The sequence below is a fragment of the Pinus tabuliformis genome, chromosome 1_1 (assembly GCF_031772625.1).
Source record: "Pinus tabuliformis cultivar Carrire ecotype Pingquan chromosome 1_1, CPIR1, whole genome shotgun sequence".
NCBI classification, from domain to species: domain Eukaryota; kingdom Viridiplantae; phylum Streptophyta; class Pinopsida; order Pinales; family Pinaceae; genus Pinus; species Pinus tabuliformis.
The window spans coordinates 990,270,036-990,414,214 of NC_142297.1; the positions used below are offsets into that span (position 1 = coordinate 990,270,036).

The 144,179-nt window shown below is 35.8% G+C and overlaps 1 pseudogene; it reads right to left on the minus strand.

Annotated features, from left to right (window-relative positions):
* Window positions 1–104,012: 104,012 nt before the first annotated feature.
* LOC149217864 (uncharacterized) lies at window positions 104,013–104,612 on the minus strand (annotated as a pseudogene).
* Window positions 104,613–144,179: the final 39,567 nt, after the last annotated feature.

A 144,179-nucleotide genomic window follows, 5' to 3' on the forward strand; every position in this document is an offset into this window, starting at 1 on the left:
TCCCATTTTCCCCAGTCATTTCTGACTAGTACCTATTTATTTTTATAAATATTGATGAGGATAACATATTCTTGTTGTATAATTTCACCCTTCGGGTGAATCCATCGCTATTTTATGTTTTAACGAGTCTATCAAAGGTGAAACTCGGTCTTGTCTACATGGACAAGTTTGTCGCTATTTGATGTTTTAACGAGTTTAACAACAAAGATAACTCAATCCTTTTCATATTTAGAGAGTTTGAAAAGGAACAAAAAGAAAACTCCACAAATTATTTTTCGTAAATTAATCTCTCAAGCCCGAAAAAGCGTAAAATAATACAAGAGATATGTTGTTTCCAATCTGTTAATGAGCTGAAAAGGACAAGTGCTCGACAATCTTTTTATGTTTAGAGAGTCTGAAAATAGCTTAAAAAGGACTCCAAGTTGAGGAGTGAGTGATGTCTAGGATAGCAACTGGTTCCGGTGATGTTGGAACTTCTCAAAACATGTTTATTTGGGTGAAGAGGCTAGCTAATAAGACCGCTCATTGCAATTGTTCCTCAAAAAGGGTAAAACAAGCAAGTGAAAGCGTATGATCAGCCAAAGACATGGTGGCGATGGGATGAAAACAACCAAGGCTCATCTGATGATAGAGGCTTCTACAATGGCAATCACGAGGGTTAAAATGGAAATGGGTTCATTTTTACACAAGCTTGAACCATGTGGAACTATGCTTGGATTCTGTTTCATGTTTACACAAGCTTGAAACAAAAAACTATGTTTGGATTCAGTTTCATTTTTAGACAAGCTTAAAACAAAGAACTATGCTTGAGATTGGTTTATATGCCCCCAACATGATGAAAGGGAGAGTCTCCTGTAACCAGATGGAATTTTCTGCAGTGAAGCAAGATGGTTATCCAATACTTTCTTAGCTTCGTCCAAATAGGGACAAAGGTGAATGGGGTGATTCCCTTCACATAACCTAGAGGGAATCTTAACTTTACCACTAGATGCATACTTGATTACATTCACCTAAGTTGAATACTTATGGCTATCAAGTGCATGGAATGAAGATTCTTTTACGAGATTAAGTGAAAGACTCGACTGGGATTTTACGAGGTCTAATCAAAGACATGACTTGGAACTTTGCTCCAAGGGACCTTGTTTCATTTTTTAATGAGATTGATACAAGGAAAGGAACTCTACTTAGATTCCTTTGTTTCATTTTTTAATTAGCTTGACACAAGACAAGGAACTATGCTCATACTCCTTGTTTCATTTTTTAACAAGGTTGACACAAGACTAGGAACTATCCTCATATTCCTTGTTTCGTTTTGTAACAAGATTGACACAAGACAAGGAACTATCCTCATGGGAGATGATTTATTTTTTTAATGGGGTTGACACAGTAAAAGAACTATCCTCATATCCTTGGTTTCATTTTTTATCGAGATTGACATAAGACAAGGAACTGTCCTCATATCCTTGGTCATGACTCAGAATAGGTCATGACTTCCAAGAGGTTATCATTATATGGGAGAACAATGCTATGGGAGGAGAGATGTGGTTCCAATGCCCCCAGTACATAATGTACAACATCATGGAATTGATCGTCCATTGATGTAGGCATGGAATGGGTTTCCACATAATTAACCCGTGGTGGGGATGATACCATTTGTACAAAAGGAGCATTTAGGGAAGATGGTTGACTGGAAGCCATATTTGGATCAGGAAATGAAAGCTGGTTAACGGTGACAATTCTGACTTCATGCGAGAAACAAATCACTCGAAAGAGTGTGGAAACAATAGATCCCACGTCATAAACATAGTCACGCCCAAGAAGCAAATTTTAATCTAAAGGGCCTAGGACTACCACCACATCCAGATAAACTGTTTCTCCTCCCAAAGAATAGGAAACTGAGGAAGGATCCCTAATGGTTGACTAGTTACTCTGTTAAAAGACAACATATTCTGGGTAATAGGTACAAGCAACGACGAATCGAGCGCTTTCCAAGCAGTTGAGGAAAGGATACTCACTGATGCACCTTCATCTATAATAGTTCCAGATACATTCATACTACAAACCTGTACTATGATCTGGAAAGTCACATAAGAAGGAAGATGACATCCTACCAGTCGATTCCAATCAATGAAGTGACCAGACTACTTGGAGGGGGTACTGCAAGAATGGGAGAATTATCCCCTTGAGTTACGAGAACAGGAGGATCTTCCCCCTGTCTTGATGGAACAAGAGGGTTGCCTCCAAGCTCATTGGAATATGAAGAAACAAAAAGAACTTGAGTGGTATCATATTCACTCTCTTCAGGGAAGGTATGATTAACTAAAGGTGAAATTGGGTCAACTATTTCCTCGACCTGTTGATTTGGGTCAAGTATAGACTCATAGGATTCACTTTCAAAGAGAGTGTGTTTGACCAACGGTTGATTTGAGTTAGTCAATTCATCAACTAGTGAAGGATTCAGGGAGAGTTTTCTGTAACTAGATGGAAGTCGTTGCGGTGAAGCAGGATGGTTATCCAACACTTTTTTCGCTTCATCCAGATAGGGACAAAGGTGAATGGGGTAATTCCCTTCACATAACCTACAGGGAAACTTAACTCTACCCTCCTTTCCATGAACTTTACTACCACTAGTTGATTGTGTGTCACCAGCATGATGTCCAAAAGTTGATGGCGCAAGATGATGTGAACGGGAAGACCACTCTTTTAAGATCTGAGGAATACTAGAACAATTTCGAAGAAGATGGTCTCCCACACAAAGTTTGCATGGATATTGAATTTTGTGAGGCTTGACAGAGGGTTTTTCACCAGATGTTGCATTCAAAGCAATGGTTGCTTGGTTGCCCCTCTGTTGAATTTGTTTCTTCTTCTTCTTCTTCCCTTTCCTCTTCTTCTTAGCCACCTGGTTACTAGTACCAATACTTTCACTAAGCGAAGAGGAAGAAGGGGAGGAAGAAGGAAAAGGGTCAACTCTAGGATCAAGTGGAGGTTGATTTTTTCCAATTGGAGGAGTACTCGATTGCGGGAAAATCATGAGATTTTGAACCAAGGAGGTTGAAAACAACCATACTGGCAAGCCAATGGTAAATCCTGGAAGGGACAATGTAGCCATATATGAAGCACCAATATTTCCAAAAGGAGGAAAAGTACTAGGGTTCCCATCAAAAGGAATTCCTTGATCGGTTAACTCCATATTTGTCGCCATATGTTTCAATCTAAGATTAACTAAAGAGTGAGAATGGAGGATGTTATCTGAGTTTAATTAATTTTACTTGAATCAAAGTAACATAACATAACAAAAGAGGGATAATCTAGGAAAAGGGCTTACAAAGCAACTGTGAACTGCAGAATACCTCCCGACGAACCGAGAAGTATGGGCAGGCAATCTCCCAGAATGCTGTGTTCGGTGAATCACAGTGTACAAGGCAACCGACTCTGTTACCTAAGGATGGATAGCAACCTAGGGTTGTCCTCCCATATATACCCGAAAGTACGTGGAGGCCCAATTCGTATAAGCGTTGTCTAATGCGAAACTGCATAGCGAGAGCATTCCCATATACTTTACGTATTGTAACACCACCATACATACCTGAAGATACACAGACGAGATATGATATACTCACGTACATGGAAAGAGATATCACACTTGGGATGTATTACAGATAAGTTAGTGAGAAATGCTTTATTTTATGACACTGGAACACGTCTCTAGCCTAGACCTCTAAATGTTTTTTGTTAGGTGAAAATGCTCAATTAGGTAAATTCAAATAAATTTTAAGTTGATATTCTTTAGAATTTGCCTTTCAAGGTTCACCACGTGATGTATGTTTGCAATTCCTAAATCCAACTAATTGATGAGCCCCAAAAATGGATAATTATTTGGGCTCATTCAACCTCCTAGTTCGACTTAATCCACCATTCTCATTAGTTTATTGCATGTTTTTGATTATATTTATGCTAATAGAGTGAATTGGGTTAGTCATTATGCCAACAAGTCTAATGGGTGCTTTGTGTAGTCTTTTTGGTCAATTTGAAGACAAAATCAAGGGGTTTAATGAGCACTTGGCAGCCAAATTCGTGGGAGAATAGGAGAGAGGATTTGTAGGAAGGTGTCCCCTTCATTTATGGGCCCTTACCTCGAATTCTCCACCATCAGATCGGAGATCAAGGGCCACCAAATCAATTATCCAAGGGCAGCCAAGCAAGTCAAGTAGGACTGCTATTAACTGCAAGTTTTGGGCAGCCGAGCCCTTAAAGTTTAGGAGGACTGTTGGGGTCCTCAATTTGTATAAATAATAAGGCTTAGGGACTCATTTTTTTTATACTGTAGTTAGTCATTTTGTACTCATTTTGTAGTCATTTTCTAGTTCAAATTTTAGGCAGTAGATTAGCTTTGATTTCAGCACATTCTCAAGTTCTCCTCGTGGACAGTTTTTGGTATGTAACATTTCTTTTGATCAATAAAGATGAATCCAGATTTGCACCAGCTCTAAATCTCTCTTAGGAGGCTGTATCTCTTGGGGTTGGGCCCATCTCAAGTGCCCAGTACCCCCTTTGTTTACTTTCATGTGTCTTTGCTGCATTCTTAGAATAAAATCTGTTATTCAGATTTAAATATTGTTTTGTTATTTAGGTTGTTTTTGATGATTAAAATAAATTTTCATGCTGATATTTAGTTGATCAGTTGCTAACAGAAAAAGCTTCAAGAAGAGGGCCAACAAAAATCTGTGGTTTCACCTCTCCCTCAGTGGGATCAGGAGCTGTGACAAGGATGACTTTGTTGGCCACAAAAACACTAATTTTGCTTTGCCATGAAATCACTAGTGTTTGATCTTCATGTGTAGAAGTTGGCTACAAGTTAAGACTTTTGTTTGCTTAGTTGCATGAGTTAGAATACATGGTTTCATTGTAGATCACACTTCTGTTCATTCTCTTTACTCACAGCTAGCAAATTAGGTCAACGTAACTAGGTCTTTGAATGTACAAGCCTTTGTTGGTTCAGATTGGAAAAACGACTTGCAGAGCACCTGTACCACTCCTTCATCTACTTATTCTCCATCAGCACCATCCACTCCACCGTCTACCTAGAATCCATACCTCGCGTTTGCCACATTTGCTCACATAACACTAATTTTTGTACATCATTATTTCAGCCTTCTTTGAGCCAACTTAGCTATCTACACCTTCTTAACACTCCATCCACCAGTCCCTGGGCCACTTCAGACGCCTATCCTACCTCCATATCCATTCATGCATCTTCCATCACTCGCCCATCCTCCAAAATCCAATTTTTAAACATCCTGTAGAAATTTCTGAACATCCTGTAGAAATTCCTGAAACATCCTGTAGAACCCCTACAGACTTCCTGTAGAAGGTTACGAATGAGGTTTCTTGATAGCCAAACTCTGTGAAACTCTCTAGAAGGGTGTTAGGGACCCCTTAAGCCCTCTCTAAACCTTCCCGACCTCTTCCAATTATTTCCTCTCGCCAATCCACCTCTGCACAGTCAAAAACAGTTAAATTGTATGCATGATAATTGTGACAACCTATTCAAAAATACAAAAAGATGTTTTCTTCAGATAGTGATAACTTAGACACATGCATTTTACTTTCCTAGAAGTCAATGGCATCTCTTTCAGTAGCTTGCATCCTCTTTTTCACATCAGTAGGCTAGCTGGTAAAACTAGGGTTTGTTAGGGTTTGCATTTCCTTTCCGCTTTCCAGTTTCTTTCTGCAAGTAAATTAGCCACTTTCAGTTAGCTTTCATTCATCAGTTAAAAAGCTTCTTCTAAGAGATCATAGAAGTTGGCTTAACCTCCTAGCGGACTTGTGCCAGCTGACCAAGTGACAACTTGGCAAGAGCTAGTACTTGTGCATACAGCACCGTCGCTTCCAAGTTTGTTACGAACTACCAGGTTGATAACATTAAAGAAGGGAGTTCCAGGAGTTGTTGTAGAAAATGGCTACGAGAAAAAATGTTAGGAGTAGTACCTTGTCCAAAAATGAATTTGAAAATCAGATGGAAGATTTCAAGAGTGATATGAGAAAATTTCTTGCCATGCAATTGGATACCTTGCGGATCCAAAGGAAGCAAGAAGAAGCCAAGAGGGCTTTGGACATCTTTTGTCCTAGGTGAACTAGAAAGCATCATACGGATGAATGTCCAATGCACTCCCCAGAAGTGTGTTTCGTCTGTGAAGAATACCATCCTACGAATTAGTGCCCTTCCTTGCCTGGAATCAAAGCTGCATATCAGAGGGCAAAAGGAGCCACTGAATCACTCTATTATATGAACCAAAGTAGGCCACATGGACCTAGATCTTACCAACAGGAACTACAAGGGACATCCAAGACCTATTATGACCCCTATCAAGCCACTTTCATGCCTTCTTGGGGTCCCCCTGCTCATCCTTCCTGGTTCACGCCTCCTCCTTGTTCCTTCCCAGATCCATATTATGCCCAACCAGTTGCTCATTTGTTTCATTCTTATGCTCAGCCACAGCCTCAGCGGAATGCACCTCATCAGGGCTGGAGGCCCCAATACAACACTCCTCCCACTTCTTTTCCTCCACCACTTGCTCATCCACAACCATCGCCTCCTGCTCCACCAAGGCAACCCCAAATGCCTGCCCAACCACAACCCCATCCACATCCATCTCAGATATACACCCCCACTCAACTACCCATACCACCATTTCCAAACCCGCACATTGGAATAACTCAACCTAATTGCAAAGCTGAGGCACAACATGTCCAAATGACTCCTCTTGAGCTTAATGATCTTCACCACATCTCAGGAAAAGCCTTGCAAAAAAGAGATTATCTTGAGAGCATTGAAGGGCCACATCCGGCAAAAGAAGATTCAAAAGAGGAGATCAAAGAACCATGGGCTGCACTTGATAAAGAGAAGAGATCAGAATCAGAGATAGAGAGAGTTCTTTCATGGTTACCATCAAATTCTCCATGTACTCAAGAGAAAGATCAGCAAAAAGAGGAAGATGAGAAGGTCATGATAGAAGGTGACATGAAGAATGATCCAGATCAGCAAAAGGACCAAGGATATTAGAGCTATATTGAGATATGATTCCAGACAGTCACTAAGTTGCAGCACTACTCTCTTCCTCAACTGTGTTTGATCCCTTCAAAGTCAAATCATTTCGTCTCTGAAGTCCAGCTAGCTGTCAAATCATGCATTTCAAGGCTCCACATCAGTTTATCTCTAATCTTGATGTGCACATGGCTCCATTGGAAGTATTCTTAAACTTGAGAACGATTTTGTTTTTCAAGTAGGCTAGGGTAAAAAAAAAAGAGAGAAAAAAGAGAAGAAATGAAAATAAAAATCTAAGGTGAAAACCTCCTCGGAGGTGCCTTAGATTGGCTCATTGATTGAAAACCTCCATGAGGTGGTCAATGGGTTGGAAAGAAGAGAAAATAAAAAGGGAATAAGATCCCTGGGTGAAAACCTCCCTTGGAGGCGCCTAGGGCAGGCAATTAGGGTGAAAATCTCCATGAGGCACCCTAGTTGTTTTTCAAAAAAAAAAAGAGAAAAAGAAAAGAAAAATAAAGCTAATTGAATAAGTGCAGGTTGCAAGAAGGACATTGCAGGTCAGGAGGATCGCTCAAAACAAAGACAAAGGAAGTTCTGTATTTCTACAGGTAACATCCTGTAGAACCTTCATGCGAGCCAGATTCGATTTTGGAAGGGAATCTAAAGCTTGGAATCTATTGGTTATGCCTGCCAGCATCCATGTTTCCATTCCTCACCCTTTTGCATCATTTTTCCACCTCATTGTGCTTCTTTTATGAAGATTGTGTTTTCTACACGAAGTTCTATGTCTTCTACAGGAAGCTTACAAAAAAGCCAAATTGATCTCCGAAGAGGACCCGGAGGCTGGGAATATGTCCATGAGGCCTGCAAGCATCCATGTTCCCACCCCTCACCCTCCTCCATCATTTTTTCCATGTCATTGTGCTTCTTTCTTCAAAACCATGTTTTGTACAGGAAGTTCCTACAGAAACTACAAGAAGTTAAAAATGGATTGAAAAAAAATAGTTTGGCAAACATGGTAGCTTCCTCAAGGGTTCAAAAGTCCTCCTGCAATTTTCAAACTCCTCCTCCATCATCTCCATGCCTGCATCACAACCCAAGCTCATTCTTTTTCACCGTGCAAAAACTTGTAGAATGCTTTGAAGAAAAAATACATAGAACAAAATTTGCTTTTGCCCTAACATGAAAACCATGCATCCATTTGAAAAACCATTTTATGGGGAATTGTACAATGGTGATGGAAACATGCGTGAGCAGTTTCAGCCAATTCCGGTGCACGGTTTCCAAGAAATCATCCTCCATCACCTTCAACCATTTTTGCATTTTCTACATATCCGTGCATCCGTTTCAAAACATGTTTCATGGGGAGATGCATATGGGTGATAGTAACCTATCCAAGTAGTTTTAGCCAATTCCGATGCACAGTTTCCGAGAAATTGATCTATGAAATTTTCATCCATTTTCCATTTTTCTCGAAATCTGTGCATCCATTGGTCGCCATTTTGCTATGGGAGGTGAATCATGATGATAGGAACACGCTCAGCAAGTTTCAGATCAATCCAATCTATCATTCGGGAGTAATGGCGAAAACAAGTTTCAGTCATGTGAAGATTCAGCAGCAGCAGCTTGAGGGTGCAGATCTGAACGTGGAAATGAACTCCTGTAGCTTAGATCTGGCTAGAGGATACCTGTACAAGAACAATAACCACACATCAGATAGAAAAGAGCTTATAGCACAAAGGAACCATTGAAACCACCGAAAAGATGCATGCAGCAGCAAAAAGCACCTCAAAGCAACCATTTGACTTCAGGTACATGATTAAAACTCATTTCTCTGATTGTATGAATGTAATTCGGAAACAACATGAGGAATGAGATGGTTGTGATTACAAAAATTGGTGGCCAGCTAACTGGCCACCCTCATCCAGTTCAACAGCGCTCGGTGGGTGAATAAGACACGTGCGCTCAGCCATCTCAGGAGGAAATTAGAAAACAGGTAGTGATGACCAGTTAAACTTCAGCGTGATTGATGGAGTGATCACAGGTAGGAAATATGATAATTTGTGGCAGTACTTCCGTATGCATGGCCAGAACATGTTTTTGCCACCTCACCACAAATCACATAGCAATTAACGAACACTCAGATGAAACTCACAGACTAATGTTAACTTGCACTTGCAACATTTTCAACTGAAGTATGCATCCTCTTCTTCCACAAAATGATTAACCCATCATCCTCCATTGAGCTTTGTGGCTTGGTTCACAATTCTCCAGCGTATCGGGCTCACTCAGAGGTGCATGGGCATTTCTACAGGAAGAAGTCCTACAGGAAAGTATAGCAAAGCCTTCTAGAGCAAAAAAGTTCGAGTTTTTCTTCAGCAAATTTGGAGCTTGAAGAGTGATATGTAGCACAAGGGAAGAAGATTTTGCAGCCTCATCATTTATTAGATGGACTAACAGAGGTATTGGATGAGAATGATGAACTTCAAACGCTCAAAGATGGGCTATTTGGAGATGTGTTAAGGTCCACACAGGAGGCCATCATTCTTCCACCATTGATTGTTCTTGCAGTACGGCCAAGGCCTAGTTTGTGGGATTATGTCTATGTCAATGTTGATGAACTTGTTGTTGAACAGCTTTCTGTGAATGAATATTTGGAATTCAAGGAGAACCTTGTGGATGAAAGTGTCAAGGATAAATATGCATTGGAGCTAGACCTTGAGCCCTTCCATGAATCTTTTCCTCGCCCAACACGACCATCTTCCATTGGTAGTGGAGTTCAATTTCTCAATCAGCATTTGTCCTCAAGATTATTCCATGATAGAGAAAGCATGCAGCCGTTGCTAGATTTCCTTCGAGCACACAACTACAGAGACCAGAAGCTGATGCTGAATGAGAGAATACAAAGTTTGTCCAAGCTACGCTCAGTCTTGGTAAAGGCAGAGGAATATCATAAAAAGTTCCCCAAGAATACACCACATACAGAGTTTGAATACAAATTACAAGAAATGGGATTGGAAAAAGGATGGGGAGACAATGCAGAACATGTCTTGGATATGATTCAGTTGCTCTTGAAGACTCTGCAGGCCCCTGATCCATCAACTTTAGAAACATTTCTAGGAAGGATTCCTATGGTCTTTAATGTTGTGATTCTTTCACCTCAGGGTTATTTTGGCCAAGAAAATGTTTTAGGAATGCCAGATACTGGTGGACAGGTTGTGTATATACTTGATCAAGTTCATGCATTGGAGAACGAAATGTTGCTGAGAATAAAACATCAAGGATTGGACATCAAACCTGAAATTATTATGGTGACTCGGTTGATTCCTGACGCCTATGGTACAACACGCAATCAACGAATTGAAAAAAGCCACAGGAAAAGCAAGAGGAAAAACAAGAAAGAAAAATAAGGAAGAAACAGAAAGGATAGAAAAACAATTTTAATCCCTGGAAATTGTTGCAGGTTGCAGGAACACCATGCGGAAAGGGGGCCTCCCAACAGAAGCAAAAGGGTCCGTACCAAGTTCCCAGGCATCCTCACATCCATCCCCTCCATGAACACTGACTTTTTCAAGGTTTGGACACAATCTAGTTATGATTCAACCTTCTACAGGAAGCTACAGGACATTCTATAGGAAGTTATGTATTTCCACCAGAAACATCCTGTAGAGCCTTTGGGCAGGCCAGAATCGATTATGGAGAGGGATTTGAAGCTTGAAGTCTGTTGAGGAGGCATGCAAACACTCTTTTCTTCCATCCTCCATTGGTTTCATCTCCTTTCACTACCATTGCCGCCATCTGATTGAATATACTTGCACAATCATACGAAAGCTGAGAATTGTGTAGGAAAAGGAGCAGGCAGTTGGAAGAAGCAAAGAGAAAAGCATGGTTTCATGATCGAGAAGAGGACATCACTTCAGAAGCTTGGCATGATAGGGAGGCCACCAGGGCCATCAAAGATGAGGAGGTAGATTGGTTGCTCAGAGGATGAGAAATACTTTCAGTAGGGGGGTGATGATGAACCCCAAAAATGGATAATTATTTGGGCTCATTCAACCTCCTAATTAGAATTAATCCACCATTCTCATTATTTTATTGCATGTTTTTTATTATATTTATGCTAATAGAGTGAATCGGGTTAGTCATTATTCCAACAAGTCTAATGGGTGCTTTGTGTAGTCTTTTTGGTCAATTTGGAGACAAAATCAAGGGGTTTAATGAGCACTTCGCAGCCAATTCGTGGGATAACAAGAGAGAGGATTTGTAGGAAGGTTTCTCCTTCATTTATGGGCCCTTACCTTGAATTCTCCACCATCAGCTTGGAGTTCAAGGGACACCAAATCAATTATCCAAGGGCAGCCAAGCAAGTCAAGTAGGACAGCTGTTAACTGCAACTTTTGGGCAGCCGAGCCCCTAAAGTTTAGGAGGACTGTTGGGGTCCTCAATTTGTATAAATAAGAAGACTTAGGGCCTCATTTTAGTTAGCCAGTAGTTAGTCATTTTGTACTCATTTTGTAGTCATTTTGTAGTTCGATTTTTAGGCAGTAGATTAGCTTTTCTTTCAACACATTCTCAAGTTCTCCTTGCGGACAATTTTTGGAATGTAACATTTCTTTTGATCAATAAAGATGAATCCAGCTTTGCACCAGCTCTAAATCTCTCTTAGGAGGCTGTATCTCTTGGGGTTGGGCCCATCTCAAGTGCCCAATACCTCCTTTGTTTACTTTCATGTGTCTTTGCTGCATTCTTAGAATAAAATCTATTATTTGGATTTAAATCTTGTTTTGTTATTTAGGTTTTTTTTGATGAGTAAAATAACTTTTCATGCTCAGATTTAGTTGGTAGTTTGCTAATAGAAAAAGCTTCAAGAAAAGGGCCAACAAACATCTGTGGTTTCACCTCTCCCTCAGTGGGATCAGGAGCTGTGACTAGGATGACTTTGTTGCCCACAAAAACACTGATTTTGCTTTGCCATGCAATCACTAGTGTTTGATCTTCATGTGTAGAAGTTGGTTACAAGTTTAGACTTTTGTTTGCTTAGTTGCATGAGTTAAAATACATGGTTTCATTGCAGGTCAAACTTCTGTTCATTCTCTTTACTGACAGCTAGCAAATTATGTCAACGTAACTAGGTCTTTGAATTTACAAGTCTTCGTTGGTTCAGATTGGAAAAACGACTTGCAGAGCACCTGTACCACTCCTTCATCTGCTTGTTCCCCATCGACACCATCCACTCCACCCTATACTTAGAATCCTTACCTCACGTTTTCCACATTTGCTCACATAACCCTGATTTTTGTACATCATTGTTTCAGCCTTCTTTGAGCCAACTTAGCTATCTACACCTTCTCACCACTCCATCCACCAGTCCCTGGGCCACTTCAGACCCCTATCCTACCTCCATATCCATTCATGCATCTTCCCTCACTCACCCATCCTCCAAAATCCAATTTTTAAACATCCTGTAGAAATTTCTGAACATCCTGTAGAAATTCCTGAAACATCCTGTAGAACCCCTGCAGACTTCCTGTAGAAGCTTACAAATGAGGTTTCTTCATAGCCAAACTATGTGAAACTCTATGGAAGGGTGTTAGGGACCCCTTAGGCCCTCTCTGAACCTTCCCAACCTCTTTCAAGCATTTCCTCTCGCCAATCCACCTCTGTACAGTCAAAAACAGTTAAATTGTATGCATGATAATTGTGACAACTTATTCAAAAATACAAAAAGATGTTCTCTTCAGAGAGTGATAACCTAGACACATGCATTTTACCTTCCTAGAAGTCAATGGCATCTTTTTCAGCAGCTTTCATCCTATTTTTCGCATCAGTAGGGCTGGCTCGTAAAATTAGGGTTTGCTAGGGTTTGCATTTCCTTTCCGCTTTCCAGTTTCTTTCTACAAGTAAATTAGCCCCTTTGAGTTAGCTTTCATTCATCAGTTAAAAATCTTCTTCTAAGAGCTCATAGAAGTTGGCTTAAGCTCCTAGTGGACTTGTGCCAGCTGACCAAGTGACAGCTGCGGCAAGAGCTAGTACTTGTGCATACAGCACCGTCGCTTCCAAGTTTGTTACGAACTACCGGGTTGATAAAATTAAAGAAGGGAGTTCCAGGAGTTGCAGCATTATTCTTGCAATACGGTGGCCCACCATCTTTTTGGGGCCCTTGTTGGATTTCCTTCGAACACACACCTTCAGTGACCAGAAGCTGATGCTAAATGAGAGAATACAAAGTTTGTCCAAGCTACGGGAGCAGTCTTGGTAAAGGTAGAGGAATATCTTAAAAAGTTCGCCAAGAATACACCACATACAGAGTTTGAATACAAATTACAAGAAATGGGATTAGAAAAAGGATGGGGAGACAATGCAGAACATGTCTTGGATATGATTCAGTTGCTCTTGAAGAATCTACAGGCCCTTGATCCATCAACTTTAGAAACATTTCTAGGAAGTATTCCTATGGTCTTTAATCTTGTGATTCTTTCACCTCAGGGTTATTTTGGCCAAGAAAATGTTTTAGGAATGCCAGATACTAGTGGACAGGTTGTGTATACACTTGATCAAGTTTGTGCATTGGAGAATGAAATGTTGCTGAGAATAAAACATCAAGGATTGGACATCAAACCTGAAATTACTGTGGTGACTCGGTTGATTCCTGAGGCCTATGGTACAACATTCAATCAACGAATTGAAAAAATCCATAGGAAAAGCAAGAGGAAAAGCAAGAAAGATAAAGAAGGAAGAAACAGAGAGGAAAAAAAACAAGTTTAATCCCTGGAAATTGTTGCAAGTTGCAGGAACACCATGCGAAAGGGGGGCCTCCCAACAGAAGGAGAAGGGTCCCTACCAAGTTCCCAGGCATCCTCACATCCATCCCCTCCATGAACACTCATTTTTCAAGGTTCGGACACAATCTAGTTATGATTCAACCTTCTACAGGAAGTTATAGGACTTTCTACAGGAAGTTCTGTTTTTCCCCCAGAAACATCCTGTAGAGCCTTTGGGCAGGCCAGAATTGATTATGGATAGGGATTTGAAGCTTGAAGTCTGTTGAGGAGGCATGAAACCACTCTTTTCTTCCATCCTCCATTGGTTCCATCTCCTTTCACTACCATTGCCGCCATCTGATTGAATATACTTGCACAATCATACCAACGCTGAGAATTGTGTAGGAAAAGGAGCAGGCAGTGGGAAGAAGCAAAGAGAAAAGCATGGTTTTATGATCGAGAAGAGGACATCACTTCAGAAGCTTGGCATGATAGGGAGGCCACCAGGGCCATCAAAGATGAGGAGGTAGGTTGGTTGCTCAGAGGATGAGAAACACCTTCAGTAGGGGCGTGATGATGAGCCCCAAAAATGGATAATTATTTGGGCTCATTCAACCTCCTAATTTGAATTAATCCACCATTCTCATTATTTTATTACATTTTTTTGATTATATTTATGCTAATAGAGTGAATCGGGTTAGTCATTATGCCAAAAAGTCTAATGGGTGCTTTGTGTAGTCTTTTTGGTCAATTTGGAGACAAAATCAAGGGGTTTAATATGCACTTCGCAGCCAATTCGTGGGAGAACAAGAGAGAGGATTTGTAGGATGGTTTCCCCTTCATTTATGGGCCCTTACCTTGAATTCTCCACCATCAGCTTGGAGTTCAAGAGACACCAAATCAATTATCCAAGGGCAGCCAAGCAAGTAAAATAGGACTGCTGTTAACTGCAAGTTTTGGGCAGCCGAGCCCCTAAAGTTTAGGAGGACTGTTGGGGTCCTCAATTTGTATAAATAAGAAGGCTTAGGGCCTCATTTTGGTTAGCCATTAGTTAGTCATTTTGTACTTATTTTGTAGTCATTTTGTAGTTGGATTTTTAGGCAGTAGATTAGCTTTGCTTTCAGCACATTCTCAAGTTCTCCTTGTGGACAATTTTTGGAATGTAACATTTCTTTTGATCAATAAAGATGAATCCAGCTTTGCACCAGCTCTAAATATCTATTAGGAGGTTGTATCTCTTGGGGTTGGTGCCATCTCAAGTGCCCAATACCTCCTTTGTTTACTTTCATGTGTCTTTGCTGCATTCTTAGAATAAAATCTATTATTTAGATTTAAACCTTGTTTTGTTATTTAGGTTGTTTTTGATAAGTAAAATAAATTCTGATTTTTAGATTTAGTTGATAGTTTGCTAATAGAAAAAGCTTCAAGAAAAGGGCCAACAAACATCTGTGGTTTCACCTCTCCCTCAGTGGGATCAACAGCTGTGACTAGGATGACTTTGCTGCCCACAAAAACACTGATTTTGCTTTGCCATGCAATCACTAGTGTTTGATCTTCATGTAAAAGTTGGTTACAAGTTTAGACTTTTTTTTTCTTAGTTGCATCACTTAAAATACATGGTTTCATTGCAGGTCACACTTCTGTTCATTCTCTTTACTGACAGCTAGCAAATTAGGTCAACGTAACTAGGTCTTTGAATTTACAAGTCTTTGTTGGTTCAGATTGGAAAGAGGACTTGCAGAGCACCTGTACCACTCCTTCATATGCTTTTTTTCCATCAACACCATCCCCTCCACCCTATACTTAGAATCCTTACCTCACGTTTTCCACATTTGCTCACATAACCCTAATTTTTGTACATCATTGTTTCAGCCTTCTTTGAGCCAACTTAGCTATCTACACCTTCCCACCACTCCATCCACCAGTCCCTGGGCCACTTCAGACCCCTATCCTACCTCCATATCCATTCATGCATCTTCCGTCACTCACCCATCCTCCAAAATCCAATTTTTAAACATCCTGTAGCAATTTCTGAACATCCTGTAGAAATTCCTGAAACATCCTGTAGAACCCCTGCAGACTTCATGTAGAAGCTTACGAATGAGGTTTCTTGATAGCCAAACTCTGTGAAACTCTCTGGAATGGTGTTAGGGACCCTTTAGGCCCTCTCTGAACCTTCCCGACCTCTTCCAAGTATTTCCTCTCGCCAATCCACCTCTGCACAGTCAAAAACAGTTAAATTGTATGCATGATAATTGTGACAACTTATTCAAAAATACAAAAAGATGTTCTCTTCAGAGTGTGATAACTTAGACACATGCACTTTACCTTCCTAGAAGTCAATGGCATCTTTTTCAGTATCTTGCATCCTCTTTTTCGCATTAGTAGGGCTAGCTGGTAAAATTAGGGTTTGCTAGGGTTTGCATTTCCTTTCCGCTTTCCAGTTTCTTTCTGCAAGTAAATTAGCCCCTTTTAGTTAGCTTTCATTCATTAGTTAATAATCTTCTTCTAAGAGCTCATAGAAGTTGGCTTAAGCTCCTAGCGGACTTGTGCCAGCTGAACAAGTGACAGCTGCGGCAACAGCTAGTACTTGTGCATACATCACCGTCGCTTCCAAGTTTGTTACGAACTACTATCTTGATAAAATTAAAGAAGGGATTTCTAGGAGTTGCAGCATTATTGCTGCAATACTCTGGCCCACCATCTTTTTGGGGCCCTTGCTGGATTTCCTTCGAACACACAGCTTCAGAGACCAGAAGCTGATGCTGAATGAGAGAATACAAAGTATGTCGAAGCTACGCTCAGTCTTGGTAAAGGCAGAGGAATATCTTAAAAAGTTCCCCAAGAATACACCACATACAGAGTTTGAATACAAATTACAAGAAATGGGATTAGAAAAAGGATGGGGAGACAATGCAGAACATGTCTTGGATATGATTTAGTTGCTCTTGAAGACTCTACAGGCCCTTGATCCATCAACTTTAGAAACATTTCTAGGATGGATTCCTATGGTCTTTAATGTTGTGATTCTTTCACCTCACGGTTATTTTGGCCAAGAAAATGTTTTAGGAATGCCAGATACTAGTGGACATGTTGTGTATATACTTGATCAAGTTTGTGCATTGGAGAATGAAATGTTGCTGAGAATAAAACATCAAGGATTGGACATCAAACCTGAAATTACTGTGGTGACTCGGTTGATTCCTGAGGCCTATGGTACAACATGCAATGAACGAATTGAAAAAATCCATAGGAAAAGCAAGAAAGATAAAGAAGGAAGAAATAGAGAGGAAAAAAAACAAGTTTAATCCCTGGAAATTGTTGTAGGTTGCAGGAACACCATGCGGAAAGGGGGCCTCCCAACAGAAGCAAAAGGGTCCCTACCAAGTTCCCAGGCATCCTCACATCCATCCCCTCCATGAACACTCATTTTTCAGGGTGCCGACACAATCTAGTTATGATTCAACCTTCTACAGGAAGCTATCGGACTTTCTACAGGAAGTTCTGTATTTCCACTAGAAACATCGTGTAGAGCCTTTGGGCAGGCCAGAATCGATTATGGAGAGGGATTTGAAGCTTGAAGTCTCTTGAGGAGGCATGCAACCACTCTTTTCTTCCATCCTTCATTGGTTTCATCTCCTTTCACCACCATTGCCGCCATTTGATTGAATATACTTGCACAATCATAACAAAGTTGAGAATTCTCTAGGAAAAGGAGCAGGCAGTGGGAAGAAGCAAAGAGAAAAGCATGGTTTCATGATCAAGAAGAGGACATCACTTCAGAAACTTCGCATGACAGGGAGGCCAACAGGGCCATCAAAGATGAGGAGGTAGATTGGTTGCTCAGAGGATGAGCAACACTTTCAGTAGGGGGGTGATGATGAGCCCCAAAAATGGATAATTATTTGGGCTCATTCAACCTCCTAATTTCACTTAATCCACCATTCTCATTATTTTATTGCAAATTTTTTATTATATTTATGCTAATAGATTGAATTGGGTTAGTCACTATGCCAACAAGTCTAATGGGTGCTTTGTGTAGTCTTTTTGGTCAATTTGGAGACAAAATCAAGGGGTTTAATGAGCACTTGGCAGCCAAATTCGTGGGAGAAAAAGACAGAGGATTTGTAGGAAGGTGTACCCTTCATTTATGGGCCCTTAACTTGAATTCTCCACCATCATCTCAGAGTTCAAGGGCCACCAAATCAATTATCCAAGGGCAGCCAAGCAAGTCAAGTAGGACTGCTGTTAACTGCAAGTTTTGGGCAGCCGAGCCCCTAAAGTTTAGGAGGACTGTTGGGGTCCTCAATTCGTATAAATAAGAAGGCTTAGGGCCTCATTTTGGTTAGCCAGTAGTTAGTCATTTTGTACTCATTTTGTAGTTCGATTTTTAGGCAGTAGATTAGCTTTGCTTTCAACACATTCTCAAGTTCTCCTTGTGGACAGTTTTTGGAATGTAACATTTCTTTTGATCAATAAAGATGAATCCAGCTTTGCACCAGCTTTAAATCTCTCTTAGGAGGCTGTATATCTTGGGGTTGGGCTCATCCCAAGTGCCCAGTACCTCGTTTTTTTACTTTCATGTGTCTTTGCTGCATTCTTAGAATAAAATCTGTTATTTAGATTTAAATCTTGTTTTGTTATTTAGGTTGCTTTTGATGAGTAAAATAAATTTTCATGCTCAGATTTAGTTGATTGGTTGCTAAAAGAAAAAGCTTCAAGAAGAGGGCGAACAAACATCTATGGTTTCACCTCTCCCTCAGTGGGATCAGGAGCTGTGACTAGGATGACTTTGCTGCCCACAAAAACACTGATTTTGCTTTGCCATGCAACCACTAGTGTTTGATCTTCATGTCTATAAGTTGGTTACAAGTTTAGAATTTTGTTTGCTTAGTTGCATGAGTTAAAATACATGGTTTCATTGCAGGTCACACTTTTCTTCATTCTCTTTACTAACAGCTAGCAAATTAGGTCAACGTAACTAGGTCTTTGAATTTATAAGTCTTTGTTGGTTCAGATTGGAAAAACGACTTGCAGAGCACCTGTACCACTCCTTCATCTGCTTATTCTCCATCATCACCATCCGCTCCACCCTCTACTTAGAATACTTACCTCATTTTTGCCACCTTTGCTCACATAACCATAATTTTTGTACATCAATGTTTCAACCTTCTTTGAGCCAACTTAGCTATCTACACCTTCTCAGCACTCCATCCACCAGTGCCTGGGCCACTTCAGATCTCTATCCTACCTCCATATCCATTCATGCATCTTCCCTCACTCACCCATCATCCAAAATCCAATTTTTAAACATCCTGTAGAAATTTCTGAACATCCTATAGAAATTCTTGAAACATCCTATAGAACCCCTGCAGAATTCCTGTAGAAGCTCACGAATGAGGTTTCTTGATAGCCAAACTCTGTGAAACTCTCTGGAAGGGTGTTAGGGACCCCTTAGGCCCTCTCTGAACCTTCCCGACCTCTTCCAAGCATTTCCTCTCGCCAATCCACCTCTGCACAGTAAAAAACAATTAAATTGTATGCATGATAATTGTGAAAACTTATTCAAAAATACAAAAAGATGTTTTCTTCAGATAGTGATAACTTATACACATGCATTTTACCTTCATAGAAGTCAATGGCATCTCTTTCAGTAGCTTGCATCCTCTTTTTCGCATCAGTAGGGCTAGCTGGTAAAATTAGGGTTTGTTAGGGTTTGCATTTCCTTTCTGCTTTCCAGTTTCTTTCTGCAAGTAAATTAGCCTCTTTGAGTTAGACTTCATTCATTAGTTAAAAAGCTTCTTCTAAGAGCTCATAGAAGTTGGCTTAAGCTCCTAGCGGACTTGTGCCAGCTGACCAAGTGACAGCTGCGGCAAGAGCTAGTACTTGTGCATTTAACACCATCACTTCCAAGTTTGTTATGAACTACCAGGTTGATAAAATTAAAGAAGGGAGTTCTAGGATTTGCAGCATTCACCACCAGGAAATTGGGTCCCAAGATCTCACAGCCAGCAACAGCCAATGAAGAGGAGCTCCAACGCCCATGCACGAAGCAGCAACAAGCGGATCCATCATTCCTCATCCTGAAGACTGAGAAAAATCACGTCCACGGCCGCAAAAATAAGTGCCTAACCTTATTTCCTCAAATTACATGAGCTATACTCGAAAATGTGCATAACTATGGAAATGAACCGATTGAACAAGTCGGGTATCCATTCAACTGGCCACCACAACCAGTTCGACGGCCTCGTCAGATCCGAAAGGCTTTGGTTATGTCAAAAAGACAGGAAATGGAAACATAGGAAGCGTCCAGTCGGAGAGAAGCGGCAGTCTAACAGGAATGGCAGCGATAGATACAAAGGGAAGGATTTGGCGGTCAGGAATACATGCAGCAGAATGATAGTGGTGGCGTCGGCCAATGGGTCAACGGGGACAGCTCACCCCTGTGCCATGAATTTCGCAGCAATTCAAATCGGCCAGCTAAATCACTTATGATGCAGTGCAGTCATTTATTCACAACCATTTTGCAGCCGAGTATGCGTCCTCAATTCTCTGAAGGCTGTTAGCTCGAGTTCTTGGCCTGTTCCAACGTCATGTTGCTACACAGAAAGTCCAAAACAACTGAAGCATTCCCCATAATCCATGCATGACTCCTACAGGAAGCTGCGCTACAGGAAGCCTGGCATTACGGAGAAGTTTGGACTGTTTGCGTCGAAGGTGGAAATTCTAGAATAAGGTAATCCTGAACCTAATTCTCCCATGCAAATGATTCAAAAGGTGGTGAAGTCGATGTGTTGAAGGGGTAGGAAAATGTGAATAAAAGTCTATTCATGAATGTACAAGCCGTTTTCTTATCGCTGCATGAGAATTGTTGTCGTAGTATGTATGCGGGATTTTCTCCGGGGTTCTGAGTTAAAATTGAGCCACTATGAAGGCTCACTGGTAGAAAGTTGTGAATTTTACATAACTGTGTGCATAACAGAGACATAGCTTTGCACTCTGTCTAGAAAATCCTAAAGCTCTTCTTTTGTACACGAGCAGGCAAGCTCAGACCAACAAAAACAGGTTTTTACCATGCCGGGAGGGTTCATTAGAAAAGAGCTTTCGGACTCCAAGAAATTACGGGAAACCCCTGAGGTGGTGGACTTGTTTTCCCATGCACAATGGATGTCATTTTGTGACAAGCTTCAAGGTCACGATGACGAAATCATAGAAGAATTCCTAAGGTCGTTGAAGCCGAAGTCAAGGACATTGGCCGTTGTCAACTTCAGAGGATTGACCCTCAGACTCACCCCACATCTCATTGGCAGAGTAACTGATCTACCGATGGGGGTACCCTGGGATAGGGAGGAGAGAAAATTGGGTCAGAAAGCTAAAAAGGAGTTCTTCTTGCCAGAGGAACAATTTTCAGAGGACAAGAATGGAGTTCGAAGAACTAGCCTACAGCCGCCCTAGAGTGAAGTTAGCCTCCAAATTATGAAGGATATTACGTGTGAGGGGCGGTTTAGCATCCTGTATGGCTATCATTTCCAGTTGGTCACAGAACTCAGGCGACAAATGGACCTACCCTGAGAGAAAAAGTTGAGCATTCCTTACTTCCTCCTGCAATCCATGATTGAGTGTTCCACCAAACTAAGAGAGGGGACGCTAGACCAGCTAGCCCATCATGGGCTTACCAAGCTCCACGTGGATGATGCACTCCACACTTACACCATCCCCCTCTCCTAGGAAACTCTTCGGAATCTGTCTAAGGATGATGACATCCGAATTTTGGCCGAGGAGCTCACTTCCTCCAGCAGCGAGGAGAAGGAGCACACTCAAGTAGAGAAGAAAGTTAAAGGACAAGAAACCCCGGGCAAAACACCAAAGAAAGAACAGAAGGGAACACAAGAGAAAAACCAAGCTGCCAAAACAGGGGGTGATAAAACCACACCAACACCCAGGGAGAAAAGACTATAGAGAAGGGTGATAAGGACTGAAAAAGTCCACGTCAGTGAGGGCACCTCTAAGGCAGCCTCAGCCAAGTTAAAAGAAAAAGCACCCTCAGCCAAGTAGGCTAAAACAGTGCCATTTGTTCCTACAGGAAGATTGAAAACGGCTTCTACAGGAAGCCAGAAATCAGCCACTATAGGACTTTCTACAGGAAGTCCTGAAAAAGGGAAGCAGAGGGAGAAATCGGCCGAAATTCTTGCCAGGGAGGCAGAAGCTGTGTTGGCCGCCCTAAGTACCTCTCCCAAGCCAAAGGAAAAACGAAATAGGGAGACTCCTCTATATCTCAAAGCAAGAAGAAGTGTAAGAATTAAAACCGGCAGGCCCCAACCTCCATCCAAAGACCCAATTACCATTGAAGACACCCCTACCTCGCTAGAGGAGAAGTCCCCATCCAAATTATCAGTCACTTATGAGCGGGGGAGCCCAAAGACATTTACCTGGAGGGAGAGAATGGAAAGATTGGGTTCACAAGCCTCTCTACAGGATGTTGAAGCCGTTCTACAGGAAACATTAGCCAGGCTCAAGGAGACCGAAAGAATGGAAGGGGAGGCAGCCAAATAACCACAAAGGGAAGAAGAGGTAGAGCACATCATGGAACCTAGCCCCCAGCCCAGCTTGGGGTCTTATTATAACTTCTTGGAGGCCGGAAAAATCATTCCATAGAAATTCACAGTGTCACTTTTCATTGCATTAGAGGAAGAAAGAGTGAGGACCCACACATGGATGAGAATAGCCAAGTCTAAAGGAGTAGCAGATATAGGCCCCTTGGAGGAACAACTCAAGGAGGCAAGAAGAGAATTGGCTATGGCAAAACATGTGGGAAACTGCCAGTGAGTATTTCTACAGGAAGAAAATGAGAAGCTCAAACTACAGCTACTAGGACAGAGGAAAGAAGGGGACACAGCACCAGAGGACACCACAGCAGAACCCCAAGAAAAAGAAGGAATGCAAGCTGATCTTGAGGTACTAATCCAGCAACTACAGGAAAGAGAATTGCAGGCAAGCATAGAGATACAAGCTCTAAAACAAAAGGTGCAAGAAAAGGAGGCACAACTGGCCTACATGCTCAGTTGGGCAATGGACACTCTACAATGTAGGTAGCTGGCCAAATCCTATGGCCTATACCTATGGGACCAGCGGCTGCAATTCCAAATTAATGCATTGGCACAGAGGGGTATCTCCCAAATCCAAAACCCCCAGCAGTTCACGGAACTATGTAACAGCAGTTCAACAGAGGACAAGGACAAGCTATCAGAGTTCTACCTTCATTACTTGGCCCTTCGAAATGTAACCTCATGGGACTCCAACATAGTAGTAGGGGAAATGCAGCTGATGGCAATGACCTCATGGTTAAACCACAAAGAAAAGAGAGCGACAAAGGTCAAAAATGTCATGAAACGAGAAATCCATGAACCACTGCTGATTAGACCAGAGCCAGGGGACCCCACAGCATTGATATCAGCCCACCATCACCTAGCAACCATATTAGAATACATGGATCGGCAGGCTCAAGCCATAGCACACTTCGAGGATATGGAGCGGTTGTTAGGGGACAATTGTGTTCATGCTTGCAACCGTAGGTGGAACACACTGTCCCACAGCCTCAAAATCATGGAATATCACACTCCAACTAGAATGAGGGAGGCCTTGGCATGGGTGCCTCTCTACAAGAAGTCTATGTAGAACCTCCAGGCCAGCTGGATTGGCCTCAAGCTAAGTCCACCTTTGCTTTTGGGATTGTTAGAATGAAGCACAGAAAAAGAAGAGCATAAGCAGTGGGAAGTGGTGGAAAGGAAGGCCGGATTCCATGACAGTGAGGACGTTACTACTTCAGAAGCCTGGGATGTGAGGGTGGCGATTAAAACAATGAAAGACGAGGAGATGGAATAGTTGCTCAGGGATGAGCAATCATTTTAATAGGGGGGTGATGATGAGCCCCACATTTGGTAACATTTTGGGCTCATTTGGCCTAATTATCCTTGTTCAATCCCTCATTTTTCATAACCTATGCATTATTTTTCAGTCTGTTTATGTCATTTGTACGAATAAGGGTAGTCACTCTTCCTAGGTGGCTAACACGTGCTCATTTCAGGTTTTTTAACACATGTTGGAGCAAAACCGAGCAATCATGGTCTAGAAGACAACCAAGCTTGGGTTGAGGATTTGTAGAGGGGTTGTCTATGGCATTAAATAGCCTTCCTTGGGATCCTCACCCCCAACTCCGAGCTCCAAAGGCCACCAAAGCCGGATCTAGAAGGCAGCCAAACAAATTTTGGAAGGAGTTTTTCACTCATAGTTTGGGCAGCCAAGTCCCATAGATTTAGGAGGCTAGCTAGCGCCTCGTGGTGTATAAATGTTAAGGCCTCAGCCTTCATGAGGGACTTTTGGAAACTCTTGCATATTTTGCACTCAGTGTTGCTAGCCTTCTTTTGTTCTCTTGTAGCCATTTTGGCATAACTCTTGACTTATGATTACTTTTTGATAATGAGAAGCATTTCGATTTGATATCAACTCTGAGTTTTCTCTAGGAGCCATAGCTCTCGGGGTTGGGCCCAACCTGAGAGCCTAGGGCCTCCTTCCTTGTACTGTTACCTTTTCTTTATGCATCGTTATTTTCCTTTTATGCATTTGAAATGTGTTTCTCTTAAGCAGGTTTAGTTCTGTTGGTTAAATAGGTCACTGCTTATGAATAGAATTGCTTTAGATGTTTAAAATAGATTGGTAGGATAATAACAGATAAAGCCCCAAGAAAAAGGGTCAACAACACTCTCAGTTTCACCTCATCCTTACTGGATCAGGCGCTGGACTTGCAGAAACAATGCTACCCCAACAAAAACACTAGTTTGCTTGACCATGCAATCCTTGGTGTAATGTTTTCATTTGTAGAAGTTAGTTATGTGTTCAGAACTCTGAAATATTTCTTGCTTGAGTGATGTACATGGTTCTCTTAACAAATAAAGTTGTTGTTCATTTGTTTCATTGACAGTTAGAGTAGATTAGCTAAGACTTTGATTGTGTGCAGGACTTTGTTGATTCAATTAAGTGTACACCCTGCAGGGCATCTCCACCACTCTCTCATCCGCCTAAGCTTCGTCCAGGCTAGCTGCTCCATCTCCTAGTTAGGTTCCTCATCTCACAACTTCCCTTCTACCCATGTGACCCTACCTTCTTGCTCCTCCATTGTCTTAGCCTTCTTCAAGCCAAGTCAGCCTTCTACACCTTCTAACCACTCCATCCACCAGTCCCTGGGCCACCTCAGACCCCTATCCTACCTCCATATCCATTCATGCATCCTCCCTCACTCACCCATCCTCCAAAATCCAATTTTTAAACATCCAGTAGAAATTTCTGAACATCCTGTAGAAATTCCTGAAACATCCTGTAGAACCCCTACAGACTTCCTGTAGAAGCTCACGAATGAGGTTTCTTGATATCCAAACTCTGTGAAACTATATGGAAGGGTGTTAGGGACCCCTTAAGCCCTCTCTGAACCTTCCCGATCTCTTCCAAGCATTTTCTCTCGCCAATCCACGTCTGCAAAGTAAAAAACAGTTAAATTGTATGCATGATAATTGTGACAACTTATTCAAAACTAAAAAAAGATGTTTTCTTCAGATAGTGATAACTTAGACACATGCATTTTACCTTCCTAGAATTCAATGGCATCTCTTTCAGTAGCTTGCATCCTCCTTTTCGCATCAGTAGGGCTAGCTGGTAAAATTAGGGTTTGCTAGGGTTTCCATTTCCTTTTCGCTTTCTAGTTTCTTTCTGCAAGTAAATTAGCCCCTTTGAGTTAGCTTTCATTCATCAGTTAAAAAGCTTCTTTTAAGAGCTCATAGAAGTTGGCTTAAGCTCCTAGCGGACTTGTGCCAGCTGACCAAGTGACAGCTATGGCAAGAGCTAGTACTTGTGCATACAACACTGTCGCTTCCATATTTGTTACGAACTACGGGGTTGATAAAATTAAAGACGGGAGTTCCAAGAGTTGCAACATTATTGCTACAATACTGGGGCCCACCACTAATATGATAAGCCTTATTTTCATTCAATTAAACAATGAAAACCTTAGCTCGTAGGGATATATCAATCAGATTTCTTTCGATCAAAGAGCAAAGAGCAAGATCTAATGCAATTTCCCTAGCTATTCCTTTCAAGCATTCACAAACTACAATATGAATGATGCAAGTTTTCATTTTGATTTCATTAATGTTATGATGAACAAAAAGGAAACTAATGCACACACAATCAATCAATCTTTAACAAGAACAGAGACTTTATGGCGGTTCCATTTGGAAGGAAAAGAAGACTTTTACGACACTTTCATTCGAACAAAGATTAATCAAGTATATTCTAACTTCGACAATGGATCAATAATGACAAAGAAATCATTTAAGAAACATTAATCAACCAAGTCAAAGTAGGGCTGGCAAGTAAATAGAAACTTGTTCTCTGAGACATGACGTTCATTAATCAATCAACAAGCAATCAAACATAGGGAATTTGGTAAAAAAACTCAATCCAAAGGTGAAAACTTTCCCTAAGGTGGATTAGCACAGGTAAAACAGGGCCTAACTGCACTACAGAGCATTGTCTCTCACTCAAGGGTGCTCTGCAAAGCACTTTCCCGTGACCAAGCCTGCGTTGATTCCTGAGAGGCCACTCAAGAGTCATCTAACCTCATTTTCTTACCAAACTTCAATGCAAAAGAGCTGAATTAAATCAATAAACACAAGAAAGGTCTACAAGGATGTCCTAGGAGGTGGATAAGCTACTAGGAAAGAGGATCTTCGCTATTATGGTCACCATTTTTTTTTGGAGAATTTGGTATCTACAGATAAATACTAATTCCCTAGATAAGTAGCCATATCCAGAACAACAGTTTAAAGCACTTTAGCCTTTTCCTATAAGCAATAAATAAGACAAAGAAGATGAGAAGACATACTTGTAGTTCTGCTTTCCTCTTGTCTCCTTTATATTGATTCTATCACTCCTTCCCGTACTTAACACGCTTGAGAAGTACCTATAAACATCAATAGAAGTCAAAGAACCAAGCAAAGAAAAAGATCTATTGAATACAAGTAAATGGAATCAGAATCATTTCACACATATAAGCATAATAAGACAATAAAAACATATGGGAGAAAGGTTAAAATACTTTAATGAATAGAAGAAGGAATTACAACCATTGTGTCTGCTTCAAAGTCGTTCCTCCAGCTTGAATCCCATCCACATCACATCAAAAGCATGACAAACTTGTAGCATTAAAATACTTGCTTCAAAGGCAAATCTCATAGTAGCATTATCTCCTTACAATTCAACATAGTCCAGCCCCTGATCACTTAGATGAGTGATCAATTTATAAGGAGATGACGGAGGTTTTGTCATAAATGGTGGCATTGAATGGCCTTCCATACTTAGAATTATTTCCATGGAGGAAGGGGTGAGAATATAGGATGCATCTTAACTTATTCCTCATCCATTTTCGAGTTTATAGGAGTTGATAAGTGAGGGAATCTTCTAGATGACTCAAAAATATAAGAATATTCCCCAAACCCTATGTGAATTTTACTCAAACTCTCCCAGCGCAGGTGAAAGGAAGGCTAAGTGCTCTGCAGAGCACCCTAGCATGGACTTAACTTCTCTGCAACACACCCTTACATGTGCCTACCTACACTAGTCCCTCTAAAGGCTATTTTTAGATGTCTTCAAGTCATGAAACTATCTAGGACGAAGGCATTCAAAGGGATGACTTGTCTAGGGCATGTATGAACTGAAATTAGGGTTTGATGAGCCCTAAAACACTGATATGGATGATGGTATTTGATGTTCCCAAATGGATCTGTAACACCAACGAGCCCATGGACAACACCACTTGATTTCGTCTGATTTTATGAGGTTTTGGCTATCAATGAAACCTCTTAAGTTTGTTCAGGTGGGAGAGATCAAGAAACAACATGCTGTCTCTTTCATTGATCATGTGTTATGCATTACACACCTCATGCAAAGAAAAGGTTGACCCGCTTGTCTGCATCGGGCTAAGAGAGAGAAGGTTGACCCGCAAACTAGCCATCACACAAGGGAAGAGAAGGGTTTCGAGTTCATAGCACAAAACCAACTCTATTTTAACCCTCTAATAGTTTGTTGCTTGCCATATGTTGTAGAAATTCTTAATATGATTCAAGAAAACCTAATCTAGGATGGATAGGAAGTAGTGCATCGTAAACGAACGTATATCAAAACTCGAGGTATATTCTACATGGTGGTATGATCATCGCTAATTTCTCAAGCATCACAAAGGAAGGGGGAAAGAGAAATCACAACAAGTCATCAATAATGATGAATAAATCTAGTATCCTATATGGAATTAAAAAAAAAACAGAGAGGCAGATTACACTCGGACTCGTTGTCCGAAATTCAGTTAACCCAAACACACTTATCAACAATGGATTATTTAATGCTTAACTATGGAGATGAAAAGACAAGGAAATGAAATTTTTTTAGACGAAGTGAAGAATGGACACTCGTATTTTTCTTGCTTATGGAAACCAATTTGTGTGAATTCCTTCAGGATATCACTTTCTTCCTCTGTCCCGGTAGATGCTGCAATTAAAACCATCACCCCCTAGAACCCCTAATTGATTTCATCTTGGGCGGTTGCAAGCACAACTGTTGCAAGCACAACAAGTTGTTGCGTTGCACTGAACTTAAAGAACAACTAGCAAATTTTAGCCAAACCCATCAGTGTACACCCAATGCAATCTAAGACGAATATATACATACTAATTTCTTAGACCTCCCATCCACGCTAATACAATGTTTTGTTTGAAACCCCAAACTTACCTAAACATATAATTGGCACAACACTTCAGACTCTAAAGTTTGTTTACTTCCAATTTATGAAATTATTTCAGATTTTTGCATGTACTCATGTCATTACATATCTAGCTCCTACGAATGAAAGCGACGACATATATTCCATCACATACATCTAGAACAGATCTCACAACAACTATAAGTATTGCCTTATTAGTGCAAGGGAAAGTGCAAACATTTCTGTCTCTAGTCAAGTCTAGTGCTCCAAGGAAGATTACTATCTTCTTATCATTCTAAAATGATGAAGGGGTAGTTCTACTAGGCTTATACAAGAAATTATTCAACTGAATTCGACTTACCAATTGCAAGACTCCAAAAATGAATTGTCATCGCATGAAATTTTCAAACAACATTGATGCACATAGAGACTCATAATTGTAACCTAATTTAGTTTCTACAAAAGGAATGAACACCCAGGTTCTCTTTGAATCCACAGTTGTTTATCCTAACATGCAGTTCATTTTTATTTTGTTTTCTAGAGGACAGAGCTTACAAATGCCAATTCTACCACTGTAGGTGCTCGTAGTTTCCACAAAAAAAGTGATTTTGAGAAGAGTTTTTAACATACTATAAAACTTATTGAAACATAACCAAATCAGCTGACATAAATAATACTTACCGATGCGGTCTGTGAGTATTTATTGTGCACTCGAGAATGGAGCACGTAGTTAAAATTATAGATAAAAAGTATCTCCATGTTTTTTTCTTATAAATCATTGCGTGGATAAGGCTGAGCATCTGTAACTCTATCCAAAGCTCGTCTATGTTTTCACAGGGATAAGATAGGTAAACTAATCCGACTAACAGGGTGGATAATCATTATCCAACATATTTATCCCATCGTAAACAACAGGAAAGCAATTGAGTCCTAGCTTTTCCTACCTCACCTACCCCAAATTTGTCATAAAGCAAGCACCCACAGTGTTGCGGCCCTTTTCTGTGACTTTCAGTATGTATGGTTGCTTTTAGCTATGAGATCATGGATACATTTTTATATCTGTAAGAGGAAAGTTGGCTTAAAAAATTCTATACCTCTCTCAATCGTTGGATGAGGTGTGTTTCCCAAGCTAGGGATAACTTTGAATATATCCTGAGCCCATGTACATAACGGAATGAATGGCAAGCGGAAAGGTGGTCATTCCATCAGAAAAGTGATTTTTGGATTTTTGACTCTAGTACCATAACTATGGTTAGATATAAACAAGTCCCATTGGACCATACACCTTTTTCTTTTACCCATAAATCATGGCTCTAGAACCACCCCCAATCCGGCATGCATTCTATTTGAAAGAAACTCTAATCATAATCATAAAGGAAAATGTTGCTTTCTTGAGCAGCGCATGAGGAATGAAAGCAATACGACCAACGCATCATGCACCCATCACAAGGGAGGAGCGATAATTAACCATATTCTTTCTTAAATCGACAGAACCATGTTCTATCCCCTCAGTCTGGTTTGACAGCCGAGTCTCCCAGGTGTGCGATGAGAAGACGTCACCTGTTGCATATATGTATGTATATCTATATATATATATATATATATATATATTTTGAACAGAAGGTTAATTCCTTCATCACAAATTTTATCTCAACATACCCTTGTTCGATGCTATTGATCGGTGTTAGGAGTGGATCTCTGCATAAGATATTCATTCCTCTCGCAAGAACTCTGATATCCATTTATGGTAAAATTGGTTGAATTGATCCAAATTTTTTGACCCACGAGGTCTTTCAAGAATTCATGTTTCGGTATACAACTTAATGCATAGAAACTCCTCATTAAATGTAACCGATTTATATATATTTGGATACAAAGGTCAACACTTCCTCATTTATTTACTCAAAATTTTAATACTTCAGTTCATCCATTACAACCCTCATGCCCCAATTTAAACAATTAATATCATTGTTATGTAAATAATATTATACATAGGTGAAGTTTATATTATTGACCCCTCAATGACCATGTTAGTATTTGGATTCATTCTGAAAGAATCCTAATTTCCTTTAATGCCAAGGAATCATGGTCTAGGTTTAAACTTCAGCTTATGAATTATAGACTAAATCTCGTTAATAAAAACGTTGGAGTAGGTGAATTGGTCCATAGGCCTCAACGTTTGAGCCTAGGATCTAATACCATTTGTAACAAACCTCCTTAGCCTACATGAAAATTTGGTTGTTAGGCCCCATTAAATTAAGGATTTCTTCATTTACATCTGTGTTTTAGTTCCCATCACAAGTGTATTAAATCAATCCTTATAGATACAATGATTACAAAACTCTTTAGATCATCCCTTAGCCATTAAGATGCAAGGACAAAGGGTTAAATTATAGCATATAGTTATAGAACTGATAATTGGAATAAATGTTGAGTTTTTCTATAATCAAGAAGGCTAGGAACAATTATTAAAAACCTAATACCTGTATGCGATATGGCACCATCAGTTCTCTATGCAGATTGCTAAATTATCAAGCTTCCTGATGAATGACATAGATAGTGGTGCTTCATTGACCATTATGGGAGATATACCTGCATAACTATTCCACATGCATGAACCTTTTAATAATACCAATCGTACTATTCCTCCTTATCAAATGTAAATATGATCATAATAATCTTGACATGCATATGAGTTCATACATGAGTGACGTGCATTATTCCATCTACCATTTCGATCGGAGAAGTAATTAAGAAATCCATATAAATGACTTGTATGATTTAACATATTACCAAGTAAGGATTAAACATGGACACATACGATGCAAATAAATCTAATTCAGAATAGAATAGGGAGGCACATCATTAAATCTATTAATAAGTACAGGTAATTCATCCAAATATTCTCAGAACTAAGAGAACTCCTCATAATAAAATTTTAACAACAATAGAGAGAGAGAGAGTAAGAGTCAACATACAATGATTCCATGCAAATAACACCAAGTAAATCTCACTTGGAGGGAGGCACACCACCATGTAGCCATGAATCATCTTTGATTCCCCCCAAGCTGAAGATCTTGCCAAGGATAAACTGTCCTCAATTGACCAATGCACTGGGTATTTCATACCCTCTTTAATGATTTAGTTACCATTAGCGACATCCCGCTCTATGGATTTTTCCATTTGCCTAGGTCTTATCCAGAAAAGCTCATCTTTATCTCCACGATAGTTTTCCACATACAAGCTTTCCTTTATCTCTTCCAAAGCTTTTATGTTCGATGGATATTTAGCTCCCATCCATCCGATGGATATCCAATCCATCCAAGCTTATCTAGGATCACATCTAGAAGCTTATCATGAAAGATTCATCTCTATCCCATTCCTCATCGGATTTTGCAATCATCTCCTCTCTCTTGGTGCTCCACCCTCCAAGTGATTTAATAATTAATTTTTTTAATAATACATTTTCTTTGGTTATTAAATATCACTTAGCTTTCCTCAACTTAGGTGTAGAATAGTTTAACCCCCAAAGGAGGGTATCAAACCTAGCTTTCCTCAGCTTAGGTTTACAAACATTTAACAGACAAGGGAGTATATCACACCTAGCATTAACTTAGCTTAGTTTTATAACAATGTAGTACACAAGGGAGGGGTGCTACATCCGTGCACATCCACAAAATGTACTTGGGTTCTTTGATTGGAATAGCTGGAGGATTTTAGGTAGATGTATCCATATTTATGACGATTTGGTCAAGCCAAGTGATCTTGATGGATAAAGAAAGATGAGTTGAATAAATGGATCAATATGGGATGGATAAATATGGTAGGTGGACTTAGGATGGTTTTGATAGACAATTTTAGAACATTTATGGCAACTTGGATGAACTTGGGATTGTTATGGGTGAATTACCATGTGCACTTATTAGAAATGGATAGTTGATAAACAAGTCACTAATGTAACTAAGTTGGTTGTCTGCGCACTTGGGATCACTTTAGAATGAAGGTGACTTCATGTACAAAGAAATATCCATATAAAAGGAAACCTCAAAACTACTAAAGCATAAAAATATAGTCATTTTCACAAGAAGTGTATGGAATTATGTAGGTATTCCATGTTTAGGGTTGGGTACAATGTCATGGATTTTAATGGCTAAGTGAAATTAAGGAAATGGAACTTATAGGAACAACACCATGATTGCTTTAGGGGTTGGATTAACACTTCTTGTGATTTTTTTTGTTAAAACATAAATCTAGTTAGTAAAGAAGCTATAGTTAGGGGGTTTAAGATGCGTAACCCCTTAGTTATTTGTTAACAAGACGAGGTATTTGGACCCACCATCCTAGGTTTACTTAAGGAATTAGGGTCATCAATTTTACTTTATCTAGCAACCTTAAATTTCATTTCTGGGACAACCATTTTATTCTACTCATCAAGACATTTCCATTCATACAAATTTCATCCAAATCCAATATTTTGACCCAAATTTATGACTTAATGAATATTTTATATTTTGTGTTCAATACCATCACCTACACCATCCATGTGTCACCACTTCAATAGAAAACAACAACTTTTATAGTGATAACAACCAATTGGGTATTACTTTGTTGAGAGAAAATACAAAATCATGAAAGATATTATATGCTAGTTTCTCGATATTCCGAAAATGTGAGACACAATAACTAATAGCCTAACACCATCTATATCAATATTTGTTCAAATGTGTCATACTGTGCTACAATCTCAGAATCCCATGTAAAAATAATATTAGGTTCTATTAATATTTGGAGGAAGAATTGATACTTTTCATATCGACCATCTCATACCTAATCACCAATATACAAAAGGAAAATATTAAAACATCCAAATATGATTACATACATCATCTTATAGGAACTATTCACTGACATATTTAGCAATATTTATCTATATTAGGGGTCCATAATAGGGAATTATTCAATATATTGTCAATGACCAACACAAAATAGCCTCACAACCTAACCCTCAACTACTACAACTCCATTCCACCATCAATTAAAATTCTATCTCTTTGGGAATAATTATACTACACATACAAAGGTCACACGACTAGATAATGAATGCTAAATGACGGAACTAAACCACATTAGTCAATGAACGTTTCAGAACAATTAGTATTGATGATTCATAATGTATGTTTATCAAAGTGTTTTCAAACACCTAAGTTTAATTATGTCCATAGATAATTTCCTAATATTCAATTGATGGAACATAAATTGACAAAATATGATCTTTGGTATTGGACAAAGTTATGAGGTTATATCATTATCATGGAAATATATGATGGAGGTTATTTGAAGTGTTACTAAATTTTGATACCTATCAGTATAGACTTAAGCTACTTCGTAGATATCCTCTTGCTCACAATACTCTACTAGATCATATGACTTGTCGTCTCGATTTAAGCCTTAAATCCCTAAATTTACAAAAGTTTTTCTGAGTAATCCATAAAATTATTATGATCAAATATGGATGTTTGAAACTCACGCTAAGCTCACAAGTTAATTTTAGAGAATTGAAATTTATTTTATCAAGAAAAAAAATCTTTTAATAAAATTCTAAAGGCTTATAAATCTTTTTCAGCGTATGAAAGTTTCCTCAAAAAAATATCCATCAAGACATATCCACAACGTAAAGGCATGAAATGGGCAATTGCCAGTTTTCCTAATCATCACCCAACTTAAATCAGATTAATGTCATTACTTTCTATTGTATATGAAAACATCACATTTACAATGCTAAGATATTACAAGAAGTAAATACATTACACATAGACAACACGATCATTAAAGTAAATACAATACATATTCAACAATACAAGCACCAAAGCCAATGAAGTAGTTTAATTTCTTTAGTACATATGAACATAACATATACCACAATCATATAAATAATAGTCTTAAAATATTCACGATACATGTATGAAAATGTGTTGGTTTAATGAGCTTATCTTGATTAAGTGAAAGATTCAAGTACATAGTTACACTGACGAGCCACTAACTCTAGTAGTGGAGCATTACACCACTTCTTACCTCTCCAAATAATAACATCCTCTCCTATGTTAAGAAAGAGAAGCTGAGAGTAGATCTCTAAAGTTTGTGACTCCCAAAAGTACCTTTTCTTAACTTATGATGTTGTATTTATAACAACAGGAATAAATTTCATATCCCATGACTATTGAGTTTCCCTCATAACGATTGGATTTCCTAAGTCACCTTTGAACTTTTAGTGACCTTTAGATTCCACATGTGAGCCTTGTATTTCCATACCTGTACATTTTTCCATTTTCTTGAAAATACATAATTACATTCCACATCATGTGGGAAGACACATAGACACATGACATTGTGATCACATTTGTAAAATACACAACATGGAAACGATGAAATGGAATTTCATGACGAGGAGGCATTGACAAGCCACTCTCCTTGTTTCTTTCGATTTGAATTCTTCGTGATATATCTTTGTTTATTCTTCATTTTGATGGACCAAAGGGTCTAGGTGAATTTTGGGACCTTCCAAGTCAACTTATTTCTTTAGATAAAATATTCCTTTGTGTTCTTCACGATGGTTCTCCCTCTCCTCTTTCTTCACAAGTACTCTCTTGTAGCCTCTCCTTGATCACCTCACTTAAACACTACCCTATCATGTTGTAATGATGATACCTGCAGATGGAGAGCACTCTTTATAAGCCAACATCTGTGTAAAAACCACCTATTCTACCTCCCCTTACACCATGGAAAATTTTAGGGGCTAATATTCTTAGGTGTGTAATTTTACATGGTTTTCCAGAAAAAATATTAACCAATTTCCATTTTTCTAAAAAAAATCGCCCAAGTTTTATAAGATAAAATTAATTTACCTTAAATATTTCCAAAAATATAGAGAGAGTATATTTAAAAAAATTAATTAAATTTGAATTTTTTTTCAAAGATATTACCAAATATTTTACAATTTTCATATTACAGACTAGCATGATTAGCCAAGCTTTCTAAACTTTAAGAAAATTTTCCATCTTTAAGATTTTCCCTGCCTTACTAATGGAAGATATTGATTGAGACGAGGCAACATGCAAGGCTTTTGACAGTAGGAGTTTGGATATTGTGTAGTTGAGGAATTTAGGAACTCACAGAGGTATCGCTATTGAATAAAACTACACAATGCCTAGAACAAGAGGAATTGGCATATATTGTTGTGCATTGAGGGGGTCTAATAGGCAAGGAATTGACCTTGGTCACTGATAATATATAGTGAGGAGTTCCCAAGAAGAAGGATATGTGGATTGTGTAGTTGGGAATTAGAGGTACTAAGGAAGGCTTCACTATTGACTAGAACTCCACAATGCACTATAGAGAATGAGCTGGAGGAAATGATTACATAGTGAAGAATCTCATTTAATATGACTAGTGACCATGATTGTGCAATTCATAACGATTGGGGACAAGATCATTGAATTGAGCAGTTGAGGAGCTCAGTGACACATTCCTTAGTGGAACTATAAAACACATAATAAGAGGCTCTACTAATGAATGGAACTATGAAAAAAGGCATGTCATAAATATAAGGAGGCATAGTTAGTTGAACTATGAAATGCATAGTAATTGAGGAGAAGGATTAGGCAATTGCGTAGTTGGGAAAGCTAGTGACACAAAGAGGCCTGAATGCTAACTAGAACTATGGAATGTAGAATGTGAGGTAGGAAGAAACAAGGATTGTGCAGTCAACAAGGCCAGAAAACTAAATTGATGGCTTATGTTCCAAGGTTCTTGAGTGTGTAGATGGAGGGGGTTTGCCCTTTAGGACTGCACAATGCGTAGTTTCAAGAGATATAGTGGATTCAATGTGGCTTGGGAATGTGGAATGCATAGTTCTAGGAGGTAGAATGGTTCTATGAATATTGATCAAATTGTAAAGACAATGAGGCTCGAAAATGGAAAAGTGTGGGATCAATGACGCAAAAGAGAAGAAGACATGCAATCAAGTCATGAAATGGTTATCTCATATTTACATAACATCAAAGCATTCCCTAGAACTCAAAATTCACATGCATACCCTGAAACAACATCAAAGTGAAACTTATTTCTAACTGCGATAATTGAAACATCATTTCACAAAACTTAGAATACAAGTAAATAAAAGAGTGTCGACTACAACCAAATAATGTGATAAGCTATGGGGAAGTGTCTAGAAAAATTACTATGACCTATAGGATTATCTAATGTAAAAATAATGCATTAGGGAGGGCTCTAGTGGTACACTAATATGTGACATGTGCAAGAGTGAAAATCATCAAAAGAAATAACAGGGATAGTAAGAAAACACGAAAATGACACTTGCAAAAGATAAATAAAGTTAAACAAATACATGTTATAGTGAAGAGAATGCAAAATCACCACTTGTGAAAGTGAAAGAAAATAAAAGTTTCAGTCGTAAAGGTGAAAGTGACACTAATGAAAACCAAATCACACCAATGTGACAGTTGTGAAAAATCACCCGAGTGATGGTACAGTTGCAATTAAGAATTCCATAAACTATCAACTAAATATTATGCAATGATTTTCCATAGGGACTATGTATTCAATGGGCCCAGGAACTATGCAATCATTATCCACAACCTCTACATAGTCACTATCAACAAGGACTGCAAAATGTTTTAATTTCTAAGTTCTACATTAATTGTTAGGCTTTCTTGAAAGAAGAGTACTTATAGATGCATGAAAGGATATGCATGTGTGAACAAGTGACTAAACATCTATAAAATTAGAGGAAGGCTTAACAACTTATAAAATCATCAACCAATAATGAAGAAAATGAGATAAATCAAGGAACGAAATATCATAGGATCGTAAGTAGGCTAAAAAATTCAAGTGTAGGAAAAGTTTTGGGCTGTGTTTGTTGCAACGACAACACTTGGCGACAAACTTGTAGAAATATAGCTTCCTTTCTTTGGTCTAAATTTTTGCATAGAGTCTAGTCTCTTAGGAAGTATTGATTCATTGTGTATATTACTTCAGTTTTCCCACTTAACACAATTATAGATATAGTCCCCTCTATTTCCTTTCTTTGTTAAACACACTCACAAATCATTTTGTATCATAATTTTTACGATTAAGGAGAAGGGTAATATAGCTAGGAGATTAATATTATTAGAGTTTTAGATTTTATTTCTAGTGATTCTCCACCAACAACATATATGTTGAGTACCCCAAAAAAGTCACTATAGTAACACAAAAATCACATCTCTTCTAGCAAGCCTTTTTATTACCTCACCGGAGTTACTTGCTTTACCTCTCTATGCAAGAAGCCTTTCTTTTCTTTACCCTTTATTTATTTATTTATTCAATTATTCAGAATTGGAATTGTTGAATAGGAATAGTTGTACTTTGGTTTGAAATAATAATTGATGTATTAGATTTAAGTTGCTTAGTGTATTTGTGTTAAGTTGGTAATACACACTTAAAATAATAATTGAAATATTGAGATGATGAAGATTGAACAATATATGATTTACCATTTATTTTACCAATGAAATATTTAGAACTATTGAGAAGAAATATTGCTTCTCTGTTTGTACCTGGAGGAATACCAAGAGGAAACCATATTAATTTTGCCTCATTTCAGGCATTCTATGACATTTGATTGAGGGCTTTGAATATTTTTTTTGGCCTATCTCTCATATGGTAGCACCTAAAATATAGGTTGCATTCTTATTTCTATTTGTGTTTCATATTATTAGTTATTATCTAATTTAGGAAATTACATATATTTGTTATAAAGAAAAACAACGTTTTTTTTTAAATACTAATAAAGATTTATATGATAATTATATATTTGATTTATTTCAATCATATTAATAAAATTTACATTTTGAAATTTTTTTATTTTTTATATAATTATAATTTCGAAAAATATAAAGAATGATTACACATCAAAATAAAGATCACACCATTTAAAACATTATTTTATAGTATTTCTTAAACTCTCAAATGCATATGTGATATATTGATTTAAAGTAATGATAATCTATTCACAAGGAAACAAGACAACATATCCATATGAAATTTTAAGATTCAATCCATAGGAAAATTTTAAGATTTCCTCCATTACATGAGATCATAAGGATTTGTGTTTTTATGTGTAAAAATAGATAATATATATTATTTCATTTAGCTATTTTTTTATTTCAAAATATTATTGTGATTTTTTCATATTACAATTCATTTAGTTTAGTTCATTAGAAGATTCCTAGATCCATATTCATAATATAACATTCAAATTATAAACTTATTAATCTTTGTTTTAGATTAAAAAAACAAGTTTTGGACAAATACATAATTACATTAAAAAGTCATTGTTTCTATTAAAGAAATGGAATAAGATATGCTTTTTCTTATATATTCTCTTTTATTTATTATTATGTTCCCCGAATTGAACTTTCTACTCATTTGTAATTGATTATTAAAAAATTATTAGATTCTCAATATTTTGTTTAAATGTTTTTTATATTAAATAATTATATATTTTTAAATTAAAAGGTTAATTAATTAAAAATAAGAATGAATAATAAATCAGGTTCAACATTACCAAAATATATATAAGAAAATTACATTTCACATGCTTGTTTTACATTATGGTCAAAAACATTGTATTTAACCATTATTTGTCACTTTAATATTTAATAAAATATGAGGGAAATGACTAATAAACTTAATATTTTGAGTGTTAACTTTCTTTTTGAAATATATGTAAAGCATAAAATAATCAGATAAGATCTTTATGGAATTATTAAAGATAATTTGTTAAATTTAAATAATAAAAAATAAGATAATATCTTTAATATAAGGTATGTTTAAAAGTGACAAATATTATAATTTCAAACTCAATATCTAGACACTCATAAAAGAGGCACATCGATTACTCTCCATTCATAACCAAAACCTTTTATTATCATGATTGTGTGGCAATGTTTGCTCATGTCATCATTCACTCCCATACTAATTTGAAGACTTAATAGTAGGTTTTACAAGCTCATTAAAATAAATGGGCACCTAAGTTTTCAATGGGGAATGAGGAGGAGGGTGTTGATCCACCCACAATGACAACCATTTTTGAAAACCAAGAGCGAGCTCACGAAACCCCTAGAGAATTCAAGCCTCCTATATAACTTTATACATATCTATTTGAAAATTAACACAAGTTAATGCCCATGGATATGTTTAAATACACATTTATAAATTTTTTGATTAACACATTTATGCAACAAATATAATTAAAATATATAGAGTTAAAGAAATCCACTCAACACCTACATTACATGTTAAAGAAACAAAAAAAAACTACAAAAACCTTCACTAAATTAATTAATTTATTAATTATATATATATATATATATATATATATATTTATTGTGGTGCTAAAATGCCCTTTAATATTTTGGAAATAACTAATAATAATGATGGATGGTATCATTCTGAAAACTAACAATGAAAACTTTATTCCTGCAAACATCTTGATATATGGAAACTCACAAATCCCTATAAAGGGGATTGATCATACACTCTTAATCTATCAACAAAGGAATGGCACCTAATACAAGGTCCATTCATTCTGACTTGTTCGTAGGTGGGTTAATTTTACATGGCTTTTCCAAAAAAAAGAATCGCCAATTTTCATTCTTTCTAAAAATAATTCACCCACGTTTTATAAGATAAAATTAATATACCTTAAATATATCCAAAATTATAGAGAGAGAATATATAAAAAAAATTATAAACTTGAATGTTTTTACAAATATATCACCAAATATTTTATAGTTTTCATATTACAAACTAGCATGATTAGCCGAGGCTTTTAATGTTTAAGACAAATTTCCATATTTAAAATTTTTCTTGCCTTACTCATGGAAGATATTGATTGAGATGAGGCAACATGCAAGAATTTTGATAGTAGGAGTTCGGATATTGTGCAATTGAGGAATTTAGGAGCTTAAGGAGGCATCACTATTGAATAAAACTGCACAATGCAAAGAACAAGAGAGATTGATGGGTATTCTTGCACATTGAGGGGGTCTAATAGGCAAGGAATTGGGCTTGGTGACTCATGATATATAGTGAGGAGTTCCCAAGAATAAGGATACATGGATTGTGTAGTTTGGAATTAGAGGGACTAAGGAAGGCTTCATTGTTGACTAGAACTCCACAATGCATTGTAGGGAGCAAGTTGGGCAAACGATTACCTAGTGAAGAATCTCAATTAACAAGAATAGTCACCATGATTGTGCAATTCATAATGATTGGGGACAAGATCATTGAATTGCGCAGTTGAGGAGCTCAGTGACACCTTTCTCACTAGAACTATGCAACACATAATGTGAAGTTTTATTGATGAAAGGAACTATGAGAAAAGGCATTTCATAAATACAAGGAGGCATGGTTGCTTGAACTATGCAATGCACAGTAATTGAGGAGAAGGATCAGGCAATTGCGTAGTTGGGAAAGTTAGTGACACAAAGAGGCCTGACTACTAACTAGACTATGGAATGCAGAATGTGAGGTAGGAGGGAACAAGGATTGTGTAGTCAACAAGGCCAAACCACTAAATTGATGGATTAAGTTCCAAGGTTGTTGAGTGTTTAGATGGAAGGTGGTTTCCTTTTAGGATTGCACAATGCATAGTATCAAGAGATATAATGGATTCACTATGTCTTGGGAATGAGAAATTCATATTTCTAGGAGGGAGAAAGGTTCTCTGAAGGCTGATGAAGTCATAAAGACAATGAAGAATCGAAAATGGAAAAGTGTGTGATCAATGAGGAAAAAGAGAAGAAGACATGAAATCAAGTCATGAGATGATTATCTCACAATTATATAGCACAAATCATTCCATAGAACTCAAAATTGACATGCATATCTTGAAACAACATCAAAATGAAACTTATTTCTAAGTATGATAATTAAAACATCATTTCAAAACACTTCGAATAAAGGAAATACAAGGCTGTTGACCACAACCAAATAATGTGCTAAGATAAGGGGAAGTGTCTAGCGAAAATTACTATGACATATAGGATTAGATAATGTAAAAGAATTCATTAGGTAGGGCTCTAGTGGTGCACTAATATGTGACACATGCAAGAGAGAAAATCATCAAAAGAAATAACAATGATAGTACGAAAACATGAAAATTCCACTTGAAAAAGCTAAAGAAAGTTAAAGAAACACATATTATATTGAAGATAATGAAAAGACACCACTTGTGAAAGTGAAAGAAAATAGAAGTTACAGTCGTAAAAGTTAAAGTGACACTAATGAGAACTAAATCACACCAAAGTGATAGTTGCGAAAAATCACCTCAGTGATGGTACAGTTGCAACTAAGAATTCTAGAATATATCAACTAAATATTATGCGATGTCTATCCATAGGGATTACGTATTCAATGGGCCTAAGAAATTTGCAATCATTATCCTGAACCTCTCCATAATTACTATCAACAAGGACTACACAATGTTTGAATTTCTAAGTTCTACATTAACTAGTAGGCTTGCTTGAAAGAAGAGTACTTAAAAATGCATGAAAGGATACACATGTTTGAAAAAGTGACTAAGCATTTATAAACATAGAGGAAGAATTAATAACTTATAAAGTCAGAAACCAATAATGAAGCGAATGAGAGAAATCAAGGAATGACAAATCATAGGATCGTAAGTAGGCTAAAAAATTCAAGTGTAGGAAACATTTTGAATGATTTTTGTTGCAATGAAAACACTTGGTGACAAACTTGTAGAAATCTACCTTCCTTTCTTTGGTCTAAATTTTTACATAGAGTCTAGTCTCTTAGGAAGTATTGATTCATTGTGTATATTGCTTCAGTTTTCCCACATACCCCAATTATAGATATAGTCCCCTCTATTTTCTTTCTTGGTTAAACACACTCGCAAAGCATGGTGTATCATAATTGTTTCGATTAAGGAGAAGGGTGATATAGTTACGAGATAAAGATTACTAGAGTCGTAGTTTTGATTTCTGGTGTTTCTCCACTGTGAGCAAGCATGTTGATTACGCCATCAAAGTCACTATAGGAACAAAAATATCATTTCTCTTCCAGCAAGCCTTTTTAGTACCCCACCAAACTTACCTTCTTCAGCTCTCTATGCATGAAGCATTTCTTTTCTTTAACCATTTATTGATTTATTTATTCATTTATTCGGAATTACAATTGTTGAATAGGAAAAGTCGTATTTTGGTTTGAAATAATAATTGTGTATTAGATTTAGGTTTTTTAGTGTATTTGTGTTAAGTTGGTAATACACAATTAAAATAATAATTGAAATATTGAGAGATGAAAGTTGACCAATATATAATTTACCACTTATTTTACCAATGAAATATTTAGAACTATTGTGAAGAAATATTGATTTTCTAGTTATACCAAATGAAAACTTATTACTTTTGCCTCATTTTAGGCATTCTATGACGTTTCATGAAGGGCATTCAATATTTTTTTTTTCCAATCTATGATATGGTGGCATTCAAAATATAAGTTGCATTCTTATTTCAATTTATATTCCCTATGATTAGTGATTATCTCATTAAGGAAATTATATATATTTGTTATAAAGATTTTTTAATTTTTTTTAAATACTAAGAAAAATTTATATGATAATTATAATTTCATTTCTTTCAATCATATTAATAAAATTTACATTTTGAAGTTTTTTTATATCATTATAATTTCAAAAATTTAAATAATTATTACACGTCAAAATAAAGAACATACAATTTAAAACAATATTTTATAGTATTTCCTAAACTCTCAAATTTAAATGTAATATATTTTATTTAAAGAGATGATAATATATGTAACAGCCCAAAATAAACATGTAATTAACCAAGAAATTTATATTAAACATGCAATTATAACTAATTAACTTCAAGTTCAAAACTATGGATAGCACCCTTACCTGAGATTTCAGTTGAAGTCTGCTAACTGCAACAAGGTTTTGGGGACGACTCTCCACCCAACCGTAGGCTCAATTGCGCAAGATCTTGCTAGAACTGGTCACCCCTGAGCCCTCAATCAATGTACTATTGCCAATGAATCCTCTGTCTTAGAACACTATTCTCCCAAGAGAATGAAAGACAGAATCTCGGAATGATGGAATGCCTCTCATCTTCCTCACCATCTATTAAATAGAGAAAACATTAGAAGGGGAACCACATGCACACTCTCCATGTGTCAACATGCAACTTACTCCTTTCTTGTTCTATTCTTTTGCTTTTGCTTTTTGATAGTTTTACTGATTTTTACTATTTTTCTTGTTTTATTTCTTTTATTTATATTTATTTAAAGCATGTAATTAATTTATTATTTTATTATTATTACTATTTTTCTTGTTTTATTTCTTTTATTTATATTTATTGAAATCATGTAATTAATTTATTATTATTTATTTTATTTATTTATTTATTATTATTTATTATTATTTATTATTTATTATTTATTATTAAGGGACATTACATACTCTCCCACTTTAAGGAACTTCGTCCCGAAGTTAAGTGGAATTATTTATTAATTATTATTAAGGGACATTACATTTATTTTGTTATTTATTACATGAAGTCATCATATGTCCTTGATGCAAATATCTTAATGTTATAACTTATGAATTATCTTCTTCTTGCTCATCCAAGATATCGAAGCAGAACCCAAAGAAAAGGAGCATCCATAAGTTCTCTTATGATCCACCATAGTACCATCCCAATCAACATCAGAATAACCATGCAACCTCACATATTTGGCAGTGTATCTCAGCCCATGAGTGATTTTGCCCCGAAGATATCTCGGAAGATTCTTGGCACCAATCCAATGTATATGATGAGGCTCAACAATATATTGGATCAATGTGTTAACTGCAAAACATATGTTCAAATGAAAGTTCACCAAGAACATCAGTGCTCCTATGAGTTGATGATACTCAGAAGAATTTCTCAATTCAGGTCCAGTCATACTACCACATAACTGCTTAAAGTTAAGTTCCATTAGCATATTCACATGCTTATAGTCCACCATCCCAAATATTTACAATATCTTCACAACATATTTTCCTTGAGAGTGGAAAATTTCACCTGGCTTTTACTAGACCTCCAACCCTAGGAAATAATGCATCGGTCCTAGGTCCTTCATCTCAAATTCAAAAGCCAACTCCCTCTTATATTTGTGAATGAGAGGGTCTCCACTTCCATCAACTAGGAAGGTGACAAAAAGAATTTCTTGGGGTCTATGGACCACATCCCAGACATCATTTTTCATAATTGACTCATATTATTCATTCATAACATCCTTCCATACTTGATGCTTCACATCTCCTTCAAATGATGAAGGCTCATTTTGAATAATAATTCTCACGGCGGTTAAATATCCTCTCTACTTGGTCGACTTCTTGCGTTCACGTCAAGTCCCCCTTGGTGCAATGTGTTTCTCGGGATCTTCAAGAGTCTCCCAAAGATATGAGGGTCTCCTTTTGAAGGAGGAGGGCTCATGAGGAGGAGGATCAATAGGATCCATGGGTTCATCAACATTAGGCATCATTTCATCATCTTTTGCACCCTGATTTCTGGCGTCAGCTTCTTTATCCTTCCTTAGGATAGGAAGGTTGTTGATCTTCCTAAGGGCCATATCTTCATGAAAGGTGACATCATGACATATCTCAACTAGCTTTTGACCAGCCACATATATTTTATATCCCTTAGAAATTTCACTGTAGCCCACAAAGTTTCCTTTCATCCCATATGCACCAAATTTTCTTCTTTTCTCTTTTGGCACATGAAAATATATGGGACTTCCAAAAAATCTAAAATGAGAAACAACGGGTTTCTTACCATTGAACATTTCTTCGGGAGTCTTGGATTCTAATTCTTGTTGAGGGCATCGATTTTGAACATACATGATAGTATTTGCATCTTCAATCAATAGGAACTTTGGAAGGCCTTCATCATGAAGCATGGCATGAATTGCTTCTGCAATAGAGCAATTCTTCCTTTCATCCACACCATTCAACTCAAGGGACTATGGAATTGTAGTCTCCCTCTTAATGCCAACTTCTCTGTAGTAATATTGGAATTCATTGGATTCATACTCGGTCCCATTATCAATCCTCAATATCTAGATTTTCTTCTCATATTGGGTATTGATCAACGTTTTGAAGTGTCGGAACTAGGTGAACACTTCATCCTTCTTCTTCAAGAAGTAGATCCAGTTCTTTTGAGAATAATCATTCGTAAGGGTGAGATAATATAACTATCCTCGCAAAGAATTTAAGAGCATCATACCAAAAATTTCAAAGTGGATCAATTACAATATATCTGTGGTCTTGATGTTGCTTGAGGGGAATGGTCCCCTTGTAATTTTTTGATTCGCACATCCCGGACATACACCTTCATGCTCTACTTTGAACTCAAGCATAGCTGTCACCATTTGTCTCAAATAAGCTAGCGCCTTATAATAAATATGGGCAAACCTTCAGTGCCATATTTTAGATTATAGAGATGTGTCACAACACATGTCTCCCAATGAACTTCCTCCAAATTGATAAAAAGTTTCAACCCTAAACCTAAGAGTAAAATCATCTTTAAAGTTTATTTTCCAAACATATACCTTTCCATCGATGAATGCCAGCTTGAATCCTTTGTCATCCATGGTTGAAATGGACACGAGGTTCTTCTTGAGATCAGGTACATATAGTACTTCTTGCAAATGAATATTGTTACCTTGATTCAATTGAAGGGTAACATTCACTACTCCCATCACAAGGTATGTGGCATCATGTCCAAGGGTGATCTCCGAGTTTATATCATTTTCTATTAGTTTAGATAGGGCTTCCTTGTATCTGGTGAAGTGCCTTAGGCACCACTATCAATCAGCCAATTTTCCAAAGTGTTCGGAGGAGGGGACATGGAGAGGTCTAATATAAGTTAATACTCTTTTTGGTTATTTTTAACAAAATTTGATTCTTCATACCTGGAATTCCTTGATTTCTTGGAGGGTTGACCATTTCCTTAATGTCCCACATTCCTTTTTCCTTTTCCATTGGACCTGCCATTCCATGTATTGTTGTTGTTAAAGTTTACCCTCGAATGATTGTGATCATCATCATGCAATGGGTCCCTTATATTTGGACACTGCCTTGCATAGTGGCCAAACTTATTGCAAACAAAGTGCCTACCCTTCCTTCCTCCCTTAGATCCAAGCTTTCCATGGAAATGACCTTTAGACCCTACATTATTTCTCCTTTTGGCATGAGTAGAGAATGCAGTGGGGTTGCTTCTATTAGAAGGCATTTCTTGCTCCACCATTATTATTTACTCTTGAATGCCTATTGACATCAATTATTCAAACCCTAGAATTCGATCATTGTTGAGTATAGTGGTTCTAAATACATACCACTCATCTGGGAGTCCTCCAAGGGTAGTGAGAGTAAGTTCCCTATTAGGAATGACTTCTCCAATCGAGAGTAGATAATTCTTGATCTCAATAATCCCCAATAAATAGGATTGAATGTCCTCATCCTTTCCCTTCTTAATATCCTTCAACTTATTCTTGAGAAATAGAATTTGATTAGCATTACAAACCTTGAACATGCTGACCAATCTATTGTAGATCTCCTTGGAGGTCTTCAATTCAGAGATGTAGGCCACCAGATGCTTTTCAATGGAATCCTTGATAATTGTATTTTCTTTGACTTGAACCCTATTGTACTTGGTGTTCATAGTAGCTGGTGCATTTGAAGGAGGTTTAGGGGTTTTACCTTGCACATAGTCCATCGCTTGTTTTTCTTCCAAGTTCAAATCAAGAGACATCTTCCATCCATGATAGTCAAATTTATCATGGATCTTGTCCTAAGAAGGGAAGTAGTATGAGGAGCTCATTGAGCCTTTTTTCCTTCTCCAACTGTCTTTGGTGATTTCTCTTTCACTCTTGCTTGGGATTTTTCTTCACCTCATCTCTGGTACCATGTTAGTTTTAGGAAACAATGGTATGTTATATGCTTTAGAGCAATTCTACTACAATTTCTTTATTAGTCGAGTATCAATATTCAGATTAGCAATAACTTCAACATGATAGTAAAATGCAGATAGAACATAAACATAAATAGTAGAAGACAAGCCAAGACAAGATGAAACAAGATGTGGCACTAGCTAGGGAAAAATCCCAATGCGGGGAAACCCTTTATCAAATATTATTTTAGTCTTCAATATTTTAGCAACGAGAGATATTATAATTTAAAAATATGATAATTTATAACAACAACAAAAGAGCCCTAACTAGAAAAGTCAACATTGGTCAATAGGACAGATTTGACCCTAAGTAAATCAATCAACTTCAGTCAGCTTCGGCCTCCAAAAAACAAGATAGAGAAGCCTTCAAAACAATCAAATTCAGCCCAGTCAAAGTATTCTCAAGAAACCCACCTGTATTCAACCATAGTTGCAGTCAACACCGATCAACAATGAACGTTTAGCTTTGATTTTTATGCCTAGAAATACCGTCTACCCAAATAGAGAGAGCCCTCACAAAATGCAGTTAAAGGAGGTCAACGCATGCTAGTCAATGCTTGGTCAAACTTTCTAGAAATTTGGTCTCCTAAAATTTTGCTCTCCTAAAATTTCAGACTCTTGAAATTTCAGCCTCCTGAAATTTCACTCTCCTAAAATTTCAGACGTGTGGAGAGAGAGAGGCCGAAAAATCTATACCCAATCAATGAGGAGAGAGGGAAAGAAGTGTTAATATGAGTGTGTCTAGATTATGCTAAGTCACCTTCTATTTACATGCAACATTTAGGATGAATAGACGTGATTGTTGGTCTTCTGAGCCTACATAAGTTTTCTTGTTGACCTTGGCAATTTGACCATAATCAAAATAAATTCATAACTTCATTTGTACATGTCAAAATTAGATGATATTTAGATCAATCCTACACCTCTCAGTGAGAGGAACCTATGAAAAATATCAGTTGTCATAAATAGGATGACTCGTTGGAGTTTGTCCCTAGTTACCAATTTTAACATAAAGTGTATCTCATATCATGAGGATATGGAAGATGAAAATATCATCATGAAAATCAAGAGATGGATTACAAACTTCAATTTCAACTTGCCTCACTTCAAAATAATTTATCGCAGGTTTTGAAACAAAACCACATTTCTCCTTTCCATTAAGAATATCTTCATTACCTAAAGAACTAAAAACGAAGATTTCGTTGTTAGCACATGAGATTATTTCATCCAATGATGAAGATGAAGGATGAAAGATATTTGAGGTGACAATTTCCTCCTAAGATTTTCCTGGAACCACATGTGAGAAAGAGGCAAACATTGGCATGAAAAATGTAGGGATAAGCTTTGGCTGATTTCTAGATTGTAGATTTTTGGAATTAACTTGTGACTTATAGTCAATGTTTAATTTAGATTTACGTTCTTCCATGAATAGTTAAACCAATCGTGGAAAATAGTTATGCAAATAATTCCAATACACATCTCTCTCAAGAAAATGTATAACAAATCATTAGAGGAAATTTCATCCTAAAAGTGGCCTCCTAAGGAAAAATAATAAAATAATAGTTAAAATAATAAAATAAGAGTTACGAATTTTAGAGGGAAAAGAAGAAAACTAATTTTTTTTAATTGTATTTTTGGCTTATCTCCTAATAGGTATACTCAAATTTCAAATGTAGACACTTGTCGGATGTTGAATTAAATTTTTCATCCAATGAGTACCCATTATGCATACTTTTGAGAAGACCTACATTGATAATTAAAAAAAGAATATACATTAAAACATGTGCTCAACACACTTTTTTAAATTTTCTTCCATTTTTATCAATGTGGGTCTTCTCAAAAGCATGCATAATCGGCACTCATTGGATGCATAATAAAAGTTTGCATCCAACGAGTGTCTACACTTGAAATTTGAGTAAACCTACAAGGAGATAAGCCAAAAATAAAATTAAAAAAAGTAGTTTTTCTTCTTTTCCCTCCAAAATATTTACATCTACCTCTTTTTAAATTTGAACGATTTTGATTGGTTTACATATTATGACATGGGAATTACATGAAAATTTCATGGGTGCCTTTAAGCTAAAATTTTCTCTAATGATTAAGACATCTATACGCTAAACAATCAAAGGATTCATTCAATTTCATTCTAAGCTCATTAATGCTTTTCAGTAACTTATTAGGACTACACTCTTCAAAACCTAATTGGAAATCCTCCATTAATTGTTCAAAATAATTGTTAGATGCAAGTGGATCAGTTTCATACCATGTTTTGGCACGAACATCAAATGTGAGAGTGAAAATTTTTCATATGAGAACTTCATGGGACACATGATTCGAAATGAAAATTTCAAGGAATTAACAAATATGTATAGATGCAGGGCCTTTATCACCATACCCACTAAAATTATTCTTTGACAAGTGATTAACTATCTTGATGAGGATGTTGAAACCTACATTTCCAGAAACAAAACTCCAAATAGGGGTTTAGGAAGAAGTCGGTTCAACAAAGAAATTTAGGACCCAAGTTCAATGGGTTCAATATGTCTTATTCCCTCCTTCTAGCACCAAAATTATTGAAAAGGAAAAATATATTACCAAGCATAACGGGATCTTCTAATTTTTCATTCCAAATTAGACCTCACATCGTTTGCAATAGGAGTCCCATCCGATATGTGGACTGACATGCCACCTTCATTGTTCCCTATTAGATCAAATGAAGAAATTTTAATATAACAAAAAGTATGAAATGCCTAAATTTGAGGAGAAATCAACAAATAAATGAAAAACTTGAAGTACAAGATACAAGAATGTACATCAACACAATTCCAATGAGTACATCTCAAGGGGAGTTAGCTAACTATAACTATTTGGGACATAGATGAACAAGAATGCTATAAAAATTAAATGCAAATTAGTTTGGAATTTATTACCAATGTCAGTGTGGAATAAAAGAGAAAATATTATAGCAAAAATATGGGAAATAATCTATGAATTAGTTCATCTAAATACAACTCATGCAAAATAAAACATGCACAAAAGATAAGAGTATCAACTAACCATTGCAAGCATCATGGGAGGTCATAAGTATCTATGCCAAGGCTAACAATATTGCCGATAATAGTGTTACAACTCCAAATACATGTACCACAAGTAAATAAGAATCAAATAGTGGGAGGTGGGTTGCTCATATAATCTCTAATCTAAACCCCTATCATGACGAAAATGTATCCTAATATCTTCCAAGAACAAAAATTCTTAAAACTATCTAAGTCCTAATATACTCAATGCTAATAGAACTCAAGAACTAAAATCCCCCACACTTAAAGACATGAGGATACATCTATGCAAATGGTAGGTGAGTCTTCACCTTCCCCATGACTATTCAACATCCTCGTGACCTATTCAACTACTAGTGACCTTTAATATTCTTCTTTAGTTTTATGTGATTTTTTATATTTATCATTTCATAAAAATGACAAAATTTTATTTACAGTATGAAAAATGAAAATCATGAGTTCTTTAAGTTTGCTTTCGTCTAAAATCTTAATTTTCTTAGAGGAACAATAAATTCTTTTGAAACTTTTAAGATGTATGTTGTTGGTGTTGTTGTCTTTTATAAATCACAAATCTTGTATGTGATGTTGAGCAATAATTGTTCCATCTATTTGTTCTGATAGAAATCTATTTTACTATAGCTACACTAGTTTCCTAGTAAATTAACCTTTGATTAGCATCAACACTCAATATCTTAGTTATCACATGATATAAATAGTATAATTATGTGCACAATGGGCCTCTTCTTACACCTAGGAATTCCATAATAGCATCTCCTGAAGTTCCTCGAAAATCATAGTTAAACATTTTTTTTTTATTTCGACAATATTTAACCATTTCAATTCCCATTTACTTTGGAATTCCTCAATCCCATGAAAAATCCTGCGAACACAATCAAATACCTTCATGAGGGCTTCCCTATCCCAAACAAGGGCATAGTACTAAACACATCCTTCACCCACCCTAATATTTTTGGTGTGCTCTTATAATCTATAAAACTAAAAAGTATTTCAGATGACCCTAAACATTAGAGGAAATTTCTTCCTAAAACTTGCCTCCTAAGGAAAAATAATAAAAAGTTTTGAATTTTGGAGGGAAAAGAACAAAACTATAATTTTCAATTCCATTTTTGGCTTAGTTTCTTATAGGTTTACTCAAGTTTCCAGTGTAGACACTTTTTTCATGCAGAATTAAATTCCACCTCCAACAACTACCCATTATGCATACTTTTGAGCAGACCCACATTTACAAAAATTGAAGATATGTTAAAAACATGTGTCGAGCACACTTTTTAAATGTATCTTCAATTTTTATCAATGCGGGTCTTCTCAAAACTATGCGTAATTGGTACTTGTTGGACCTGGAATTTAATTATACATCTAATGAGTGTTGGCACTCGAAATTTGAACGCACCTTTTTAATATAACTTCAATCATTTTCAATGTAGGTCTTCTCAAACATATGCATAATGGATACTTGTTCTGTGTGTAATTTAATTCTACATCTAATGAGCATCTATACTTGAAATTTGAGTAAACCTACAAGAAGATAATCCTAAAATACAATTAAAAAAAAATATTTTTTCTTCTTTTCTTGCCAAAATATTTACATATACCTCTTTTTAAATTTAAAGGATTTTGATTGGTTTACATATAATGACATGGAAATTACGTGAAAAAATAATGGGAAATTTTATGCTCAAATTTCCTCTAATGCAACCCTTAGGACTGATAGTCATACTTATTTGTCATGATGAGATTCCATAGTGTGTGTGTGTGTCAAATGGGAACAAATAACACAACCCACCCATTGGAAATTATTCAATTCAAACTCAATTTTTTTGAAAATAACACACATGTAAAGGCTAGTTAGTCCACTCTTGATGTTACGAATTTCATAGCTACAATAATCAACAGGAAATTTACTCAAGCATGCTATATTACTACATTTGTTATGGGAAAATAGCTGAATGAGGAGCATTTCAGTGACACTGATATTTCGATGCAAAAAGGCCTAAACCCCTATTCTTATAGGAACAAATATTCCTAACTAAAATCCGTGTGCCTTGGAAATTTACATAGATGTAAGATCACTCATGCCTTATACAATATTGTACACGAGAAAATTCTACTATGTGTGGAAGACCTCTTGTGCCTTCAAGGATCACCCAAAGCTCTAATTTTAGATCATCAAGAAATTCCTCTAGATGTTCACTCATTCTCCCTACAATTACATGGAGTCATGCGTTTTCTATATCTTCAAGCAAGAATTTATATATATTGGCTACTCTATGTAGCACTATCTATTGTAGGCATTCACTTTATTCCTCTTTTTCTTTCTCACTCTCCAATTCATTCTTGTGATGTGAATGTTTTTCTATAACCTTTCATCATGCTTGCATGATAGGCAATGCTTCCAATGAGCTTGCATTTTCCAAGGGAGGCTCACACACATTGTCAAGATGGGAAATAGGCCCTTGTAATTATATTGATCCATAAGATTCATATGATGCAATGGAAAGAGAGGTTTGTAGGAAAGGAGTCTTATATTGTTTTCAAGGTGGAGACATTTGATAGTGTTTCTTTTCAAAGGATGATCGAAGGGAGCTCTCCATGAAATTAATGAACTTCTCTCTTAGGTTTACTATAGCTACAAATTTAGTTGGTGATATAGTAATGAATTCATTTGTATGTTTCATTAAAAGTAGTTCGAAAGTCAAAATCTTCTTAAACATGTACCTTACGCACAAGCCTATTTGACTTTTTGAGTACCCCTCACCGGCCTCAAATCCCTTTGCTTGCCCAACATTTCTCCATATGCTCAAAACATATATTTTCTTATATGGACCTATTCATCATAGACTTACATTGTGCACAATCCAAATTGTAATTTCATGATCAATTTGTAATTGAAGGCACTATAAGTTAACCTTATACCTATTGTTCCATCCCAAATAAAAATAGCAATAATAATTGACTGGCTCCTACCTCCCTCCAACTAACTTCACCATTCTAATTAGATGAAATAAAAAATTAATTGGATAACTTAACATCTGGATCTAACAGAGGAATTCAAAATGTTTTGGTTACATCATGCGTTCTCCTGATGCATTATAACCCACCAATATTTTCTTCCATATGATGTAGCACCAACATTCTTTGTTTTATTCGTTGTAGTTCTATTAGATTCCCTACCTTGTGATATGGAAAAATTAGTTTCTCTACCTTGTGATGTAGCACAAGTATCTTCCCTACCTTGTGATGTAGCACTAAGAAGAGTCCTTCTTCACAACAATGTGATATTTCTAAGGTTAGTGGTGGTGTAACTTTCTAGTTTTTTAGAGCTATTATTAGTGTTTTCATTATCATTGTTTCTTTGCACACTCTTTAAATTTTTCCCATTCTTCTTTATATTCCTTGGAATACATTTTTCATCATATGCTTCGTTTATTTCCAAGGCATTAATATTGTCAAGTATATATCTATTTGTATTCTTTATCAAATTCTTTCTTTAAAAAATAAAATTATCTCCTGGAAAATAATTCAACGTGATTGCAATTTGTCTAGCCATGTGTACAAAAAATTAATAAGCCACTCCATAAATATTTAGTGTTGATAATAATGAAACTAGAGCCTCAAACTAGATGACTAAAACTAGGTATTTGTGCTATATGTTACTACTCAAAATATGAGCTATAATGCTTGTGGACGTGCATGTGACCTCAAGATCGTTTTGAACATTAATTGAAACAAAATCTTTAACTAGCATACTACCAACAAATGCATAATTACCGTCTTTAACAAAATTTGTATCGTGCAAATTTGGTTACTATGATGGAGTTATTATGGAAGAAATCCATACAAAAGATTGATCCAAGGAATTGATTTTTTGGTTATTGGACCATTTTAACAGGTATGGCTAAGTCATGAAATAGAGAAAACAATGAAAACTTGTAAAAGCAAGGGGGGACCCAAAATTTCAGATGCATAAGGTGAAAATTCTGAGGGGTGTTGTAGCCCATTTAACAAGTCCATTTGATTAGGAAATATATTTAAGTCCATCCATATTTTCATGTACTAAATAAAATATAATTTTACTACATGAACACTATGAACAAAGTCAAAAGAAATAATTAATCATAAAGCTCTAGCTCTGGTAAATATTAACTAGAAGTGGTGGATTTCCTTTCCATTTGAATAATTCCTTAAACATATGCTATGATCTAGCACGTACAATAACTACATCTCTAAAGCCTACGATCCCAGATTGAAAAATTTAACGTCCACAATTTAAGAAATTAAATTTCCCAATAGAAATAAATCACTCTATCTTTCCTAGTCATTGGATCATTCCTAGCCTGTAAAGATGGTAATGTATATGAAGTTATGATAAGTTCTAGTTCCATTATGGGATGTGATGGAAAATTAATTATTCTAAATATATAGTTTACTATCTTAAAATTATAGGAAATACATATTTAAATTAATGCCAAATCCATCCTCTACTACCATTTAGGAATAAGGCTAGATGACTACTAATGATTTAGATATGCTAATATATTGTTGAACTAAATGGGCCAATGTCTTAAAATCTCTTTTAGGCAATGACATGAGGTTTACCCTGTAACAACCTAGGGTTAAATTTCATGTAATAAAGTTAATAAAGGCAAAATAATAAGACCAAGTTCATGGGACACACATTCGAAGATGAATGTTGGGAAAAACATCCTTGTGGGAGACATTTCAATTGATTATGGCTAAGAAAATTGGCAAAGACATTGACAAAGGTAAAGAGGCATTAATTAGAATTTATTTATGAAAACAAAAGGAAAATAGGAGAAAAGGGGGATGAAGGGTCACATATTTGCATGTGAGGATTATTGAAGGAAAATTGAGGAAAACAGAGGCCTTGATGATAAAACGGCTTCTGAGGATCAATTCACAACTTTTTATAAGTCTCACTTTTGTTGGTTTATCTTTTTGTCAATTTCATCTTGGGCCAAGTGATAAATACATAGAAGAGTGCCAAGAGAAGAAAACAAGAAAAGGAAGGGAAAGGAAGGGCAAGGAAATCAATGGACAAGCAAGGAAGGTTGTATCAAGTAGCTTCAATAGGAGGCATTTACAAGTATAAAGTTGCATGTGTTTCCTAGCTGGGTTTCAAATGAATTGTACATGAATTTGTGTATTTGGTTCTTTTTTTGTCATTTTCATGTATTTTTCTAGGTGTGACAATGGTTTAAGCCTTTCTTTTCCATTTTTTAATAGCCATTGTGGAAGTTTTTGGAACCAGGTGAGGTGTTCTTAGCAAGATTCCCAAGGTTCAAGGGTAGGGGTGGTTTACTCTCCAAAAATTCCTCAACAGATAGTGGATATAGGGTAATTCCTCAAGGTAATCATGAATAAACTCTGAGGCATCCAATCTTGTTTTGGGATTTTCTGTCTTTTGATTGGTTTTGGAAGGATCATAGTAGACTAAGGGTGGAGATGGTTTAATCTCCAAGAATCTTGGGTTGTTTATGTCTTGAGTTGCCACCTTCATGCTTGGAATATGGCATGGGGGTTGCTGGATGAAAGATATATTTGGCTCAACCCAATCTATGGTTGGGTGGTACGTGGAAGTCCCTGACTTGGTTGGCTTTTGCATAAGTTAATAAGTATTATTTTCGTATTGTGATTGTTGAGTAGTTGTACTTTTTATTATGTGTCTTTGATGGTTTTCTCTGATGGTTAATATTATGGTGATATGATGGTTATAAGCATGATTCTATAACATGTTTTAGCTATGTCTCTTATTATGATTTGATTAGTTTATTAATGGTTGATGAATGAATGGGATAAAATATGTTATTTAAACAATTATGATAGGGCATTATAACTTCTTGGGGAATCTCAAATAAGTTTTAGACTCTTATTTTCAAATATGCATTCATGACCTGTAGATTACATGTTCACGATATGTTTGATGAAATGACCATCATGGTTAGGCATCATTAGATCGAGTTTTTAATTCAACTTTATATGTTTAGGCCTATCATTAAGTTACTTCTTCTTCTAGAAAGTCTCAAGATGTTCTAGGCAGTCATATGGAGGTGCGACTGGAATTTTGGCTCAAATCTGAGGACCGTAGTGACTGAATTGGACAATTTAGGTCACAACCACATGGATCAAGGCTTGTGAGTATAGTTGGAGGCCTTAAAATACATGAAGGATGTGTCAACAGTACGGTTGGGGGTCCAGGTCATGGAAATAAAGTTCCATATCATGGATTGACCACATGGAGTGTTTCTTGAGCTCTTAGGTGATCTATAGCCCCTGTAGGATGTCAGTTTATGGTTAGTAAGTCTCAGTTATAGGCCCCACTTACTTTACTAGAGCTAGCACGTCAAGTCATGTCATAGTGGCACTTTACTTCACATCTACGTGGAGGGATTTAAAAGTAGGTAAATGTGGGGTAGTGTGTTACACAACCCTACTAAGGATGAGATTTTCTAGGGAATTAAAATGGTTGGAAGAAATTATTCATCCAAATTGGGCTATCATATTCTGTTAAGTCCAAGGGAAGCTAATGATATTTGGTAGTGAAACGAACATTGGAAGGTCAAATATCCTCCAAATTTCACTCCTTTTATGTGGATTCTTCTTAATAATAAGCATTTTATTTTGTGAATGTTAGGTAAAAATAATGGGAAGGGGCCTAGTATTTTCATTTTTAGTAGGAATAATGAAGAAAAACGTATGTCATTCCTCTAAAATATACTTAATCTCAATATTAGTAACATGAAAAATCCACTAAATCGTTTCCTTCCTTTGGATCCTATTTTCCATAGCCAAAAATATCTCAATCTAAGAGACCATGGTTGTAGCCCCCTCAGGGGTGGTTTCGAAACCATTCCTATAGGAATGTTGTCTCAAGGGATTCGATATTAAGAGGAAAGAATAGCCTTTTGTCTACACATTTAAATAATCACTAAGATCATGATCCTGAAATGAAAAACATTTAAACTAGTAGATCGATAGCCCTCCACGTGGAGCATTTTGGAAAAAACAAAATCATGAACAATGCTTCTGAAAGGAAATCCAACAACATAAATATGAGATTCAATCAAATAACATAATAAATTTTATTTAACATGTGAAATATCATGCCTTCATCTACAAATTTATAGGTATATGTGCCTCATAATAGAGTCTAGTATCTTAGATTAAGTAAAAATGGAAACCTAAGGGCCACATTGATTTGGAGCTTGGAGAAAAAATCCTTTTCATGATGATATTTTCCAATCTAGGGGAAAAATGGAGGTCTTTGAAAATGGAGCCCATTTATTCAACAAAGGCCTAGTTATGTGTTTTTTATCTAGAGCTATTTCCTAGTAAAAGGGAGCTTCTCAGTAGCCCCAGTTTGGGTACAACTATTCTCTCCTTTGAAGGTTTATTGGGAAGATGAAATTCTAGAAGGAAGAGTAAATGTAATATGTGTTTTTTTCATAACCTATGAGGTGATAAAACATGTTATACACACATCTTACACTCAGATATATGTTTTTATGAACATCCCCCGTTGACTTTTAGAATTAATCAATTATCTCCTACAATGATGAGATATGTATGCAAATACTAAGCTATGGACATCTTCTTCTCTACTATGGAAATAGCCATGAGTCTTACAACCTTTTGAAACAATGTCCATTTATTTCACTAGAAGCCACAACAAATAAAATCCCAATAACATGTTTTGAAGGCTTCCAAAAAAATTCCACGTGGAAAGGGAACTATAAATCCCTAATGTCATGATCTATGAAGCTTTTTTAGCCTAGGAATCTTTATGAAACCCTTGCAACACTAGATCAACATGAATAAAATCTAAGGAAATAAAAAATATTACATTGAGTAGTGAAGACCCAAAGTAGGAGGCAATCATTAAGAAATTGAAGAACCCTTAAGCACGCAAATAAAACCCACCTAAAGGAGAGGTAGAGATGATGGACGTGTCAGGAACAATGTATCAAGATAAATAATAGGACATGGATCTATATGAAATACCCCTATCATCAATGATTACGTAATAAAAGAAAAGTATACACGTTCCATACCAAATAAATAGATATAGATATTGTACCAATATTATCTTAATGTTAGGAATCACAAAGCTTCGACATCACCATGATCCAATTAATCAAACTTTCCTTTGGGCTCCATACCCATGCCTTCAAGGAACCACCTAAGTTAGCCAAACAAGATAAATAGGAAGAAAACAAGAGTAGTATAGATCTAATACAAAAAACATGAGAGATGTTATCCAAGTCAAAGAAGGTAGTGCTAATAAAGGAGTTGTTTCTGTTGATCCAACCACCTTATTAATGGACATAATACCTTCGAACATAAGGAGACCGGATTGATAGAGAAAGTATAGGGTTTTTAATGATATTATTAGAAAGGAACTCCCATGTTTTTTTACACTCAAAAAAAATGGTTAGGTTAAAAGCTTAGCAGCTTGGCATCCCATAATTATCAACATTATCAAGTAATGGCCCTAATTGGGGTAGGACAAGTAGGAGGATTATCCATCCTATGGTACCCATCAAAAGTTGACATCTTTAATAAGATAACGAGGCCCCAAATTCTCTCTTCATGATTATTTTTCTTGGCTTAGAAAAATTAGGATGTATACACCATCTATGGCCCTCATTTCCTTTTAGAAAAGAAGTATTTTCTTCAATCCCTTGCACATATCAGTAGTCTTCACTGGGATGATCTATAGATAAGGGGAAGATATTTCAATATGATTAATTCATTAGATAAAAAATGTGGAATTTTCATATTAGATGTGGATTCCTCTTAATTAAGAGATATGATGTAGTTGTTAGAAATCACCAATGTCAACATAGTGAATGGAATTTTTACACAAAACAACAAAATTTGAGGTACACAATAAATAACATTTTGACTAGATAGATTTCTTATTTATAAATTTCCTTCATAAAGATATATATTTTTATATGCCTATATCCTCCCATGAAAAGGCTCAAATCTCTATCCAATTTGTCTAGAAATAGATATAAATGTAGGTCCTTAGAATAGGGCTTTACGCTTTGAATGTTTTTAGCTAAAGATATTCACTTTCTTAGATAAAGTGGGTACATGGTGGTAGGAAATTAAAGTTACAAATGCCTCCATCTTTCATTTCTTCCAATACAAACTCAAAATTCTAAAAGGATGCGTAAAATAAATGAATAAAGAAGAAATTGGTAACATCTTCCAAACCATATAGATATTGGAACATAAAATGGAACACATCCAACAAAGAATCATCCTAGAACTAAGAATAGAGGACCAAATTAAAGAATAGGAAGACACCCTTTCCAAAGAAGAGCATAGATTATAAGGAGAAATCCCATAGAAATAAAAGTATGAGATCCAATGGATTAAATATGGGGCGAAATACTGAATTCTTCCATAGGTCAATGGTCAAGCATGGAAATCATAATATAATTTTCTCCCCTTTTAAATTTTAAAATGAAAAACTAAAAATAATAAGGATCTAAAGAACGAGCATGTTGGATACTACAACAATCTTTTAAGGAGCCTAAACTTAATAGACAACAAGTAATGAAAAAAAAATTAAAGGTAGCATCCCCACACTTAATTAGCCTTATAAGAATGAAGTGTTATTCAAGAACATCATAGTCACAAAATTGGAAGAATATGTAATGAATATGTCCAAAAATAAATCCCTCGGCCAAACAGAATGACTACAAATTTGTTTCAAGCTTATGTGACCTTCCATCACCATGTCACATTTTTAGTAGTCAAGGAACCTCATAAATCAACACCAATTGTCCCTCCCTTAAAGACAACCTTACTTAATCTCATCCCCAAATCCAATAAATCCCTTGATCCTGGTGGCTTCCACCATATATCTCTCTATATATTTCCATCTAGAAGGTTATCTTAGAAATGATTTCCAACCACCTTAAATCCTTGATTCCCTCCATAATTTTGGAGGAAGATTAGTTTTGTCGAATGATGTGAAAATCCTTTATGGAGAAGTTGTGGCTCATCATGACACACATTATCATAAAAATATGCACAATATAGGCATGATCATTAGCCATGATCTCTCAATGGCCTTAGATAAATTAAGTTAGCCATATACACTACATGTCCTCCAAGCATTTGGATTCCAAAAAGAATGGTCTAGCTCAGTTGGCTCTTTCATATCATCTCCATTCTTATAATTATCTCTTAATTGATATCAAGCAATATCCTTCAAATCCCCACGATTCATTTAACAATGGTATCCTCTCTCATATTTCCTCTTTTTTCTTGTAGTGAAAGGCCTTGGTGTTTCCCCTCTTATGGTTGATTGGGAATAGAGAATAGAATCCATTACAATTGTTGGTAATGAACTTCAAATTTCTCATCAAAAAATCATCAATGAAAAAATTCTCAAGAGAATCCATACAATCAAATAAGCCAACATGATCAATTTTGTTTTTGACGTCTTCATAAATTCCTCAAGTAACTTCACTAACAAGGGAAAATCTTAGATCCACTTTTTTAAAACTCATTATATTATTTAATATTATATTTATAAGATACATATATTTCAATATAGTTTTTTTGTAGCCAAATATTTTGGAGCATAATTAGTAGATAATTCCCTCCATTCTAACCATTGGAAAGACTTATTCATTAATATTTCCAATAAATTAAATAATTGGACCATTTGCTCCCTAAACCTAGTGTTATGAAACCAGCTCAAGAAAAGATAGAAAAGATAGATCAACGCCTTAGAATTCAGCCTCTTCGAGGGGGCAATCTCCTTTACATTACATAAATGAACAATTCTTGGATGATACAAATGACAAAACCTCCTTTCTATATATAGGAGTCTAAGGAGTCACAATATAATCCAGCTGACCTAACAATAATAATATAAAGCCACAAAAATAACAATAGAGGGATTCTATGAGGCACAGAAATAACAATATGGGGGTAATAGGGGCACAACAATATAAATAAGGGGTATAACTACAATAGTAATGGGGTAATCACTAGTATTATAGGGACCCAACATGCCCCTCTCCTTCAAAAAAGTGTTGTCCTCAACGCTTGAGTAGTTCTGGATACTTCTGCATAAAATTCTCATCCTCCCATGTGGAATCTTCAGCGGATAAGTTCTTCCACTTGATAAGATACTCTGAAATTGATCGATTTCGTAGCTGTCGAGTTCTTGTTTCTGTGACTGCTTTCGGTTCCAATATAATTTTTCCTTCCTCGTCAAGTTCTGGCAATATTGTTTGAATTGGGAGCTTGTCACCTATAACCTTCTTTAAACATGAAACATGGAAAACTCGGTGCAATTGAGAAGCTGCAGGAAGCTCCAATTTGTATGCCATAGTACCAATCTTTTGCAACACCTTGTACGGACCATAATACTTTGGTGATAATTTATTATCCTTCTTAGCTTGCTTTAGGGACATTTGCTTATATGGTTGTAGCCGTAGGAATACCCAATCACCTACATCAAAACTTCTTTCACTGCGATGTTGATCTGCCTGTTGTTTCATTCTATTTTGTGCCAACACGAGGTTATCCTTTAAGAGTTGGAGGACTTGTTGTTGATGTTCGATGTGATGTTCCACTGCCTGAACCTTAGAATTTTCTCTTAAATATTATGTGATGGATGGTGGTTGATACCCATAAAGTGCCATAAATGGGGTCATTTTTGTTGCTGTATGGAAGGAAGTGTTATACCACCATTCAGCCAGAGGCAACCATTTGACCCATTGTGTCTGTTTATCAGATACAAAGCAACGAAGATATCCTTCCAAACATTTGTTTACTATCTCAGTTTGCCCATCAGATTGAGGATGATAAGATGAGCTATGAGCTAACTGAGTACCAAGACAAGAAAATAATTTTGTCCAAAAATTTCCAGTGAAAATGGGATCTCTGTCACTTACAATAATCTTTGGGTTTCCATGTAGCTTTTGAACTGTTTCCATAAATGCAGTAGAAACTGTATTGGCTTTAAATGGATGCGATAATGCACAAAAGTGTGCATACTTGGTAAGTCTGTCAACTACCACCATGATGACACTCTTTCCCTCAGACTTGGGTAAACCTGTGATAAAATCCATTGAAACCTCCTCCCAACGTTGGCTTGGAATGGATAAAGGTTGTAATAGACCCGGTGTCTTAATTGTTTCAACTTTATTTTGCTGGCAAACAAAACATTCCGCCACAAACTTTTGAATATCTGATTTAAGGCCATCCCAAAAAAATTCCTTCTTAACCCTGTGGTAAGTTTTTAAAAATCCTGAGTGCCCTCCTAAGGGAGAAGTGTGCAATTCCATAAGAATCTTTTGTTTTAGCTGGGAATTCTTACAGAGGTATAAGCTATCTTTGTACCATAACGAATCATTTTGCCAGCTAAATGTATCAGAAGTACTGGAATCTTGTTGTAGCTTTCGAATAAGTGCCCACACTTCTTCGTCATTCTTCCATTCCTCCCTTGCTTCGTTTATCCAATCTGGTTGGATAATAGAAATGGCACACAACAATGCTTCCACATCCTCATCCTTTCTTGAGAGTGCATCTGCCACCACATTTTGCTTCCCTTTTTTGTAGATGATTTCAAAGTCATAACCCAACATCTTTGTGACCCACTTTTGTTGCTCTTCAGAGGATAATCTTTGTTCTAAAAAGTATTTAAGGCTATCATGATCCGTTTTTACCTTGAAGTGTCTTCCCATTAGGTAGGGTCGCCATTTCTTAAGTGCATGGAGTATTGCCAACATTTCCTTCTCATAAATAGCTTTGCTTAAAAACTTTCCCTTGATTGGACGACTTTCAAAAGCAATGGGTCTTTCATCTTGCATTAGAACAACACCAATTCCATTTCCTGAAGCATCACATTCCACAATAAAGGTTTTTGTGAAGTCCGGTGTAGCTAAGACCGGTGCTTGGCACATTGCCTCTTTAAGATGTTCAAAGGCCTTTGTTGCTTCCGGAGTCCATGAAAATGAATCTTTCTTCAATAATGTTGTTAGAGGTGCTGCTATTCTCCCATAATTCTTAACAAACTTGCGATAATACCCTGTCAACCCAAGAAATCCTCGCAGATGCTTTATGGATGTGGGAATTTTCCATTCCTTAATGGCTTTAATTTTGCTAGGGTCTACCTTAACTCCTTCATGAGATACAATATGACCCAAATATTCCACCTCCTGGACTCCAAAGAAACATTTGGATCTTTGTGCATATAATTGTTTCTCCTCCAATAGTTGTAGCACCCTGTCAACATGTTCAACATGATCCTTCCAAGACTTGCTATAGATTAGTATATCATCAAAAAATACTAACACAAATTTTCTAAGGAATGGTTTGAAAATTGAATTCATCAAACCTTGAAATGTTGAAGGTGCATTGGTAAGGCCAAAAGGCATGACCAAAAATTCATAATGACCCTCATGAGTTCTAAATGTCGTTTTCGGAATGTCTTCAATCTTCATTCTGATTTGATGATATCCCGAACGAAGATCCAACTTGGTGAAGTAAATTGATCCATGCAATTCATCCAGTAATTCATCAATAACAGGAATGGGGAACTTATCTTTAATAGTGAGCTTGTTGAGCTCCCTATAATCCGGACACATGCACCATGATCCATCCTTCTTGTGCACCAATACTACTGGAGCTGAGAAAGAACTTTGACTCGATTGAATTATACCAGCCTCTAGCATTTCTGCAACCATACGTTCAATTTCACTTTTTTGGACATAGGGATATCTGTACGGCCTGATGTTTGGAGGAACACTTCCTGGAATCAGATGAATAGCATGATCATGATCACGCATATGTGGGAGACCTTTTGGAGTCTCAAATACCTTGGAATGATTGTCCAGGACTTTTTGGAGATCTGGAGAAATAGATGATTCCAATGTGGAAACATCTAGCGAACATAATTGTGCAATTACACCTCTTTTCTCCTTTTTTAGAAGCTTTGTCATGCCATTAGAGCTGATTATCTTTCCTGGTTTCCCTGCAATACCCCTTAATTCAACTTCCTTTCCTTCCGTAGAAAATTTGATGAAAAGTTCTTGAAAATTAAAAGCTATTGTACCCAAGGATTGTAGCCATTGGACTCCTAGTACAACATCAGCACCTCCCATTGGAATGGAAAGCATTGGGCTAGTCAATACATATTCTCCCATGGATAGCTTGATATTATGGCACTTTCCAAAGCAATTTATTGTTCCTCCATTTGCAATCATCACTTGACACTCTGGTGCTGGATATAGGAAGCAATTCAATTCTTTTGCTACCCTACAATGAATAAAATTGTGGGTGCTTCCTGAATCAATCAACACTATTACCTTTTTCTTCTTGATTTGTCCTTCTATCTTGATGGTTTGAGGAGTGGTAATTCCCGCCAATGCATTACAAGATATGGTCGGATTTATTTTTTCTTCATCTAGGCTTTGTTCCTGGAGTATATCTTCTTCTTTTGACCTTTCTTGCTCCTTTTCTTCTTCCTCTTCACAATCTATGTAGAATAATTTCTTCTCAGCACACTTATGACCTTTAGTGTATTTGCTATCACAACTGTAACAAAGCCCTTTTGCTCTTTTTTCTTCCAATTGTTGTGGTGTCAACCTTATAGGTTGTGGAAGACTAGGGGCAACAACACTTCCGTCTTTATAGTTGTGAGTGGTATGCTTCCTGGTTGCCATAATTTTGCTTTCCATTTTTCTTGCTAACCTGAATGCCTTCTCTAATGAATCAGGTTCCCAAAGGCGAACATCATGTTGGATATTATCCTTTAAAGACCCTATGAACACATCAATCCTATGCTCCTCTGGAATATCTTACCCTTATGTTCAATTTTTGGAACTCCTCAATGTGCTCCATTACTGAACCCTTTTGTTTGAGACTTATCAATTGGCTAAAAAAAGTGTTGCTTTTTGTATCTTCATAATGTGCTATCAATTCTTCCGTAAAAATTGCCCAAGTGATAAATTGTTTACGAGAGCAAAGCCATTGATACCATACAAACTGATTTGGTTCCAAATATACAGTTGCCATACGTACCTTTTGTGCATTTTGCACATTATTGAGATCGAAGAATTGCTCCATCTGTAATATCCATGTGGCGGGATCCTTGCCATCAAACTTCCTCATCTCGATTTTTGGAATATGGTGATTCTTCGATCCAACATTAGCATCTATGGAATCATGATTAACATTTATTTTGTTCTCATCATGAGTTTCCTTTACTACCTTTTCACCATTAGTGACCCTTTCTTGTAGCAACTTCTTCAATTCTTCCATGTCTGTCTTCAAATCTATCTTCAAATCTGCCATGTCTCTCTTCAAATCTGTCTTTGAATCATCCATCTTAGCTTCCATGCCCTTTATCTTAGATTCCACGCCACTTATCTTAGCTTCTGTTAGCTTTTGTGAGCGTGACATTTGTTGCACTTGTTCTTGTAATTTTGATATATCATGTAGCATTTCTTCCTCTTCTTCATGAGTCATGCTAGAGCTTTCAGGTTCCTTACTAGGTGTTTGCATTTTCTTTCCTCAGGGCATCAGTTACCGATAATAATGCTTTACTATGCCCTTTGAATTCCTTTAAACCAAGCTTACACAAAAATTTAAAAAAAAACTACACACCTTTTTTCACTTTATAGAAGCCTGATATTGAATCTGATGTATCTCTGTAATTTCAGATCATCTAGTTCTTAAATTACTACTTGTAGTAGCCTTCTATGTCCTCTTTCCAATTCCACAAGTCTGAGCCAAATTGGATTCTCCAAGGAAGAGTTATGTGAAATCTCCCACAGTGACTTACTTCTAGACTGGTTCAGTAGACCGAACTTGTACGACGTGCCACGAGTCATTGTTTCAAAATTTGAATCTGAAACACACACACACGAAACTACAATCCATCCTCTTTCTGTACCTTCTGACGAAATTTCAATCCGATCCTTAGAGATAAATTTATGACGAGTTTCCCCAAGTCACATGTTTTGAATGTAATTCAGAAGTCTACAAAAAGACAAACTTCCTTAGATCATATCTCCACAAATTTCACGGGAAAAACTCTGAAATTCAGACCCAGGGTTCAGCTCAATTTCTTCTCAAACGGGTTTTGTTTGTGACTTCTGAAATGTCACAGAAAAAAAGTTATAGCAAAAATTCAACGATGACCTGTTTGGAGCAGCGAAACCCTAGAATCCAAAGCTCTGATACCAAATGTTATGAAACCAGCTCAAGAAAAGATAGAAAAGATAGATCAACGCCTTATAATTCAGCCTCTTCGAGGGGGAAACCTCCTTTACATTACATAAATGAACAATTCTTGGATGATAGAAATGAAAAAACCTCCTTTCTATATATAGGAGTCTAAGGAGTCACAATATAATCGAGCCGACCTAACAATAATAATATAAAGCCACAAAAATAACAATAGAGGGATTCTATGGGGCACAAAAATAACAATATGGGGGTAATAGGGGCACAACAATATAAATAAGGGGCATAACTACAATAGTAATGGGGTAATCACTAGTATTATAGGGACCCAACACCTAGTTTTGCATCTAGTTCTACTTAAATATGTTCTCTTCGCCCCCCAATCTATCAAATATTTTCATTGGATAAACTAAAAGTAATTTTAATATCCTTTAGACAACTATAGCACTACTTCCTTTAGGGAGGATATCTTTAGGAAAACAAATGCTCCTTAGTAGTGATGACATGGGAAATAAACTATGGTCATGCTCAATCCAAAAGGGGAGGAACTATGGAATCAGATATAGGAAAAAAACTATGCCCCCAATAAATCTCTATATCAATGACTAAGAATTTACAACAATGTTCCAAGATGATGTATATGGAACCTAGCAAACAAAAACAAAACTCTAATTCAATAACATTTTTTTAGGAAATAAGAAATTGAAGATTAGTATTTTTGTAGGTAGACTCATGGTAAAAACTGTCCATATTACGAGGAATGGAAAATTTTTGGCACATAGAAGATATTAAAAAAAACAAAAGTTCTAGCATGGCCAAATACTTTTTGACTATTGAGCATGAAACCTAAAACTAGAGAATGTGGAAAACTAGAGAAATTCGGGATCCTGAAACCTCCTCAAATATTTGAGACATATTTGAGAAAGAAATCCAAGGAAGGAAAATACATATTGCCAACAATCCAGATAAGCTTAGGAGGGGTTACTACACACAAGGGATGTTTATGGGCATTGAGGCACATGCAAATGTTGAAGGACATCATCAAATATCCTCACAATTAATCTTAAAAAATATTTTTTCCCTGAACCTCTAGCCTAGGGTAGCCCATTTTATGTGGTTGTTATCTAGTAAAAGGGATCTCACATAGGACTAAATCATTCATAAAATATACGAGGGTCGTTCCTTATTATACCTTTATTATTCTAATGGTTATATAGGGCATCATATTTTCATTTCTTATCCTTTTGCAGAATCTTTTTGGACCAAACATGTCCATTTTTTTTATGAATTTGAAAAAAAAAATTAGATATATTGAAGAAGATTTAGGATTGGTATGGTTATCCATTCCTAAATAGCATTTTGAACTAACTAAGGTACTTTCTTCTAGGTTTCATATTTTGGCTAATATTGAAATAATGCAATTTCGTAGTCTTACACAATTTTGTTTCCTTTGTTGGTCTAGTTTAGTCCCAAATCGTTCTTCACATCCATCAAATTGTCCAACACTCCACTTGGTCCTTCAATAACTATTACTCCTCACTTGATGATCTACCTATCTTGACCAATATTCATCTCTCCCTTCCCTCTCTATCCCCAACCCTTCCCCCCTCCACCCCCTCCTTTTATCCCCCTAATGCTCAATCACCCCATCCTCCAAATGTCCTTGAACTTAACATTGATGATGTCTCAAAGGGAAATCCTTGTGAGGTTTGATATGGAGGCCTCTTCAAAAATCATCTTAATAAACCAATTTACATGTTTGATGGTTCCCTTTGACACATATACAATATTGTAGTTGAGCTTTAGGCTCCCAAGAAAAAGGGATTTAAGTCACCATCTCACTAAGATTCTCTATTCTCGTAGTTGAAAGTGACTCTTATTTATTAAAAATAAATATTAAGAAATTGATCTATTGATAAAATATATAAAATCTCAATTTTTTTTATATTGGATTCCCTCATATCTCAAATAGCTATCATCCTCAAGCAAATTCCATTTTTTATTCCCTCTCATGTTTGCTACATAAGAAATAAGGTCACTAGAAATGTAACCAATCAATTATTTTATTAACAAAATCATATTATCCTTTCCTTCTATTAAGAGGACTTTCCCCCTTCTTCCTAGAATGATTAGTGTTATAAACATTTGAATAAGGGCATTCAATACCCATATGTGGTGCCGAATGGAGAGGAATTATGGGAGGGGGTAGCACTACAACAATCACCACACTAATTAGGGGGGAGGCATGGCCACCTCCCCACTACATATGTCTATGATATTTTGTGGATGATCATTCTGCTAGTAGAAAATGAGCAATTAGTGACTAGGTGACTAAAAAAGTTCATCACCACAGTTTTTCCAAGTGAAATACTACCAAAAATGTGCAATCTTAAGTGATTGAACTAAAAATAACTAACATAAATCATTAATTTAGTCACAGGTTAAAAAATGCTACTAGCTAATAAGTGATACAACTAAAAATTACTAACATGAATGACTAATTTAGTCTAAGAACAAAAATACAACTACCTAACAAGTACTACAATAATATGGATTAGGTTTTTATGTTAGCCATCTTAATTGTGTCAAGCAATCTAAACTTAGAAGTGATAGGGGATTGAAAGGTTGTTAAAGATTGGTTGAAATGTCATCCTTCCTTAAACACTTCTTCATCCTAACATGGTGTATAGGTGAGCCAAGTTTGCACTATGTATCTTTAATAATTTGTAATTTTAAAAATATATTTTTTAATAAAAAAATTATTTTATTTATTTTTTAAAAATATATTCATTGAATCTAATTGGATATAGTTCTAATTTGAAATTAATTTAAAGGGAAATTTCAATTTTTAAGACTATAATATCAAATAAAAACTACTTTAATTTCATATTCACCTACCTACATCCATATTAACCCCAGATCTATCAAGCATTGAGGGGGGTCTAATCTCTTGATGTGCAAACTTATTTTTCTAATGCAAAACTTGAGGAAATGTTTTCACCTCAAGAGAGTGGATTCCTCTCGGCACTTGATACTTATAGGGTTAATATGGATCTAGGTTAGTTATATAATACTATATAATATCTATATTTGTATTTTTTTTGTCTTTCTTATTCCCTCTCTCTATCTCACCCCACAAACATACACATTCTCTCTCCCTCTGTTCCCCTTCTCTGTCTATCTCTCTCTTCCCCTTCTATCCCTCTCTATCTATATCCTTCTCTCTATTCCCACCCGCTCTCCTCTCTCCCTCAATCTCTCTCCATGAGTCCCTTGTCACCCCCTCTCTCTCTCCACATTTCTCCTTCTATGTTTTTATTGTTCCCTCCCTCTCCTACTCCCTCTAATTCCATCTCCCTCTCCTCATCTCTATATTCCTTCCTCTCTATCCCTTATCTCCCACCTCCCTCTATCTCTCCCCCCAAATCACTCTCCCTCTCTCCCTCTCTCTCTCTCTCTCTTTCGTTCAACTCTATCACTATCTCCCCCCCTCCCTATCCTTCTCCATATCTATGTATCCATCTCTCTTCCTTCCCCCTCTCTCCCTATCTCTATCCTCTCCTCTTATTTCTCTTCCCTCCTCTCCTCTCTCCCTCACTTCCTCTCCATCTCTCCCATCTCACTGCTATCTCTCTCCACCTCTATCTCTATATGTCTTTGTTCTTTCCTCCCTCCCTCTCCCACTCCTACTCCATCTCTCACTCTCTCTCCACTCTCTTCCTTCCTCTCGCTCCCTCTCTACCCCCATCACTCTCTCTTTCTCTCCCTCTATCCTCCAACTTTTTCACTGTCTCTCTCCCTCTCTCGACACCCTCCCCAACTCTCTCTGAAATTTGATCACATTGTATTGTGTTTAACAAATTAACTAAATGAGAAAAACTTAATTGGCTGTAAAATAATAAACCTATAAAAATAAAATTATGAAAAACTTTAGAAAATCATGCACTATATTTAATATATTATAATTAGTCAATTTGCTTGCTCTCATTCAGGTATGATGGATCTATGTCGGTTCTTTATATATATACATATATACATATATACATATATACATATATACATATATACATATATATATATATATATATATATATATATATATATATATATATATATATATATAAAGACCTGGCATAGATCCATCTTAGCTTAATTTGATTAAAACCTTATTTTAATTTCTATGTGAATATTTTTAGTAGTCATGAGGATATAGGGTTTAGATATATCTCAAATTGTAACATTTTCCCTTTTAGATTCAATTAAAAAAATGTTGTAAAATTAAATTAAAATAAAATATTTTTACAATGAAATAAGTTATGTTTTTTTGGCATTTGGTATTGATAATCCATGGTATTGGCCCATGGTATTGTAACAAAGCAAATTTACAAGTTAATATCCATGGTAAAGTGAGGGTGAATATCCATGGTTAACAATCTTGTCATGTTGTTATAAAATATTTCATTGTGAAATAATTTATGTTTTTTGGGCATGTGGTATTGTTATAAAATATTTTGATTGCAAAATAATTTATGTTTTTTGGGCATGTGATATTGATAATCCAAGACAAATGGTATTGTAGCAAAGGCTATTTTTTACAAGTTAATAATATCTACCATAATGTTGTGGTGAATATCCACGGTTAAGAACCCTGTCATATTGTTGTAAAATATTTTAGTTGTGAAATAAGTTATCGTTTTTGGACTTGTACTATTGATAAGCCATGGTCTTGGTTGTAAAATATTAAACCTGTATTTTGGATGAGTCATGTCAAAGAAAATAAAATAATGAAAAAGTTTTAAAAATCATGCACTATATTTAATCTATTATAATTAGTCAATTTGCTTGCTCTCATCCCTTGGATCCTTAGCTATGATGGATCTATGCTGGTTCTTTATATATATATAAAGACCCAACATAGATCCATCTTAGCTTAATTTTATTAAAAACTTATTTTAATTTCTATGACAATTTTTAGTAGTCCTGAGGATAGAGAGTTTAGATATATCTCAAATTGTAACATTTTCCATTTTAGATTCAATTAAAAAAATGTTGTAAAATTAAATTAAAAGAAAATATTCTTACTATGAAATAAGTTATGGTTTTTTGACCGTGTGGTATTGATAAGCCATGGTATTGGCCCATGGTATTGTAACAAAACAGATTTACAAGTTAATATCCATGGTAATCTGAGGGTGAATATCCATGGTTAACAATCTTGTTGTATTGTTATAAAATATTTGATTGTGAAATAATTTATGTTTTTTGGGCATGTGGTATTGATAATCCATTGTATTGTAACAAAGACTACTTTTTACAAGTTAATAATATATACCGTAATGTGGGGGTGAATATCCACAGTTAATAATCTTGTCATATTGTTGTAAAATATTTTGGTTGTGAAATAAGTTATGTTTTTGGACGTGTAGTATTGATAAGCCATTGTATTGGCCCATGGTATTGTAACAAAGCCTATTCACAAGTTAATAACAAAATCAAAATATAACAAATTAATTTTATTTTTTTATTAATTTAACTTTATATTGTTAATTGATGTCATATTTAAATGTTTACACTCATCCCAATATCATTTTTAACTTCTTCTTCTTTTTAATTTAGCTCCTACCAAAAAATAAGAAATTGTTATTAAAAATAAATCATTTAACCCAATTGCAATTTATATATTTTATTTTATATTAACAATATTTCTTTTATTTTTTCTATTATAAATATTTCTTTTCTTTTTCATTTCTAGTTTAGCATTGGGTTCAATTGAAATATTTGCAGACTACAACATCACATTGTAGCAGTGTATTTTTCTTTGCCTTGTCTATATCTGCGTGAAAATTCGATAAGAAGGAAGAGCATCAATGTGATCTATGGATTTCATGGGATTCGAACCCCAGATGGAGTTTGCATGGGAAACACCTTAGGAGAGCATCAACAATTAGATGGAGGAAGGGCAAGGTCGGTGGTCGTGGATATTTTTGTAATTTGTACATGAGTATGAATTTGGACTTTGTTCTTCTTTTTTACTAAAGGGGATTTTTGCTAGTATGGGTAAATAATTTCGAGGGTTTATATTATCAAAGCGTAAATTTTATCTAGAGTTGAGGGTTTAATGATTATGATAAGGGCAAGGTCATTGGGCATGGATATTTTGTTTCTTTTTCTAAATTAGACTAATTCTATCAATGTAACAAAACTAGTACAAGGAGGCACCGGCCTCTACAGAGCAAGCCCCAAATTATGCCATGTTTAACAACAAAAGACTGGAAAGAGACTGCCCACACCGGGGAAACCAGTCCAAAACTATAATTGCTGCCCACGCAGGGGTAACAACTTCTAATTCCAGAGTAGAATAATTTTTTGAACAATCATGAAAGTTAACAACATTGCATAAAAAAAAACAACAGAATAGACGCATAGTATTGGGAGCCAGGAACCCAGAACCTGAAAAACATTGACCAGATAGGTGTCGTTAGGAGGAGGAGGTTCTTCCACTATCAGACACCTATATGCCTCCATGTCATCTTCTGCATCCTGTTTGTCTCTCGGAGTTTCTTCCATGTTCTTGATGTGACCTGGATTGGTGCGTCCCTGAGCTACTTCTATGCATCCCTAAGCTGCTTCGCTACTTCTCTGCATCCCTAAGCTGCTTCCAGGGGCTTTTCTCTTGCTGGTGGTGTTCTGCGCCTAAGTATTGCAGGTTGGGTCTTCATCATTTTGTGGTTCCTCTCTAAATGCCACCAAGATAGTCGTTATTATGCAGGGATGTTCCAGTGTGCAGCAAAATTTAAATTGTGCAGAATGACTGGGCTGCAGAGATGATACAGAGGGAGAAGGAGGCTAGGGAGAAATTTCAACAGGCTGAGGACCTACAGTCTGAGCTCGTCCCCGACCACTGCGAGTGGTTGGGTAGCGTCCAGTGAAATGAAGGGGAGGATGAGTCAGAGAGGGACAAAGAGGGGGGGCGATTTTTCTCTGCTACTATCCCTCCTACAGTGCATTCGATGGCGTAGACGAGGCATGCTCACCTAGGCAAAATTGAGTGGACAAGGATGAGAAGGAGTAGTGCCAAAGAATGAGTGGTCAATGGGAATAGAAGGACCTGTAATCAGCGGTTCATAGCAGAGATTCAAGACAGAAGAACTAGTCCGCAGGAAACATAGAAGACTTTGCGAGAAATTTGCACCATCCACCATCTCAATGTAGCACAAAACTTTGTAACATCTCCCCGTTGTCGTCTGCGAGCTCGACTTTGCAGAAGTAAGGAGACAATTGCAGTTCAGAGGAGGTGGAGTGGGGGAAAGATGGTCTTAAGAGGCCATCTTAAAAACCAAATCGATGAAGCCTCGACCCACGCAGTTCATTAATGTGCCATTAATATTAGCTTCTGAGTGGAAGTGTGGGTGGCCAGGTGGCCTTGTCACTTTCCAACCAAAGGTTGCTGCATAGTACCTGCGTGCCTAAACACTCGGATCTGAGAGGCATGGATATTTTGTTAGTTTGTACATGGGTATGAATTTGGACTCTATCCTTCCTTTTTACTAAAAAGGATTATTGTTCTTATGGGTAAATAATTTCAAGGTTTTATATGATCAAAGCATAGATTTTACTAGAGTTGAGGGTTTAGCGACTATGATATTTTGGTAATTTGTACATGGGTATGAATTTGGACTATGTTCTTCCTTTTTACCAAAGAGGATTTTTGTTATTATGGGTAAATAATTGTAATGGTTTATATGATCAAATCATAAATTTTATCTAAAGTTGAGAGTTTAATGATTATGATAATTCAGATCTTGATTGCGGCGAACAATTCATCAAAATAAAATGCAAAAGTAAGCATTTTTCATGTCCTTATTGTACAAAGGGTTTAATGATTATGGTAGACAATGCACAAGTAAGCATTTTGCATGTCCTTATTTTACAAATCAGTTCGCTCCTCCCTAACTTATTTAGGGTCAATGCATGAAATTTTATTCTCTCTTTGCACATTTTTTTTAGTGGTTGATTGTTTGTGTAATGGAATCTACCATGCCCAAATTAAAAGGGCCCAAGTGATGCAATAAAATATTCTCGTAGGATGCAAATGCTAGACCTTCCCCAAACTTTGTTACATGAAATTAAAATTTTTTGTAATCATGAACATAAAATATTTTATGTTTGATCCTTACATTTTCATCTCAATGGCTATAGTTTTAAACCATGTTACTATATTTTAAGTAGAATATACTTAGATCCATTAAAGCTTACAACTCTCCAAATCTTAGGTTAATTTCAGCTAAAAATAAGGAACTTTAATGACTTTTGCAATTTAGGTTAAATTGTTACAGACGATGACTTAAAATGGAAAAAATCAAGGGTGCGATAAATTTTACCCACCCATCAATTTCTAAGAAATTTGGTATTATTCTGAACCTAAAAAAAGAGAGTAGAAGAAGAACATGAGCTTGTATGAGGTGGACCTTGACCTATGAGATACTTTTCAAAATTTGGGCATGACCTTGAGTAGAAGAAGAGATTGACCAACATTGTTGTAGATGTTTTTTTCGACAATGTTTTCATTGCTACCATGCATAAGTAGTGTTGGGCGCAAATAAGGTGTCTTTTAGAACTCTCAAATGCATCACATTAATTATCAACCTGGGTAACTATTTTTGTTTCAAGAGTGTACATAATATGTGCAAGTGATGTAAATCATTGAATCTATAGAGAGTATTTATTTAAAATAACTTATTTATTTCAATACAAGAGTAAACGAATCAAACCATAAACTACCAACTTGTAACTTCAAGGAAATTAACTTATTCAAAAATCAAAACTCAATCTTAATCAAAATCACAATTCAATCTTAACCGAAAGTTCTAAATGCAAATACATCGACCAAGTGCACCGTATTGATGACAGAGCTCTTCCAGCTAAATCTAGACTTATGCATAAAAGTAATACATCTGATATAATCAATAAAACTCTAGCATTCAATTAACAAGAAATGATTCTTAATTATCAATAAAATCAATCCACGATATTATATAAATGAAATAATCAACAGAAATAGGAACCAATGCAATGAATAAACAGACTCAACTCTAGTGAAAGTAAATCAATCATAAAACTATAAAACATAGTAATTAAACTACAGAAATGTAAACTATAAAACAAGGGACAACAGTGAAATCCACTAGTGATCAAGCCCAAGACGCCAGTGATTACTGCTTTATTACTTCAAAATCTCGTAAATGAACAACAACGCAAATTATATATTATTCATCAAATCTGAATGTCATTACAACACAATGTCTTTCAGAATAACGCTCTGTATATTAAAATTACAACTAAAGTAAAACGCGAAAAGCTCTTCTCTATTCTATGCATCTTTCCCCTCTTATAGTCAAAAAGGAAAAGAGATAAATGTGATTCCTCAAGATTAGGAGATCCTGAGAAATTCACAACTAAATTCTATTATCAGATATTCTTTCTATCTTGTGTTGATCCTCCTAATTTTCTTCTCGATTTGACCACACAAGAAGTGTGGTGTTTCCTCTGTTTAGCCTTTTTTGTTCAATAGTATGAACAAAAGCTATTCCCTTTGCCAATTTCTACATAATAAACAAAAAAAGTTAGTTTTGAGAATAAAATTGCATCAAAACTAGTTTCATTCATTTTCTATCAAAATCTTATCAAAACCTTATTACGTCATGGCACAAATGCATAAAAAGGAGGAAAAAGATAGTGTAATCAAGGCTAAATTTATAACTGTTGCACAACCCAACATTCTCCCCTGTTTACCTTGTTTCACGTCCTCGTGAACATAAATAGTTATTATGTAATGCAATTAAATAGTAAGAAAGAAAGACCTTTTCTTTATCTGACCTAAAATTGTGCTTATGTATTAAATATGCAAAATTTGTCCCCTCATGACCTTCAGGACACTCATAATCAAAATTTTATCCTTCAGGTGGGTACCAAAGAATAGGACTCCTAAATTGACATCCTAGCCAATATGGTCCTTCCCTCAAGATAATATTGTTGTAAGTGACAAAATAGCCTGTGGCATCATTAAAATTCATGTAAATAAATGGTTCTCTATCCTTGACACTATTGGTTGAGACTATCCATCTCTATTTTGATGTAAGCAGGGATCCTTCCTGAATGGATAAGAAATATGCCCTTCCCGTTTGCACGATTTCTTTATGTATAGGCCCCAGAATCTTGAAAACACCCTCCTGCGTCATGAGCCTTTTGTCTCTAATAAAAATTTGCAAGGGGTGCGTATGTTCACTCCTTACCCACAAATCAAATCCATGTTCTTTTCTTTGAAATGAGTTATAAGCCTTGGACTACTTGGGTTTGTTTGTTGCAAAAGAAATAAAGGCCTGGAACTGAATATCCCCAACAAAAGGGGTAGGATTATTATCCACCTCCCCTTCTAATACAAAATTGTGTGAATTAAATTCACAGAGGAGACGTTGGACTTTTACGACATGCTCCTTATAGCAATTTATAAATTTGTCAGATGTCTTTAATTTGACTAACATTCCAGATTTAACAGCTTTAGTATTTAACAAAAAATATCTTTCCAATACAAACAGAGCATAATTTGTGGCATGATACCTGCAAGATAAGATATCAGAGTATAAAGAGAAAATAGCATCGACCTAGCCCATGACCTTATCTAGCTTGGCTTTTATTTCCCTCTGCTTTTCTTCCTCCTGTCTGAACTTATCAAAAGTTTCTTTCTTAGTTATGGTAAATTCTTTGCATTGCTTTTGCAACTCTTGATACCTTTGCAGAGGAGCTGTCTCCATCCGAAATTTCTCTAAAGCAAGGTAGGCTTGTGCCACCTCCTCTTGTAATTCTGAAAGAATATTATCACCACATCATTGAGCGTTATTGATTATTTCTTCTGTCTGGGTGCCTGTGCTGTGAGAGGGTATACTCTCGGTTTGGGTTCTTTTATTATAGGAGAACCAACCCTCCTTCTGATTCCTTTTATTATGAGAGGACCAGTCCTCCATTTAAACATCTGTATCCATTAAGTCTACATGCAAATTTGTTTGGGTGGCTATTTTCTGAGTAGAAATAAGTTCGGTTTAGGTCTCTATTACAGTTCCCTCACATATTTCTGTTTGTGTGGCCAAGGTGACTACCTTAGGAGTAGTGCTATGGGCCTCTCTATTTATAGTTTCTTTCAATTTCCAACGTAGCCTTCTAACTTCCTTCTGAAGCTTTTGGTATTTCTTCCTCAACTTCTTTAGTTTTGTTTCAGCTACTCAATTTTTTTGAGGAGCATCCTTTATAAAAACAGGTTTATCGGTACCCTCTGTATCTAAGCATTCCTGGTGCTTGTCTTGGCTATGTTCCAATATAACCATGTCACCTGACTGGTCATCAGATTCATGCATTACTTGTGTGTCCATTTCCTCTTCCCGATCTGCTGCTTCTGGGGAAGGCAGAATTTCTGTATGACCAGAATCTCCTAAGGATTGGACTTCAGACAGGTTCAGATCAAGTGATCCTCCAGGTTGCATGTATGCATTTAAATTTGCCAAGACCTGGGCCATCCCTTCCACAAAGTCTTCCAAAAAAATATCTTGGGGGCTCATAGGTGGTGTCTGAGGAGGCCCTGCTTCATTCTCTGATTCATCATCATTTTGAAAATAATGTTGTGTTTCCCATTTTTCTATGTCAGAGTTACATTCTTCCTCAGGTTCTGATTCAAAATTAGGCTCTTTCTCCTGTTCTAGTTCAAAGTTGGGTTCCTTCTCCTATTCAAGTTTAGAGTTGAGTTCATCCTCCAGTTCTTGTTCAGAATTAGCTTCTTCCCATGGTTCTACTTTGGAATTACCTTCTTCCTTTGGTTTTGGTTCAGGGTCCTACATAGTAATTGGACTTGTTGGTTATGTCGGTTGTTCGGCGCTACCCTAAGGATCTACGAAAGTCCTCTAAACTGGGTTTAGCCTTGTTCAACACCTGCACTTATGGGGTCCTGCTGATGTATGAGCAATTCCTTTTCTCTATGGAACAAGGTTCTATTGTTCAATTTCCACAGTTGCAAGGGTTTTGACTACATGGTTTGTCCTTGACTCTAGCAGTGCTATAAAATTATCCCAAATTAAATTTTGTTGGGTCAAACTGTGAATAACAATTAGCTTGATCAAACCCTGTTGACTAACTACAGTCTCAAGATGTCTAGCCCGTCTTACTCTATCTAATGTGTCATGAAATAATGAATTCAAGAAAAATTGTAAATTGACAATGAGCTTCTCCTTTAAAACATCTAAGACTTTAAGTTGTCATGGTTTTACCACATCTCAATGACCATCACAGGTGATGTACTTCTGGACGAAACTTTCCAATTTGTGCCATGGTTCTCCTAGAGAGGATGGTTGAATGCCCTTTCCTTTTCGTGTTAATTCCTCATCTGCGTCTCTGAAAATATTCACCACGTCATGCAACATTATGTGTTTTTTAGGCCATACGGCTCCTTCTGTCGACAGCCTGGAAACTTCAGTTATCACAACCTCTGATAATGTTACTCTTATGCCTTTTACTGTAGACTGTCCATTTTGTAAGTGTTGTAACAAATCGATAGCGATTTCTTGGTTGGGGGCTTCAAGTTTGGTTAAATATGATATCCATCATGCATGATCCAGAACTTCCTTGGCTTTGGCAGAAATCTCCAACACTAAGGGTTCTCGATGAACTGATTTCCAACCCATAATGGTCAAATTCTTCCAATATTTTCCCTACATTTTCAAGGATTAACACAGTAGAAAAGAAACAGCAGAGAACATCAATTGCTTCGGTGAAATATAACAACAATTTGATGTAACAACTAAATTCCATCACGTTAAGTGGAATTTCCATGAGAACTAATAATATTAATTTGAGGACTATCATACTGCCACATGTCTTTTGATGATGGGATATCACAGCAAAATATCAAGTCAAATAAAGCAGAATAAATATATCATATGCAAAGGCATGATGGAAATCCTTCCGCCTCCTTAAAAGAGAGGTCTCCTATGACCGAGTAGATAGTGAATTTGTTGTTCTGACGACAAGGCAAGGTAATGAATAGTACGACAGTAAATGAAGCAGAGTACGCATATCAATAATAGGACGGAAAGAGGTATGGTTATAATGAGAGCGGAGTGTGTAACGAAAGTTATCAATAAGAGATATGATGCTTTGGGTTGATGATAAGTTATGAAAAAAGGAAAAGGACAAAAGTATGCCAAAAAGGTACTCTGTTGACGATATCCTAGCCGAGAATGATATGATTGATCGAAAGACATTATCTCATGCATAAAGGTTCTAAACGAGGAAAAATTAAGAAAATGATTTCTCCGATAAAAATAAAGAATAAGAAGAGGGTATTATAGTAGTAATTGATGATAAGATATAACTTCAATACCATAAGCATAGCCTCTGCGGCCAGTAGGCATCCATAGCCTCGACAAGGTTGCTTTTTAACCCATATGAGCTAGGATCCTCAATTTATAAATGGAGAGTTCCAATTTTGTTCTACATAAGAGATCAGTGTGCTGGTGCGGTAACCAGATAACCACACTGCCATTCACTGGGATGTATCAAAAGTGATCAGGTGTACTTGTGATGAGACCTTTTGTTCCAAGGACATTTTGGCTATCCAATGGATCATAAGCCTAATGTGGTGGCCATAATTGGAATGTCACTTTTATATAACCTTATGAACATGGTAGGCTAGCTCGTAATCAGGCCCCCTATCATCCATCTGAAAACAAAATTTTACTTTTCTTACACATTTTTGTGATAAATGGAGGGAGGCTCAATACTCCTTAAGAGCAGGGATGGTGAAAGAAGTTGAACATGTCAGTAGAAAAGTATACCCATAGTCTTATTTGTTATAAACAGAGAAGATTATAACCAGGAAGGGTGGAGCCAGCATGGTTTTTAAGATGATCCATCAGTATCATGTACAATAGAAAATGATACATTAAAGTAGTATACAAATAATTGTGTCCCTTTTCTTGAAAAGAATCTACCATTAAGAAGTTTTCATGTTAAAGATCATAACGTTAATGGTAGTAACTCCATTCAATAGAATCCATAAATTCTTTGTCCTCATAAAAGTAGTGTACTTCATGCCATGAAAACAAAATGAAAAACAAAAGAAAAATGGGGCTGAGATAAGCGAAGAGCAATCACACAAAAGAAAAATTTTGTTGTTCAATTAGATTAGACCGCGACTGTTCAAAAGATTGAACAGTATTTGTTCAATTAAATGAATAACAAAACAATGCAAAAGAAAAAAGGTGTTGTTCAGTAAATTGAACACCAATTGTTCAATTAAACGAACAACAAAACCACACAAATAGAAAAAGTGTTTCTGAATAGATTGAACAACAGTTGTTCAATTAAACGAACAATAGCTATTAAATAGTTTGAACAGCAAAACAATCGAAAATAAAAGAAGTGTTGTTCAATAGATTGAACAACAGTTGTTCAATTAAATGAACAGCAAAGCTAACAAAAAAGGTGTTGCTCAATAGATTGAACAACAAAACGATGGAAAGAAAGAAAGTGTTGTTCAATAGATTGAACAACAACTGTTCACTAAATTGAACAACAAAACAACGCAAAGGAAAGAAAGTGTTGTTCAATAGATTGAATGGCAACTCTTCAATATATTGAACAATAGTTGTTCAATTTTTTGAATAGAAAAACAATGCAAAGAAAGAAAGTTTTGTTTAATAGATTGAACAACAAAATGATAAAAAAAGAAAGAAAGTATTGTTAAATAGATTGAACAGCAGTTGTTCAATAAATTGAACAGAAAAATGATAAAAAGCAAGTGTTGTTCAATAGATTGAACAATATTTGTTCAATACATTGAACAATAGTTGGTCAATAAATTGAATAACAAAACAACAGAAAAGAAAAGAAAGTGTTGTTCAAAAGATTGAACAGGAAAATGACAAAATGCAAGAAAGTGTTGTTCAATAGATTGAATAGTAGTTGTTCAATAAATTGAACAATGAAACAAGCAGAGAGAAAGAAAGAAGAAAGAGAGAAAAGTAATCAAATCAACAATCATATTTACATATTTTACTGAGAAAAATAAAATAAAATCTATGAAGATGGAGCTACTGAAGTATTTCCTTCTGCAGCTAAAACTTGCATGGTGGGGTCCTCACATATCCACAGATAGAAAGATTCTTTGTTAAGTGGCTTTTGGTAGAGGCGCACTCGATGGCCATTTGCTTTAAAAGAAGAACCAGATCCATAAATGGTGCCCAGCGTAAGAGTGCCATTTTCGTGTACTTTCATTATTTCTGTTATGCTCTTAACCTGTAAAAAGATACCCAAATACATAATATGCGATGAAATATACCCAGAACATAGAATAGTGAGAGACAACATCAAATATTTTATTATTCAGAAAGAAACGTTCATTGCCCTCTTCGAGGGGGAAACCTTCAATAGAGCAGAGCTCGATACAAAAATAAGACATAATGCTCCTCGCAGGGAGTCTCTATCCTTTATATATGACTCATACATGCAATACCAAGGATCAATACCATGGGTTTTATTAATACCATCTATCTAATACTATGGCCCATTTGCAACTAACTATGGTCCCGTCATTAATTGCGGGTTAACCACTTACAATTATTAATACGGGCTTTATTGACTCTTGACTATGACTCGATCCCATTACATAAATAAGGGGGTTAGAGTGGGACCCTAACATGACCTCCCCCTTAAGACTAGCCTTGTCCTCAAGGCTGAAGCTGCGGAAACTGCTGAAGAATAGTAGTTGGTTCCCAAGTTGCATCTTCTAGAGAGGTGTCTTTCCACTTGACGAGGACTTCTCTAATCATGCGGCCCCACAGGTGCCTGTCTCATGTGTCTAGGACCTGTTCAGGTTGGAGCTAGATTGACCCTTCTTCTTCCAATTCAGGTAGACTGGTTTGAATTCTACAATTGTTCCCAATCACTTTCTTGAGGCACGAGACATGGAAAATTGGATGGATTTTTGCAGTAGGTGGAAAAGCCAACTTGTAAGCCACTTCTCCAATGCGCTGAAGTACTTGAGATGGTCCGTAGAATTTTGGAGATAGTTTCTGATAACCCTTGTCTTTGAGTGATGTTTTCTTATATGGTTGCAGCCTCAAAAAGACCTGATCCCCTTCTTGAAGTTGGCACTATGAGCGATGCTGGTCTACCTGTTGCTTCATGCGGTTTTGAACTTGATGAAGATTATCTTTAAGATGGGCAAGCATGGTTGCGCGGTGTTGTAGGAGTTGATCCACTATTTGTACCTTTCAGCACCCCTTCATATAAGTAGGGGAAGGAGGGAGTTCACCATATACTGCTTCATAGGGAGTCATTTTGGTGGTGGCATGATAGTTGGTGTTATACCACCATTCAGCCAGAGGTAACCACTGTACCCAAAGATGTTGCTTTTCTGAAGTGAAACAACTAAGGTAGGTTTCCAGACATTTGTTGATGGCTTCAGTTTGACCATCCATTTGCGGATGATAGGAAGTATTGAGTTTTAGTTGAGTGCCTTGTAGCCTGAAGAGTTCCTACCAAAAATTACTGGTGAAGATCGGGTCGCGATTGAACACAATAGAAGTGGGCATGCCATGCAATTTGAATATCTGATCCATGAAAGATTGAGCGACCAAAGTCAGTGTAAACAGTTAAGGTAGGGCGCAGAAATGAGCATACTTGAAAAGTCTGTCCACAACCACCATGATGACTGACTTGTTTCCTGACTTTGGAAGACCTGTAACGAAATCCATAGAAACCTCCGTCCAAATTGATGCCGGGATGGCCAACGGTTGTAATGTGCCTAGTGTGTTGACGGTCTCCCCTTTGTGGTGTTGACAGACATCACATTCTGCTACGAAAGTAAGGATGTCCTTTTTCATGCATATCCAAAAAAATGATCTTCTAGTGCGAGCATACGTCTTCTGAAAGCCTGAATGTCCTGCAATAGGGGATGAGTGCAATTCTACCAAAATGCGACTTTTGAGGGTGGATGTTGGTGATATTACGACTCTGTCCCTGTAGCGAAGAATCTCATCCTGCCACAAGTATCCCTTGGTGGAATTTGGATCTACCTGTAATTGAGAAATGAGTTGGGAGATCCCGGGATGTGAAAACCATTCCCTGTGAGCCTCTTCAATGCATTCTGGAATGGGGAGGGAAATTGCTAGCAAAGTACTTTCCTCCTCAAATTGGCGAGATAATGCATCTGCTACACTGTTGTCTTGCCCTTTCTCGTAAATGATCTCATAATCATATCCTAGCATTTTGGCGAGCCATTTATTTTGTTGTGGGGAGGATATGTGTTTCTCCAAAAAATATTTGAGATTGTGATGGTCTGTGTGGATTTGGAAACGTCACCCCAATAAGTAAGGTCGCTAGGTCTCTACTGCATGTAAGATGGCCATCATTTCCTTCTCGTAAGTAGATTGGCCCAGATTCTTCTCACTTAGTTGTTGGCTTATGAAGTCCAAAGGTCGCCCTTCCTGCATTAAGACCGCCCCAATACCTATACCCGAAGCATCACATTCAATGACAAAAGATTTGGTGAAGTGAGGTAGTGCTAAGATTGGAGTGGATCACATGGCATTTTTGAGAGTTGTAAATGCCTATTGTGCACCCTCATTCCAGAAGAATGAATTTTTCTTCAGGAGTTGAGTGAGGGGCTTCGCTATGCGACCATAGTTGTGGACAAATTTACGATAATAGCCTGTGAGACCCAAAAATCCTCTCAAGCTCTTCAATGTCTTAGCTTGAGGCCAATCTTGCATTGCCTGGATCTTTTTAGGGTCACCTTGACACCTTCACGCCCCACAATGTGGCCCAAATGCTCAACTTCTTCCATGCCAAACGAACACTTGGACATCTTGACAAATAATTTATGCTTGCAGAGTAGTTGCAAGAGTAGATCTACATGCTGAAGATGTGCAGCCCAAGTGCAACTATAGATGAGGATGTCATCGAAGAAGACAAGGAAAATTTTCCTCAGATATGGTTTGAGAATGTGGTTCATAAGGCTCTGAAAAGTAGAGGGGGCATTACAAAGACTGAATGACATGACCAGGAACTCATAATGGCCTTCATGATTTCTGAAAGCAGTCTTTGGAATGTCGTTTCATGCGAATTTTGTGGTAGCCCGAGCGAAGATCCAGTTTAGTGAAGAATTCAGCCTCATTGAGTTCATCCAGCAAATCGTCAACCACCGGGATGGGAAATTTATCTTTGACTGTCAACTTATTGAGGGCCCTGAAGTTTGGAAACATCCACCACTCCCTATCTTTCTTGAGCACCTTGACCACCGGTGATGAATAAGGACTAATGTTGGGACGAATGACACCTGCTTCCAAAAGTTCCTTGATTATTTTTTCTATTTTATTTTTTTGGGTGAACGGATATTTGTATGGGCACACATTTGGGGGTTGGGCCCCTGGAACCAAGGTGATGCTATGATCATGTTCCCCTCTCTAGGGTGGAAGCTCATGGGGCTTGTGAAAGACTGGCAGATGGTTATTTAAAATCTGTTGCATCTCAGGATGAATCGGCAGAGACTTGGTTTCGACTGCCTGGATGGCATTAAATTGAGCTATAACTCCATGATGGCCCTTTTTTAGCAATTTTTCCATCCTATGGAAGATGATGATAGAGGGAGCTCCCGCCTGGAGTCCACGGAGGGTATGTGTGGAGTTGTTCTGCTTAAAACTCATATATAACTCCTGGAAATCCATTGTGATTGGCCCAAGAGTGCGGCGCCTTTCAGCACCAAGGACAATGTCGCACCCTCCCATGTATATGGCAAACATGTGGGTCTTCAACTGATAATCCCCCATTTGCAGTTTGACATTTTCATAGTGGCCTTCACATTTCATTGTGCCCCCATCCACAATTTGGACTTAGAAGTTAGAAACTGCTCGTAAAAAGCAATGCACTACTTCCGTGACTTTTTGATGGATGAAATTATGTGTACTTATACTATCAATCAAGACTACTGGGGGATGTCTAATAAAACCTCTAATTTTGAGAGTTTGAGGTGAAGAAATCCCTGCCAAAGCATGCAGTGAAATAACTGGTTCGTCGGGGACATTTTCCTTTTGGTTCTCCTCTTCCACCACCTCATGTTCCTCCAGTGGTGGATCTTCCTCCGATGAGCTGTAATCAGTGGCATCAATTTGAAAAAATTTGGGCTCCTTGCATTTATGACCTATGGAGTATTTTTCATCACAGTAGTAACATAATCCTTGCTTTCTTCTTTCGGCCATTTTTGCAAGTGACACCTTTTGAACCTCAAGTGTTTGAGTCATGCTGTGAGCCTGTGGGGGGAGACCCTTAGCGGTGAAATTTGGTCGATTGTTCTGGGCTGCTAATGCACGTTCCACGTTAGGAGCTACCTTACAAGCCTCTGTCCATGTGGGAGGGCGGCGCAGTAAGACGTGGGCTTTTATGGCTTCTTTAAGACTGCTGATAAAACATTCCGTGTAGAACACATATGAGAGACCCCTAGTGTGGAAGGCTAAGGCTTCAAAGGCTATAATATATTCATTCGTTGTGCCAGTTTGTCGGAGCTTAGTAAGACGACCCAAAAAAGAAGATTCCTGGTCAAAGCGTTCTATAAGAGATTTTTTGAAGGAGTTCCAAGTCCTAAAAGGTCCATTGCAACGTTGATTCCATTCCCACCATTGCCACCTTTCATTTTCCAAGTACATGCTCCCCACCATAAGCTCAGTCTCATTATCTAAGATGTTATTCAGATTGAAATACTGCTCCATTTGTGCTTTCGGGTGAGAACCATCAAATTTATGAATATCCAACTTGGGAGGTCGCGGACGGGATTGTTGGTGGGGGCACCCGAGGTGAAGAGAGTGGCTAGACTCACCCTCACTATGTCCATTTCCAATATACACCTCCTCATGGGCTTCCTCCTTGCCCGTCGGGATTATGCTCGAGATCATGCTATTTAGTCGGTCAAGCTGAATGTGGAGGGATTGCAAGGATTCTTCAAGTTTGTCCATCCTTTCATTGGCCATAGCTTGAGCTCTAGTTTCTACCATGCACTGAACTTATGTTCTTGAAAATTGGGACTGCCTAAAAGAAATTTTTTCACTAAGAATTGAATGGTACAATCGTGCTCAACTCGTCGTCCTGATTCTAATGGGCTAGATCACCAATAAGCGCCTTGAGAGATAGCTCTGGGCGGTGGAACAGACTGCTGCTACGGGTCTAATGGATCTAGTAGATCGGAATGGCTGGTCTGCTAACTCAGAACTACGGGACTGATGTATGTTGTTGCTGCCCCTCTTTGCGTGCTGATCTAGGAGAGATGATGCGTGATCCCTAGATAGAAAAGGGGACAATGGTCTCAAGGAGTGTCAGGTTCTACAGATCGCAATATACATAAGGGTCTAACATTAGTACTCGGCCCAATGTTTTAGGGCTCTAACTAAGGAGGATCAACTGTACCCTTAACCTTACAACCCGACTACCTTATCATACGGGCAAGTAATCTCTCTGAGTGCTATTCTCGGTGTAGTGTAGCAACAAGACGACGACGGTTTATCTATGGTGAGGTTGCAGAGGAGCTAAGGGGCTTCCGATATACCCAGAAGGTACTTGGAAGACAGTCCATACGTGGTTCTGTCTAATGCGCTACTACTCGAAGGGGTACCCATAGGGGTTACAAGGGAGTCCAACAAGCCTGACCACCTCTTGTATTTTCTGCGTGCATGCCTCCCCAAATCCGCAGGTTTATGTGCTTAATGATAGATCCCGTGGTTTAAAGAAGCCCGAACACGTCTCTAGCCAAAAAAAAAAATTTCTAAGAAATGAAGATCCCACTAGCCCTGGAAAGTGCTCTGATACCACTTGTTATGCTCTTAACCTGCAAAAATATACCCAAACATAGAATATGCAATGAAAGATACCCAGAACATAGAATAGTGAGAGACAACAGTAAATGTTTTATTATTCAGAAAGCAATGTTCACTGGCTTCTTCGAGGGGGCAACCTCCAATAGAGTAGAGCTCGATATAAAAATAAGGCACAATGCTCCTCGCAGGGAGTCTCTATCCTTTATATATGACTCATACATGCAATACCAAGGATCAATACCATGGGTTTTATTAATACCATCTATCTAATACTACAGCCCATTTGCAACTAACTATGGTCCCGTCATTAATTGCGGGTTAACCACTTACAATTATTAATATGGGCTTTATTGAATCTTGACTATGACTCTATCCCATTACATAAATAAGTGGGTTAGGGTGGGAGCCTAACAATTTCATAGGGGCCTAACCATCTAGTCTGCAGTTTTACAGGGAAGTGTTAGAACCTGGAATTGTAAAGAAGTGCCCAGTCGCCCTCATGAAATGTCTTTTTCTTAATCGGGGCATCATACCATTTGGCTCTTTTCTGTTGAATAAGTGACGTATGTTGTAGATCCAGTAGCCGAATTTCATCTAATTCATTCATTTGCTATAACCTATTAACCTGGGCTTCAGTTAAATCTAGTACTATTTCCTATGTTGTCTTTAGTGTTTCTATCTCAAATTCTATGGGAAAAATGGGTCCCTTACCAAATACCAATTGATACGGTGAGTATCGAGTAGTGTTTCTCTGAGTTGTGCGATATGCCCACAAGGCCTCTAGCAGTCGAGTAGTCTAGTCTCGTCGATGTGATGAGAGAGTCTTTGTTAGAATAGCTTCGATAACTTTGTTGGTGCTCTCCACCTGCCCGTTCACCTGTGGGTGATACGGAGAGGTAATTCTATGTGTGATGTGATGATTTTTCACTGTAGTAGAAATCTTGTGACCCACGAATTTTGGCCCCCCATCAGTAATTACTTCTCTGGGTAAGCCATACCACACAAAAATTTCGAAAAGAAAATTAATAACGTTTTCCTCTATTTCTCTTGGTAACGCTACTACTTCCACCCACTTAGTTATGTAATCCATTGCAACCAATATATACTTTTTCTGGTTGGATGGTCATCCGAATCACCCAAGGAAATCTAATGCGTAACACTCAAAGGGTTCTATCACCAGCTGTGGATGCAGGGTCATTTCATCGATTGGCCTGGGTGACCCATCCTTTGGCAACTATCACATGCCTGGACAAATTTCTCAGCATCCTTAAAAATAGTGGGCCAAGAGTAGCCCATCTATAGAGTTTTATGTCCAGTTATGTGGTCTTCAAAGTGTCCACCACAAGGTCCATCATGGCAGGGTTTTAAGATATCATAAATTCTGTCCTCACTGATGCACCTGCAGATGTGGATATCAACTCCCGTCCGGAAAAGGTATCCTCTGATCCAGGAGAAATGATTGCTATGTTGCACAATCCATTTCCTTTCTCTGGATGTCAGATGTTTAGGAAATTTTCCTGTTGCTAAGAAATTCGTTATGTTTGCATACCATGGGATTTTTACGACCACAACAAACAAATGTTCATCTAGGAACTGATCCTCCATCACCACTATATCTTTTGTTCTTGGCACTTGGGAGAGGAAGTCTACCATGAGGTTCTCCTTCCCTGATCGATCCCTTATAGTTATGTCAAATTCTTGCAAAAGTAGTAACCAACAAGTCACTCTTCCATTTATAATGGGTTTATTGGCTAAATATGTAATAACAGAGTGATCAGTATACAAAAATACAGGGTATCCAGTTATATAGTGTCTAAATTTGTTGATAGCATAAATAACAGCTAGAAACTCTTTTTCTATTACTGTGTAATTCAACTCAGTAGGAGTTAAATTTTTGCTAATGTAATATATAGTGTAGGGTTTCTTGTATTCTTCTTGGCCAAGAACAGCTCCGATAGTTGTATCTGATGCATCTGATGAAATCTGAACAGGTATATCCCAATTCAGGCCTCGTAATACTGGTGTTGTCCATACTAACCATTTCATATCTGTAAAGCCAGTGCCACATCTATTAGTCCATATAAAATCAACATTTCCTATCAAGGCATATAAAGGTGCAACAATCTGCGAAAATTCTTTATAAATCTACGATAATATCTAGCAAATTCCAGAAAACTGCGTACCTCTGTTTGACTGCAAGGAGTATCTAATAAGAGGATTACTTGTGTCTTTGTTGGATCTACCTGAATTCCAGCTGCTGAAATGTAATGACCCAAAATCAGGCCTTTTGTCATCATCATATGACATTTCTGATGGCTTAAGCATAGTCTAGTAGCAATACACCGATCTAGGACTTTCTCCAATGTTTGTAATGCCTGATCGAAGTCATCTCCATAGGGTGTGAAATCATCCATGTACACCTCCAATCCTTCATTTATCAAGTCTTCAAAAATACTGAGCATGGCTCTTTGGAATGTAGCAGGTGCGTTTCACAATCCGAAAGGAAATACCCTGTAAGCAAATGTTCCCCAGGGGGAGGTGAAAGCAGTTTTATCCTAGTCTTCAGGGGAAATTTTGGATTTGGTTGTAACCACTGAAGCCATCCAGGAAAGAGAAGAGTTTCCTTCCTGCTAGTGTATCTAGGACATGGTTGATAAATGGAAGGGGAAAATGGTCTTTTTGTGTTGCTTTGTTTAGTTCTTTATAGTCAACACAAATCCGCCATTTTCCATTCTTTTTAGGGACAACTACTAATGGAGAAACCCATTTACTGTCAGATATAGGATAAATAAAATTCACATCTTACAGTTTTTGAAGCTCTTCTTTCATAATATCCTTTAGATGAGGATTTAATCTACGTTGTGGCAGTCGAATGGGTCTTACATCTTTTTCTGTGTAGATGTGGTGCATGCACAACTGAGGGTCAATCCCTTTCACGTCTAGGTAATGCCATCCAAAAGCCCCTTTATATTTCCTAAGGAATTGGATAAGTTTTTGTTGCTAGTCATTACTCATATTACTATTAATGTTCAGGATTTTCGCTTTCTCGATTTCAATAGGCTTGCTATAATAGACAATTGTTGTTGGTATTGGTTGGTCGTTAATGTCTCCAAAGGAATATTCTTCAATCTCATTATTAAGGACTGCTTCAATCATGTGACATCTCAAATTAGACAATGCAGTAGGGTGATTAATAAAGGTGTTAATGAGATCATCTTCAGTTTGGTTTTTGAATTCAAGCGCATCTGCCACAGTGAATGGTGAACGAATATTTTATTTTAAATATGCTACTAGTTATTTCCTAGCTTTTACAATGGTTAGGCTTGGCTGAGCAGTAGGGTATAAAGCTAAATTATTTACATCATTTCCTCTAGTTATGGTCATACTGCTTGTTTGGTAGCCTATATAAGCATTGGCTGTTGCTACCCAAGGCCTTCCTAGTATTAAGGGACGCCCATCTAGCTGATTTCTGGGGTTAATAATAAAAAAATCCACTAGATATTCCCACGAGTCCACATAAACCATCACATATTGTAATGTTCCTTCTATCCTAATTACTGAATGGTCAGCTAATTCCAGCAAGGTAGTGGTTGGTTCTAAGGCTGTGATGCGAAGCGCTTTGCAACTTTCTGTTGTAAGAATATTAATGGTTGCCCCTAAGTCAACTAAATCATCGGGAAAAGAGCAGCCATTTATTTGTACTCTGACAATGGGATTTCCTGGGTCTTCATATTTTACAGGTGCCTCTTTGACTAGTAATAAATCAGACAAAGTTTTGACGACATGTACAGTTGGTGTTATTTTTGTTTTCCTCACAAACTTCTTTTCACATAATTCTTTAATGGTTTTAGCATATATCATAATGTCTTGAATGACCTGGAGGAGGGGTATTTTGATACAAAGATTTTTGGGTTCACCCAAAAGATCAAAGTCAGGATATTCAGTTGGTTGAGGTATTATCAATCTTTCAGGGAACGGGGGAGAAGTAATTATAATTTGCTCAGGATATTTCAGCCTCATTATATCTCCACCCTGTTTTATCTGTTGGTCATCTATAGTCAAAGGCTTATTTAGATGTGTTTCTTTAACCTAAAGTTGTAGATTTTTATCCTCGTCTAGAGCAATTATGTGACCAGATCTTAACTTAAGTTCATTACATTCTCTCATCTCAACTTCAAGGTTTAGACTTTCAATAATTTGGACTGACTGGATTGGTTTGTTGTTAGTATTTGGGTTGGGTTGAGCTGGGAGTTGCAGTCGTATATTAGTTTGAGGATTTTGCTGCAACGTATAAGGTGGTGGTAAGGTTGGTTGAGGCAGAGGAACTGTTCCCATAGGTTGGTTTGCAGATCGTTGCCAATTTGGTTGCTAGTTCTGATTTTTCGAGGTAGAAGGAGACGATTGAGAGGAATAGGGGGTGTTCTTCCATAAAGGTGGATGGTAAGAGGAATTTGGCCAATTAGTATTTGATTGGTTAGGCCATAGTGGCATAGAAAATGCTTGAGGTGGCCATGTAGAGAAAGGTGGTTGGTTCTACCGTGCTGCTCCTGAATACTGATGAGAATTAAATCGCAAAGAAGGAAAGAATGAAGATCGTTATGTAGGCATACCTGTTGGATGTATTTTCCATTGAAAACATTCATTCATCAGATATATTGGTTCCACTTCCTCTTCTACTTCCTTGAAGGCTACCTTTAATCCAGGAAGCGATGGGCAACTTTCCAGAGTGTGATCCTTAGTTCAAATGGCACATGTTTGAACCATATCTAACAGACATTCTCTATGATTATGTTTCTTTCTGTAGCACGGACAAAAAGTAGCTAGATTTTGTTCTGCTTCAGCTTGCTTTTGTTTGGCTTGCATGATATCAAATTGTGTGGTCAGGGTCCCAAAGATATCAGTCTTGAAATCTTCCAGTAGTTGTCGATTTCAACTTGTGTAATGCTTCCTCCTGAGGCTTTGTTGTCTCTGGTGTTCGCCGCACGCCCAGATGGTTTCAGCCTTGTACTGCCTATGGAACACTTGATGCGCAATTGTATAATATTGTCATAATCCGCTTGATAAATATCACCCTTCCCCACTAAATTTCATGCTTATACCCATTGGTCTTTCATACCTTTGTTCATCGCAGTTTTAAGAACTTCAAGTGATAAATTTGGATAAGGAGATCTTTGCATATTATATTGAAAACGTTCTACATATTCTTCAAGAGTCTCATTATTATTAACTACCATTTGAAAGATTTCATCTGTCAGTTCTCTAGTTCGGCAATAGTCTTGGTATTTTTTAGAAAGGCTATTTTCATTTGGTCCTGGTCATTAATAGTGCCTCCACCAAGCCCCATAAACCAACGTAGAGTTGCTCCTTTCAAAGTAGAGAGGAACAACTTCAGTTTCTAGTGGTCAATATTGTAATCATATCCCCTACATAAAACATCAAATTCGAAAAGGAATGCATCAGTATCCTCTAAAGTTAACCCATGGAAAGTAGGAATATTGTGTAATGTTATAGATTTCATGGGAGCATTGACAGTTGTATCCACAATAGGGTATTGTAACGTGGAGGTCTGAGGGTGTTGCGGATTATTGGCCATTTGGTCAAAAATATGCCAATAGTCTTCAAGGGTGGGGGAGTCAGAAGAGACTTTTAAAATGATTTTAATAGCACTACCTTTGTCCAGAATACTGGATGTTCTCTGTTCAACTACTACTTCAGGAGATTCGGGTCCTGATGAATTAATATTTTCAACACTACCTGTTTCTCCTTCTTCTTCATGGAGGTTGCAAGAATTCCCTTCTTGTGAAGGGCTAAAATGCAAATTCTCAGCGTTTTGAAAACTCTGTTCAGACCCTTTAGTCTTGTTGTGAATCTTAGGGTCAGCTGTAGATGGTGATCCTATGGCCTGAAGGGTTACAGTAGGATTTCTTGTAGAAATGCTTTGGGGCCCTACTGATCACTGAGACTCGAATTTCCTTATGATTTCATCAATAAAGGTTGATCGTCAAAGGGGAACTGATCCCTTATATTTTTATATCTCGGTGGAGGAATGAAATCTTTTTCTAGACTTTTCTTCTTAGTAATTCACTCAGAAATTCAATCATTTATTTCTACTTTAATTCCTACACAATTTTGCTGAAAAGCGGGCTAGGGAGCAAGTACTTTACTTACTCTTATGCAAGTTCTCACCTTCCATTTTTAATACCCATTTATTTCATAGAAAACAAACATCAAACATCTATTTGTATGCAATTATGCTAAAAAGCGGGCGAGGGAACAAGCACATTACTTACTTGTATGCAAGTTCTTACCTTATGTTTTTAATACCCAGTCCTTTCACAACACACAAACATAAAATGGACATCACCTTCTGTGAAATGGAAACACTCTCCGTGGCAACGGCGCCAAGATTTTGGGCACAAATAAGGTGTCTTTTAGAACTCTTAAATGCCTCACATTAATTATCAACATGGGTAAGTATTTTTGTTTTAAGAGTGTACATAATATGTGCAAGTGATGTAAATCATTGAATCTGCAGAGAGTACTACTTTAAGATAACTTATTGATTTCAATACAAGAGTAAATGGATCAAGCCATAAACTACCAACTTGTAACTTCAAGGAAATTAACTTATTCAAACATCAAAACTCAATCTTAATCAAAATCACAATTCAATCTTAACCGAAAGTTCTAACCGCAATTACATCAACCGAGTACATCGTAGTGATGACAGAGCTCTTTCAGTTGAATCTTGACTTATGCATAAAAGTAATACATCTGATATAATCAATGAAACTCTAGCATTCAATTAACCAGAAATGATTTTTAACTATCAATCAAATCATTCCACAATATTAGATAAATGAAATAATCAATAGAAATAAGAACCAATGCAATGAACACACAAACTCAACTCTAGTGAAAGTAAATCAATCTTAAAACTATAAAACAGAGTATTTGAATTGTAGAAAGGTAAACTATAAAAGAGGGAACAACAGTGAAATCCACCAGTGACCGGGCCCAAGCCGCCAGTGATTACTGCTTGACTACTTCAAAATCTTGTAAATGAAAAGCAACACGAATTATGTATTATTCATAAAATCCAAATGTCATTACAACATGATGTATTTTAGAATAACGCTCTCTATATTAAAATTACAACTGAAGTAAAAGGTGCAAAGTTCTCCTCTATCCTATTCATCCTTCCCTTCTTATAATCAGAGAGGAAAAGAGATAAATGTGATTCCTCAGGATCAGAAGATCCTGAGGAATTTGCAACTAAATGCTATTATCAGAAAATCTTTCTATCTTGCGTTGGTCCTCCTGATTTGCTTCTCGATTTGACCACACAAGACATGCATTGTTTCCTCTGTTTAGCCTTTGTTGTTCAATAGTTTAAACAACAGTTGTTCCCTTCACCAATTTCGGCATGATAAACAACGAAAGTTAGTTTTGACAAACAAATCGCATCAAAAGTAGTTTCATTCATTTTCTATTGAAATCTTATCAAAACCTTATTACATCATGGCACAAGTACATAAAAAGGAGGAAAAAGATAGTGTAATCAAGGGTAAATTTATACCTGTTGCACAGCCCAACAGGTAGACTCTATAGGTAGTAGGGGTTATCTTTTGTTCGTTATAAGAGGCAATTCAGGAGTATCTTTATCTAGTTAGGAAGTGGCTTCACAGGGTTGTTTCTCCTGCTGATAACTATTATACTGCATTGTATTTTTATTTTTTTAGTGGTAGCTCCTTCTATTAAATCTCTAAGAACACTTTGTCACCCATGGGAAAATCCACTTATTTTAGGATGAATGAGATAGAGAACAAGCATTTTTAGATTTTAGAGGATTCTCATTTTTGTAGATGAGAGAAGTTCTATGAGGTTAGAGGATTTCTTTGACATATATTGAAGGATGAACTATAAAATTTTATGACACCGATAATCTCTAATAATCTCCATTTTATGCCATTGAGGGAGCAATGATAAAGTATTCCACTGTAAGGAATTGGTCTGTCGGGGGCAAGGAATGGAGATGTGGGATTTTTAATTTTATTATGAGAATAAGTTTTTGCGATGGATACAAATCAAGGATTTCATGGACTTGAGTGGAGATTGGTTCAACAATCACTCAGAAATACTCAAACATTTATTTCAAAGGCGATGATGCAATTGGAGAGTTCTATTCTGTTTTCTGGAAAAATAACTATCAACAAGGGGTATAATGATGATACATATAGGGAAGAATTGTAGGAGTAGGATTGATTCTAAAATTTTATCCATAGGCAAGTCAAGGGAATACTACAGAGGATTATTGCGGTGAAACCAAATTATCATCATTCAAGGAAATTTTCACAGTGTGATTTGATGCTCATCGGTGACCAAGAAGCTGCAAATACTTATTGATGGTCCTTCTTGTGTCCTTATCTCTCTTAATTTCGTTGTGGTATGATTGGAATGGGTTAAAAATAAAGCATATCATTGAGTCAAATAGACACCCACATGTCACTACATGTCATTGTGCATACTCTTTGTTTTTGATACAATTATAAGTGAGCAATATGATGCGTGCACACACAAAAAATCCTAGCATGCATGAGGAATCCCCCTCCAATTCCATTTTCTATGGTCACAATTTATTTTCTTTGTTTATACAGGTCATCTTGCCACATAGTGGCCACTATCGAATGTTGAGGTGTAGGTCTATAAGTATTTTATAGTCTACTTTATTTTATATTCAAGTATTCATCGTCTTTCAAGTCTTATACTCTACATTGTATCTTCTTTCATTTTCAGGAGAGGAACTCAATAGTGATGGTAAGAAGCAACAATTGAAGAAATAGGAGAAAAATAACATTGGAGTGACAAATGCAAAATGAGAGAGAGAAGAAAATCCATAGAGTGATACCCTTAGAGCCAATATCTTGCATAAGACACACTCATAGAGACTTATGGTCAAGCCTTCAGAGTTGGTGAATTCACTTGCAATGCTTTGGCAACACAACAATAATGTTTTTAATTGATAAAACAACATTTCATGTGTAAATTGTAGTCCAACAGATATTAAGTTGGAAACTCATATTGTAATACTTGATATTTTATTAATAAAATTTATATGGTTGAAATTATTTGTATTTTCACTTCATATTATTTAACCTTGTAATTAAAATATGTAACTTTGCATTATCATATTAGATAAACATGCACATTTTATGATATTTTCTTAAAATTTAGTGGCAAATTCATACTAATTAATTTACGTTGATTAATAATAAACACATAAAATCAACCTAAAACTACTAAATTAGTAGTTTATATTAATTAATGATGAACACGAATAAAATGAATATTTGATTAATTTAGTTGCTTATAATGATTATGAATGAAATTAAATGAAATGAATAGAAACTACTAAATCATTCGTTTATATAATGAATATGAAAATACCAAAAAAAGATAAATAACTACTGCAAATGATACATTTTTTATTATTAAATGATGACTAAATTTTGCATATATATGACTATTAGTAGCTAGTTTACAACATCTTATAACACGACTAAAATTTAGTCATATTTCTTTCGTCATTAATTGGTTTTAAATGATGACTAAAATTTGCATATATATGACTATTAGTATCTAATTTACAGTATCTTATAACATGACCAACATTTTGGTCATATTTCTTTGGTCATTAATTTGTTTTCTCAAGGATTCATATAGTAATATATTTTGTTATATATCTGGTCATTAATTGTGACAATTAATAACTAAACCAATGATAAATTAATTACCAAATTTATGACTAAATATACTACTAGATGGTAAAATTGAGGAAACCAATTAATGACTAAGCTAAAAATGACTAAAAGTTGGTCACGTTATAAGATACTATAAATTAGCTACTACTGGTCACCAACTGAAAAATGGTCGTTTATATGCAAATTTTAGTTGTTTTTTTAGTAACTAATTAGTCATTTTGTACTAGTGTTCACACATACACTATTATCATTCTCACATTACTGTTGCAATATGGTTATCAAAATAGTAGTCTTCAAGGTGTTAATTCCATAACGAATTTTGGGAAGGATAGAGCTATGTATTTGTAGCATATAATTAATGAATATGAACTTTTCGTTGTGGTGTATGAAATTTAGAGAGGGATGTTTCCTTGGGCACAATGATACTTCTATTTATTTTATGAGGGAAGTATTGTTCCTATTAACCTAGCCTCCCCTATTACTTTAGTTTCAAGTGAGACTCCAAGTCGAGAGTTTTTGTGGTTGTGTGCTAGGGAAAATTTAAAAAATTCCTCAAGTCTTTCAGTTTTCCATATTTAATTAGTGTTGGGTTGCAAGTATCATCAACCTTCGAGTTCATATTACCAAGTTGTTGATTTATAATTTTTTTGTCCATTTCAATTTTGTTTCTACCTAGATTTGTTTGTGGTCTACATGATTGATATCCATGGCTTATTTTTTCTCTATTCCTTAAAGAGGTTCTTCCTCCTTCAAGGACCATTCTCTCCCCTTAAAGCCTCCCCTCATCAACTGGTATCTACATTACCTGTTCATATAGTTTCTCTTCCTTATGGGTATTCTCTGTTCCCACACTTTTCTCCTACTTTGATGTATTTCTTTCTATTCTCTCTGCAATGATTAAACAATGATCTTGAAGTGATAGAGGCTCCTAGAGAAAGGTGGAGGGTAGATCCTAAATTCACCTTCGCACACACTTTTTTTCTCTTTTATTTTTCTTTCATATCACCCTTGAACTCTAGGATGAAATCCAAAAAGATGAAACTAAAGTCTTGGATGATAGAGATGAATTCACTAAATTTGATATGGTGTCAAATATGGCCAACTAGGTGCTTAATACTAGCCACAACATGTGTCCAAAAAGTCAATACTTATGCAAAATTGGTTTGTAATTTCATCTGAAATATCTTCTACATAAAGTCCCCATTGAGAGGAACGAGGAAAAAAGAGAGATACTTTTGTGGTTAAATGATCTCTAGGTAGAACAATCAGAAATGGAGCATCATCTGTCTCACATTAGGGCCTTCCCCACTCATGGAAAAGTACCAACATCACCACTAACCCATGTAGATCCAATTGAAGTGTCATCAATATCTTGGTGGTTACGAGTTCTTACATACATTTTTATCCTACTCTCTATAATGTGTCCAACATTTTGTCTTATGTTGGTGCCTTTTGGTTTTATATACAACATTTTAGCCATTATTTTATACTATATTAGACGCTATACATTCTTAGTATTCAAATAAGTATGGAAGGTTGGATATGTAATTGTTTAAGCATCATCCATTTTTTTACTAAAATCCTCATATTTCATCATTATTTCGGTTTCCCTAGTGGTACACTGATGCAACATTAAAGGAAATTTTTTAGTTATAATTTTGTGTTTCTGATTAGTACGAGTATCATTAATGTATCTGAGAAAACTATTCTTAATCTCAATAAATCTTTGGGGAGCTTCAATTTTAATTAGTGCTCCTAAAAGCATGGGATAACAAAATCATTGTTCATTGCTTTTCTCACTGCTTCACAATAATGATACAAAACATGTGACACTTCCTTTTTTAGTTCTTCATGGATTTTTTGGATTGAAAATACTTTATATTTTAATATAGGAATTTTCTTTATTTACAAATATTATCTTGATGTACGATATTAATCCATTTTATACAAATGGTCCAAATAATAAACAACCCCAAAATATGGGTAAGATCCAAGTGGAAAAGTCTAGCCTATATTGCTTGTTTAATTGTGTTTGTAGGCATTCATTTCTTTATTGCATTGCTGTTCTTGATTTGTATGACCTAAAATATTTTCAATAGGAATTTAATACGAGGATTGGAACAAACAAATATATTTTTTAGTTACTCTTCTCTTGTCATTAACTACTTCTCTAAATGGGTCCAATGATATAACATATTGTTGAGGTGTTAGGTCCCTATACTCTAGTGTAACCCGTTATTGTTATTAGTAAAACCCCCTTATTATATTGTCATGCCCATGTAGTACCCATATTGCTATTATTTTTCCCCATAGAATCCCGTTATTGTTATTATTGTGCCCTTACATTATTATTGTTATGTCGTCTCTGATTATATTACGACCCCTTAGACTCCTATATATGGAAAGGAGGTCTTGTCATTTGTATCATCTAAGAATAGATCATTTGTGCAATGTAAAGGAGGTTGCCCCCTCGAAGAGGCTTATTTCTAAGGTGTTGATCTATCTTTTCTATCTTTTTGTTTGCTAGTTTCATAACATTTTGTATCAGAGCTTTGGATTTTAGGGTTTCGCTGCTTCAAACAGGACATCATGGAATTTTTGCTATAACGTTTTTGCTACAATGTTTCAAAATCTACAAAAAAACCCATTCGAGGAGAAATCATTCTAAGCCTCAGGTCCAAATTTCAGATCTTTTCTCGCTATATTTTCAGAGTTATGATCTGAGGAAGTTAGGGTTGTTGCAAGCTCCATGATTCCATCTCAAACAGGCCATCATGGCATTTTCGCTATAACTTTTTTGCTACGTGGTTTCAGAAGCTAAAAAAAAACCCATTTGAGAAGAAATTGTTCTAAACCTCATGTACAAATTTTAGGTCTTGTCTCGCTACATTTTTGGAGACATGATCTGAGGAAATTAGTGTTTTTGCAGACTCCCGAATTGCATTCGAAACAGGTGACCTGGGGAAAATAGTCATAACTTTCGCTACAAGAATCAGATTGAAATTTCGTAAGAAGTTACAGAAAGAGGACAGACTTTAGTTTTCTATGTATTTTTTGTGGGTCCTAAGGTTGAAACAGTGACATGTGGCACTTCGTATAAATTCTTTCTACTAAAGCAATCTATATTCAGGTCATCGTGTGAGATTTGACATAACTCTTCCTTGCAGAATCCAATCTTGATCAGATTTGCGAGGTTAGAAAGAGAACTCAGAGGGATACTACATGACGCAATTTCACTACTTGGAGATCTGAAAGTACAAAGTTACAGTCATTTCAATATCGAGCTCCTAAAATCAAAAAAAGGTGATATGAGGAAGTTTGATGGCAAGGATCCATTAAATTGGATAGTACAGATGGAGCAATATTTTGATCTACATGAGGTGAACCTATTACAAAAGGTATGTATTGCATATTCATATTTAGAACCGGATCAATTTTTATGGTATAAAGGGATTTGTTTGCATAAACCACTTGTTATGTGGTCAATTTTAATGGAGGAAACGATAGCACATTATGAGGATACAAAGAGAAACACCTTCTTCAGCAAATTGATAAATCCCAAACAAAAGTGTTCAATGGCAGAGCACAATGAGGACTTTAAAAAATGGAATATAAGGGAAAATGATATTCCAAAGAAGCAAAGGATTGATGTCACCATAGGGACTTTAAAGGATAACATTCAACATGAGGTTCGTCTTTGGGAACCTGATTCATTGGAGACGGAATTCAGGTTGGCAGGAAAAGTGGAAAGTAAAATTATGGAAATAAGGAAGTCTACCCCTCACAACTACAAATATGGAAGTGTTGTTTTTCCTAGCCTTCCACAACCTACAAGGTTGACACCACAACAAAAGGAAGAAAAAAGAGTAAAGGGGCTTTGTTACAATTGTGATAACAAATACATTAAAGGTCATAAGTGTGCTGAGAAGAAATTATTTTACATTGATTGTGAAGAGGAGGCAGAAAAGGATCAAGAAACATCAAAAGAAGAGGATATACACCAGGAACCAACCCCAGAGAAAGAAGAAATGAATCTGACCATATCTTTTAAAGCATTAGCAAGAATTACCACTCCTCAAACTCTTAAGATAGAAGGACATATCAAGAAGACAAAGGTTCAAGAAATGAAATATCACATTGAGAAAGAAGAAATGAATCCAACCATATCTTGTAATGCATTGGTCGAAATTACCACTCCTCAAACTATAAAGATAGAAGGACATATCAAGAATAAAAAATGTTCAAGAAGTGAAAGTTCACATCGAGCATCAGGAAATGAATCTAACCATATCTTGTAATGCATTGGAAGAAATTACCACCCCTCAAACTCTCAAGATAGAAGGACATATCAAGAAGAAAAATATTCAAGTAGTGAAAGATCACATCAAGCATCAACAACAAGTTCTCCAACTTTTAAAGGATCATACCACTTTGGCGCAGAATCAAATGAAACAACAGGAAGATCAACATCGTAGTGAAAGAAGTTTTGATGTAGGCGATTGGGTATTTTTACGGCTACATATTAGGCAAGTTATTTACGAGAAGGAAATGTTGGCAATACTATATGCACTTAAGAAATGACGACCTTACCTAATGGGAAGACACTTCTAGGTAAAAGTGGATCATGATAGTCTTAAATACTCTTTAGAACAAAGATTATATTTAGAAGAACATAAGAAATGGGTCACAAATATGTTGGGTTATGACTTTGAAATCATTTACAAAAAAGGGAAGAAAAATGTCGTTGCAGATGCACTCTTAAGAAAGGATGAGGATGTGGAAACATTGTTTTGTGCTATTTCTATTATCCAACCAGATTGGATAAACGAAGCAAGGGATGAATGGAAGAAGGACGAAGAAGTGTGGCCACTCATCTAAAAGTTACATAAGATCCCAATTCAAACAATATTGCCAAAACTTGACAAGGAAGGAAAAATCATATTGGAGCCTGGAGCAGTCACAAAAACAAGAACCTGACAACTACGAAATCAATCAATTTTAGAGTATCTCATCAAGTGGAAGAACTTACCCGCCAAATATTCCACATGGGTGGACAAGAATTTTATACAGAAGCATCAAGAACTACTCAAGTGTTGAGGACAACACTTTTTCAAGAAGAGGGGCATGTCAGTTCCCTATACTACTAGTGTAACCCCTTATAGTTATTAGTACAACCCCGTTATTATAATGTTGTGCCCATGTAGTCCTCATATTATTATTATTGTGCCCTTACATTATTATTGTTATGACGGCTCTGATTATATTATGACCCCTTAGACTCCTATATATAGAAAGGAGGTCTTGTCATTTGTATCATCTAAGAATTGTTCATTTGTGTAATGTAAAGGAGGTTGCCCCCTCGAAGAGGATTATTTCTAAGGCATTGATCTATCTTTTCTATCTTTTTGTTAGCTGGTTACATAACATGACACAACTAGTTGATTCGTTTTTGAGAACTATCTCGTTTATTTTCTCATATTGTTTGACCCATTAGTATAGAGAATTGAACTAGGTAGTTCAAAAATGCTAAAATTATTTTTTTTTGCTAGAAAATTTAAATAAGGGAGAAATATGTACATACACAACCTTTGATTAATAAATATATAAAATTTCTATCCTTAACATAGGCCCTTTTATCATAGTCTTTGTTTTGTAACGGTAATGAGGAGTTTAATTGGAACCCACTTGGTGAAGTTTTAAGGTTGATGACTAGCATGTATTAACAACTTGACTCTTATGGAGTAACTATTCTAGTGTTTAGATATGAACCTTTGGATTGTATTTAATTTTATCCTAAACATAAATATGCTTTTACCTTGGGAAAAATAGTAGTGGATGTAAAATTGTATTGTTAACATTCTATTTACAATTTAGTAAGTTAATAGAAATTTAGTGTAGATTTCATATGTCATTTATCATATTCGTGTTTATTGATGTCTATAGTACTTGTTTATGATTATAATTTTCAATTCACACTTAAAAGGTCAATTTATGGAATGGTCAAATCATGTTGCCTTACCTGTTCAATGGGGTAATCTCCCGATGTGTTTGAATCGAATATAATAATATTCTAATAAATTGTCTACAAATAGGACTCCATCATTCACTATAGGTCCTGTTGACACCTAATCCTCAATGGATGGGTGAACTGGAATGTGAACAGTCATCAAGAAGATGAACTGCTCAGTCACACTCATGTATATAAACAATAGCTACCTAATGAAATATATGAATCAGTTTTTCTGTCCATTTTGGAGTTGCTCCTGGTCTGACATGGTATCAGAGCCAGTCCTAAGAATAGTCGTAACTCCCTTCTGCTTCTGTCACTGCCCAGAAATGATGATGCACTGCACTGCCTCTGACATGCCCAGAGATGCGTTGGTGCCATTGTGAACGTTGTTGAACGCTGCATGCTGCCTAAGTGTGAACGTTGTTGAACGCTGCACGCTGCCTGATCATGAACGCTGTTGAACGCTGCCTGACATTGACACACAGAAACAATATATTCAGCATCAGCAAATGCATGGTGGTATGATTCATTGAGTTTTTTTTCCTGGTCAGTAGAGATGGAAACGACAGTCTTTCCATATTTTTTTCATTTCCAAATAATCATTCAGAGCCCATTGGTACTTGGATTAATTCAGCCCAAACCAATCTGCCTGATACTCGTCCACCCTTGAATGTACACGCTGGATTTTAGCAACGGCATTCGAAATCGAACCCAAAACAGAGCCGACCAATGTCTCCGGTGAGCTAGTCGGGGCAGGAGAGGCTTGGGCCTCTACGTCCACAACATTCTTGGGCTTAGGACTGGCAGTTGTGGGTATAGGAGTAACGGCAGGGAGCTTAATAAAAACCGTATATCTGCCCGCTTTCCCAATCAAAGGAGGGGGGTGTCCATTTTTCCGGTTCGGCTCCGCCATTGTAGTCGCAACCCACTTCCAGACCACCCTAAACCGTGGACTGTATAAACCGTGGGCTGAGTTATATTGTGCATAAACCATGGAGTAAGTTGTAATCTTGTCCTTTTACATCAGTTTGGACTTGGCGGTCATCGTTTCCATCAGTGTGTGGAAAGATTCAGTCCTATAAATAAGAGCTACAGTCGATAATTGCAACATCGATTTTGTTGTGTCATTGTAATAAGTATAATTTGAAACGCATTTGTGATCTCGACTTGAGCATCAATTTCTAGGTTTAATAAATTCCTGTGGTGCGTTTCCTCCCGAGTGGTTTACCCATTTCTAAAAATTGTTTGTCTGAGCATTGATATCAAGCTCCTACATATTTTGTTAATCTGTCCTATAGTACATTTAAAGGGTTGAAGTAATATGTAATATTTTATGGGAATTTATTACATTTAAAAGGTTGAAGTGATATATAATACTTAATATTTGAAATACTGGATGCTTTTATATCAAATATTGGAGGGATTTGAAGAAATAAGTTTGGAGAAAATATGTTGCAGCTTGAAGTATTGAGGTACATATTGGAAGAGATTTGAAATTTTTGAGAATGCCCTTTTGAGTACAATTTCACTGTATATCAGCAGAAGTATTTTTTTTCTATCAACAGAAGTATTTTTTTACAGAATGCATTTAATCATCTCTATGGTAGGAATAGTTCTCACTGGCAAGGACAACTATCCTGAATGGTACCGGATGATAAAACACACCCTCATCTTCAATGAGTTGTGGAAAGGAGTGTGTGTCGGAGAAGAAGACAAAGACCCAGTGCAGCCTACATCAGATAAAGAGCTTGTCATTTGGGAAAACAAAAACAGCAAAGCTTATGCATTGATAGCAGCATCTGTAAATGAAGAAGTAAGTCGTCATATTTCATCTTATTCAACTGCCTTTGAAGCTTTACAAAAGCTGAAAGAACTTTATGACTCACATTCTGCACTTGAAGTTGTTCAGCTCATGATTAAACTCTTCACTCTTGAACTGAAAAATAATGATCCTCTTGCTCTTGCATCTGAAGTAAAATCCATAATGCATGATATCAAATCCACTAAGGTTGAGCTGGATATCCCTCTTATTTCTTTTCTCAAGGCACTCTATCCTACTTACTCCAATTATCTTGAGTCTTTACAAGCAAATGGAAATCTTAAAGATATAACCTTTGAATCTCTTGTGAAAAAGTTTGTTGAAAGAGAGAAAGCCTTTGGAAAGAAGACAGTTCCTGAGTCTTCTGAAGAGACTGTGTGCCTTGCTCATAAAGAAAATCATCCTACTCAAGACTCTACAAGAGGAAGAGGTGGACGAAGAGGAAGAGGAAGATATTTCAGACGAAGGGTGGGCAGACATTCTCAAGGAGAAAAGGCAGATTTGCATTGCATTCGCTGCAAACGAAATGGATCACATGATGCTTCTACATGCAAGCTACCATGGGACAAAATTGAGTAGAGAAGAAATCAGCAGAAAGGTAAAACTGATGATACAGACAAAGGTAAAGCACCTGAATCCGCTCACTATATTGAGGCACAATGTAACATTGGAGTAAATGAAGATTTTTTTAATGCTTCACTTACTTCTTCAAAAAATGATTGGTTGCTCGATTCAGAAGCAACCTGTCATATGACTCATAGGAAAGATTTTTTTGAAGATTTCACTGACAATGTTGATGGAGCAGTATACTTTGCAGATCAGTCAAAAATCAAGCCATCAGGGCTTGGCACAATCAGGCTTAAACTACCTGGTCTTCCAGACTTTCTTCTGGATCATGTTCTATATCTCCCACAACTCAAGAGAAACTTGTTGTCCTTGGTCCACATCCGCCAGCAAAGTCACTCCATTCATATGTTTGATGGCAAGCTTGAGGTAAGAAAAGCTTCTGACCACTCACTTGTCATGAGGGGAATAGAAGAAGAAAGACTTCTCAAACTGCAAGGAACCTCTGCTCATGCACAACATTTCTCATATATTTCTCATCATGAAGAAGATACACTTCCATCAAGTTTATTATGGTATGCTAGATTTGGACATTTAAACTATGACAGTCTCCGCTTATTGAAGAAAAATGCTGTTGTTGGTTTGCCTACAATTCCTAGAAAACATAAGCAATGTGATGCTTGCATTCTAGGAAAGCATAGCAAGCAGTATTTTCATGATTCACATTCAAGAGCACATAGGAAGCTTGAACTCATTCATTCAGATTTATGTGGTCCAATGGCTGTTCCTTCTACAAATGGAAATAAATATATCATGACATTTATTGATGATTACACCAGAATGTGTTGGGTTTATTTATTGAAGAACAAATCTGATGCTTTTCAAACATTCAAGAATTTTCATAAATGGATTGAAAATGATGCACAATCTCATATTGGGTGTATTCGCATTGATAATGGAAAAGAATATACATCAAATGAATTTGAACACTATCTTCGCCAACATGGGATTAAACATCAAACAACTATGCCTTATAATCCTCAACAGAATGGTGTAACTGAAAGAATGAACATAACAATCTTGAATATGGTGCGATCCATGCTTTTCTTCAAAAATGTAAAGATAATTTTTTGGGCTGATGTTGTTCTATGTGCTGCATATATAAAGAATAGATGTCCATCTAGTGTTATAAGAAACAAGACTCCTTATGAATTTTGGTATGGACATGTTCCTTCGGTAAAACATCTCAGGATCTTTGGTTCCACCTGTTATGCTTTAATACCAAAGGTACATAGAAACAAACTTGGTGCTAGAAGTCGTAAGTGTATCTTCCTGGGGTATTCAAACACCTCTAAAGCATATCGTCTCTATGATGAAGTAAATAAAAAGTTTGTTGTATCTAGAGATGTCATTTTTCTTGAATCATCCAAATCTGACAGTGTTGTTGAGCGGCAACTTGATCGCTTGGATAGATTCACAAAAACAAAATCATTTCAAGAGTTTGATAATCAGATTCCACATCTTGAAGGGGGGATTCCTATACTAGATCAACATGTGGAATCTTCTTCTGAAGAACAATCTCCCCTGCATGAAAATCCAACACCAGATGATCCTTTAAGTGATGTAATTGATAGAATTGGGAGACTCAATCTTGATTCAGTCGCAACTCAATCAACAGAGCAGCCTGGACCATCTCAGAAAGGTCCCCCAAAGTGGCTGACAAAGACACTTGAAAGTGTTCATCCTGATGAACTTGGAAAAACAGGAACCAGAAATTCAAACCAACAAAATGGAGGTGATGTAGATGACTCTAATTCACTTATTGATATGGATGTTAGTTATGATTGTGAATTGAACTTGTCTACAGATTTTGAACCAACTTCCTTCAAAGAAGCTGCTTCTCATGATGAATGGAAAGAAGCGATGAAAAAGGAGTATGATGCCCTCATAAAGAATGGCACTTGCAAGTTGGTTGACCCTCGATTTGGAACCAAACCAATTGGCTACAAGTGGGTCTACAACAACAAGTACAAAGCTGATGGCTCACTTGACAAGCACAAAGCTAGGCTTGTGGCAAAAGGTTTTGCACAGAAGGAAGGGGTCGATTATGAGGAAACGTTTGCCCCCACAGCAAAATGGGCCACCATCTGGACACTCTTTGCACTAGCTGCTTAGAACGGTTGGAAAGTCCATCAAATGGATGTAAAAACTGCATTCTTGAATGGAGATCTAAAAGAGAATGTTTTTATGTCCCAACCTGAAGGATTTGCTGTGAAAGGACATTAACATAAAGTATGCAAACTTGTGAAGTCCTTGTATGGCCTCAAACAAGCACCACGAGCCTGGTATGAAAAACTAACTGAGCATCTTCTGAAACTCAACTTCAATCATTTTAATCTTGATGATGCAACTTTATTTGTCAAGAAAGTTGGCAAAACAGTTGTATATCTTGTGGTATATGTAGATGATCTTTTAATGAAAGGGAACAATGAAAGCTATATTGCATCCATAAAGAAAGAATTAGGAAAAAGTTTTGAAATGACTGATTTGGGCTATGTTCATTACTATCTTGGCATTGATGTAACCCAACATCCAAAATCCATATTTCTTTCTCAAAAGAAATACATTGGAGATTTGTTAAACAGATTTGGCATGACAGAGTGCAATCCTCTTTCTAGTCCAATGGAACAAAACTTAAAGCTCACATCTATTGAAGGAAAGGAATTTGAGGATGCAACAAAGTATAGACAGCTTATAGGAAGTCTCATCTACCTCACTACTACCAGACTAGACATTTCGTTTGCTGTTGGAATCCTCTCCAGGTTTATGCAAAAGCCTTGTGAGGGACATTGGTCTGCTGCAAAAAGAGTTCTAAGGTACTTGAAGGGAACTCAAGACCTTGGAATCAAGTATACACAGGTGGACTTCAGGATACTCTGATTCAGACTTCGATGGAGACAAAGAAACTGGAGTATCTACTTTAGGATATGCTATGAGTCTTGGATCAGGAGTTGTCTCTTGGAGATCACGCAAACAATCAGTTCCAACAGATTCCACAACAGAAGCAGAATACGTGGCAACAGCTGAAGCAACAAAAGAAATTGCGTGGCTCAGGAAAATTCTTGAAGATTTGCAGGTAAAACAAGTACAATCAACTCCACTCATGATTGACAACACCTCTGCAATAAATTTGGCCAAGAACCCAAAATTCCATGATCGTACAAAGCACATCAATACTAAATATCATCTGATCCGACATCATGTTGAGGCCAAAACAATCCATCTCCGTCATTGTTCCACAAATGAGCAAATTGCAGACATCTTCACCAAAGCGCTTGGAAGAGAAAAGCTTGAAAGATTCAGAACGATGCTTGGACTCACCAACATCCCTTCAGATTAAGGGGGGAATGTTGACACCTAATCCTCAATGGATGGGTGAACTAGAATGTGAACAGTCATCAAGAAGATGAATTGTTCAGTCACACTCATGTATATAAACAATAGCTACCTAATGAAATATATGAATAAGTTTTTCTGTCCATTTTGGAGTTACTCCTGGTCTGACAGGTCCATAGAATAACCTCACCATAATCCTATGAATATTATAATATACCAAATTTCTCTTTCCTAAGTAATAATGCACTCAATCACAATTTTTTAGTTTTAATTTTCAATAGAGTTTGAGAGACAACAAGGATTCTCATAAAGGAGAAAAGGAAACATAAAATCCTTCAAATCATTCAAGGTGTTCTATATGGTTGGGTTGAACATGGGATAATTAGGAAGAAGCATCTATGATTTTCTCTCTATATGTCACATGAGAAATATGCATAGTGCATAATTTTTTGATCTTCAAGCATTTCTCTATGACAATGTTCCAATCATGAAAAGGGAGGAGCTATTCACGAGTGGGAAACATTGAATTGACGTGAGCGATTTTGTTGTAACCATGGGGCTACCTTGAGGTGGTTCTCAAATTTTTGGTTTCATGAAAAAGATATACAAAATAATGTTGTGTTTGAGGAAAAATTTTAAGGAAAAAAAAGTATCTTAAAGTGTAGAAACTTTGGTAAATCTTACTATTTTCTAATATGTATAGTAAAATGATTTTTCGCTATAAAACTAGGTGAATCAACTTTAGAAAAAAGAAAAAAAAAATCTCTTTTTTTCTTTATTTTATTTTGAAAAAATCACTAAACATGAACACATTTTCCATTATCCGCCCCTACAACTTTCTCCACTTGTAATCCATGGCCACATGGTTAAATAAAATACGAATCACATGCCCTCTGCAAATTATATATATATGAAAAAAATTATTGTTTTCTACTTTCTATTTATTCTTATTTTATGTATATCATATTTTTAAAACAAAATGATATCTGGAAAATAAATTAAATTATAAATCAAATTATACATGAGAAAGAACTAAAGAACTAAGAAAGAAGATAAAGCTCGCAACGTTACCTTGAAACTTAATCTCATAATTTTAGGTCTTCATATGGATAGATACATGGATAAATATTCTAAGATGAAAAAATTTCAACATTTAGGTACGGAATTGATGTTTAAACATATGCAATACATGTTAAAGTAAACGTAACTTACCATTCTTAAGAGGGTATAATTTTTTTTAATTATAAAACATTTTACTAAATAAAAATTTCATATTTTTAGAAGTCAATTAGATTCACTATCCTACATTTTTTGGGAAAAAAATGTTGTAATAAGTTTGCGCATACATTGAGTAAGTTATGCAAATCTCAAAATTCTTGCTTTGAGTTTATCCATGGTGCGTCAACTTCAAAGAACTATAAAAGGTATTGAAGAAATTATATATTTAAAAAAATGAAAATGTAACATATATGTTATTTAAAAGCAACAGTGAAGGGATGGATTTAATCACCAACCAAACGAAACGTAAGAATATCTTGGATCAATGTGTCAGTGACACTAGTGCATATTTTGAATCAAACATATTTTGACATGGGCTATTTACTATTTTACCAATCTACATTAATTGGTACTAAATATTAAAAAACAAAGATTAAGAAGGGTTAAAAAGACATTAGAAAGCGATGTAATGTCAAGAAATATGATTATGGAGAGTAGAAGGTATGATTATGGAGAGTAGAGAGTAGAAGGTGTGCAAGGGAGTTATAAAACATTTCTTTGGCTACACAAACAACATAGGTATTTTGGTGATTGTGAAAGTAGTATCAAGTACATGTCAATATTAACTCGTATACAAATATTTTGTCAATAACTAAATTATAAGATTTAAACATTTTACTCACATTTTTTTTCTTACTTTTAATTATTTTACAATATATATTTTTCTTTTATTCTAGTGGCCATCATTTTTCTATATAGAACATAATTTTTAGCTTCTGTTTTTATTTTAAATAGGAACATACATACTTACACATCCCTTCATGCTGCCTATAAATGAACCTCAGCGCAATGAATGGATAGTTCACTGAGGTTTTTACTAAACAATTTGAGTCAATGTCTAACACATTAGTTGTTTTAAAAAATAGACTAAAAGCTAAAATTATGATTAATTCAGAAAAATTATCTCAAGTTTGAAATTAAAAGAATTTTTTTATTCTTTTATTTTTCAAAAATTTAATTAAGGAGTAATGTGGGCAAATTACAAATGGAAAACAATAAGATCATCCTTCTAATGTGATCACAAAAGCCATAATATCACATTACAAAAATTGAAACTAACTTGAAAGAAAAACAAATTGTGATCCTTAGCTACTCAACCTAAAACATTTTAATAGTAAACTTATATTTAGTTTAATAATGTTTAATAATAAACCTATTTTTAATTAAAATTATTAAATTGTAATCCAATTTCATCTATAATTTTTGCTTTATTGAAATTGATTATATACATAGTAAATATTATTAATCATAAATTGACATATAAATTTAGTTTTCGTTAGGTTTGTTACCTTTAGTGGGTTCTAAGATTACTACATAACTAACCTGTTACTAGTACTTAAACATAACATCGTGTTAACATATGCTTTACACAATGTAAATTAATATTTTCAAATCTAATATTAAAACTATTATTAAATAAAATTATTATATAATATTATAATATTTATAAACTAACTCATTTCCTTTACTACAAATTAGAGCTAATTACAATTGAGATCTTATTATTTATAAATAAATAAAATATACATATAACTTGATATTCAAAATATTAGATGAAATCTTAAATTTCTTTTAAAAATCTCAACTTCATTACTTTCACCATTTTATATCAAACGTATAATGTATTTTTATATAAGTTTATTTCATTGGTTAAATTTATTTTATTTTAATTTAATATTAAAAATATTAACGAATGAAATTTTAAAATAATATGTTCAAATTACAATAAAATATATATAATATATAATATAATCAAATTTGCATTATTATTATTTATTAGGCATTATTACTTGAAAAAACATAAATAAATTTATTTTTATATTAAAATTATTACAAATCCGGATAATTATTATTAATAATTATTGTGCTGAAAGATATATGGCACAACTTAGTATGATATTAGATATGTGATTTTTTTTATGTTAAGTTTTTCATTGATAGATATTTCTTTTAAAATAAAAACTAAATATTTTAAATAAGAAAATAATTTTGATTATAATAAAAAAACATGAATACACTTGTTTAGATAATTATAACTCACTATGAAAGAGAGGTGGTGAAAATATACCTACTATAGAGATAAGGTAAAAATATTTCAGTGTGGTTTTGTGATTCGTATTACAACAAGTTAAGAAGAAAGAGATGTGGTAAAACTATTTCACATTTTAGTGCATGGAAGATGCATATCTCACAATTTTTTGCAGATACTCTCGAGCCCAGCCAAATATGATATGGATGTTGTAATGTAATGTAATACAATGTAATGTAATACAATGTAATGTAACACAATGTAATGTCCAATAAACCTTTAACTAAAAAAAGATTTATTGAAATAATAAATTTATGTTCTTATTTTTCATTTTTATTATTTTATGTTAAGTCGTTAAGTTAAATTTGATTTTTGATAAGTTAAAATTAACCTATTCTCGTAGATATAAAGTTAAAGAATTTTAGCTAAAATACTTTAGTAAACAATTATATTTCCAAGCTTACTGATTTCATGTTTCCCCAAACAGAGCATTGACACTTATTGACACTTATGAAATAATTATGTTTGAAAAATCATGAGTAATAATCTTTACTTTACAAAAAAATAATTAAATTTATATATTAATATAGATGTCAATTCAAATACCTCCGAACTCTACACTTTGCTTCTATTATTATTATTGTTTACTTTTTTTAATAACCTCCATCGTCCAATGAGTTTGACGGGCGTGGTATTTCGACCGTGACGCTATCGGCAGAACTGAATCACACTTGTATCTTAAGGATAAAATTATCGGATTGGTACTTGAAGAGTCAGATTAAAAGAACGCATATTACAGCGCCACTGGACTCTAAAGCTAGAGGATGCCACTTCAAAGATTTCCTCTCCACATAGAAAATAGCGCTAGCATTATATTCCAATCTAAGGTGGGCTTGCGTGAATTTTCAGACCTACTTTGATGAGGTATGTATGCAAATCCAGACCTTTGATTGGATAGGGATTTTCATATCTAAAAGATAATTATTACTAAAAGATAATTATTACCAAATTTTCATTTAAAAGCATATGCATAATGAGAAAATTTGAAATTTTAAATATTTAAAAAATGATCACTTTAGTTACATTTCAATTATTTATTTTGTAAAATTTAAAAAAAATTTACCAAATTTTCATTTAAAAGCATATGGATAATGAGAAAATTGGAAATTTTAAATATTTAAAAAATGATCACTTTAGTTACATTTTAATTATTTATTTTGTAAAATTAAAAAAAATATATATTATTTTTATAAAAAGAGAAAATATTTAAATAAAATTTCATCGTTATGGTTATAGGATTGGATTTTTTAACTTTTAACTTTTTTACAGTAAAATAAATAGTTTTTTCCCTAAAAAGTGTTAGAGTGAGTTAAAAATTATTATATTTCATTATGTTGCTGACTAAATTTTGAAACCAGATAAGAAACGAGATGAACAATAGTAACTATTCACCTCTCAAGTAAACATTAAGCCGCAAGTCATTACAATATTATTTATTAAAATATTATATCTCATTGTGATACTATCCAGACTTTGAAAGTAGATAAAAAAATAATAAGTATTCTATCCAACAATTCGAGATAGCCTAATTACAATAACAAAAATATCACATTACTTAACAAACAATAATAAAAGAGTCATTGGATTGGATTGCTGTTTAGAGGAGATAATATGGCATTGCTGTTTAGAGGAGATAATATGGCAATGGCTATAAAGGGAAAAAGTTGATATAGAAAAGTCAATGGATTGCTGTTCAGAGGAGATATGAAACAAAAGAGTGGTAATTAAAATAAATACGTTTCATTAATACTAACTAATTAAAATATATTTTTCATTTTATAGCCTATCAGATACTATTGTTCTTTTTTGGAATGTGAATCATTTAGTCAAACATTTTTTAAAATGCCATTAAATGACGTGGTCGAACTTATCCTTCGGATTGAGAATTATTAGGTGATGTTGTTAAACATCATGACAAAAAGGAAACAATGTGGATTCCTGAGTTGGAAAGTAACATAAGTAGAGAGGGTCTGCAACCTGTAAAACAATTCCCGCGGGTACCCTAACAACATACATTGTTGAAATTGCTCATATATTGTTTCTGATTCTGAAGTTGCTTGTGCGTTTGAGATATTCCCATGGCACGTGTATCATCTGCAGTATTCCGATTTATTTTCATTGTACCCTTTGCACTGTGTGTTCCTAATGGTTTTCACTGTAGGGATGGCAAATTGTTAAATGAAGAGCATTTCCTTCCCCTACAAAGTGTCGGCTGCAGCGAAGGCACTGGTAATGGTGGAGCTAGTGCTAGTTGCCATGCCTCTAGTCATGAATCAATTTCGAAAGGGGGTTCCCCAGCTTTTCTAGATTGCAATGCCTTCGGCTCGCCTGGTAGTGGAAGCGCTTCCTCTTCGGCGTCGGCTTCTGGTGGCGGAAACGCTTCCGCTTCTGCTTCTGGTAGCGAAAACGGTTTAGCTTCGGCTTCGGATTTTGCTTCTGGTGGCGCAAACGCTTCAACTTCGGCTTCCGCTACCGCTTCCGGTTCTGATTCAGGCTCTCGATCTGGTGGAGGAGACGGTCAATAGATTGATATTACTGTAATTTGATATGTTTCTGTACGAATAGTAGTGTGCCAACTGTCAGATTCAATTTGTGACAATTGATTTTGATTTAACCAATTTTATATTATCTAATGTCTCATATGTATTTTCGTTAAGCGCAATATTTGATCATTCTTTTTTATTTAAAATGGTTTAAGTGATTTTATAAATATTTGTAAAATAAATGAATTTAATTTAATAAATAATTTTTTTATTTTTTGGAATGTATGTTTGTAAGGTTTAAAAAAAACTTTACATGGAATTTCAATTTCACCCTTTTACTTTTTAATGATCTTAAATTTTATAAAAACTTTTCCGTTAAAAAAGAATAATAAAAACATTTAAGTTATAATTTATAAAAACATTTAAGTTACCATTTATCCCAATTAATTTGGTTGCTAAAATCGAAGTGTCTTCCATCCACATCATATTAGTATATATAATAATTATACTGTTTTTATATCTCATTATATTATTTATAAAAATTATTAATAAATTATTATTATCGTAATAAATATGTTTATTTTGTAATGAAGTATTTTTTATTTTAATTTAATTATCCATTATCATTAATTATTTACTTAATAATTTATATAATATTTTCTATTAATTTTTATAATATATATAAATTAAAATCTATAATTTAATGTTAAGCAGAATTAAGAAAGAAGGTTCAAAAGGTAAAAAAAACTAGAAAGGAAGGAAAATGGGCAATAATCAGAAATAGAAAAGCCTTTATTCGAGATAGAAACCAAAAAGATAGTAATCAATAGCAATTAAACATGCTCCGGATCCTTTCGTGGAACTCTCTGGGTTTCCCATGGAACAATGGCCCCAAGCTAAGTAGGATTTCAAATGATGTTGATATTATTTTGCTTGTTGGAACTTGGGAGCACGAAGAATCTAAGGTCCCTAACATAGATGGCTTTACGCTATGGTCTACCTGGAACAAGCGATCCTCCCGTAGAGGCATTGGGGGAATAGCTTGTTACATTAAGAAGAACATCTCCCCCATGCTAGGATTTATAAAAACGAACCTCACAACAAATATAGTTGGATAGAGATCAGTGACATTAAGAATAAAAAGTCCTACATAGCAATATGTTATTGCCCCCCATCAATTCTAACTTCTATAAGAAGAAGAATCTAGATAAAACTAACCCTTACAATGGTTTAGAGAATGATATTTCTAGCCTAAGGAATGACGGTAATATCCTTTTAATAGGTGACTTTAATGCTCGAACTTCAAACAACCAAGCTATTATTCTAAGCAATCATTCCAACCCTAATCCTCTTTGGTTAGACGAAGACCCTACTCTGTCTAGTAGGTACAAAAGGAGCTCTGAAGAGCTCGGGGAAAATTTGTTTGGGTCGGAACTAGTCAAGCTCTGTAGTGCTCAGGATCTCATAATTTGCAACGGTCTAAAGAAGTGGCCCAATTCCAACAAGATGACCTGCATCCATGGACTTGGTAGCAGCGTGGTAGACTACATTATTTTCAATGTCCCATTATACAACGAAATAATAAATTTTGACATCTTAAACGACCACGAACCTGACTCTAATCATAGGCCTTTACTTATAACTCTCAATTTTGTCATGCATAGAATTCCCACATAAAGTAATACTTATATCCAAAAGAGCATAATATTTGATAGAAATAAAAACGATCCCTTTCTAAATGAATTAAAAAATAATTTGCTTCCTTTATCTAGTATAGACAACATAGAAGACCTCTACCATAATTTTACTAGAACCCTCTCATATTCTATTAACAAGTTCCCAATTGAAGTTTCAAATATTAAAAGAAATAGAAAAACCAATCCATGGTATGACAAAGATTGTAAAAGTGCGAGGAGAGCAATTAAGGAAGTTGTTAGTGAATATCTTAAAATGGACATGATAAAAATATACAGAGCCCTAACTAAAACGAAAAAGAGGCAGTACACTCGTCAAAGGTAGGAGAATCTCTTACACCTATCTAAGGTAGCTCCTAAGAAATTTTGGAGGCAAATTCTGACTAGGAAGACTAAAGATAATAATAAAATTTCTCTTCATGATTGGAATTCCTATCTTAAAAAGCTTTATGAATCTCCAAATGTCATGGATAATTTGGAAACCCTGCTCACAACGAAAAAAGTTTTCTCTTTAGAAGACATTAAGTTTAGGGTTAATCGCCTCGCTAATGGGAAAGCTAAGGACATTGAAGGTTACCATGTGGAAATCTTAAAAATTGGAGGTCCTGTCCTCATCCCCTGTTGGCATTATGATGCAGGTGTGGTGCTATGGCATAAGTGTTGTCCTTGATGGCAACTCATTCAAGTAGCAGAGCAAGTTCAGGCTCTCGAAATAATAAATAAAATGACATATCCGCAGGTTTTTGTTCATAAAGATGCGGACTTAGGCAGGGTCCACAGGTTCTCCATTCAAAAAGTGTGGACATGTTCGCAGGTTCTCCGAACAAAAGGTGCAGTCCTAAAAGTGCACAAACTTTCATGGAGAGAAACTGTGCATGTGGAAAATCTTATGTTTTTGGTATTTAGTCCGACGCTTTTGATCCTATGGTTTTGGTCCGTGATTTTGGCATCTAAAATATTGATCCCTGGTATTGGGTCCCTAGTATTGATCTCTATGTTTTTGATCCATGGTTTGAGAAAGGCCTAGACTATAAAAAGCAAAAAGAGATCGTTTGGCCATATACTTGTATGTTGAATATCTCAATTTGAATAAGATCTGAAACTCTGGTGATCGGTTGGTGAGTTATTGATAAATCCAAATCAAGGAGAAACCTGAGCATTACAAGGTGAATTTTCAGTTGGATCGAGATCTCCTTGGCATATGATCAGATCTGTAAATCTGGGTATGATTGAAAACGGATAAATTTATCTATACTCAGAGATACGCAAGCCCGAGACGGCGTAGGTGCGGAAGTACACACTGCAGCAGATGGCGCGAGTGCGAAGGTACGCAGGGCACCAGATACCGCAGGTGCGGAGGTACGCACTGCAGTAGACGGCGCGGGTGCAGACGTGTGCAGGCTCGATACAGTAAAAGTGCAGATATCCACAGATTGTTATTGGTGAAGTTGCGGACTTTGTTTGAAATTTATTTTTAGCTGCTTTTGTCTATTACTATAGTGTTCTGGGTTCAGAATTGGTGTCTGGTTTCTGTTATTGTTATCTTCTTACTGCATTCTGAGAAGCTATTGGTAGTTGATTGTGGAAAATAGATTGGTAGATGCACATGTACTTGATGGTCGATTTTTATTCATGGATCCATTATGAAAATTTATGAAACGTGGTCCCTGGAAGAAAGAGAAGGTTGCAGCCTTCAGTAGGTCAGCACCTACATACTAGTACTTCAGCTATTACAAGAGCTAGGGGGGTTGTAGCTCCATTCCAGGAGACACTGGAGAACAAAAGAAGGTAGCAACCTTCTGCAGGTAGAAGCCTGTGTACTGGTATAAGTCTGCACCAGTACAGAAACATTGTAAAAAGAAGTTTCTAATTAAAAGAAGATAGAGACAAATTGCAGCAGGTGGTTTTCACCCACATTGGGTTTCCACCTTATATCTGGTGTTCTTATGTGTGATTTTCTTCTGCTCGATTTTGGTCACTATTTATATGATTCTGATGCACAGATTAATGATCATTAAATTATAAGTCTGCATGGTTTTAACATATATGATCTGGGTGTGAAATTGAAAAGAATTGACTTGATAATACTGATTCACCCCCCCTCTCAGTATTATTTCCAACAATTTGTATCAGAGCAGGTCCTTCTGAAGAAGCTTGATTGCTTGAAGGAAGATCTATCATCATGAGCAACTGTGAGAGAGAAGCATCAATCAGGCCACCAATTTTTGATGGGACCAACTTCGTCTATTCGAAGGTAAGAGTCACAACCTATCTTCAATTTCTTGGTACAGAAGTCTGGGACATAATAGATACTGGGTACACCTTTCCATCAGCAACTCCTACAGATCCGGCTGGTAAGAAGCAATATGAAACAAATGCAAAGGCTGTCAATACTCTATTAGGATGTCTGTCTCAATCAGAATTTGTGAAGGTTATGCGGTATAAATCCGCAAAAGAAATATTGGACAAGATTTTTCTGAGCTATGAAGGAGATGAATAGGTAAAAAGAGCAAAACTTCAAACCCTCAGAATTCAGTATGAAAATCTCAAAATGAACAATGATGAAAGTGTGGATAACTATTTCCTACATATAGATGAGATTGTTAACTGTATGAAAAACTTGGGTGAAGAAATAAAAGAGGTTGTTGTGGTTGAAAAGGTTCTAAGATCTTTGTCCTCTAAGTTTGAATTGAAAGTGTCTACAATAGAAGAAAAGGAGAATCTACAGAACCTTACCATGTCATAGCTACACAGAATTCTAACTGCTTACGAAATGAGGAAAGGAGGACCATCAGACATGAGAGAAGTTGCTTTCAAGGCTTCAGGCAAAGGAGATTACTATAAGTCAGGACATATGTCAGAAGAAGAGGAAGAATCAAATTTTGTCAAGAACCTTCAACGAGGTGTTGGAAGATTCAGAGGTAAGTTACCTTTCAAATGATTTGCTTGTGGAAGAGTCGGTCACTATGATGCTAAATGTCCTCATAAAGATAAGCTTGACAAGGGTAAGGAAACTATTAGATGGAACAAGAAATAGAATAAGAAAAGTTATTACACTCATGAAGACAGTGATGGAATTTCAAACAGTGATGAAGATGATCAAGGTGACAATTATAAACTTTTAATGGCTTTTGAAGATGATGATTTCTTGGATGCTATAGATGAAGAAGCTCTTTATGAAGAAATTTCTAGACTCAAAATTTGTTTAGAAGAGAAGAATATGATTATTGATACTCTACAAATTCAACTTGCTGAAAGGGATAAACATCATGAAAAGTTAGAATGTGAGACTGTGGGACTTAGAAAAGAGATTGAGAAAACTAAAGCTCTTAATCTTAGATTTATTAAAGGATCTGAAACCTTGGATGAGATTATCAAAGTGCAGCGTTCTCCTCTAATGAAGACAGGTTGGGATATAATGAAGAAGCATCTCAAGCGCAGAAGCCATCTACCTCCAAAATTTATATTGATGCAGCAAGGAGAAGTGAACAAATTGACAATCGACAGCAAAGGCACAATACTGCTCACCAGGTAAATCAGGGACATTTTTCTTCAAGAATGAACAGAGATCACCAAGTAAATCAGGGACAATCTACTTCAAGGATAAACAGAAGCTACAACAGACCACAGGTAAATCATTCTCAATTTGCCTCAATAGTGGATGTCAATGAAAACTACAATCATTCAGTCCGCAGGGTTGATAATTGCAGGAATTTCTTCAATGGGCAATGTTTCTCTTGTCATAACTTTGGACACAAAGCAGCTTAGTGTGTTGCCTACAAAACTATCATGACTAGAGAAGCTCAAAAACAAAGGAGTAAGACTAGGATCATGAAAAGAACGTACAATAACTTTTCTGCTCTTGAAAATGAAATAGAATGTTCTATTTCTAATAATTTTGGTCATGAAGATTGTGAATGTAGGAGCAGGTTTCAGCGAAAAACTCAGAAGGAGCAAGCCTCAAATATTAGAACATGGAGAATAAAAGAACCACAACCAGAAAGATGTGGTATAACCTTATATGTGGAAGGACAGGAAAATCAATGGTACATCGACAGTGGATGTTCAAAACATATGATAGGTGATAAAGAGAAACTTCAGCCATATAGTGCCCTAGAGAAGGAGAAGAAGGTCTCGTTTGGAAATGACACCCCTGCGCTCATAAAAGGTAAAGGCTCTGTTCAGTTGAAAGAAAAGGTCAAAGTTGGAAATGTTATGTATGTTGATGGCTTAAAGCACAATCTATTGAGTGTCAGTCAGATGTGCGATCAAGGAACTGAGGTAATATTTCGATCAAATGGATGTAGTTTTCGTGATCTTGATACAGGAAAAACAGTGATCAAAGGCATAAGAACACCCAATAATTTGTACATATTCAAAGAAGGACAACAACAATGTTATCTGAGCAAGAATGATGAACACTAGCTATGGCACCAGAGATTGGGGCATCTGAGATTCTCACAAATAAGGAAAGCATGAAAATACCAGGCAATTCGTGGTCTTCCAGGCATCAGAATTCCAGAAAATACAACATGAAAATTATGTCAGTTTGGTAAGAAAACTAGAACTAACTTCCCTGAGAAGGAAGGATCAGCTAGTAGGCCACTTGAACTTGTCCATACTGATGTATGTGGTCCATCTAGGAAAAGGTCACCTCGGGGAGAAGAATACTTTATATTATTCATTGACAATTTTTCCAGGATGTGTTGGATAGGACTTATGAAGCACAAAGATGAAGCCTTTGAAAAATTCAAATCTTTCAAAGCCTTGGTTGAAAATGAATCAGATCACAAAATTAAATGCCTCAGGTCTGATAGAGGTAGGGAGTTTACCTAAAATGAATTTTTCGATTTTTGTGAAGAACATGGAATAAGAAGGGAATTCTCTACTGCAAGGACTCCCCAGCAAAATGGAGTAGTGCAAGGATGAATAGAACACTTCAACAAATGGCCCGTGCTATGATGGATGAGTCTGGAACTCCAACAACTTTCTGGGGTGAAGCTGCATTTGCTGCAGTTATTATTCTCAACAAGACAAATGTCCAGGTGAATAGCACTCAAACTCCTCATGAGCTCTGGTATGGTAAGACTCCTACGGTAAAACATTTCAAAATTTTTGGCAGCAAATGCTATATTAAAAATAATGATGAAAATCTTGGCGAGTTTGAACCTAGAGCAGATGAAGACATTCTCCTTTGATACTCTCCCCATAGAAAAGCATACAAGTGTTACAATAAAAGACTTGGAAGAATTGTTGACAAAATTGATGTAGTGGTTGATGAAGAAGGAAACATTCCCAGACACGTAAATTCCGAGAATTTTGAAGATGATGAGGACCATCCTTCTACATCAAATCAGACTTATGATGAAGAAGAAGCTCAAGAGATACCAAAAGAGCAGGTAAGGGTAGAAGAAAAGACTCCATCCAGATATGTACAAAAGAATCATCCAGAAACTCAAATTCTGTGGCAAAAAGAGGCAGGCATACAAACAAGAAGATCAGTTGCAGAAGCCTCAAGCTATTTGGCATTTCTCTCCTCCACTGAACCACAAAATGTAAAAGAGGCATGCAAAGATGAATGCTGGGTCAAGGCAATGGATGAAGAACTTGAGCAGATTGAAAAGAATAACACTTGGGAGTTGGTTCCTAGACCAAAAGATAAGAATGTCATAAGGACAAAATGGATCTTCAAAAACAAGATGAATGAAAACGACGAAGTAATTAGAAACAAGGCCAGACTTGTTTGCAAAGGGTATTCTCAACAAGAAGGAATAGACTTTGAAGAAACTTTTGCTCCCGTCGCTAGACTTGAGGCCATCAGAATGTTCCTTGCTCTCTCTAGCTTTCAAAGTTCAAAGTATTTCAAATGGATGTGAAATCAACCTTTCTGAATGGAGACTTAGAAGAAGAAGTGTACATTGAGCAACCAGATGGTTTCATCCTTGGGAATGATCTAAATCTTGTATGCAGACTAAAAAAGGCTCTCTATGGTCTTAAATAGGCGCCAAGGGCTTGGTACTATCGTTCTGACAAATACCTTCATCAACAAGGTTTTTCAAAAGGATTAGCAGATAGCAATCTTTACATAAAAATTGAAAATTACAAATTGCTAATACTTTTTGTGTATGTAGATGATATTATCTTTGGCAGCAATGAAGAAGATATGAGTCAAAACTTTGCCTTGGTAATGCAAAAAGAATTTGAAATGTCATTGCTTGGAGACCTGACATATTTTCTTGGTCTACAAATTCAACAAAATGAAGGTGGCATATTTTTATCTCAAACCAAATACCTCAAGCAGATCTTGAAGAAATATGGCATGGAAGATGCAAAACCTGTATGTACTCCTATTGTTACAGGATGCAAACTCAGTGAAAATGATGAATTAGCAGCGGTGCATCAACCAACCTATAGATCCATGATTGGAAGTCTGCTTTATTTGATTGGTACCTGGCCAGACATCATGCACGCAGTAGGAATGGTTGGAAGATTTCAAGCAAATCCTAAGGAAACTCATGTTCAGGCAGTAAAGAGAATTTCCAAGTATCTTCAAGGAACTCAAAACTATGGCCTATGGTATCCTAGAGATGCAGATCTCACTCTTCATGCTTATACAGATGCAGATTGGGCTGGAAGTGTGGATGACAGAAAAAGCACTAGTGGTGGTGCATTCTTCATGGGTTCCAGATTAGTATCTTGGTTTAGCAAGAAACAAAGTTCTATTGCATTATCTACAGCCAAAGTAGAATATGTGGTTGCGGCAGCTTGTTGCACTCAACTCCTTTAGATGATGCAAACCTTGCAGGATTTTCAAATCACTTGCACACCACCTATCTCCATCTTATGTGACAATACAAGTGCAATCAGTATTTCAAAGAACCCAGTCATGCATTCAAAGACCGAGCACATACCTATCAAATATTATTTTCTCCAGGAACAAGTGCTTGAACAAAAGGTCAAGTTGGAGTATATTCCCTCTAAGTAAAAAGTTGTTGATATACTCACCAAACCACTGCGCAGGGAGACCTTTGAATACCTCAGACAAAAGCTCGGGGTAGTTGGTGCATCATCTTGTTGTTGAATCTTGCCTGTTTCAGAGATTGTTGGTGGTACGCGAGTTCCATATGGGGTATACGCGTACAGTAGCTGGTTTATGGATTGGTCAGACACCAGTTGGCATAGGTTCAGGGGGAGCATATAGTCTTCTAATAATGCATTGTTGGCATTATTGCAGAAGATCTTAGAGGAGAAATTACTCAGCTGTTGTTGATTTCAGGTGGAACACATGCAGAGGGAGAACACAAGGAGAACATGGTCGCTGATCTGAATAGTGATTGAAGGATGCTGTTGATATTAGATATTGGTGACTTTCACAAGTCTTGCTCTACATATTTCATCTCTATGTCATGTATTCTTATCAAGGCCATGTAACGGTCTATTTCGGTTTCCCCACTATGCCTGGGATGAATGATGTAATGTATTTTGTTGTCATTTTTTTGATGTATCCCCACTTGGTTGGGTGGATGATCCCCACTTGGTTGGGTGATGGATGTATGTGTAGAGTCTTTTTGTGATAGGAAGGTCATTTATGATGTATAAGTCATGGTTCTTCTTGAAGAACATCTTTTTGCAGATATTGCCTAAAGTCAGGGGGAGCATGGTCAACACGGTAGAGAAAAGATTTCAGCATGTACTCAGGGGGAGCATAGCCCTTTACCCTTGATGACAAAGGGGGAGAATGACTTTGGCATCTCTGGGTTGCCATCAAGTCCAAAGGGGGAGATTGTCGGCATTATGATGTAGGTGTGGTGCTATGGCATAAGTGTTGTCCTTGATGGCAACTCATTCAAGTAGCAGATCAAGTTCAGGCTCTCAAAATAATGAAGAAAATGAGATATCTATAGGTTTCTGTTCATAAAGATGCGGACTTAGGCAAGGTCCATAGGTTCTCCATTAAAAAAGTGCGGACATGTTTGCAGGTTCTCCGAACAAAAGATGCGGTTCTAAAAGTGCACAGACTTTCATGCAGAGAAAATGCGCATGTGGAAAATCTTATGTTTTTGGTATTTAGTCCGACGCTTTTGATCCTATGGTTTTTGTCCATGGTTTTGGCATCTAAAATATTGATCCCTGGTATTGGGTCCCTAGTATTGGATCTCTATGGTTTTGATCCATGGTTTGAGAAAGGCCTAGACTATAAAAAGGGAAAGGAGATCATTTGGCCACATACTTGTATGTTGAATATCTCATTTTGAATAAGATCTGAAACTCTGGTGATCGGTTGGTGAGTTATTGATAAATCCAAATCAAGGAGAAACCTGAGCATTACAAGGCGAATTTTCGGTTGGATTGAGATCTCCTTGGCATATGATCAGATCTGTAAGTCTGGGTATGATTGAAAACTGATAAATTTATTTATACTCAGAGGTACGCAGGCCCGAGATGGGGCAGGTGTGGAGGTACACACTACAGCAGACAGCGCGGGTGTAGAGGTACATAGGGCACCAGATAGCGCAGGTGCGGAGGTACACACTGCAGCAGATAGCGCGGGTGCAGAGGTGCGCAGGCTCGACACAATAAAAGTATGGATATCCACAGATTGCTATTGGTGAAGTTGCGGACTTTGTTTGAAATTTATTTTTAGCTTCTTTTGTCTATTACTACAGTGTTTTGGGTTTAGAATTGGTGTCTGGTTTCTGGTATTGTTATCTGCTTACTACATTCTGAGAAGCTATTAGTAGTTGATTGTGGAAAAGGGATTGGTTGATGCACATGTACTTGATGGTTGATTGATATTCATGGATCCAGTATGAAAATTTATGAAACGTGGTCCCTGGAAGAAAGAGAAGGTTGTAGCCTTCAGTAGGTCAGCACCTACGTACTAGTACTTCAGCATGTACAAGAGCTAAGGGGGTTGTATCTCCCTTCTAGGAGAGGCTCGAGAATGAAAGAAGATAGTATCCTTTTGCAGGTAGAAGCCTGCGTACTGGTATAAGTCTGCACCAGTACAGAAACATTGTAAAAATAAGTTTCTAATTAAAAGAGGATAGATACAAATTGCAGCAGGTGGTTTTCACCCACATTGCGTTTCCACATTATATCTGGTGTTCTTATGTGTGATTGTCTTCTGCTCGAGTTTGGTCACTATTTATATGATTCTGATGCATAGATTAATGATCATTAAATTATAAGTCTGCATGGTTTTAACATATATGATCTGGGTGTGAAATTAAAAATAATTGACTTGATAATACTGATTCACCCCCCTCTCAATATTATTTCCAACATCCCCCACATCCACAAGCTTTTCAATCAAGCAGTCAAGCAAGGGTTCCCTAAACCTTGGACTGAGAGCCTCATTATCCCTATTTTTAAAAGTGGGGATACAAATAACCCCTCTAATTATCAGACAATTATGATCAGCCCTCTCTTAGCCAAGTTATATAGTAGTATTTTGGAAAAGAAGTTAAGCATATGGCTTGAAAGTGAAGGTAAGTGGGCTAAAGGCCAAATAGGTTTCAGAAGGCATCACTCAATAGCAGACCACCTCGTTATGCTTAGGATCATTGTGGAGGAATGTCATAATGATAAATCCAATTTATTTTGTTCCTTTTTGGACTTTAGAAAGGTTTTTGATACAGTTCCTAGATACAACCTTTGGAATAGATTAGAAGAGCTAAAGGTTCCTCTTGAGTTGAGAGCTACCGCTATAAGGTTATATGAGAATGTAATTTCCAAGCTAAAGAGCAATGAGGGCTGGTCGAAAGATATTAAGTGTAACATCAGAGTTAAACAAGGTTGCCCCCTCTCCCCTACCCTATTTGGCATTTACATCGATAAGCTTAAAGGCTATTCAAAGGAAGCAGGATGTGATGGCACGATCTTAGCTGGGATAGTCATCATCCTTCCTCTCTATGCTGACGATATTTTCTTTTCGAAAGGTTCCCATATGATCTTGATAAGAAACTCAGGCTTCTTAAGGATTTCTGCTCTACCATGGGTATGACTACTAACACTAACAAAAAAAAAGTTATGATTATCAAATCCAAGAAGGACACTTATGTTAATTTTATGTATGACCATAATAACTTGGAGGAAGTGTATTCTTACAAGTACCTAGGAATTCATATTCATCACAAGCTCAACTGGAACCATAGCATTGAGAAAAGTATTAATGGGGGGTGGAAGGCTTATTTTGGTCTTGAAAATAATTGTAGAACAACAAACCTCGTAATGTGGGATAAAAAGAAGTTCCTCTTTGAAACTTTAGTCACTCCTGTTATCTTATATGGCTGTGAGGTTTGGGGTTGCAGCATCTCCAGAGAATCATGGAGAAAGATTGAGCAAATCCAGAAGCATTTTATAACTTATAACCTGAAAATTAAAAGTAATACACCCTATCCTATTCTCCTTATAGAAGCAGGTCTTTCCCTTATTGAGAGCCTAGCTATGATTAGGTTTCTGTTGTACAAGCACAAACTCAATAACATAGACGATAATAGACTTCCTAAGCTAGCTTTAAATTCCAGCCAAAAGCACCTAAGGCTCAATCGAGGGTGGCATAAAGACACAAGGGCATGGTTAAACTATTGGGAGATCAATGCGAATGATTCATTGCAAAATATTAATAACATTAAATATATTGTTACCTCTAAGTTCAAAAAAAATGTGGTGTGAGAAAGATTTAGTGGCTAAAAGAAAATTAAGTTATTATAAGAAGGTCATCAACCCCACCCTAGAAGATTGAAAGTATCTCTCTATTTTAACTAGCTCAAGGAAGAAAATTAATATAGCAAATATTAGAATGAATTCTCATGAGATCCATAGTGAAACAGGTCATTGGGAAGTTCCTAAAACACCATGGATGGAAAGGTTTTTCCATATATGTGAGAACAGGAACATCGAGGATGAAACCACTTACTCTTAGAGTGCCCCACGTACAACCACATTACATCTCAGTTTCACAATCTTTGTTAAAATACTTACCTTCCTAACATTTTACAATGTCAAAATTATGGTGAGCTCGGGAGGCTTCTCTCCAAGCTTTTTGAGCATAGGAATAAAATCTTAAATCAAAATAAATAATTTGTTTCTTTAGGTCTGATAGACCAATGTTTGGTCTCAATGGACGTTAACCATTATCATCATCATCATCATCATTTATGCATTTTTTTCATTTCAAGTAAATTTATTAATTAAAATAAATGTCATATAAACAATAAGCAAGTGCTATATGAAAATAAGTTATGGTTTTCTGAATATGTGGTATTCTTAAAGGCTAGCTCTTGGACCCTCATGCATGTTGCTATTTATTCTTCATGATTGATTCTTGAGGATGAACCACATTAGTTGATTTGAAAATTCGACCAAATACTAAATGACATTATTAATTCGAAAGACATTATTATTTACATTATGGATCAGTCTACAATCTAACATGTGGTATTGATAAGTTATGGTATTGGTATATTGTAACACATATTTACATATTAAAATTTTCCATGATAAAGTAGAGATAAACGTCACAATTAGGAATCTTTTTGCATATTTTTTTAGAAATATATATATTTGTAACTTAAATATTGATTCATTTTGTTATAATAGTAATAATAATTTTAAATAAAGTTATAATTTATTTAATTCTTATAATTCTTTCAAATAAGGAAGATATCATGTCTTGTTAGACATTTTGACTTTGTGAAAGTATATAAAAATAAAAATAAAAAGAAAAATAAAATAAAATAAAATAAATAATTAAAATAATTGAAATAGAAATAGCTAATTTACCATTAATATTTTTATACTTTATATCCATGCATTTATACATTTTACAACTCATGTTTTTGCAAATAATCTTTATATAGATAAGATTTTGAAATTACATAAATTTTCATATCTTTATAGAATTATGTGACTGGTTTTCTCCACATCCATGTGCACGGGAAGGGAGCTAGTTGGATTTTTAGTGTGATTCTAGTTATTTTGATGCAAATTCTAAATTTACATTTTCCTCTTAAAATTTTCTACTGTGCATGTTGGAGATCAACCAAACAATATTTGATTTCTGACAAAAATGGAAGAGAACAAAAAGTGGAGCAGAGGATTTCTCTTCTCAGTATTAGGAATTAGTTAAATAAGATTACATTGGAAACATCACTAATAAATGATAGGAGTGAAAGTCAACTTAAATTGGACTACGTGAAACTGAACTAGGAGACTTGGAGAGACAATTTTCACACCTAACAGGGGCTTGGAACTAGATTCTCCAGCAGTCCCCCTTAATTATAACCATTAAAAATTCAATTAAGATGTCTACTGGTCTAGGTCTCAACTAGGCTTACAATTTAAAAAAAGTAATTTTCTTCTTCTCTTCTTCCAAATCCTATAGCCTCTGAATTGTTTCAACATTTTCTCTTTGTTGTATCCTTCAAACCTCAGTTTCTTCATTTTCTAGTGCACATATTCCATTCTTCCAAGCTGTCTAAGGATATCTTGGGCTTCTTCAAAAAACGACTTGTATGTGGATTGCTACCACATATTATCTTTTGTAGTGCTCTTTTCATCATCAATCTGTTGCAACATAAGACCATAGTACACTTTCATCTCTTTGAGCCTCCAATACTTGAAAATTTCATTAATTTCTTGATCGTGCATGCTATCTTCAACATTCATTTGTGCAGCTTTTATGCAGACCTCATATAAACATGGTGTTGCAAGCCATGCTTCAAGAAAAAATAACTCTTCTTCATAATATTTCTTTCTACATAACCAAATTAGTTTTGTTCTTTCTGCTCTGCAATGAGAGCTTTCTCTTGTTGTACTTTCTTTTCTATCTCTTCCTCTATCTTTGTCTTTGTCTTTGTCTCTTCCACTTTTGTGATTTTTTATATTTATAATTTTCATAAAAATGACAAAATTTTATTTACAATATGAAAAATGAAAATCATGAGTTCTTTAAGTTTTCTTTCGTCCAAAATCTTAATTTTCTTAGAGGAACAATAAATGTTTTTGAAACTTTTAAGATGTATGTTGTTGGTGTTGTTGTTTTTTATAAATCACAAATCTTGCATGTGATGTTGAGCAACAATTGTTCCATCTATTTGTTCTGATAGAAATCTATTTTACTATAGCTACATTAATTTCCTAGTAGATTAACCTTTGATTGGCATCAACACTCAATATCTTAGTTCTCACGTGATATAAATAGTATAATTATGTGCACAATGGGCCTCTTCTTACACCTAGGAGTTCCATAGTAGCATCTCCTGAAGTTCCCTGAAAAATCATAGTTAAACATTTTTTTTTATTTCGACAATATTTAACCATTTCAATTCCCATTTACTTTGGAATTCCTCAATCCCATGAAAAATCCTGTGAACACAATCAAATACCTTCATGAGGGCTTCCCTATCCCAATTAAGGGCATAGTACTAAAACACATCCTTCACCCACCCTAATACTTTTGGTGTGCTCTTATAATCTATAAAACTAAAAAGAATTTCAAATGACCCTAAACATTAGAGGAAATTTCTTCCTAAAACTTGCCTCCTAAGGAAAAATAATAAAAAGTTATGAATTTTGGAGGCAAAAGAAAAAAACTACAAATTTTAATTGCATTTTTGGCTTATTTTCTTATAGGTTTACTCAATTTTCCAGTGTAGACACTTTTTTCATGCGGAATTAATTCCACCTCCAAAAACTACCCATTATGCATACTTTTCAGTAGACCCACATTTATAAAAATTGAAGATATGTTAAAAACATCTGTTGAGCACACGTTTTAAATATATCTTCAATTTTTATCAATGTGGGTCTTCTCAAAACTATGCATAATTGGTACTTGTTGGACGTGGAATTTAATTCTACATCTAATGAGTGTTGGCACTCGAAATTTGAACGCACGTTTTTAATATATCTTCAATCATTTTCAATGTAGGTCTTCTCAAACATATGCATAATGGATACTTGTTCTGTGTGTAATTTAATTCTACATCTAATGAGCATCTACACTTGAAATTTGAGTAAACCTACAAGAAGATAATCCTAAAATACAATTAAAAAAAAAATATTTTTTCTTCTTTTCTTGCCAAAATATTTACATATACCTCTTTTTAAATTTAAAGGATTTTGATTGGTTTACATATAATGACATGGAAATTACGTGAAAAAATAATGGGAAATTTTATGCTCAAATTTCCTCTAATGCAACCCTTAGGACTGATAGTCATACTTATTTGTCATGATGAGTTTCCATAGTGTGTGTGTGTCAAATGGGAACAAATAACACAACCCACCCATTGGAAATTATTCAATTCAAACTCAATTTTTTTGAAAATAACACACATGTAAAGGCTAGTTAGTCCACTCTTGATGTTACGAATTTCATAGCTACAATAATCAACAGGAAATTTACTCAAGCATGCTATATTACTACATTTGTTATGGGAAAATAGCTGAATGAGGAGCATTTCAGTGACACTGATATTTCGATGCAAAAAGGCCTAAACCCCTATTCTTATAGGAACAAATATTCCTAACTAAAATCCGTGTGCCTTTGAAATTTACATAGATGTAAGATCACTCATGCCTTATACAATATTTTACACGAGAAAATTCTACTATGTGTGGAAGACCTCTTGTGCCTTCAAGGATCACCCAAAGCTCTAATTTTAGATCATCAAGAAATTCCTCTAGATGTTCACTCATTCTCCCTACAATTACATGGAGTCATGCGTTTTCTATATCTTCAAGCAAGAATTTATATATATTGGCTACTCTATGTAGCACTATCTATTGTAGGCATTCACTTTATTCCTCTTTTTCTTTCTCACTCTCCAATTCATTCTTGTGATGTGAATGTTTTTCTATAACCTTTCATCATGCTTGCATGATAGGCAATGCTTCCAATGAGCTTGCATTTTCCAAGGGAGGCTCACATACATTGTCAAGATGGGAAATAGGCCCTTGTAAGTATATTGATCCATAAGATTCATATGATGCAATGGAAAGAGAGGTTTGTAGGAAAGGAGTCTTATATTGTTTTCAAGGTGGGGACATTTGATAGTGTTTCTTTTCAAAGGATGACCAAAGGGAGCTCTCCATGAAATTAATGAACCTCTCTCAGGTTTAGTGTAGCTACAAATTTAGTTGGTGATATAGTAATGAATTCATTTGTATGTTTCATTAAAAGTAGTTCGAAAGTCAAAATACTCTTAAACATGTACCTTACGCACAGGCCTATTTCACTTTTTGAGTACCCCTCACCGACCTCAAATCCCTTTGCTTGCCCAACATTTCTCCATATGCTCAAAACATATATTTTCTTCTATGGACCTATTCATCATGGACTTACATTGTGCACAATCCAAATTGTAATTTCATGAACAATTTGTAACTAAAGGCACTATAAGTTAACCTTATACCTATTGTTCCATCCCAAATAAAAATAACAATAATAATTTACTGGCTCCTACCTCCCTCCATCTAACTTCACCATTCTAATTAGATGAAATAAAAAATTAATTGGATAACTTAACATCTGGATATAACAGAGGAATTCAAAATATTTTGGTTACATCATGCGTTCTCCTGATGCATTATAAAACACCAATATTTTCTTCCATATGATGTAGCACCAAAATTCTTTGTTTTATTCGTTGTAGTTCTATTAGCTACCCTACCTTGTGATATGGAAAAATTAGTTTCTCTACCTTGTGATGTAGCACAAGTATCTTCCCTACCTTGCGATGTAGCACTAAGAAGAGTCCTTCTTCACAACAATGTGATATTTCTAAGGTTAGTGGTGGTGGAACATTCTAGTTTTTTAGACCTTTTATTAGTGTTTTCATTATCATTGTTTCTTTGCACACTCTTTAAATTTTTCCCATTCTTCTTTATATTCCTTGGAATACATTTTTCATCATATGCTTCGTTTATTTCCAAGGCATTAATATTGTCAAGTATATACCTATTTGTATTCTTTATCAAATTCTTTCTTTAAAAAATAAAATTATCTCTTGGAAAATAATTCAACTTGATTTCAATTTGTCTAGCCATGTGTACAAAAAATTAACAAGCCACTCCATAAATATTTAGTGTTGATAATAATGAAACTAGAGCCTCAAACTAGATGAATAAAACTACGTATTTGTGTTATATGTTACTACTCAAAATATGAGCTATAATGCTTGTCGACGTGCATGTGACCTCAAGATCATTTTGACCATTAATTGAAACAAAATCCTTAACTAGCATACTACCAACAGATGCATAATTACAATCTTTAACAAAACTTGTATCATTCAAATTTGGTTACTATGATGGAGTTATTATGGAAGAAATCCATACGAAGGATTGATCCAAGGAATTAATTTTTTGATTATTGGACCATTTTAACAGGTATGGCTAAGTCATGAAATAGAGAAAAAAATGGAAACTTGTAAAAGCAAGGGGGGACCAAAAATTTCAGATGCATAAGGTGAAAATTTTGAGGGGTGTTGTAGCCCATATAACAAGTCCATTTGATTAGGAAATATATTTAAATCCATCCATATTTTCATGTACTAAATAAAATATAATTTTACTACATGAACACTATGAACAAAGTCACAAGAAATAATTAATCATAAAGCTCTAGCTCTGGTAAATATTAACTAGAAGTGGTGGATTTCTTTTCCATTTGAATGATTCCTTAAACATATGCTATGATCTAGCACGTACAATAACTACATCTCTAAAGCCTACGATCCCAGATTGAAAAATTTAATGTCCACAATTTAAGAAATTAAACTTCCCAATAGAAATAAATCACTCTATCTTTCCTAGTCATTGGATCATTCCTAGCCTGTAAAGATGGTAATGTATATGAAGTTATGATAAGTTCTAGTTCCATTATGGGATGTGATGGAAAATTAATTATTCTAAATATATAGTTTACTATCTTAAAATTATAGGAAAGACATATTTAAATTAATGCCAAATCCATCCTCTACTACCATTTGGGAATAAGGCTAGATGACTACTAATGATTTACATATGCTAATATATTGTTGAACTAAATGGGACAATGTCTTAAAATCTCTTTTAGGCAATGACATGAGGTTTACCCTGTAACAACCTAGGGTTAAATTTCATTTAATAAAGTTAATAAAGGAAAAATAATAATACCAAGTTCATGGGACACACATTTGAAGATGAATGTTGGGAAAAACATCCTTGTGGGAGACATTTCAATTGATTATGGCTAAGAAAATTGGCAAAGAAATTGACAAAGGTAAAGAGGCATTAATTACAATTTATTTATGAAAATAAAGGAAAATAGGAGGAAAGGGTGATGAAGGGTCACATATTTGCATGTGAGGATTATTGAAGGAAAAATGAGGAAAACAGAGGCCTTGATGATAAAAAGGCTTCTGAGGATCAATTCACAACTTTTTGTAAGTCTCACTTTTGTTGGTTTATCTTTTTGTCAATTTCATCTTGGGCCAAGTGAGAAAGACATAGAAGAGTGCCAAGAGAAGAAAAAAAGAAAAGGAATGGAAAGGAAGGGCAAGGAAATCAAACGACAAGAAAGGAAGGTTGTATCAAGTAGCTTCAATAGGAGGCATTTACAAGTATAAAGTTGCATGTGTTTCCTAGTTGGGTTTCAAATGAATTGTACATGAATTTTTGTATTTGGTTCTTTTTTTGTCATTATCATGTATTTTTCCAGGTGTGACAATGGTTTAAGCCTTTCTTTTCCATTTTTTAATAGCCATTGTGTGATGGGATTATTTTATGGTTGAGCTTTGGATTGTTGGAAGGTTTTGGAACCAGGTGAGGTGTTCTTAGCAAGATTCCCAAGGTTCGAGGGTGGGGGTGGTTTAATCTCCAAAAATCCCTCAACAGATAGTGGATATAGGGTAATTCCTCAAGGTAATCATGAATAAACTCTTAGGCATCCAATCTTGTTTTTGGATTTGCAGTATTTTGATTGGTTTTGGAAGGATCATAGTAGACTAAGGGTGTAGATGGTTTAATCTCCAAGAATCTTGGGTTGTTTATGTCTTGAGTTGCCACCTTCATGCTTGGAATATGGCATGGGGGTTGCTGGATGAAAGATATATTTGGTTCAACCCAATCTATGGTTGGGTGGTACGCGGAAGTCCCTGACTTGGTTGGCTTTTGCATAAGTTAATAAGTGTTATTTCCGTATTGTGATTATTGAGTAGATGTACTTTTTATTATGTGTCTTTGATGGTTTTCCTATGATGGTTAATATTATGGTGATATGATGGTTATAATCATGGTTCTATAACATGTTCTAGCTATGGCTCTTGTTTTGTTTTGACTAGTTTATTAATGGTTGATGAATGCATGGGATAAAATATGTTATTTAAACAATTATGAGAGGGCATTAGAACTTCTTGGGGAATCTCAAATAAGTTTTAGACTCTTATTTTCAAATATGCATTCATGACTTGTAGATTACATGTTCACGATATGTTTTATGAAATGACCATCATGGTTAGGGATTGTTAGATCGAGTTTCTAATTCAACTTTATATGTTTAGGCCTATCATTAAGTTACTTCTCCTTCTAGAAAGTCTCAAGAAGTTCTAGGCAGTCATATGGAGGTTCGACTGGAATTTTGGCTCAAATCTGAGGACCGTAGTGACTGAATTAGACAATTTAGGTCACAACCACATGGAGCAAGGCTTGTGAGTATAGTTGGAGGCCTTAACATACATGAAGGATGTGTCAAGGGTACGGTTGGGAGTCCAGGTCATGGAAATAAAGTTCCATATCATGGATTGACCACATGGGGTGTTTCTAGAGCTCTTAGGTGACCTATAGTCCCTCTAGGATGTCAGTTTATGATTAGTAAGTCTCAGTTATAGGCCCCACTTACTTTACTAGAGCTAGCAGGTCAAGTCATGTCATAGTGGCACTTCACTTCACATCTACGCGGAGGGATTTAAAAGTGGGTAAATGTGGGGTAGTGTGTTACACAACCCTACTAAGGATGAGATTTTCTAGGGAGTTAATATGGTTGGAAGAAATTATTCATCCAACTTGGGCTATCATATTCTGTTAAGTCCAAGGGAAGCTAATGATATTTGGTAGTGAAACGAACATTGGAAGATCAAATACCCTCCAAATTTCACTCTTTTTATGTGGATTCTTCCTAATAATAAGTATTTTATATGGTGAATGTTAGGTAAAAATAATGGGAAGGGGCCTAGTATTTTTATTTCTAGTAGGAATAATGAAGAAAAACGTATGTCATTCCTCTAAAATATACTTAATCTCAATATCGGTAACATGAAAAATCCAGTGAATCATTTCCTTCCTTTGGATCCTATTTTCCATAGTCAAAAATATCTCAATCTAAGAGACCACGGTTGTAGCCCCCTCGGGGTTGGGGTCCAAACCATTCCTATAGGAATGTTGTCTCAAGGTACTTGATATTAAGAGGAAAGAAGAGCCCTTTGTCTATACATTTCAAGAATCACTAAGATCATGATCCTGAAATGAAAAACATTTAAACTAGTAGATCGATAGCCCTCCACATGGAGCATTTTGGAAAAAACAAAATCATGAACAATGCTTCTGAAAGGAAATCTAACAACATAAATATGAGGTTCAATCAAATAACATAAGAAATTTTATTTAACATGTGAAATATCATGCCTTCATCTACATATTTATAGGTATATGTGCCTCATAATAGAGTCTAGTATCTTGGATTAAGTAAAAATGGAAACCTAAGGGCCACATTGATTTGGAGCTTGGAGCCAAAATCCTTTTAACGATGATATTTTCCAATCTAGGGGAAAAATGTAGGTCTTTGAAAATGGAGCCCATTTATTCAACAAAGGCCTAGTTATGAGTTTTTTTATCTAGAGCTATTTCCTAGTAAAAGGGAGCTTCTCGGTAGCCCCAGTTTGGGTACAACTATTCTCTCCTTTGAAGGTGTATTGGGAAGAGGAAATTATAGAAGGAAGAGGAAATGTAATATGTGTGTTTTTTAGAACCTATGAGGTGATAAAACATGCTAGACACACATCTTACACTCAGATATATGTTTTTATGAACATCCCCTGTCCACTTTTAGAATTAATCAATATCTCCTACAATGATGAGATATGTATGCAAATACTAGGCTATTAACATCTTCTTCTCTGGAAATAGCCATGAGTCTTACAAACTTTTGAAATAATGTCCATTTATGCCACTAGAAGCCACAACAAATAAAATCCCAATAACATGTTTTGAAGGATTCCAAAAGAATTCCACGTGGAAAGGGAATCATAAATCCCTAATGTCATGATATACGAAGCTTTTTTAGCCTAGGAAACTCTATGAAACCCTTGCAACACTGGATCAACATGAATAAATCTAAGGAAATAAAAAACATTACACTGAGTAGTGAAGACCCAAAGTAGGAGGCACTCATTAAGAAATTGAAGAACCTTTAAGCACGCAAATAAAACCCACCTAAAGGAGACGTAGAGGTGATGGACGTGTCAAGAACAATGTATCAAGATAAATAATAGGACATGGATCTATATGAAATATGCCTATCATCAATGATTTAATAATAAAAGGAAAGTATACACGTTCCATACCAAATAAATAGATATAGCTATTGTACCAATATTATCTGAAAGTTAGGAATCACAAAGCTTCGACATCACCATGATCCAATTAATCACACTTTCCATTGGGCTCCATACCCATGCCTCCAAGGAACCACCTAAGTTAGCCAAACAAGATAAATATGAAGAAAAAAAGAGTAGTATAGATCTAATACAAAAAACATGAGAGATGTTATCCAAGTCAAAGAAGGTAGTGCTAATAAAGGAGTTGTTTTTGTTGAGCCAACCACCTTCTTAATGGACATAATACCTTAGAACATAAGGAGACCAGATTGATAGATAAAGTAGAGGGTTTTTAATGATATTATTTGAAAGGGACTCCCATGTTTTTTTACACTCAAACAAAATGGTTAGGTTAAAACCTTAGCAGTTTGGCATCCCATAATTATCAACATTATCAAGTAATGGCCCTAATTGGGGTAGGACAAGTAGGAGGATTATCCATCCTATGGTACCCATCAAAAGTTGACATCTTTAATAAGATAACGGGGCCAAAAATTCTCTCTTCGTGATTTTTTTTTCTTGGCTTAGAAAAATTAGGATGTATACACCATCTATGGCCCTCATTTCCTTTTAGGAAAGAAGTATTTTCTTCAATCCCTTGCACATATCAGTAGTCTTCACCGGGATGATCTGTAGATAAGGGGAAGATATTTCAATATTATTAATTCATTAGATAAAAAAATGTGGAATTTTCATATTAGATGTGGATTCTTCTTAATTAAGAGATATGATGTAGTTATTAGAAATCACCAATGTCAACATAGTGAATGGAATTTTTACACAAAACAACAAAATTTTAGGTACACAATAAATAACATTTTGACTAGATAGATTTCTTATTTATAAATTTCCTTCATAAAGATATATATTTTTATATGCCTATATCCTCCCATGAAAAGGCTCAAATCTCTATCCAATTTGTCTAGAAATAGATATAAATGTAGGTCCTTACAATAGGGCTTTATGCTTTGAATGTTTTTATCTAAATATATTCACTTTCTTAGATAAAGTGGGTACATGGTGGTAGGAAATTAAAGTTACAAATACCTCCATCTTTCATTTCTTCCAATACAAACTCAAAATTCTAAAAGGATGCGTAAAATAAATGAATAAAGAAGAAATTGGTAACATCTTCGAAGCCATATAGATATTGGAACATAAAATGGAACACATCCAACAAAGAATCATCCTAGAAATAAGAATAGAGCAACAAATTAAAGAATAGGAAGACAGCCTTTCCAAAGAAGAGCATAGATTATAAGGAGAAATCCAATAGAAATGAAAGTGTGAGATCCAATGGATTAAATATGGGGCGAAATACTGAATTCTTCCATAGGTCAATGGTCAAGCATGGAAATCATAATATAATTTTCTCCCCTTTTAAATTTTAAAATGAAAAACTAAAAAATAATAAGGATCTAAAGAACGAGCATGTTGGATACTACAACAATCTTTTAAGGAGCCTAAACTGAATAGACAACAAGTAATGAAAAAAAAAATTAAAGGTAACATCCCCACACTTAATTAGCCTTATAAGAATGAATTGTTATTCAGGGACATCACAGTCAGAAAAGTGGAAGAATATGTAATGAATATGTCCAAAAATAAATCCCCCGGGCCAAACAAAATGACTACAAATTTGTTTCAAGATTGTGTGACCTTCCATCGCCATGTCACATTTTTAGTAGTCAAGGAACCTCATAAATCAACACCAATTGTCCCTCCCTTAAATACCACCTTACTTAATCTCATCCCCAAATCCAATAACTCCCTTGATCCTGGTGGCTACCACCATATATCTCTCTATATATTTCCATCTAGAAGGTTATCTTAGAAATTATTTCCAACCACCTTAAATCCTTGAAACCCTCCATAATTTTTGAGGAAGATTAGTTCTGTCGAATGATGTGAAAATACTCTATGGAGAAGTTGTGGCTCATCATGACACCCATTCTCATAAAAATATGCACAATATAGGCATGATCATTAACCATGATCTCTCAATGGCCTTAGATAAATTAATTTAGCCATATACACTACATGTCCTCCAAGCATTTGGATTCCAAAAAGAATGGTCTTTCTCAGTTGGCTCTTTGATATCATCTCCACTCTTATAATTATTTCTTAATTGATATCAAGAAAGATCCTTCAAATCCCCACGATTCATTTAACAATGGTATCCTCTCTCATATTTCCTCTTTTTTCTTGTACTGAAAGGCCTTGGTATTTCCCATCTTATGGTTGATTGGGAATAGAGAATAGAATCTATTAGAATTGTTGGTAATGAAATTCAAATTTCTCATCCAAAAATCATCAATGACAAAATTCTCAGGAGAATCCATACAGTCAAATAAGCCAACATGATCAATTTTGTTTTTGAATTCTTCATAAATTCCTCAAGTAACTTCACTAACAAGCGGAAATCTTAGATCCACTTTTTTAAAATTCATTATATTATTTAATATTATATTTATAAGATACATATATTTCAATATAGTTCTTTTGTAGCCAAATATTTTGGAGCATAATTAGTAGATAATTCCCTCCATTCTAACCATTGGAAAGACTTATTTATTAATTTTCCCAATAAATTAAATAATTGGACCATTTGCTCCCTAAACCTAGTTTTGGATCTAGCTCTACTTAAATATGTTCTCTTCACTCCTTAATCTATCAAATATTTTCATTGGATAAACTAAAAGTAATTTTAATATCCTTTAGACAACTCTAGCACTACTTCCTCTAGGGAGGATCTCTTTAGGAAAACAAATGCTCCTTAGTAGTGATGACTTGGGAAATAAACTATGGTCATGCTCGATCCAAAAGGGGAGGAACTATGGAATCGGATATAGGAAAAAAACTATGCCCCCAATAAATCTCTATATCAATGACTAAGAATTTAGAACAATGTTCCAAGATGATGTATATGGAACCTAGAAGACAAAAACAAAATTCTAATTCAATAACATTGTTTCTAGGAAATAAGAAATTGAAGATTAGTACTTTTGTAGGTAGACTCATGGTAAAAAATGTCCATATTAAGAGGAATGGAAATTTTTTGTGACATAGAAGATATTAGAAAAAACAAAAGTTCTAGCATGGCCAAATACTTTTTGACTATTGAGCATGAAACCTCAAACTAGAGAATGTGGAAAACTAGAGAAATTCGGGATCCTGAAACCTCCTCAAATATTTGAGACATATTTGAGAAAGAAATCCAAGGAAGGAAAATACCTATCGCCAACAATCCAGATAAGATTAGGAGGGGTTACTAGACACAAGGGATGTTTATGGGCATTGAGGCACATGAACATGTTGAAGGACATCATCAAATATCCTCACAATTAATCTCGAAAAATATTTTCTCCCTAAACCTCTAGCCTAGGGTAGCCCATTTTATGTGGTTGTTATCCAGTAAAAGGGATCTCACATAGGACTAAATCATTCATAAAATATTTGAGGGTCATTCCTTATTATACCTTTATTATTCTAATGATTATATAGTGCATCATATTTTCATTTCTTATCCTTTTGCAGAATCTTTTTGGACCAAACATGTCCATTTTTTCATGAGTTTGACGAAAATTGTTTAGATATATTGAACAAGATTTAGGATTGATATGGTTATCCATTCGTAAATACCATTTTGAACTAACTAAGGTACTTTCTTCTAGGTTTCATATTTTGGCTCATATTGAAATAATGCAATTTCATAGTCTTACACAATTTTGTTTGCTTTGTTGGTCTACTTTAGTCCCAAATTGTTCTTCACATCCATCAAATGGTCCGACACTCCACTTGGTCCTTCAATAACTATTAGTCCTCACCTGATGATCTACCTATCTTGACCAATATTCATCTCTCCCTTCCCTCTCTATCCCCAACCCTTCCCCCTCCACCCCCTCCTTTTATCCCCCTAATGCTCAATCACCCCATCCTCCAAACGTCCTTGAACTTAACTTTGATGGTGTCTCAAGAGGAAATCCTTGGGAGGTTTGATATGGAGGCCTCTTCAAAAATCATCTTAATAAACCAATTTACATGTTTTATGGTTCCCTTTGACACACATACAATATTGTAGTTGAGCTTTAGGCTCTCAGAAAAAAGGGATTTAAGTCACCATCTCACTAAGATTCTCTATTCTCGTAGTTGAAAGTGACTCTTATTTATTAAAAATAAATATTAAGAAATTGATCTATTGAGAAAATATATAAAATCTCAATTTTTTTTCATATTTGATCCCTCATATCTCAAATAGCTATCATCCTCAAGCAAATTCCATTCATTATTCCCTCTCATGTTTGCTACTTAGTAAATAAGGTCACTAGAAATGTAACCAATCAATGATTTTATTAACAAAATCATATTATCCTTTCCTTCACTTAAGAGGACTTTCCCACTTCTTCCTAGAATGATTAGTGTTAAAAACATTTGAATAAGGGCATTCAATACCCATATGTGGTGTGGAATGGAGAGGAATTATGGGAGGGGGTAGCACTACAACAATCACTACACTAATTAGGGGGGAGGAATGGCCACCTCCCCACTACATATGTCTATGAGATTTTGTGGATGATCATTCCGCTAGTAGAAAATGAGCAATTAGTGACTAGGTGACTAAAAAAGTTCATCACCACATTTTTTCCAAGCGAAATACTACCAAAAATGTGCAATCCTAAGTGACTGAACTAAAAATGACTAACATAAATCATTAATTTAGTCACAGGTTAAATATGTTACTAGCTAATAAGTGATACAACTAAAAATTACTAACATGAATGACTAATTTAGTCTAAGAGCAAAAATACAACAACCTAACAAGTACTACAATAATATGGATTAGGTTTTTATGTTAGCCATCTTAATTGTGTCAAGCAATCTAAACTTAGAAGTGATAGGGGATTGAAAGGTTGTTAAAGATTGGTTGAAAGGTCATCCTTCCTTAAACACGTATTCATCCTAACATGGTGTATAGGTGAGCCAAGTTTTCACTATGTATCTCTAATAATTTGTAATTTTAAAAATATATTTTTTAATAAAAAAATTATTTTATGTATTTTTAAAAGTATATTCATTGAATCTAATTGGATATAATTCTAATTTGAAATTAATTTAAAGGGAAATTTTAGTTTTGAAGACTATAATATCAAATAAAAACTACTTTAATTTCATTTCACCTACCTACATCCATCGTAACCCCGGATCTATCAAGCATTGAGGGGCTCTAATCCCTTGAGGTGCAAACTTATTTTTCTAATGCAAAACTGGAGAAAATGTTTTCACCTCAAGAGATTGGATTCCTCTCGGAACTTGATAGTTATAGGGTTAATATGGATCTAGGTTAGTTATATAATACTATATAATATCTATATTTGTATTTTTGTCTCTTTGTTATTCCCTCTCTCTATCTCACCCCACAAACATACACATTCTCTCTACCTTTGTTCCCCTTCTCTGTCTATCTCTCTCTTCTGCTTCTCTCCCTCTCTACCTATATCCTTCTCTCTATTCCCACCCGCTCTCCTCTCTCCCTCAATCTCTCTCCATGAGTCCCTTGTCACCACCTATCTCTCTCCACGTTTCTCCTTCTATGTTTTTATTGTTCCCTCCCTCTCCTACTCCCTCTAATTCCATCTCTCTCTCCTCATCTCTATATTCCTTCCTCTCTATCCCTTATCTCCCACCTCCCTCTATCTCTCCCCCCCAAATAACTCTCCCTCTCTCTCTCTCTCTCTCTCTCTCTCTCTCCGTTCAACTCTATCACTATCTCGCCCCCTTCCTATCCTTCTCCATATCTATGTATCCATCTCTCTTCCTTCCCCTTCTCTCCCTATCTCTATCCTCTCCGCTTATTTCTCTTCCCTCCTCTCCTCTCTCCCTCACTTTCTCTCCATCTCTCCCTTCTCACTCCTCTCTCTCCACCTCTATCTCTATATGTCTTTGTTCTTTCCTCCCTCTCTCTCCCACTCTTACTCCATCTCTCGCTCTCTCTCCACTCTCTTCCTTCCTCTCGCTCCCTCTCTCCCACCTCACTCTCTCCACCCCCCATCACTCTCTCTTTCTCTCTCTCTATCCTCCAACTTTTTCACTGTCTCTCTCCCTTTCTCCACGCCCTCCCCAACTCTCTCTGAAATTTGATCACATTGTATTGTGTTTAAGAAATTACCTAAATGAGAAAAACTTAATTGGCTGTAAAATATTAAACCTATAGAAATAAAATTATGAAAAACTTTAGAAAATCATGCACTATATTTAATATATTATAATTAGTCAATTTGCTTGCTCTCATTCCTTGGATCCTTAGGTATGATGGATCTATGCTAGTTCTTTATCTATATATATATATATATATATATATATATATATATATATATATATATATATATATTATATAGACCTGGCATAGATCCATCTTAGATTAATTTTATTAAAACCCTATTTTAGTTTCTATGTGAATATTCTTAGTAGTCATGAGGATATAGGGTTTATATATATCTCAAATTTTACAATGAAAT